Consider the following 121,896-nt stretch of genomic DNA (forward strand, 5'->3'; position numbering starts at 1 on the left):
ACATGCCTACATTCAGGTATTTCCTTAATCACTTTTTGATATTTTATGTGTATATATATAAAACAAAATACTGGTATCCAGAATATATATAATTCTCATACACACATGTTTAAAAAGCAGACATATCACCAGATAAGTAGGCAAAAAAAAAAATTGCCATTTGCTAAATAAGACATACAAATGGCATATAACCATAAGAACATAAGCATAAATCATATGAACATAAACAGTGCTCAGCTTCAACAGTTGCCAGGGAAATATATATTAAATACTCTTATAAAAATGGTGAATAGTTTTTAAGTAAATAAGATTTTTTTTTAATGTGAACTATGAATTCTCAAACTGCTACAGCACTTCAGAAAATAGTCAATCTATTTTCTGTTGGGCTGCTTGCTAAACTTCAATATATACTAATCTTATTGTACAATAACTATTCACAGGTGTACAGGCAAGAAAAGATTCACACACACAGTATTTTATATATATACTTATATAACTATGCATGTTTGCATATATATGAATGAAGACATGTACATAATACTCATAATATTTAAAATGGGCATAAATGATTATAGCAACATTATTCATAATGGCCTCAAACAAAAACCAACAGTAGACTCTCTTGTGTATATATATATATGTGTGTGTGTGTGTGTGTGTGTGTGTGTACAAACCTATATATATAATTTTGTACATACATATATATCCATGTACATATGTATATGTACAATGCAGGAGACCTGGGTTTGATCCCTGGGTCAGGAAGATCCCCTGGAGAAGGAAATGGCAACCCACTCCAGTATTCTTGCCTGGAGAATCCCATGAGCGGAGAAGCATGGTAGGCTACAGTCCATGGGGTCTCAAAGAGTAAGACACGACTGAGTGACTTCACTTTCTTTCTTTCACTTTCTTCATGTATATGTATATGTGGTTTCCCTGTTGGCTCAGCAATAAAGAATCTGCCTGCAATGCAGGAGACGCAGAAGGCAGGAGTTCAATCCCTCAGTCAGAAAGAACCCCTGGAGGAGGAAGTGATAACCTACTCCAGTATTCTTGCTGGGAAAATCCCATGGAGAGAGGAGCTTGGGAGCTATGGTCCATAGGGTTGCAAAGAACTGGACCCAATTGAAGCAACTGAATAAAAATATATATTACACAAAACATGAAATGTTATAGAGCATTAAAGTGAATAAACTACTGCTACAAACTACATCACTGATTAAATTTTGCTAACAATATTTTTTAGAAGGACAAAATAATTTGCACTGTAAAAGTCCTTTTATATTCAAACACAGGCAAAACTAATATCTGGGATTAGAATTCAAGATAATGGCTATTTTTAAGTGTAAGTCAGAGGGAGCACAAAAAGGATTTCAGTGGTGCTAGTAAAATTTACTGCCTAAGATGGTATGTTATCTTCCAGTTATTTTTTGATAATCTGTTGAGCTGTATTCTTACAATCTGTGTATCTTCTGTGTTTATGATACGCTACAGTGTGTGTGTGTGGTCAGTCACTTCAATTGTGTCTGACTCTAGGCAACCTTATGGACTGTAACCCACCAGGCTCCTGTCCGTGGCATTCTCCAGGCAAGAATACTGGAGTGGCTTGCTGTGTCCTCGTCTAGGGGATATTCCAGACCCAGGGATCAAACCCGGGTCTCCTACATTGTAGGCAGATTTGACCACAGGCGAAGCCCATGCTACAGTAAAATGTAGTAAGTAAATACACAGACCTATTCATAAATGTATATGTATATATTTACATACATAAGGTATATATATATACTTATGTATATTTCACCTGGAAACTTGTATTATTAAAACTAGAGCATCCTCCCTGAATGTCTATTCACTAACCTTTCTTTTCCAATCTATCACCAAATCGTAACACTTCTCAAATCTGTCTCAATTCAGTATATTTTCCTCTATTCCATTTTATAACCAAATCAAAGTTACTATTATCTCTTCCAGACCTCTGATAATAGTTATTCTCCCCAAGGTAAACTGGCTACTCATTTTTCCCAAAAATTTCCAGAAGGATCACTTTAAAATGAAATCTAGTAATACTCTATAGCTGAAAACATTTTCACTGATCACTTCTCATTTTTCTGGAAACAAAGAATTCTAATCATGTTCTACAAGGCCTTACAAGGTCTTCTCTCAAGGGGCATCATACCACGTCTTGGGAGATTTTCTGAAATGCAGCCTCACTAGTTGTCTTTCATACCCTTAAGCAAGTCAAACTCCTGCCACAGGCCTTCTTCACACTGTGTTCCCTCTGACTGAAGATACATTTCATCCCTGCTCATTTTCAGAGTTTAGCCCAAAGTCACTTCTCAAGAGAATCCTCAGTTGACTGGCTCCCACTCTAATCCCTGGCTATTGTTAGATTTTCTTGACACATGCTCTCCAAAGACTGTCTTCCATTCATTTGGAACTCTTACCTCAGGTTATTAATTTATTAATTTGTGATCAAGGAAAAGAAACTTCTCTCGTTAGAATGTAAGCGCTGTAAAACTTGGATTTGTTTTTAACCCCCCGTTTCATCACCAGAACCTAAAAGAGTTCCTTTACCCATTACAAACTCAAGGGAGACTTCCTGAATGGATAAGTGGATGGATGGGCGCATGACAACCTGGCCCCTCAGGAACACCACCGCAGTGCGGCTGGGTCATCTGGCCTGGGTGCCCCAGGCCCAGGGCCAGGTTTTATTTCCTCGTGAAAAGCTAACTTCCAGTCTTGATTTTTAAAATACCATGTTTCAACATGTTCTTTTCTAATGATTTGGGGGTAAAGGGTATGGAACAGCATTCTTTGTTTTTGTATTATAGTTCAGTTAACTTACAAATTTTGTTACTTTTGAGCATGCAGCAAAGTGGTTTTATTATATATATATATATATATAATATATTTTTATAAATATTTTTATAATATATATATATATATTTTTAAAAAAAAAATTTTAGTTTTTTATTTTTTAAATTTTAAAATCTTTAATTCTTACATGCATTCCCAAACATGAACCCCCCTCCCACCTCCCTCCCCATAACATCTTTCTGGGTCATCCCCATGCACCAGCCCCAAGCATGCTGCATCCTGCGTCAGACATAGACTGGCGATTCAATTCACATGATAGTATACATGTTAGAATGTCATTCTCCCAAATCATCCCACTCTCTCCCTCTCCCTCTGAGTCCAAAAGTCCGTTATACACATCCGTGCCTCTTTCCCTGTCTTGCATACAGGGTCGTCATTGCCATCTTCCTAAATTCCATATATATGTGTTAGTATACTGTATTGGTGTTTTTCTTTCTGGCTTACTTCACTCTGTATAATCGGCTCCAGTTTCATCCATCTCATCAGAACTGATTCAAATGAATTCTTTTTAACAGCTGAGTAATACTCCATTGTGTATATGTACCACAGCTTTCTTATCCATTCATCTGCTGATGGACATCTAGGTTGTTTCCATGTCCTGGCTATTATAAACAGTGCTGCGATGAATATTGGGGTACATGTGTCTCTTTCAATTCTGGTTTCCTCGGTGTGTATGCCCAGAAGTGGGATTGCTGGATCATAAGGGAGTTCTATTTGCAATTTTTTAAGGAATCTCCACACTGTTCTCCATAGTGGCTGTACTAGTTTGCATTCCCACCAACAGTGTAGGAGGGTTCCCTTTTCTCCACACCCTCTCCAGCATTTATTGCTTGCAGATTTTTGGATCGCAGCCATTCTGACTGGTGTGAAGTGGTACCTCATTGTGGTTTTGACAGTCATATAGATCAATGGAACAAAATAGAAAGCCCAGAGATAAATCCACACACATATGGACACCTTATCTTTGACAAAGGAGGCAAGAATATACAATGGAGTAAAGACAATCTCTTTAACAAGTGGTGCTGGGAAAACTGGTCAACCACTTGTAAAAGAATGAAACTAGATCACTTTCTAACACCGCACACAAAAATAAACTCAAAATGGATTAAAGATCTAAATGTAAGATCAGAAACTATAAAACTCCTAGAGGAGAACATAGGCAAAACACTCTCCGACATAAATCACAGCAGGATCCTCTATGATCCACCTCCCAGAATTCTGGAAATAAAAGCAAAAATAAACAAATGGGATCTAATTAAAATTAAAAGCTTCTGCACAACAAAGGAAACTATAAGCAAGGTGAAAAGACAGCCTTCTGAATGGGAGAAAATAATAGCAAATGAAGCAACTGACAAACAACTAATCTCAAAAATATACAAGCAACTTCTGCAGCTCAACTCCAGAAAAATAAATGACCCAATCAAAAAATGGGCCAAAGAACTAAATAGACATTTCTCCAAAGAAGACATACAGATGGCTAACAAACACATGAAAAGATGCTCAACATCACTCATTATTAGAGAAATATAATATATTTTTATAAATATTTTTATAAATATAAATATAAATAAATATATTATATATATTATATATAATATAATATAAAATATATATTATATATAATATATATATTGGAGAGAGAGCAAATTAGCCAAGATGATGTGGTCAAGCTCCTTCACCCCACAGTCTCTCACTCTTGCTTGCTCCACATTTTGTAAATAATGTTTTTGTAACAGCTGAGATCACTTATAGAATGGCACATGTGCAAAAGTATTCTCTTGGTTATGAGCTGCTTTGTGTGGTATGCCTCTAATAGCTTCATCACAAAAGCCCTGGCTACTATGACACTTGGACTACACTGGTGTGGCATCATGGTTATGTTATACGAGGTATGTCATGGTTAATTATTGCTACACTATGGTTATGCTCTGACTGCTGTGTCAGCCAGGAGAGAGGCTGTGTTCCGGCTGCTATGCCACCCAGGAAAGAATTAATGTGTCTGTGTTCTTACGGCTCCTTGAGTCTTCTTTCAGCCTTTTAGCTTGTGCCTTGCCTACCCTCGGTTCAACAAACAGTGTGAACAGCAAGACAATTGACATCACAAACAGGATCAGTGATATATATATATATATATATATATATATATATACACACACATACATACACATATATGATTTTTTTAAGATTCATTTCCATTATAGGTTATTACAAGATAATGAGTATAAATCCCTGGGTTCCAGATCTCCTCTACTTCACATGAGAGGTTGTGAGAAAAAACATTATACAGTAATAAGTGTGCAGACATGCCTGGTTACACAGAAAGAACCAGCAACAAAAGATGAAAGATGAAACCTACAGAAAACAAAACAAAAGCTGGTTTCCTACAAGAATACTTAGGGTTGGTATGGAGCACAAATTTGCTTCATACAAAGTATGCCTAAGAATAATCTAGGATGGAATTTAAAATAAAACAGGAACTTAATTGACTTCTTATCTGGGTCATAGAGCTACAAGTAATTCTGTACTGGTAATTTCTCTCACTGAAATTACCATTTCATTTCATATTGGATCATTTTTACCTAGTCAGGATAATAAAATTCTAGGATCATTGCAACAGCAAAAGGAAGAAAGATTGTAGTGTGGGAAATTTGGTGCTGTCCTGACAGAGAGAAATGAATTCTTCCGTTGAGAGAAAAACTAAAAGATATTCCTATTTTCAGCCAATGTTCACCAACACTCACACTCAGAAAATCACAGGGCTTTGGCTTACTTGGAGCTATTACGTGTAATCACTGCCACCTTGAGGCCATCTCTACAATCTACATCTCCTAACTTCACAGAGTGAAGGAAAATGCAAGACACAATCAGTTCCTCCGTAAAGTGCCTTAGAAACTAGATAACAACTTACATCAGCGCAGAACCATGTGCTTACACCATAGTTTATAGTCATCATTTACTTTTTTCCCCTCGATACATATTTTCTAACTGGGCTTTCTAAGCCTGGAATGAAAGTGAAGTCTCTCAGTCATGTCCGACTCTTTGCGACCCCATGGACTGTAGCCTACCAGGCTCCTCAGTCCATGGAATTTTCCAGGCAAGAGTACTGGAGTGGGTTGCCATTTCCTTTTCCAGGGTATCTTCCCAAACCAGGGATTGAAACCGGGTCTCAGGCAGTACAGGCAGATGCTTTACCGTCTGAGCCATCAGGGAAGCAAGTGTAGATGAAAGCCAGAAAAGCATCTCTGTGGTCAATTCATATTTCTCATAGGATGATTTCAAAAAGAAGAAAGATTGAGAAGGTTTGTTAAAATCTAAGAATTTTATGGTTTTATATTTATTTATTTATTTATTTATTTTTGGTGGGGGGCTCCAAAATCACTGCAGATGGTGATTGCAGCCATGAAATTAAAAGAAGTTTACTCCTTGGAAGAAAAGTTGTGATCAACCTAGATAGCATATTTAAAAGCAGAGACATTATTTTGCCAACAAAGGTCTGTCTAGTCAAGGCTATGGTTTTTCCAGTAGTCATATATGGATGTGAGAGTTGGACTGTGAAGAAAGCTGTTGGAGAAGACTCTTGAGAGTCCCTTGGACTGCAAGGAGATTCAACCAGTCCATTCTAAAGGAGATCAGCCCTGGATGTTCTTTAGAAGGAATGATGCTAAAGCTGAAACTCCAGTACTTTGGCCACCTCATGCGAAGAGTTGACTCATTGGAAAAGACTCTGATGCTGGGAGGGATTGGGGGCAGGAGGAGAAGGGGACGACAGAGGATGAGATGGCTGGATGGCATCACCGACTCGACGGATGTGAGTTTGAGTGAACTCTGAGAGTTGGTGATGGACAGGGAGGCCTGGTGTGCTGCGATTCATCTGGTTGAAAAGAGTCGGACACGACTGAGTGACTGAACTGAACTGAAAATTTTTTATGTAAAAAACATAATTGAAGTAAGTGACTTAGAAATATTTATCCCAAAATAAAACAATCCAGCTTTCTATAGTACCATTATTGGAGCTAATCTAGGTTATAAGAAAGAAGTAAAACATGATATATTATAGGGAAACTTAAAATAATCCTGTCCATAGTTCTTCAGGCACTCTGTCTATCTGATCCAGTCCCTTCAATCTATTTGTCACTTTCACTATAGAATCATAAGGGATTTGATTTAGGTCATACCCGAATGATCTAGTGGTTTTCCCCACTTTCTTCAATTTAAGTCTAAGTTTAGCAATAAGAAGTTCATGAACTGAGCCATAGTCCGCTCCCAGTCTTGTTTTTGCTGACTGTATAGAGCTTCTCCATCTTTGGCTACAAAGAATATAATCAATCTGATTTCAGTATTGACCATCTGGTGATGTCCATGTGTAGAGTCTTCTCTTGTGTTGTTGGAAGAGGGTGTTTGCTATGGCCAGTGTGTTCCCTTGGCAAACTCTGTTAGCTTTTGCCCTGCTTCATTCTGTACTCCAAGATTAAATTTGTCTGTTACTCCAGGCATTTCTTCACTTCCTACTTTTGCATTCCAGTCCCCTATAATGAAAAGGATATGTTTTTTGAGTGTTAGTTCTAGAAGGTCTTGTAGGTCTTTATAGAACCGTTCAATTTCAGCTTCTTCAGTATTACTGGTTGATTACTGAGATATTGAATGGTCTGCCTTGGACATGAACAGAGATCATTCTGTTGTTTTTGAGATTGTATCCAAGTACTGCATTTCGGACACTTTTGTTGACAATGGTGGCTACTCCATTTCTTGTAAGGGATTTTTGCCCACAGTAGTAGATATAATGTTCATCTGAGTTAAATTCACCTGTTCCAGTCCATTTTAGTTCACTGATTCCTAAAATGTCAATGTTCACTTTTGCCATCACCTGTTTGACCTCTTCTGATTTGCCTTAATTCATGGACCTAACATTCCAGGTTCCCATGGAATATTGCTCTTTACAGCATTGAACTTTACTTCCATCACCAGTCACATCCACAACTTGGTGTTGTTTTTGCTTTGGCTCCATCTCTTCCTTCTTTCTGGAGTTATTTCTCCACTAATCTCCAGTAGCATATTGGGCACCTATTAACATGGGGAGTTTATCTTTCAGTGTCCTATCTTTTTGCCTTTTCATATTGTTTATGGGGATGGACATGAGTCTGGGTGAACTCTGGGAGTTGGTGATGGACAGGGAGGCCTGGAGTGTTGCAATTCATGAGGTCGCAAAGAGTCGGACCTGACTGAGCGACTAAACTGAACTGAACTGAACTAGGCAAGAATATTGAAGTGGTTTGCCATTCCCTTCTCCAGTGGACCACGCTTTGTCAGAACTCTCCATCATGACCCGTCCATCTTGGATGGCCCTACACGGCATGGCTCATAGTTTCATTGAGTTAGATAAGGCTGTGATCCATGTGATCAGATTGGTTAGTTTTCTGTGATTGTGGTTTTCAGTCTGTCTGCCCTCTGATGGAGAAGGATAAGAGGCTTATGGAAGCTTCCTGATGGGAGAGACTGAGGGGGAAACTGGGTCTTATTCTGATGGGCAAGGCCATGCTCAGTACATCTTTAATCCAATTTTCTGTTGAAGGATGAGGCTATGTTCCATCCTTGTTATTTGACCTGAAGCCAAACTATGGTGGAGGTAGTGAAGATAATGGCAACCTCCTTCAAAAGGTCCCATGCACACACTGCTACATTCAGTGCTCCCAACCCTGCAGCAGGCCACCACCAACCCATGCCTCCACCAGAGACTCCTGGACACTCACGGACAAGTCTGGGTCAGTCTCTTGTGGGGTCACTGCTCCTTTCTCATGGGTCCTGGTGCACACAAGGTTCTGTGTGTGCCCTCTAAGAATCTGTTTCCCCAGTCCTGTGTAAGTTCTGGTGGCTCTATGGTGAGTTAATGGCAACCTCCTCCAAGAGGGCTTATGCCATACCCAGGTCTACTGCACCCAGAGCCCCTGCCCCTGCAGCAGTCCACTGCTGACCCATGCCTCCTCAGGAGACACCCAAACACAGTTCTGTCTCAGTCTCTGTGAGGTATCTGGGTCCTGGTGTGCAGAAGATATGTTTGAGCCCTCTAAGAGTCTCTGGCTAGTAAGGGGTTTGATTCTAAACACAATTTCACCCCCTACCATCTTTCTAGGCTTCTCCTTTTCCCTTGGACATGGGATACCTCCTCACAGTCACTCCAGCACTGCACAACTGCTGCTCCAGTGCTCCAAACAGATTCAAGGGATTAGCTCTGATAGACAAAGTGCCTGAAGAACTATGGATGAAGGTTGGTAACATTGTATGGGATGCAGTGATTAAGACCATCTCTAAGAAAAAGAAAAGCAAAAAGGCAAAATGGTTGTCTGAGGAGGCCTTACAAATAGCTATGAGAATAAGAGAAGTGAAAGGCAAAGGAGAAAAAGAAAGATATATCCATTTGAATACAGAGTTCCAAAGAATAGCAAGGAGAGATAAGAAAGCCTTCCTCGGGAATCAACGCAAAGAACTAGAGGAAAACAATAGAATGGGAAAGACTAGAGATCTCTTCAAGAAAATTAGAGATACCAGGAGGATATTTCATACAAAGATGGGCACAATAAAGGACAGAAATGGTATGGACCTCACAGAAGCAGAAGATATTAAAAGAGGTGGTGAAAATACACAGAAGAACTACACAAAAAAGATCTTCACAATTCAGATACATAATCATGATGGTGTGATCACCAGCCTAGAGCCAGACATCCTAGAATGTGAAGTCAAGGACCCAGGAAGCATCACTACATCCCCAAGAAAAAGAAAAAGCTTGTGGAGGTGATGGAATTCCAGCTGAGCCTTTTCAAATCCTAAAACATGATGCTGTGAAAGTGTTTCACTCAATATGACAGCAAATTTGGAAAACTCAGCAGTGGCCACAGGACTGGAAAAAGTCAGTTTTCTTTCCAATCCAAAAGAAAGGCAATGCCAAAGAATGCTCAAACTACTGCACAGTTGTACTCATCTCATACACTAGCAAAGTAATGGTCAAAATTCTCCAAGCCAGGTTTCAGCAATAGGTGAAATGTGAACTACCAGATGTTCAAGCTGGTTTTAGAAAAGGCAAAGGAACCAGAGATCAAATTGCCAACATCCGCTGGATCATGGAAAAAGCAAGAGAGTTCCAGAAAAACATCTATTTCTGCTTTATTGACTATGCCATAGCCTTTGACTGTGTGGATCACAAAACACTGGAAAATTCTGAAAGATATGGGAATATCAGACCACCTGACCTGCCTCTTGAGAAATCTGTATGCAGGTCAGGAAGCAACAGTTAGAACTGGACATGGAACAACAGACTGGTTCCAAATAGGAAAAGGAGTGTGCCAAGGCTGTATATTGCCACCCTGCTTATTTAACTTCTATGCAGAGTACATCATGAGAAATGTTGGGCTGAAAAAGCACAAGCTGGAATCAAGATTGCCAGGAGAAATATCAATAACCTCAGATATGCAGATGACACTGCCGTTATGGCAGAAAGTGAAGAGGAACTAAAAAGCCTCTTGATGAAAGTGAAAGAGGAGAGTGAAAAAGTTGGCTTGAAGCTCAACATTCAGAAAACTAAGATCATGGCATCCGGTCCCATCACTTCATGGGAAATAGATGGGGAAACAGTGGAAATAGTGTCAGACTTTATTTTTTGGGTCTCCAAAATCACTGCAGATGGCGATTGCAGCCATGAAATTAAAAGACGCTTACTCCTTGGAAGGAACGTTATGACTAACCTAGATAGTATATTCAAAAGCAGAAACATTATTTTGCCAACAAAGGTCTGTCTAGTCAAGGCTATGGTTTTTCCAGTCGTCATGCATGGATGTGAAATTTGGACTGTGAAGAAGGCTGAGCGCTGAAGAATTGATGCTTTTGAACTGTGGTGTTGGAGAAGACTCTTGAGAGTCCCCTGGATTGCAAGGAGATCCAACCAGTCCATTTTGAAGGAGATCAGTCCTGGGATTTCTTTGGAAGGAATGATGCTAAAGCTGAAACTCCAATACTTTGGCCACCTCATGCAAAGAGTTGACTCATTGGAAAAGACTCTGATGCTGGGAGGGATTGGGGGCAGGAGGAGAAGGGGACGACAGAGGATGAGCTGGCTGGATGGCATCACCGATTCGATGGATGTGAGTTTGAGTGAACTCTTGGAGTTGGTGATGGACAGGGAGGCCTGGCATGCTGCAATTCATGGGGTTGCAAAAAGTCAGACACGACTGAGCGACTGAACTGAACTAAGGAAATATCCATGGGAGAAGATTAGCATAAGAGATATTCATGGGAGATGCCTATAGGACTTTAGGGCCAAGATAACTGAGAAACCAGTTGGTGGTCCCTGAGTCTGGAATAACTGCATCTTAGTACAAAAGGTACCTGTCTTTATTAAAATACACATTTTTGCACACTTATAAAGATGTGATTGGACCAACATGGCATCACTCTCTCAGTTGCATAAACACAGAAACATACACACCCACAAAGATCCTCCATTGGATAGTTGGTTATACTAATCAAAGCTAAAGTTTCAATGTGAATAATTCAAGTAGAAATACTGACATAGTCAAGCACGCAGACAGGTACATGCACATTAGTTGCTCCACTTCTCAGATCCCTTAATTCAAGAATCCCTTCATTCTATCTCGAAGTCACAGCATTTGCACCCAGAACATCCTTATTCTAGGGCTCCACCTCTCTCTTTGCTGCTCCAATTAGGACCTCCTTGCAATGCCATGCTGTGGTTGAAGCAACCATTTCCTCTCTTCTGTGGTTTTCCCTTATCTCCTTTCTGGGATAACTGCCCTGTCCAAATATGTCCATACTGGATATGACTATCTCTTTTTGGTGTCTAAAGAAAAGTGAGGAGATGTAAAAAAAAAAAAAGAGAGAGAGAGAGAGAGATATTAAAGAGAATATTAAAGGAGATAGGTAAGAGAGAACAAACTGCCTTTGAGAGAACCAGAGGAAAGGTGTGCTCTATGGGGAGGAGAAACTGTGTGGGTGAGGAAACTGTGGCTTTCTTATCTCTCTTTCAGGATAATCAAGAGTAGAAAAGAAAGAAAGGAGAAATAAATTTCAATTTAAATCTGGAAGCTGAAGTAAAGAACCTCCTATCAAAAAAATTACATGATATGCACAATGATTTTATAAAAGTTGAGACTCGGGTAAATAAGAGATGTAGGAGAAATATCCCAGCATATGAAGAGTTTTATATTTGAGTCATGGATTGAGTTGCTTTCTTTTTTAACTTTTGTTCTTTATACTCTTCTGTATTTTTTTAAATGCTCTTTTGTATTTTATGAAAACACTACATTCTATAGCATCTTATTTTAAAAGAGATGAATAAAACAGAAATATATAGACTAGAAAGTAAAATGTGTCTTCTGCTGCACCCCATCCAGCAATAAATATGTGAAGGGTTGGAAAGAAAAAAAAATTATTTTGCACACAAAATATACATAATATAAAAAAGTGTATTTCTTTTATTAAAGAATATCATGTTTTCAAAGTGTCAAATATCTCCTCCTTAATCAAGATCCTCTCTGCTATCTAGACTAATGATTTAGGGTACAGGTTGACAAACTTTTTCTTATAGAGTTAAATAGTTAAAATCTTTTGGGTCAGCAGTCAGAGGGACTCTGTTGCCACGTGGTTACACCTTAAAGCAGACGTAGACAATACATAAATGAGTGAGCTATAGGTGTTCCAATAAAACTTTCTTTGCAAAGGCACATCTTTTCTAAACGCAGTGTTTTAATTTCTCCTACAGCCTATAAGTTGGCTATATCTTAGTTATGACATCAATCTGGTAGGGATTTTTCCTGAGAATTTTGAATGACCCTGTGAATTAATACTTCAGATGATAAAGTCATTCAAGCTTATCCAGACATTTTCCCCAAAATCAGGATTCTTGTACATTCTACTAGTCAGCTTTCTATGTGATAGCACAAATCACCCATGGTTTGCCATTGCCCACGAGTGAGGAAAAATGCACATTTTTTAGCATTCTTTTGCATCATCTATTAAAATGCCAACTGCACAATGAGAATTACAAAACATTGTTCTGAATTGTGTTTATTGATAACAATACTGTGCGTTGTACACTGAACTCTCAATTGAGAACTTTATTCTGCGTGAACTGATTTCAAGAAAAGGGGGAGAAAAATGTTCTGAATGATGACGATTTCTCCCATGTCCTCTAACCTCTGACCTCTGGAATGGGCTTTCCTGACTTCCCTGAATTCCTTTTTTATCCATTACCTTAACACCAGCTCCATGCATCATACAGCAGCTTACAACAAGTGAAATAAAACAGTGAACACTCACAGATATTTCTGAACATCACTCTAGATCTTCCTTGCTTTTTCCTGACTTATCCCTACTTTAGAAAGGTTATTCATATGGTTTCAAACCCAGACTTCAATATCCTCTCATGATTTTAGTTTGGATGAAACTGATAGATTTTATTTTCTTTAGAATACCGTGGGTCATCTATGAATGTTGACTGTCTTTTAAGACATTGATAGTCATGATCTGATTCTACTTGTAGGTCATCTGGTGAGTAACTACTATAATTTCTTCTGGCTAGTGTCATTTACTTGATGTCTCAGGGCTTATGGTACTCTGGAAGGCATCTACTGTCCTTCACAGAAGTAATACCCAAAGGTTTATTGGGACTTCTCATTCCAGAGGTTGAGTATTCGTCCAGAATGTTTAAGGTTTTCATGTTGTCATGATATGAACCCACTGCCCATTTCTGTTTATCCATGACCAATGCAGAAACCATGATGAGTAATTGTGAATATAATCAATGAGGTTAAGTAGATAGGGTCAACAGGGCAATTAGTGCCTCATTTCTTTCTAGCATCTGAGGAAGAATCCACATATTAGTAATGATCTTCTTCTTCTGTCAACCTCCAGGTGTGTCAATAATTAACTGGGTGGGTGTTTAGGTCCTATTTAAACCAATAGCTAATTTATAGAAAAATCACCCTCTTCCAGAAAAGAAAGTGAAGTTCCTCAGTCGGGTCTGACACTCTGCAACCCCATGGACTGTAGCCTACTAGGTTCCTCCATCCATGGGATTTTTCCAGGCAAGAGTACTGGAATGGGTTGCCATTTCCTTCTCCAGAGGATCTTCCTGACCGAGGGATCGAATCCAGGTTTCCCGCATTGTGGGCAGATGTTTTGCCATCTAATCTAACAGGGAAACCAGAAGTTTCAGTCAAAAAAAAACAGTAGAGATAGATGGCTCTTCCAGCTTCTCTTCTTGCCACTGTTACTCTGAAAACAGGAAATAAAGGATAAGTAGCCAGGAGACTCACCTTACCTCTCTTGTATTTGAGAGACATTCAAGTGAATATAGATTTTTAATGACCCTCATGTAAGTCTGCTGGATAAGAAAGTTCTGATGTTAAAACTTTTCATCTACTGATATTTATAATAAAAATCTTTGACTGTAACCTTGACATAATTTTTCATTTTGATTAAGATATTTATAGAAAATAAACTGTCTATTTTCTCTAAGGAAATCAAAATCTAAGAACATTGGTATGAGGAATCTCAAAGTTGTTTCATAACTTCTTTCTCTCTGGGAAAGAACAGTATGAGGTAACCAGCACTGAATCGCATTTTTGGAAAACTAGCCTATGTCCTTTTTCCTTGTTATTTTTCAAAATTCTTCTTTTTCCTCTCCCCTTCAGGAGATTACAAAATCCTGCAAATTAGTCTCTGAGAGCTTTATCAATTATCATCCTACTTAAACAAAATGAGTAATGATTCCTGCATTTCTAAGGAAAACCTCAAGATCCAGACTACTGTTGAAAATATTTCCACTGAGGTAAGACCAGTAGGGATTTCTGTAGAGAACTGTGGGTACCAGGTTGGTAATCTCAAGACAACAAGGGGAGTTTTAGTCATGAAGAATTTGGGGGAAAAAGTGTGGTATCAAGCACATTCAGGAAAGTGAAAACAGAAGTAGCTTGATTCTAATCTTTTGCCTAGGCAAATAATAGACATTTTATTCCACTGCACCTGAAGCCTGAACAAAGGGACATGCATTTCGGCAATAGAAGATATTAAAACGTATTACCCAGGCAACTATCGGTGTGAGTTATATTCAGAAACAGAGTTTGGTTTCCTTCACTGGAAGATGAACAGGAAACTTGGGAGGAGGCCTGGATAAAAGTCCTATAGGGGCATGATAAAAAATTCAGAAAATAATATTCAATTTAAAAAATGCAACTGGATATAAAACTGTACTGTATGGCATTATTCTAATTTTAGAAAACATACACTCACAGAGCAGAGCAATTTTCAATCCCACAAACACAGATATGCAAAACATGGCTTTTTTACCCCCCCTTAAGACAGTTGACAGAATTTTTTTTTTTTTGGCTCCAAAATCACTACAGATAGTGATTGCAGCCATGAAATTAAAAGATGCTTACTCCTTGAAAGAAAAGTTATGACCAAACTAGGCAGCTTATTAAAAAGCAGAGACATTGCTTTGCCAACAAAGGTGTGTCTAGTCACAGCTATGGTTTTTGCAGTAGTCATGTATGGATGTGAAAGTTGGACTATAAAGAAAGCTAAGCGCTGAAGAATTGATGCATTTGAACTGTTGTGTTGGAGAAGACTCTTGAGAGTCCCTTGGACTGCAAGGAGATCCAACCAGTCCATCCTAAAGGAAATCAGTCCTGAATATTCGTTGGAAGGACTGATGCTGAAGCTGAAGCTCCAATACTTTGGCCACCTGATGTGAAGAACTGATTCCTTGGAAAAGACCCTGATGCTGGGAAAGATTGAAGGCAGGAGGAGAAAGGGATGACAGAGGATGAGATGGCTGGATGGCGTCACCAACTGTATGGACGTGAGTTTGAGTGAGCTCTGGGAGTTGGTGATGGACAGGGAAGCCTGCCATGCCTCAGTCCATGGGGTGACAGAATCAGACAAGACTGAACAACTGAACTGAACTGAACAGAAGCCAATTTTAGACAAATAGTTTTCAGAATAAAAAGACAAAAACAAAAGAAGGAATAAGGGAAAATACACAGAAGAAAACTTTCCTGAGCTAAAATCTTCACCATCATCATCATCCTCGTCATCATCACTGCATTTCCTCATCCCTATGCTTAATGTTTTTACCATCATTCGTTGTTGTTGTCCAATCACTAAGTCGTGTCCAAATTTTTTCAACCCCAGGGACTGCAGCACACCAGGCTTCCCTGTCTCTCGCTATCTCCCGAAGTTTGCCCAAGTTCATGTCCATTGAGTTGGTGATGCCATCCAACCATCTCATTCTCTGTCACCCACTTCTCCTTTGCCTTCAATTTTTCGCAGCATCAGGGTCTTTCCAAATGTTAACCCTTTGCATCAGGTGGCCAAAGTATTGGAACTTCAGCTTCTGCGTCAGTCCTTCCAATGAATATTCAGGACTGATTTCCTTTAGAATTGACCTGTTTGATCTTTTTACTGCCCAAGGGGTTCTCAAGAGTCTTCTTGAGCACCACCATTCAAAAGGATCAATTCTTCAGCACTCAGCCTTCTTTATGGTCCAACTCTTGCATCTGTACATGACTAGTGGAAAGACCATAGCTTTGACTAGATGGACCTTTGTTGACAAATTGACGCCTCTGCTTTTTAATACACCGTCTAAGTCTGTCATAGCTCTCTTTCCAAGAAGCAAGTGTGTTCTAAATTCATGGCTGCAGTCACCATCCACAGTGATTTTGGAGCCCAAGAAGAGAAAGATTGTCACTGCATCCACTTTTTTGCCTTCTATTTGCCATGAAGTGATGAGACCAGATGCCATGATCTTTGGGTTGTTTTTTTTTTTTTCTTTTAATATTGAGTTTTAAGCCAGCTTTTTCACTCTTCTCTTTTACCCTCATCAAGAGGCTCTTAGTTCTTCTTCGCTTTCTGCCATTAGAGTGGTATCAGCTGCATATCTGACAGTGCTTCTCCTGGAAGTCTTGATTTCAGTTTATAACTCATTCAACCCTACATCTCACAGGATGTACTCTGCATAGAAGTTAAATAACAGAGTGATAATATACAGCCTTGTCATACTCTTTCCTAATTTCAAACCAGTCAATTGTTCCTTGTAAGGTTCTAAGTATTGCTTCTTGACCTGCATACAGGTTTCTCAGGAGCCAGGTAAGATGGTCTGATATTTTCATCTGTTTAAGAATTTTCCACAATTTGTTGTGACCCACACAGTCAAAGGCTTTCATGTAACCAATGAAGTAGAAGATATTTTCTGAAATTCCTTTGCTTTCTCTATGATCCAGGAAATGTTGGCAATTTGATTTCTGGTTCCTCTGTCTTTTCTAAAAACTGACAAACAACTAATCTCAAAAATATACAAGCAACTTCTGCAGCTCAACTCCAGAAAAATAAACGACCCTATCAAAAAATGGGCCAAAGAACTAAATAGACATTTCTCCAAAGAAGACACATGGATGGCTAACAAACACATGAAAAGATGCTCAACATCACTCATTATTAGAGAAATGCAAATCAAAACCACAATGAGGTACCACTTCACACCAGTCAGAATGGCTGCGATCCAAAAATCTGCAAGCAATAAATGCTGGAGAGGGTGTGGAGAAAAGGGAACCCTCCTACACTGTTGGTGGGAATGCAAACTAGTACAGCCACTATGGAGAACAGTGTGGAGATTCCTTAAAAAATTGCAAATAGAACTACCTTATGACCCAGCAATCCCACTTCTGGGCATACACACCGAGGAAACCAGAATTGAAAGAGACACATGTACCCCAATGTTCATCGCAGCACTGTTTATAATAGCCAGGACATGGAAACAACCTAGATGTCCATCAGCAGATGAATGGATAAGAAACCTGTGGTACATATACACAATGGAGTATTACTCAGCGGTTAAAAAGAATTCATTTGAATCAGTTCTGATGAGATGGATGAAACTGGAGCCGATTATACAGAGTGAAGTAAGCCAGAAAGAAAAACACCAATACAGTATACTAACACATATATATGGAATTTAGGAAGATGGCAATGACGACCCTGTATGCAAGACAGGGAAAGAGACACAGATGTGTATAACGGACTTTTGGACTCAGAGGGAGAGGGAGAGGGTGGGATGATTTGGGAGAATGACATTCTAACATGTATACTATCATGTGAATTGAATCGCCAGTCTATGTCTGACGCAGGATGCAGCATGCTTGGGGCTGCTGCATGGGGATGACCCAGAAAGATGTTATGGGGAGGGAGGTGGGAGGGGGGTTCATGTTTGGGAATGCATGTAATAATTAAAGATTTTAAAATGTAAAAAATAAAAAACTAAAAATAAAAAAAAACAAAACAAAACCAAAAAAAAAAAAAAAAAAAGCTTATACAAGTTCCTCTTCTTTTTCTAAACCCAGCTTGTACATCTGGGCCTATCCATCTTGGGTGACCTGGCACACCATGGCTCATAGCTTCACTGAGTTGTGCAAGCCCCTCTCGCCATGACTAGGCAATGATCCATGAAGAGGTTTGCCATCATAGTTCATATACTTTTGTTTTGTGTATCCCCTAATAACTTAATGCAGGTATAGCTGATTTTACTACTTTTGTTTTTTAACATTCCCAGTAGCTTTATAATGGATGACATATGGCTTGTATATGACAAATGTGACATCATATATGCATATACATATACAATACAGCAACATACAACTACCTACTAATTCCTAAGAATGCGATATTATGGTGCTTTTCATTTTCTTTTTTGTACTTATCTGTCTATTTCAAAGCCAATTTTGCATCTATAACTTTTATAATTTGGAAAAATAATAAACATCATGTTTTTCCCTAAAGGCATGCCTCCTTAGAAGTCTAATTCATTGGTTTGTTGTTTAAAAACAAATACTCTGGCCTGAAAACCAGAGAGGGACACTAAGTCCCAAAGCACCATTTGGATTTATACTTTTAGTAGGGTCTTTACAGGATATAACTCAGATCAAGTATGAACAGACTGACTAAGATGTGCTCTCATCAGAGAAACCCAAAAGGTTTCTACACACCAAATGCAATCCAGTCTGTGCTTCAATTGCCAACCCCTGTCCTAGACTGGATTGCTTTAGTCCAAAACAAGGATATTTTATTTATTTATTTAAAACTTTTAATTTTGTGTTGGCATATAGGCAACTAACAATGTTGTGATAGTTTCAGGTGAAGAGCGAAGGGAACTCAGCCATACACATACATGTTTCCATTCTTCCCCAAACTCCCCCCTAACCTCCCCATTCAGCCTACATAACACTGTGTTACATAACATTGACCAGAGTTCCATGTACTATACAGTAGGTCCTTGCTTGTTATCTATTTTAAATATAGCGTGTGTACATTTTAGAATTGGACTCATGGAAGGGCCATAATTAGGTAGTTCAGGAACCACATAAGACAGCTTCTGATGTTTTACATGAAGTCAGTACTATATGTTGGAAGTAACTCTAGCCCTGTCTGATGTGAAATAACTGTTTCCACTTATTCATTCAGGTACAATAGGTCAGTAGCTTTCCAGCTATGCTTTCTGGTCCTCAGTGTATGAATCCTACGAAGAAGCTGCTCCAGGCAGAGATTTACATTAGGCAAACACTGAATGATTTACTTTGAAATACAGTGACAGAAAGTGGATTTCTAACACTAAAACTTATAATGCACTTTTAACTTTTATTTTATTGAAGTACAGTTGATTTACAATCTGTTAGTTTCTGCTACACAGTAAACTGATTCAGCTGTATATTTTAATGTTCTATTTTTGTATTATTTTCCGTGATGGTTTGTTGAAGAAGTTGCTCGGTTGTGTCCAACTCCATGATGATTATAGGACATTAAATGTATCTTCCTTACAGTGTATTTATTGATCACATACTTGATACCTGATATTTTGCAATTATTTTGTATCACTTAATTTTAAACTAGCTCTAGAAGGTTGATACTGTTTTTCTTTCATAAGAAAAGTGTGGAACAGAAGGTAAAATCATATTTCTAATGATTAGAAACGTTCCTTCATAACAAGAATTTCCTCCATGTTACTTTATTGTCAGTGCCTCCTTCAATCCAAGCTCCTGGCAACCACTAACATAGTTTTGTTTTGTTTTTTTAATAAGAAAACTTTTATAAACTTTACTCATTTCCATAATTTCCTAAAATGGAAATTAATATATATATATGTAGCATTTTGAATCCAGTTGCTTTCATTTAACATAGTGAGTTTAGGATTCATCTATAAGTTGTGTGTATTGGTTTATTCCTTTTTATTGCTGTGTAGAATTCAGTGTGTGGACCCACTAATATTTGTTTATCCATCCCCCAAGAGAGAAACAATTGGATTGTTGATGCTTTTGCATAGTTACAAATAAAACTGCTGCAAATATTCACATCCAAATTTTTGTGTGGCAACCTGTGATATCATTTCAATGAGTGAAACCCTTGGAGTGAGATTGTTGGTCATATGGCAAATGTATTTCAAATATATAAGAAATTGCCAATCAGTTTTCTAAAGTGAGTGTAGCAATTTTCATTCCTTAGAGCAATCTGAGAATTTCAGTTGCTCTGTATCCTCCTCAGAGTTTAGGATTGTAGGTGCATGTTAATTTTAAAAAACAGTCTAACTCTTTTACAAAGAAGTGTGCCATTTAACATTCTAACATCGTATGAGAATTCTAATTCCTCCTCATCCTCACTAACCATTGATATGGTCAGTCTTTTTAAATTTTTGTCATTCTAATTGGAGCATAGTGGTATCTCACTGTAGTTTTAATTTGCATTCCCTTATTGGACTTCCCTGGTGGCTCAGATGGTAAAGCGCCTGTCTACAACGTGAGAGACCTGGGTTCGATCCCTGGGTTGGGAAGATTCCTTGGAGAAGGAAATGGCAACCCACTCCAGTACTCTTGCTTTGAAACTCTCATGGACGGAGGAGCTTGGGGTAGGCTACTATCCATGGGGTCGCAAAGAGTCGGGCACGACTGAGTGACTTCACTTTCACTTTCAAAGATAAGTCAGGTTGAGTATTGTTTTATGTGAATATTTACTGCCTGTGTATCCTTTTTTTTTTTTTTGCTTTTCTTAAAAACTCAGCTGTTTTTTTCTCATAATACTGAGTTCTGAAAATTCTTTATAAATTCTGGGTACAGAATCTTTACTAGCTATGTGTCTAGCAAATATTGTGTCTCAATCTATGACTTGCATTTTCATGTTTTAAAGGTATTGATAAGTGAAGTATTTCCTGCCATATCAGTAAACAAGGTTGTAAGTCATCAGTGATTCCAGCCCTCCAGGTTTATCCTGATTCAATTTTCCTGGACTATTCAGGATGCAAAAATGGCCAAATTGACTCTGAGAGATATCCTCGATATATCATGTCCTAAAGATACTGCTGGGCTGTGTCTACTTGTAAATATGTCTTTCAGAAGAATTTGTCTAGCTTTGAGGAAACCATCTATTTTAGGCTTACAGTGTTACCAATGAACTGTTTGTAGGGCTGTATGGGTACCACAGCATGTGTCTCAACCTTATGAAGCCCATGTCCTCTTAATTGTGTGCCTAGGGAGTGTATTTTCTAACAAGGAGGCTCCTAAGTTCTCTGAGCTGTAGGTGTACTATATATCAGGATCTTCCACATTCTGTACAATAACACCTGTCCATTTTGCTGAAAACAAACACAAAACATTACCCCTTTGGAGAGTTGACTTTCATTCATGAAGTTCTCACCTTAATGAAACTGCTGCTGCTGCTGCTGCTAAGTCACTTTAGTTGTGTCTGACTCAGTGCAACCCAACAGACAGCAGCCCACCAAGCTCCTCCATCTCTGGGATTCTCCAGGCAAGAACACTGGAGTGGGTTGTCATTTCCTTCTGCAATGCATGAAAGTGAAAAGTGAAAGTGAAGTCACTCAGTTGTGTCTGACTCTTAGCGACCCCATGGACTGCAGCCTACCAGGCTCCTCTGTCCATGGGATTTTCCAGGCAAGCGTACTGGAGTGGAGTATGCCATTGCCTTCTCTGTTAATGAAACTATGAACTCTAGATTTCAGGTATAGTTTTTCTCCAGACTTTGATAACTCTAAGAATGTAAGTTGAAGTTTATTCCGTTCCTTGCACTGAATTTTCTTCTTTTTTCAAGCATCAATACTTCTATCGTTCCTGTGCTGTCATTTAGGTCACATAATATATGATCCTTCTGTTCTGCTCTGTGCGAAGATAAAATCAACACGAAACTTTTGGTAATCTGATTAAGGAATGCAACATCAATCAGACATCAGAAGTCAGCAACAGCCTCCAGAAAGAGATATAAGGCCAAAAAAATAATAATAACAGGCTTGAAACAGGCAGATATATAGTTAATAGATGTTCAGTTCAGTTCAGTTCACTTGTTCAGTCGTGTCCGACTCTTTTCGATCCCATGAATCACAGCACACCATGCCTCCCTGTCCATTACCAACTCCCAGAATTTACCCAAACTCATGTTCATCGAGTCAGTGATGCCATCCACACATCTCATCCTCTGTTGTCCCCTTATCCTTCAACCCCTAATCCCTCCCGGCATCAGGGTCTTTTCCAGTGAGTCAACACTTCACATGAGGTAGCCAAAGTATTGGAATTTCAGCTTCAGCATCAGTCCTTCCAATGAATACCCAGGACTGATCTCCTTTAGGATGGACTGTTTGGATCTCTTTGTAGCCCAAGGGACTCTCAAGAATCTTCTCCAACACCACAGTTCAAAAGCATCAATTCTTCAGTGCTCAGCTTTCTTCACAGTCCAACTCTCATAACCATACATGACCACTGGAAAAACCATAGCCTCGACTAGACGGACCTTAGTCAGCAAAGTAACGTCTCTGCTTTTGAATATGCTATCTAGGTTGGTCATAACTTTCCTTCCAAGGAGTAAGCGTCTTTTAATTTCATAGCTGCAATTACCATCTGCAGTGATTTTGGAGTCAAAAAATAAATAAATAAAGTCTCACACTGTTTCCACTGTTTCCCCATCTATTTCCCATGAAGTGATGGGACCAGATGCCATGATCTTAGTTTTCTGAATGTTGAGCTTTAAGCCAACTTTTTCACTCTCCTTTTTCACTTAGTTCCTTAGGCTGTTTAGCTCCTCTTCACTTTCTGCCCTAAGGGTGGTGTCATCTGCATATCTGAGGTTATTGATATTTCTCCCGGCAATCTTGATTTCAATTTGTGCTTCTTCCAGTCCAGTGTTTCTCATGGTGTACTCTGCATAGAAGTTCAATAAGCAGGGTGGCAATATACAGCCTTGATATACTCCTTTTCCTATTTGGAACCAGTCTGTTGTTCCATGTCCAGTTCTAACTGTTGCTTCCTGACCTGCATATATGTTTCTCAAGAGGCATGTCAGGTGGTCTGGTATTCCCATCTCTTTCCGAATTTTCCACAGTTTACTATGATCCACACAGTCAAAGGCCTTGGCATAGTCAATAAAGCAGAAATAGATGTTTTTCTAGAACTTTCGTGCTTTTTCCATGATCCAGATATTGACAATTTGATCTCTGGTTCCTCTGCCTTTTCTAAAACCAGCTTGAACATCTGGAAGTTCACAGTTCACGTATTACTGAAGCCTAACTTAGAGAATTTTGAGCATTACTTTACTAGCGTGTGAGATGAATGCAATCGTGTGGTAGTCTGAACATTCTTTGGCATTGCCTTTCTTTGGGATTGAAATGAAAAACCTTTTCCAGTCCTGTGGCCACTGCTGAGTTTTCCAAATTTGCTGGCATATTGAGTGGAACACTTTCACAGCATCATCTTTCAGGATTTGAACCAGCTCCACTGGAATTCCATCACCTCCCCTAGCTTTGTTCATAGTGATGCTTTCTAAGACCCATTTGACTTCACATTCCAGGATGTCTGGCTCTAGGTGAGTGATCACACCATCGTGATTATCTGGGTTGTGAATATCTTTTTTGTACAGTTCTTCTGTGTATTCTTGCCACCTCTTCTTAATATCTTCTACTTCTGTTAGGTCCATACCATTTCTGTCCTTTATTGAGCCCATCTTTGCCTGAAATGTTCCCTTGGTATCTCTAATTTTCTTGAAGAGATCTCTAGTCTTTTCCATTCTGTTGTTTTCCTCTCTTTCTTTGCATTGATCACTGAGGAAGGCTTTCTTATCTCTCCTTGCTATTCTTTGGAACTCTGCATTCAGATGCTTATATCTTTCCTTTTCTCCTTTGCTTTTCACTTCTCTTCTTTTCACAGCTATTTGTAAGGCCTCTTCAGATAGCCATTGTGCTTTTTTGCATTTCTTTTCCATGGGAATGATCTTAATCCCTGTCTCCTGTACTATGTCAAGGACCTCCATCCATAATTCATCAGACACTCTGTCTATCAGATCTAGTCCCTTAAATCTGTTTCTCACTTCCACTGTATAATCATAAGGAGTTTGATTTAGGTCATACTTGAATGGTCTAGTGGTTTTCCCTACTTTGTTCAATTTAAGTCTGAATTTGGCAATAAGGAGTTCATGATCTGAGCCACAGTCAGCTCCCGGTCCCAGACATCTTTTTTGGGTGTTAATTCTAAAAGGTCTTGTAGGTCTTCATAGAACCATTCAACCCCAGCTTCTTCAATGTTATAGGTTGGGGCATAGGCTTGGATAATTGTGATACTGAATGATTTGCCTTGGAAATGAACAGAGATCATTCTGTCATTTTTGGGATTTTATCCAAGTACTGCATTTTGGACTCTTTTGTAGACCATGATGGCTACTCCATTTCTTCTAAGGGATTCCTGCCCACAGTAGTAGATATAATGGTCATCTGAGTTAAATTCACCCATTCCAGTCCATTTTAGTTCACTGATTCCTAGAATGTCGACGTTCACTCTTGCCATCTCCTGTTTGACCTTCCAATTTGCCTTGATTCATGGACCTAACATTCCAGGTTCCTATGCAATATTGCTCTTTACAGCATTGGACCTTGCTTCTATCACCAGTCACATCCACAGCTGGGTACTGCTTTTTCTTTGGCTCCATCCCTTCATTCTTTCTGGAGTTATTTCTCCACTGATCTCCAGTAGCATATTGGGGACCTACTGACCTGGGGAGTTCCTCTTTCAGTGTCCTATCTTTTTACCATTTCATACTTTTCATGGGTTCTCAAGGCAAGAATACTGAAGTGGTCTGCCATTCCCTTCTCCAGTGGACTACATTCTGTCAGACCTCTCCACCATGACCCCTCCGTCTTGGGTGGCCCCACATGCCATGGCTTAGTTTTATTGAGTTAAACAAGGCTGTGGTGCATATGGTCAGATTTGCTAGTTTTCTGTGATTATGGTTTCAGTGTGTCTGCCCTCTGATGCTCTCTCGAAACACCTACAGTCTTACTTGGGTTTCTCTTACCTTGGACGTGGAGTATCTCTTCACGGCTGCTCCAGCAAAGCATAAATTCAGATAGATAGAGAAGACAGTTTTTACTTAAATCCTATTGCCTCTTTTATGCATCTTTCCAGTGCCAAACTCCCCTCCCTTAGGAGGGTAGGTTGGCCCTGTGAAACAGTAATTAGTAGGGCCAGTAGTCAGAATAGACAAGGGAAATATATCCCAGTGTTGGAGGACAGCCACTTAAAGGAACAAATCTAGGAGAGACGTAAGCAAATGAGACAAAATCATAGAGAGTCTAAATAAGTGTTAGGAGTGATGGGAAGCAGAATAAGTCACCCCCAAATATTCAACTTTGACCTGTGGATTTTGAACTGAAGGCTACTGATGCTCAGCAGACTCACAAAAAATTTCCTACCTCTCCTTAAAGTACCAAAATAATATTTAGGTAGGGGACCTAACATAGGAAGAAGATAGTAAGAACAGATGGCAAGAATACACAGAAGAACTGTACAAAAAAGATATTCACGACCCAGATAATCACAAGGGAATGATGACTCACCTAGAGCCAGACATCCTGGAATGTGAAGTCAAGTGGGCCTTAGAAAGCATCACTACGAACAAAGCTAGGGGAGATGATGGCATTCCAGTTGAGCTGTTTCAAATCCTGAAAGATGATGCTGTGAAAGTGTTGCACTCAATATGCCAGCAAATTTGGAAAACTCATCAGTGGTCACAGGACTGGAAAAGGTGAGTTTTCATTCCAATCCCAAAGAAAGGCAATGCTGAAGAATACTCAAACTACCACACAATTACACTCATCTCACATGCTAGTAAAGTAATGCTCAAAATTCTTCAAGCCAGGCTTCAGCAATACGTGAACCATGAACTTCCAGATGGTCAAACTAGTTTTAGAAAAGGCAGAGGAACCAGAAATCAAATTGCCAACATCCGCTGGATCATGGGAAAAGCAAGAGAGTTCCAGAAAAACATCTATTTCTGCTTTATTGACTATGTCTAAGCCTTGGACTGTGTGGATCATAATAAACTGTGGAAAATTCTGAAAGAGATGGGAATACCAGACCACCTGACCTGCCTCTTGAGAAACCTATATGCAGGTCAGGAAGCAACAGTTAGAACTGGACATGGAACAACAGACTGGTTCCAAATAGGAAAAGGAGTATGTCAAGGCTGTATATTGTCACCATGCTTATTTAACTTCTATGCAGAGCACATCATGAGAAACGCTGTACTGGAAGAAATACAAGCTGGAATCAAGATGTCGGGAGAAATATCAATAACCTCAGATATGCAGATGACACCACCCTTATGGCAGAAAGTGAAGAGGAACTAAAAGGCCTCTTGATGAAAGTGAAAGAGGAGAGTGAAAAAGTTGGCTTAAAGCTCAACATGCAGAGAACGAAGATCATGGCATCTGGTCCCATCACTTCATGGGAAATAGATGGGGAAACAGTGGAAACAATATTAGACTTTATTTTGGGGGGCTCCAAAATCACTGCAGATGGTGACTGCAGCCATGAAATTAAAAGACGTTTGCTCCTTGGAAGAAAAGTTATGACCAACCTAGATAGCATATTCAAAAGCAGAGACATTACTTTGCCAACAAAGGTCCGTCTAGTCGAGGCTATGGTTTTTCCAGTAGTCGTGTATGGATGTGAGAGTTGGACTGTGAAGAATGCTGAGCGCCAAAGAACTGATGCTTTTAAACTGCGGTGTTGGAGAAGACTCTTGAGAGTCCCCTGGACTGCGAGGAGATCCAACCAGTCCATTCTGAAGATCAGCCTGGGATTTCTTTGGAAGGAATGATGCTAAAGCTGAAACTCCAGTACTTTGGCCACCTCATGTGAAGAGTTGGCTCATTGGAAAAGACTCTGCTGCTGGGAGGGATTGGGGGCAGGAGGAGAAGGGGACGACAAAGGATGAGATGGCTGTATGGCATCACTGATTCGATGGACGTGCATCTGAGTGAAGTGCAGGAGTTGGTGATGGACAGGGAGGCCTGGCGTGCTGTGATTCATGGGGTCGCAAAGAGTCAGACACGACTGAGCGACTGAACTGAACTGAACTGAACTGAGGGGACCTATACCAGAATGTGGGCTATTACCAGATGTAAAATTTGTATCAGAAAGGTTTATCATTTTAAATTTATTTATTTTAATTGGGGGATAATTACAATATTGTGATGGTTTCTGTCATACATCAACATGAATAGGTCACAGGTATATCTGTGTCTCCTTCCTCTTGGACTGCCCCACCCCCCGCCCAACTGCCTCCCCATCCCATCCTTCCAGGTTGTCACAGAACCCAGGCTTTTAGTTCCCTGTGCCATACATCAAACTCTTGCTTGTTATCTATTTTACATATGGTAATTTTTATGTTTCAATGCTATTGTGTCAAATCATCCCACCCTCTCCAGAATGGTTTACCTTTATCTACATGGCAAATCAAACATCTGTTTCCTAAACATCTGTTCTTGTCTTCTTCTTCCCATGAATTGTTTTCCTCCACTTTGAGGCCCCGGGTCCCTACCCGCTTCTCCTTAGTTCAGGATGGTCTATAAACTTCAATTGCCTAGCTGTCTTTGAGTCCCATGTTTTTCAGGAGGCTCCCATATATACGGAATTACTTTTTTTTTTTCTCTTGTTAACCTTTTTTATGTCAAGTGAATTATTAGAGCAACCAAAAAATCTAGAAAGAAAGAAGAGAAAATTTATCTTCCCTTACAGGAATAAAGGACAAGAAATCATTCACAGTCAAGTCCAAGTAAAAAGTGAGCAGAGCGCTGATCAATTACCTAGAAGATTGATAAGATTTTAAGTTTAATTTAATGAGTTCAATAAATACATAGGTGTATGGTTGGCCAAATCGAAAGCTCAAAACAAGGATATAGACCATGGCCTTCTTATCCAAGATTAATTTTAGCTTGACTTTTTCAGAAGGACAGATTCTCACTATCAGTTCCTCTTCACTAAACTCAAAACAGTAATGCTTAGCCTTAAGCTCCTGGAAGCAGAGTCAGCAGGTTCTCTCTCTGGGGCTTTTGGTGTTAGTCTCAACCAGAAGCAGTCACACAAGGCTAGTTCCCTGAGGCTGAGAGTCAAAATATATCATTATTTCTCACTTCTAATAAGCCTCCTCATACTAACTCTGTCATCTGTTTTCTTCTTCTATTCATATTCCTTAATCTAGCCTTACTTTCAAATCAATTTTTCACCAACTGTAGTAATTCTGTATTTATAGCAATATTCATTTAGAATACATACCATACATATAAATATGAAATTACCTAGAAGGCAAACATTGTATGAAGAACTATTTATGGAGAACTTTGGGGAGCTTCCCAGGTGGTGCTAGTCATAAAGAACCCACCTGCCAAAGCAGGAGACATAAGAGGCGAGGGTTTGACCCCTGGGTCAGGAAGATCCCCTGGAGGAGGGCATGGCAACCCACCCCAGTATTCTTGCCTGGAGAATCCCATGGACAGAGGATCCTCATGGGCTACAGTCCATGGGGTCACAAAGAGTCAGACACAACTGCAGCGAATTAGCCCTCAGGAAAGTGCTTTCTCAGAAGCTACAAAAAGAAAAGAAATTCCAAACAGGATTACGACATCTTTTTGAAAATAAAAACACTTCTAATGTATTTCAGTTTTAGTACATTCACTCTACAGCTCTTTTAGTTTTGGGGGTTCATTTGTTTACTTTTTCTATTTAAAACACAATGGAGTATTACTCAGCCATTAAAAATAATACATTTGAATCAGTTCTAATGAGATGGATGAAACTGGAGCCGATTATACAGAGTGAAGTAAGCCAGAAAGAAAAACACCAATACAGTATACTGACACATATATACGGAATTTAGAAAGATGGTAATGATGACCCTGTATGCGAGACAGCAAAAGAGACACAGATGTATAGAACGGACTTTTGGACTCTGAGGGAGAGGGAGAGGGTGGGATGATTTGGGAGAATGGCATTGAAACATGTATACTATCATGTAAGAAACGAAGCGCCAGTCTATGTTCGATACAGGATGCAGGATGCTTGGGGCTGGTGCATGGGGATGATCCAGAGAGATGATATGGGGTGGGAAGAGGGAGGGGGATTCAGGATTGGGAGCTTGTATACAACCGTGGTGGATTCATGTCAATGTATGGCAAAACCAATACAGTATTGTAAAGTAAAATAAAGTAAAAATTAAAAAAAATAAAAAGAAATTAAAAAAACAAAATCAAAAATATTTTAAATGAATAATTTCTAAAATCTCTCCAAGCTCAAAGCTGAGAATAAGTTATTCTTACTAAACAATTTTAGATTACATATAGAAAACTACTTAGTCTATAAACAGCCCATTCACAAGTTGTTCTCTGGGGCTGAAATTGAAGTTTATTGACCTTTCGGGTATTACCATCTTTTCTGATAATATGCTTTGAGACACTGATCTGGTCAAATTCAGTGTCACACACCAGGGAAATTCAGCATCATTTCCAGGAAACAACTGTGCCAATAATATTCTGATATCATAATTATTTTGCTTGGAGTGAATTTATCCTTGAGCTTCTTATTGAAAACTTTTACAAGAAAGAATTCACTCTCAGTAGACACTGCAGCATGATGCATCTCCTGCTTCCCTTTCTTGGGCCTTCATTGCTTCCAGTACCATGACTGCCACAGGGCCTTTCTGAAACACTCTTGCCTGATGAATTCTTGATGCACCACCATCTATTTCTGCTAAGGCTGAAGGCAACAGAAGAAAGATATTAGATTGAGTGAAAAAGATACAATTAAGGAGACTTTTCTTCAGTCTTTATGATAAACCTCAGGAAGCCAGCCAAAGATAGGTGGAGTCAAAGAAAGAGACGTAGAGGAGTTAGAGATTTGAGATCTAGACTGACAAGAGCCTCTTTAGGGAAGATTTCGTGTCCTGTGTTCAGAAGAGATAGTATAATCCCCTTTGCAGGCCGACTCCCTGATTTGCATCCTTGTTTTTCTACTATATTTAAAGAGCACATCAGACCTCTGAGACATTACAAATTAAGGCAAAACAGTGACTCTCATCCTATCTCCTTCTTCTGACTCCATTAGAGCACAAGATGTTCTCAATCCTCCACCAAATATTGTCCTGAATATTCATTTTATTCTTGTAGATACACAAAAGGCAAAGGAGAAAAGTAAAGATATACCCATCAGAATGCAGAGTTCCAAAGAATATCAAGGAGAGGTAAAAAGCCTTCCTAAGTAATCAATCAAAGAAATATAAGAAACAATAGAATAGGAATGACTACAGATCTCTTCAAGAAAAATAGAGATACCAAGGGAATATTTCATTTGAAGATGGGCAAAATAAAGGACAGAAATGGTATGGACCTAACAGAAGCAGAAAATATTAAGAAGAGGTGGCAGGAATACACAGAAGAACTATATCAAAAAGATTTTTTGACCCAGATAATCACGATGGTGTGATCACTCCTCTAGACACAGACATCCTGGAGTGCAAATTCAAGTGGGCCTTAGGAAGCATCACTATGAGCAAAGCTAATGGAGGTGATGGAATTCCAGCTGAGCCATTTCAAATCCTAAAATATGATGCTGTTAAAGAGCTGCACTCAAATGCCAGCAAATTTGGAAAACTCAGTGTGGCAACAGGACTGGGAAAGGTCAGTTTTCATTCCAATCCCAAAGAAAGTCAATGCCAAAGAATGTTCAGATTACCACATGATTGCACTCGTCTCACACACTAGCAAAGTAATGCTCAAAATTCTCCAAGCTAGGCTTCAACAGTACATGAACCAAGAACTTCCAGATGTTCAAGCTGGATTTTAAAAAGGCAGAGGAACCAGAGATCAAATTGCCAAAATCCATTGAATCATCAAAAAAGCAAGAGAGTTCCAGAAAAACATCCTCTATCATCAAAAAAGCAAGAGGGTTCCAGAAAAATATCTTCTGCTTCATTAACTATGCCAAAGACTTTGACTGTGTGGATCACAACAAACTGTGAAAAATTCTTAAAGAGACGGAAATACCAGACCACCTTCTGCCTTCTGAGAAATCTGTATGCAGGTCAAGAAGCAACAGTTAGAACCGGACATGGAACAATGGACTGGTTTCAAATTGGGACAGGACTACATCAAGGCTGTATATTGTCACCTTGCTTATTTAACTTGTATGAATTTCCATTTAACTTATATACAGCATTTCCATCATGTGAATTGCTGGACTGAATCAAGCACAAGCTAGAATCAAGTTGGTGTTGGAAAAGTCTCTTGAGATTCCCTGGGACAACAAAGGAAATCAGTCCTGGGTGTTCATTGGAAGGACTGATGTTGAAGCTGAAACTCCAATACTTTGGCCACCTGATGCGAAGAACTGACTCATTGGAAAAGACCCTGATGCTGGGAAAGATTGAAGGTGAGAAGAGAAGGGGATGACAGAGGATGAGATGGTTGGATGGCATCACTGACTCAATGGACATGAGTTTGAGCAAGCTCTGGAAGTTGGTGGTGGACAGGCAAGCCTGGCATGCTGCAGTCCATGGGGTCACAAAAAGTCAGACACAACTGAGCAATTGTACTAAACTGAATGGTAGTTAAGTGAGGGAGCTCAATTATCTGCATGACCTTCCCAATTTTTTAGCAACACTCCTCTGCTTGATAAAATGAGAGATTAAGCTAAATGTGAGCAAAGGGAATGACCTAAGTCACAGATTCTATGAGTGAGTTATAGGGAGAATTAAAAAGAAGAATCAATTGTATGTTTATAAATTTGCCCTTAGAAATAACAAGCTACCCACTAAGGTTTATAGAAAAGCATTACATCTTGCTATTTATAATTACAAAAATTGCAATAATTTCTTCTTGTTGTTTAGTTGCTCAGTCGTGTCTGACTCTTTGTGACCCCGTGGACTGCAGCACACCAGGCTTCCCTGTCCTTCATTATCTCCTGCAGTTCTGTTGCACTGCTGAGTTTTCCAAATTTGCTGCCATACTGAGTGCAGCACTTTAATAGCATCTTATTTTAGGACTTGAAATGGCTCAGCTGGAATTCCATCACCTCTACTAGCTTTGTTCATAGTAATGTCTCCTAAGGCCCACTTGACTTCACAGTTCAGGACGTCTGGCACTAGGTGAGTGATCACACCATCGTGGTTACCTGGATCATTAAGACCATTTTTTTTTTTCTTTACAGTTCTTCTGTATATTCTTGCCACTCTTCTTAATACCTTCTGCTTCTGTTACGTCCATACTGTTTCTATTCTGTATTTTGCGCATCTTTGAGTGAAATGTTCCCTTGGTATCTCTAATTTTCTTGAAGAGATCTCTAGTCTTTCCTATTCTATTGTTTTCCTCTATTTCTTTGCATTAATCACTGAGGAAGGCTTTCTTATCCTCCTTGCTATTCTTTGGAACTCTGCATTCAGATGGATAGAGATTTAATTAAGTAAAATGTGTTATAGTCAAACAATAGAGAACTATATAAATATTAAAACTGCCTTAGAGGAATAGTGAGGTCAACTGTTACAATTGATTCAAAAAAGGTAAAGGCCCCAAAAAGAATATACCATGTTTTTCTTACTGGGGAAACAAGTCACACATACAAACACATTAGATAGTTACCAATATCAACTAGGTTTTCTCTAGGTGATAAGAGTAATACTAATTTTTTGTTGTTGTTTTTCTCCAAATTACCTGAGATAAGATATGAGGAGGTGGGTTGTTTTAGAAGCAATGCTCCTTTTGAAAAGGGATTTGCTGTCTAGAGTCAAAGGAAAATAGAGAGAAAAAAAATGATGCATGCAAGGAAAACTGTAGGCACTTCTGAATGGGATCTCTACTAGGACCTGGAGTGCAGGACATGTCTACTCACTAGAGGACACTGATGGACAGCGACACAGACTATTTGAACCAACCAATTCAGGAAAATGTCGGATTCACTCAGTCAGTTCAGTTACTCAGTTCGTCCAAATCTTTGCAACCCCATGGACTGCAGCATGCCAGGCTTCCCTGTCCATCACCAATTCCCGGAGCTTACTCAAACTCATATTCATCAAGTCAGTGTTGCTATCCAACCATCTCATTCTCTGTCATCCCCTTCTCCTCCTGCCCTCAATCTTTCCCAGCATCAGGGTCTTTTCCAATGAGTCAGTTCTTCACATCAGGTGGCCAGTTAGATTCACTCAAGTCTACTCAAAGATTTTTCTTTGATACCTCTATGCGTATTTTCATTACTGATGACTGGAAGGTACCACTTGCATATGAATCTTATCTCCTTGTAAACTGAGAGAAATACTGTACTATTGAGCCACCTGAGAAGCCTGCTCCTTTATAGAAAAGATAATCATTCCAGAAGCCAAGACCTTCTCCAGTCATCACTCTTGCCTGAGGAGGGCTATATCATCTTAGCACAGGTGCCTAAAGATCTTCCTTTCTGCACCTAAATCATGACAACTCTGAAAGGCACTCCCAGCTTCTGAGCTCCCTGTGGAGTGGCTGGGGTCTTTGTCATGATGCAATGGAACTGAAATTCTTGCTCTTTTCCTACATCATTCCTTCATAAGTACTAATCCTGAGAGCACTCTCACAGGTATTGCCTGAAAATAACTATCTCAGTTTTCTTCTTATAGAATCTGCCCTGTAACAATGTGTTAAGATGCCCAGAGCCTGGCAGAGATTAGGAGCTCAATAGATGTTTAATCCAATGAATCTGAAGCAATTTCTCTTTTTGTTACCCAGATGTACCATTCATATTGTAGCCTTGCTCTCTTTACTTGCATGTTGTGTGATAGAGAACAAAGGACTCCATGTGGGACATGACAAGGACAGGGACTGGAGGATGCTCTGACAAGGACTGAGGCTCCTCCACTTGCCCATCACACCTAATGTGAGGAGAGACTTCTGGGAACTGCAGAAGCATCAGGCATCACTTCAGCTTGACTTCTCTCTTTCACTAGATTTGTTCCTTTTATCTGTTTGTATTTCTTATCAACTAGTTAAAAGTAAACAAACACATATTAACCCCAAAAGATTGAACATAGACATCTGAGGAAAATGTAAATATTATTTCCCCTCAGGAATAAAGTAAAATTGTCTTGAGTCAAAACCTGCCCTGGGATTATACACACACACACACACACACACACACACACACACACACAGAGAGAGAGAGAGAGAGAGAGAGAGAGACATCCTACAACTGCATCAGTATATTGTAGCAGTAAGTAAATCCTTCAGATATAGAGGTATAGGAATATAATGACACATGAATACATTCTGCCTCTGACAATGATGGGCTTACTTATTAGGAACAAATCCTATCACAGAAAATAAATACAAAAATTAGAAAATTTTACTTAGAAGAATAGGACTCAAAAGCATGAGAAAACGTCAAGAAAAAAAAAAATGATGAACCGAGAACCTAAAGAGTCATAATCAAGAACAAGGAAGGCAATACAAGCAAAACTACCTACAACGAGATTAGGGAATTAGATATGGGGAGGGAGGTGAGAGGCAGTTTCAGGATGGGGAACATGTGTATACCCATGGCGGATTCATGTTGATTATGGCAAAACCAATACAATATTGTAAAGTAAAAAAATAAATAAATAAAATGATTAGGAAAAAATAAATTAAAAAAATAACTAAGATTGTCATGCTGAAGAAAGGAAATGATGCACATAATACTGATGAAAATGTCAATAGATCATTTCAACAAAGAATCACCATCTATAAAAGATGGTAATGTATGTTATAAAGATGTATGTACATGCAGCCAATGTATCTTATAAAGACGAAAATACAATATCTGCTTTTAACAACGTGTTGGAAAGATTGAAGAGAAGACTGAATACAGCAAATGACAAGATTATCTAGAAAACTGGTCAATGGAAATCACAAAAACACAATCGAACGAAGAAAAAAATAGAATGAAAAAACAGAAGAGAGCATAAAGAAATATGTAGAAAGTGTTCAACATGTCCTGTTTGTGGAATTCCAAGGCGGAAGAGAACAGAGCAGAGGAAATTTGAGGAGATGGTGGCTGAGAGTTTGCCAACAGCTTAAAGGGAATCAACGCATAGATTTCAGAAGCTTAGTAAACCATCAGCAGAAAATATACAAAGAAAGCATAAACTTAGTACATCACAGAAAAACTAATGGAAAACAAAACAAAGAGAAAAATCTTAAAAGATCTAAGAACAACAACAAAAAAACACACATTGCATTGAAAGGAAATGTAATAAGCCCAATAGCTGACGTTTCATTAGAAATTATGTTCTAGAAGGTATTATAAGGACATCTTTGAAGTACTGAAAGAATAAGAAAGCAATATAAAATATTTTCAAAAATGGAAGTCAGATATAAATGTTTATCTACAAGAATACATTAATCAGAAACCTACTGTAGGATATAACAAAGGGAATTATTCAGACTATAAGAAAGAAACATCACACAGAAGCAAAAAATTAATGAAATAATGAAGAACACTTAAAAAGTCAAATACCTGTGTAAATATGAAGAGTACTGGCAGTTTAATATCACAACAGTGATGAGGAGAATGACACTGATGATGATATTGATGACATTTTATGTGATTATAACATGTAGAGGTAAAATATATAATAATAATAATAATAGCAGTCATTGGAAGGACTGATATTGAAGCTGAAGCCCTGATACTTTGGCCACCTGATGCAAAGAACTGACTCATTGGAAAGGACCCTGATGCTGGGAAAGATTGAAGGCAGGAGGAGAAGGGGGCGACAGACAATGAGATGGTTAGATGGCATCACCAGCTCGATGGGCATGAGTTTGAGCAAGCTCTGGGTGTTGGTGATGGACAATAGAGGCCTGGCACTCTGCAGTCATGGAATTGCAGTCAAGACATGATTTAGCAACTGAACTGAATTGAATAATACCACAAAACGCTGGAAGTGTATCAGTTAATTTTTGCTGTACAATAAACCACTCCATACTTAGCTTAGAAAAACAAACATTTATTCTCTCTTATAATACTGTAGATTGTCCAAACAATTTCTGCAATCGTGATTGGCTCAGAGAAGTTTGATGATCATATGACATCTCACACTCGTATGGGACCTCAACTGAGAGACTGAGAAGACTATGATAACCAGGGCCTCAGCCCTTGTGGTGTCTCATCACCTAAAGGGTAAGCAAGGTTTGTTCACATGAAGACAGAAGGGTTCCCAGGAATAAGACAAGGCAAGCTCCAGTGTACAAGTGGTTTTCACTCCTTTCATGTTTCCTAATGCCCCATTGGCTAAAGCAAATCGCATGCCTACATACAGTTTCAGAGGTTAAGAAACAATTTCCACCACCTGATGAGCATCTGCATGGTTGCAATGCAGGGTGTTATAGTTGTGTTTACAACATACCATGGCATCAATTCATCCAGTTCCCCAAAAGGGACTTTTGAGAGTGTGAAAAGCAAGCCACAAAGTGAGAAAACAGATGGATTTCCATGTATTGACTGAGATAATAGTGTATCCAAGGGGTTTACTTTTTAATATTTTATGTGTGTGTGTATATATATATGTATATAAAAAATAAAGTACTGGTGTCCAGAATATAAATTACTCTCATACACACGTATTTAAAAGGTAGACACACCACAAGATAAGTAGGCAAATAATGAATTGTCACTTGCCAAATAAGATATACAAATGGCTAGTAACCATATAAATATAAATTGTGCTCAACCTCAAAATTTGTCAGAGAAATTCATATTAAAATACTCTTAAAAATGACAAATATTTTATAATAAGATTTTTAAAAAACTGTGATCTAAGTAAAAATTTCAAACTGCTACATCACTTTGGAAAATAGTTGGGCACTGTTTGCTAAAATTCAATATATACTAAACTTATTTCCATTAATTCCATTCATAGGTATACAGTCAAGTGAAAGATTTACACACATATACAGTATTATATATATATATAACATATATATATATATATATACGTCTATGATTGCATATGTTGTGCTGTGCTTATTCTCTCAGCTGAGTCCAACTCTTTACAGCCCCAAGGATTGTAGCCCTCCAGGCTTCTCTGTCCATGGAGATCTCCAGGCAAGAATACTGGAGTGGGTTGCCATGTCCTCCTCCAGAGGATCTTCCCAACCCAGGGACTGGACCAGGTCTCCCACATTACAGTCAGATTTGTTACCATCCAGGGAAGCCCAAGAATACTGGAGTAGGAAGCCTATCCCTTCTCCAGGAGATCGTCCCAACCCAGGAATCAAATTGGGGTTTCCTGTATTGCAGATAAATTCTTTACCAGCTGAGATAACAGGGAAGCCCATATGTTTACATACGTATAAATGAAAAGACACGTATATAATGTTTATAATATTTGTAATGAACATGTGATTATAGCAGCAGTATTCATAATGTCCCCAAATAACAATCAGCAGTAGACTTTCTCATATATTATATGTATAAAACTAAAACATGAAATTTTGTACAGAAATTAAAATGAACAAACAACTGCTACAAGCTACTAACGTCATTTGAAAAAAGACACAAAATAGATTAAACTGTAAAATTATTTTTATATTGAAAAACAGGTACAATTAGTCTCTGCTGTTAGAATTCAAGATAATGGCAATCTTTAAGTGTGTCTTGGAGCAAAAAAGGGACCTCAGAGGTGCAGGATGGGGAACACTTGTACACCCATGATGGATTCATGTTGATGTATGGCAAAACCAATGCAATATTGTAAAGTAAAAAAAGTAAATTAAATAAGTTAAAATAAATAAATAAATAAGACAGTATATCATGTTACATTTACTTTTTTGATAATTTGTTGAATTGTAGTCTTAAATCTGTGTACCTTCCTTATTTTTTATATACTACAATAAAAATTAATATAATATATACACACATATATATACCTTATATATTTAATATATAAGGTATATATATATGTATTTGTTACCATCTGTATATATATATATGTGTATATATATATACATATATATGCATATTTCACCTGGTAACTTATTTGGATAAAACTAAAATATACTCCTTGACAAAGCCTACTCACCAACATTTCATTTCTAATTATCACCAAGTCTTAATACTTCTCAAATATCTCTCAATTCAGTATATCTTCCTACATTTCCAAATCAAAGTTACTAGTATCTCTTCCAGGCTTATGGCAATAGTTGTTCTCCCCAAAGTCAAATTGGTTGCTCATTTTTTGCCAAACAATATCTAGAAGGATAAGTTTAAAATGAGCTCTATTAACACTCCATGGTTCAAAACCTTTTGTTCAATCACTTCTGATTTTTCTGGAAACAAAGTATTCTAGTCATGTTCTACAGGCCTTACAAGGCATCATACCACCCTTCGGAGATTCTCTGTGCCACAGCCACCCCCACTGTCTTTCAAACCCTTAAGAAAGTCAAACTCCGGCCACAGGTGTTTTTCAAACTGTGTTTCCTCTGACTGAAGACACATTCCATTCCTGTTCATTTTCAGAGTTTAGCACAAAAGTCATATCTCAAGAGAAGCCGCAGCTCCCACTCTAACCCCTGGCTGTTGTTAGGCTTCCTTGACACATGCTCTCCAAAGACTATCTTCCTTTCAGCTGGAAGTTTTACCTCAGATTACTAATTCATTAATTTGTGGTCAAGAAAAAGATGCACCTCTCTCATTAGCATAAAATCTCTATAGAACTTGGATTTGTTTCTAACTCCCTGTTTTATCACCAGAACCTAAAACAGTTCCTATTACTTATTAGGAACTCAAGAGATATTTACTGAATAGATAAGGGGATGGATGGGTGGATGACAACCTGGCCCTCAAGAACGCCACCACAGTGCAGCTGTACCATCTGGCTTGGATGCCCCAGGTCAAAGGCCAAATTGTATTTCATCATGAAAAGTCAACTTCCAGTCTTGATTTCTAAAATATCATTTCTTAAGATGTTCTTTTTCAATTATTTGGGGAAGAGAGGAAGGAAAGAACAGGCATTCTTTGTTTTTGTTTTTATTATTGAAGTATATTTAATTTACAATATTCTGTTACTTTCAAGTGTACAGCAAATTGATTCAGATATATATATGTACTTCAGATTCTTTTCCATGGTAGGTTATTACAAGATATCGAGTATAGTTCCATCTACTCTGTTCTACTTCAAATGAGGAGGGGTTGTGAGAAGAACATTACACAGTAGTAAATGTGCAGACATTTCTGGTTACACAGAAAGAACCTTCAACAAAAGATGGAAGATGAAACCTACAAGGAAACAAAACAAAAACTGGTTTCCCACCAGAATAGCTAGGGGTGGCATGGAGCACGAACCAATTTGCTACATACAAAATATACCTAAGAATAATCTAGGATGGAATTTAAAATAAAACAGGAACCTAATTGACTTCTTACAAGGAGCTCAGAGCTACCAGTCATTCTGTACTGGTAACTTTTCTGAAATTTTATTCCTTATTGGATCATTTTTGCCTAGTCAGGATAATAAAATTCTAGTATCATTACAATAGCAAATGGAAAAAAAGATTGCAGTAGGGGAAATTTGGTGCTATCCTGGACAGAGAGGAATAAATTATTCAGTTGACAGAAAAAATAAAAGACATTCCTAAATATTTTCAACCTATGTTCACCAACACCTTTAGATTCCTGGCTCACACAAAAAAATCACAAGGCTTTGGGTTACTTGGAGCAATTACATGTAATCACTGCCACCTTGAGGCCATCTCTAAAACCTACGTCTTCTAACTTCAGAGAACAGAGAAAACTACAATGCAAGACATAATCAGTCCCTCATTTATATTCATCATTTACATTTATCTTTTCAATGTGTATTCTCTAACTGGGCTTCCTAAGCCTGGAATAGCATAGATGAAAGCCAAGAAAAAATCATGTGGTCAACTCAGATATCTCATAAGATGATTTGAAAAAGAAGAAATGTTGAGAAGTTTTATTTACAAAATATATTCAAGTTAAGTAACTTAGATATTTTTATCCCCAAAGAAAATAATCCAGCTTTCTGAGAAGTAAACTATGATAAAATATAGGGACATTTAAAGCAATTCCATTTGTATAAATTGTAAAGTAAGTCGTAGCAAAATCAGTTATGAAATTTATTTGAATGCATTTCTGCTAATAGTAATTTTTAACTATAAAAATGTTTTCACTGGAGAATACAATAATAAATTACACCATGGTTGTATTTTTATTCTGGATATATCAATACATTCTGAAACTACAACATCATACAAGCCCTAAGTCACTATCATAACACTAGGAAGCAATAACTTGCCATATTTCGATCCCCTGGAGGAGCTATATCTCTGTTCCCAAAGTGATCCTATTCTTTACCATACTAGTTGGTGATCCTAAGACTAGAGTGAAGGGCTTACATTTGTTTCTGGCTTTATAACCCTGAAAAGCGGCCTTCCTTTGTCATGGCCAGTAAGTCAGTAAGCAATTCCTCCACCAACTTTCTACCACTTGCATGTAAATAATCCCTGTCTTTTTTCTTTCTGACACTCATGAGGTGTAGCTTAAACATTTTAAGAAAGCAAGGACATTAATTTGTGTGCATAAAAGCTTCTTCCCATGGGCCCAAAATTCATAAGGTCCAATTTGAAACTCAAAGAAAAGGAAATTCTGGATCCAAACACCATTACTCCAATACTTTAAATTTCCCTCAACTCAATAAGTCAATATATATCAAGGAGAAAAAAATACATGAAAAAAAAAAGTGAAATTTAAATTCCAATTCACTCTGCCCTTTGGCTGAGTAAATCTTAGAAAATAATATATTTTAATAATGGAAGAATCTCTAAATTAGACATTTAGGGTGGGGAGATCAGTGTTTTTCAAGAGCAAAGCATCTAATCTCCTAGTTTAGAGTAAAATAATATCTGAGAAAATCTTGAGAGTAAAAAGAGGAAACCCTGAAATAGCAGAGTAAAGGAATCTTATTCTAGGATGCATCATCAGAGAAGCTCACCTGGAGAATGATCTGTCTCAGATGAAATGATCAAATACAGAATGAAAATATCAGATATTAAAGCTGAGAAGTGGGAAAATATGTGTTGTCCACTATTGGGAGGTTCAGAGAACAATAGTTACGATGATCAGTAACGGCATCAATGCATAGACTTTCCCTGTGCTGTGCTAAGCAAACGAGTTTAATGGTGCCATTTCCAGTTGTGTACAGAAGTTAGCTATATCAACCTGGATGTTTTCAAAGAGGTTTGCTCTCCTTTCCCGCTCCAACACTGGGTCTCTTTATTCCACTTAAAACAGGGAGATTATTGTTAAGTCACAGATGCATTTTCTGATGCCAGAATTGTCCGGGATTGATGATATTAGTTTGGGAAAAAGAAAAGGTAAAAGAAGATAAATTTGAGGTGCAGTTTGCAGAATGGGAGAGAAGAAAGACACAATGGAAGAAACCTTCAAGTTGGAGAAAAAAGAATTCCAACTTATAATTTAATTGAATTTCCAATTTTGTGCAAGGGTTCCAGCTTGGCTTTCATGTGTAACCATTGCAACCCTAGCCCAGCTCAGATATAACTTTCATCCTAGATTTTCACATAACTGCTTGTCACTGCATTTTTTTTTCTGAATTCTTTATCTAACTTCTTTCCTACCCACCATAATATTCTACTCCTGACTTTAAGTTAAAATTTGTTTTCCAGAAATACCTCCTTGCTGTCTCCTGGCAATTCATTCAGTTTACCATCTTCTGGACCCTAGCTAGTTTCCACACTTTATCTCCTATAAACATGAGTGCTGTTGAAGCACTGCATGGCACAAGGAGTGACCAAGTAGAACAAATCCTGCTGTAAATGGCCAGTGTAGTCATACAAGAAAATTATTGCTGCATTGACCTTATCTTCCAGCATTGCACCCTCATTTGACTGCAGCCACACTGGACTCCTCACAGTTCCTCAAGCTTCCAGGAGCATTCCTATTTTAAAGACATTTGTAATTGTTGGGAGTTTTTCCCACCCAAGAGATCTTTTTGTAGGTTTACTTGCTTTGTAATTATCACTTTCTATTCAGTTCAGTTCAGTCATTCATTCGTGCTCAACTCTTTGCAACCCTATGAATCGCAGCACATCAGGCCTCCCTGTCCATCACCAACTCCCGGAGTTCACACAAACTCATGTCCATCGAGTTGGTGATGGCTTCAGGCCATCTCATCCTCTGTCATCCCCTTCTCCTCCTGCCCCCAATCCCTCCCATCATCAGAGTATTTTCCAATGAGTCAACTCTTTGCATGAGGTGGCCAGAGTATTGGAGTTTCAGCTTCAGCATCAGTCCTTCCAATGAACACCCAGGACTGATCTCCTTGAGAAGGCACTGGCTGGATCCAACGGACTCTCAAGAGTCTTCTCCAAAACCACAGTTCTAAAGCATCAATTCTTCAGTGCTCAGCTTTCTTCACAGTCCAACTCTCACATCCATACATGACCATTGGAAAAACCATAGCCTTGACTAGATGGACCTTTGTTGGCAAAGCAATGTCTCTGCTTTTGAATATGCTATCTAGGTTGGTCATAAGGTTTCTTCCAAGGAGTAAGCATCTTTTAATCTCATGGCTGCAATCACCATCTGCAGTGATTTTGAAGCCCAAAAAAATAAAGTCTGACACTGTTTCCACACTTTTCCCAATTATTTCCCATGAAGTGATGGGACCAGATGCCATGATCTTAGTTTTCTGAATGTTGAGCTTTAAGCCAACTTTTTCACTCTCCTCTTTCATGTTCATCAAGAGGCTTTTTAGTTCCTCTTCACTTTCTGCCATAAGGGTGGTGTCATCTGCATATCTGAGGTTATTGATATTTCTCCCGGCAATCTTGATTCCAGCTTGTGCTACTTCCAGCCCAGCGTTTCTCATGATGTACTCTGCTGCTGCTGCTGCAGCTGCTGCTGCTAAGTCACTTCAGTTGTGTCCAACTCTGTGCGACCCCATAGACGGCAGCCCACCAGGCTCGCCGTCCCTGGGATTCTCCAGGCAAGAACTCTGGAGTGGGTTGTCATTTCCTTCTCCCATGCATGAAAGTGAAAAGTGAAAGTGAAGTCACTGAGTCGTGTCCAACTCTCAGCGACCCCATGAACTGCAGCCTACCAGGCTCCTCCGTCCATGGGATTTTCCAAGCAAGAGTACTGGAGTGGGGTGACATTGCCTTCTCTGTATGATGTACTCTACATATAGTTAAATAAGCAGGATGACAATATACAGCCTTGACGTACTCGTTTTTCCTATTTGGAACCAATCTGTTGTTCCATGTCCAGTTCTAACTGTTGCTTCCTGACCTGCATACAGGTTTCTCAAGAGGCAGGTCAGGTGGTTTGTTATGCCCATCTCTTGAAGAATTTTCCACAGTTTATTGTGATCCACACAGTCAAAGGCTTTGGCATAGTCAATAAAGCAGAAATAGATGTTTTTCTGGAACTCTCTTGCTTTTTCCATGATCCATCGGATGATGGCAATTTGAACTCTGGTTCCTCTGCCTTTTCTAAAACCAGCTTGAACATCTGGAAGTTCACAGTTCATGTATTGCTGAAGCCTGGCTTGGAGAATTTTGAGCATTAATTTACTGGCATGTGAAATGAGTGCCATTGTGCGGTAGTTTGAACATTCTTTGGCATTGCCTTTCTTTGGGATTGGAATGAAAACTGACCTTTTCCAGTCCTGTGGCCACTTCTGAGTTTTCCAAATCTGCTGGCATATTGAGTGCAGCACTTTCACAGCATCATCTTTCAGGATTTGAAGGAGCTCAACTGGAATTCCATCACCTCCACTAGCTTTGTTCGTAGTGATGCTTTCTAAGGCCCACTTGACTTCACGTTCCAAGATGTCTGGCTCTAGATTAGTGATCACATCATCATGATTATCTGGGTCGTGAAGATCTTTTTTGTATAGTTCTTCTGTGTATTCTTGCCACCTCTTCTTAATATGTACTGCTTCTGTTAGGTCCATACCATTTCTGTCCTTTATCAAGCTCAATTTTCATGAAAATTTCCCTTGGTATCTCTAATTTTCTTGAAGAGATCTCTAGTCTTTCCCATTCTGTTGTTTGCCTCCATTTCTTTGCATTGATCGTTGAAGAAGGCTTTCTTATCACTCCTTGCTATTCTTTGGAACTCTGCATTCAGATGCTTATATCTTTCCTTTTCTCCTTGGCTTTTCACTTCTCTTCTTTTCACAGCTATTTGTAAGGCCTCCCCAGACAGCCATTTTGCTTTTTTGCATTTCTCTTCCATGGGGATGGTCTTGATCCTTGTCTCCTGTACAATGTCAAGAACCTCATTCCATAGTTCATCAGGCACTCTATCTATCAGATCTAGGCCCTTAAATCTGTTTCTCACTTCCACTGTATATAAGGGATTTGATTTAAGTCATACCTGAATGGTCTAGTGGTTTTGCCTACTTTCTTCAATTTGAGTCTGAATTTGGTAATAAGGAGATCATGATCTGAGCCACAGTCAGCTCCTGGTCTTGTTTTTGTTGACTGTATAGAGCTTCTCCATCTTTGGCTGCAAAGAATATAATCAATCTGATTTCGGTGTTGACCATCTGGTGATTGTCCATGTGTAGAGTCTTCTCTTGTGTTGTTGGAAGAGGGTGTTTGCTATGACCAGTGCATTTTCTTGGCAAAACTCTACTAGTCTTTGCCCTGCTTCATTCCACATTCCAAGGCCAAATTTTCCTGTTACTCCAGGTGTTTCTTGACTTCCTACTTTTGCATTCCAGTGCCCTATAATGAAAAGGACATCTTTTTTAGGTGCTAGTTCTACCATTCAACTTCAGTTTCTTCAGCATTACTGGTTGCGGCATAGACTTGGATTCCTGTGATATTGAATGGTTTGCCTTGGAGACGGACAGAGATCATTCTGTCGTTTTTGAGATTGCATCCAAGTACTGCATTTCAGACTCTTTTGTTGACCATGAAGGCTATTCCATTTCTTCTGAGGGATTCCTGCCTGGAGTAGTAGATATAATGGTCATCTGAGTTAAACTCACCCATTCCAGTCCATTTTAGTTCGCTGATTCCTAGAATGTCGACGTTCACTCTTGCCATCTCTTGTTTGACCACTTTCAATTTGCCCTGAGTCTTGGACCTGACATTCCAGGTTCCTATGCAATATTGCTCTTTACAGCATCGGACCTTGCTTCTATCACCAGTCACATCCACAGCTGGGTATTGTTTTTGCTTTGGCTCCATCCCTTCATTCTTTCTGGAGTTATTTCTCCACTGATCTCCAGTAGCATATTGGGCACCCAATGACCTGGGGAGTTCCTCTTTTGGTATCCTATCATTATGCCTTTTCATACTGTTCATGGGGTTCTCAAGGCAAGAATACTGAAGTGGTTTGCCATTCCCTTCTGCAGTGGACCACATTCTGTCAGACCTCTCCACCATGACCCGCCTGTCTTGGGTTGCCCGGCAGGCATGGCTTGGTTTCATTGAGTTAGACAAGGCTGTGGTCCTAGTGTGATTAGATTGACTAGTTTTCTGTGAGTATGGTTTAAGTGTGTCTGCCCTCTGATGCCCTCTTGCAACACCTACCATCTTACTTGGGTTTCTCTTACCTTGGGCGTGGGGTATCTCTTCACAGCTGCTCCAGCAAGGCAAAAAGTGGCCATTTAACTGAGAGAATGTACGTACCACAGTTCAGGCCAAGCACACAGCATCATCTTAGGAGCCTCCATTTTAGAAGATACACACCCTAGACACACAATTAAGAGGACATGGCCTTCATAAGGCATAGACACACACTGTGATACCCACACAGCTCCACAAACCGTTCATTGGTAACACTGCAAGTCTAATGCAAACAATTGCCCAAAGTCACTTAAATTATTCTGAAAGATGTATCTTAAAATAGACATAGTCCAGGTACACCTTAAGAACACATTTGTCAGAGGCACTTCAGCCATCCTTACACATAGTCCAGGGAAACTGAGTCAGGGTAAACCCTTACTCCTGACCATTCATCTCTCCCTCATACCAGTACATCCTGCTGCCACTACCTGCTCTTCATCCCATGTCTCAGCACTGTTTGTCCTAGCTGCTATCTCCCTTTTTAAGAGTGGGGTGGGAACTTGAGATATTGGTATATGTGCCCTTGGTAAGTAGGAGTGTATATCTCCAGCTAGATAGTAACTTCAGGAGAATTATCCAAGAGTGAATAGTGTACTGAGAGGAAGTGAAAGAAAGTGAAAGTGAAAGTTGTTCAGTCGTGTCCAACTCTGCTGCCCCATGGACTGTAGCCTGCCAGGCTCCTCTGTCCATGGAATTCTCCAGGCAAGAATACTGGAGTGGGTAGCTGTTCCCTTCTCCAGGGGATCTTCCCAACACGGGAATCAAACCCAGGTCTCCCACATTGCAGGTGAATTCTTTACCATTTGAGCCACCAGGGAAGCCCACTGGGAGGAAAGGAAGAAGATAATTTTATGAGAAGAAAAGAAAAATGCACTTTAAGAGGACAAAGTCACTGAAAGTAGAGGAGGGATAACTGATCAGCTTCACCTCAGACCATATGTATTTTGTCTCCATCCAAGTTATTAAGGTCAAAAAATTGAAGTGAAAAGGATCAATTCAGATCAACTGGTCTAAGCAGCATTTAATTGAAGAATATCTGAAATGTACAACCTCTTCAACCAGATAGTGAGTTACTGGAGAGCAGCAGCACTCAGGCTCCTTCCTAACTCCAGATGAGTCAGGATAGGATAATTCCTGGATAAATCATTCCAAAATTTCAACATGTTATCACAATAAAAGTGTATTTCTCATTTATTGAAGCCTATAGCCAGGTTTAGTTTGGGGTGATGATAGGGTTCTGCTCTATGTAAATATTCAGGAATATTATAGATGTTCAATATCTATTGAATGAAAAAATAATTAATGGGAAATATGTACTATTTGTAGCTATACAAGTTAATATACACTATAAAGAACCAAATTCACAAGAAAAATATCTAAGGTTTAGAGCATGAAATAATTGTCAGTCTCACTGATAATATGAAAAATGAAGCTAATCTAAAATTTATTTTCTCATGTTTAACTGTTCTACAAGATAACTGAGGTTCAAAAAGAAGGATTGGAAAAATTTTTTCAGTAAAACATCCAATAGTACATATTGGGTTGGCCAAACAGTTATTTGGGGATTTTCTGTAGGGTAATACAGAAAAACCTGAACAAACTTCATGGCCAACCCAATGTTTTAATCTATATGAGCCCTATAGTCTCTATTACAGATGCTTGCTTTGCATTGGCTACAAAAGCAGCCATAGACAGTCCATAGATGAATGAGCAGGTTTGTGTAATAAAACTGCATGGTAGTCACTGAAACTTGAATTTTATAAGATTTTCCTGTGTCACATTCGTCTTTTGATTTCCCCCCAAGTATTAAAAGATCTTCATAAGAAAAATTTTGATAATTTAAACTTCATCAAAATAAACATGTCTTTTCAAAAAATACCTTAAAAGCATGAAAGACAAGCCGTAGATTGAGATGTTAATATTTGCTAGCCACATAGCTACTAAGGATTCTAAAACTATAATTTATAAAAGATTCTCAAAACTCAGTATTGTGAGAACAAACAGTTAAATTTTTAAGATGAGCAAAAAAAAAAAAAAAAGATACACGGGTGGCAAATAAACACATAAAAAGATGCTCCAACTAATTTATCTTTAAGGAAATGCAAATTAAAACTACAGTAAGACACCACTATGCAGAAATTAGAACAACTAAAATTTTAAAAGACTGACCATACCAGCAACCAATAAGGGTAAGGGCGAGCTAAGACTGCCATATAATGGTAGCAAAAACATTAAATGGTACACTGCTTTGCAAAAAAGTTGGACAGTTTTGTTTGTTTGTTTGTTTGTTTTTAATTAACATTCACCTACAATGCTAAATTTTGAGGTGGATACAGAGCAACTGAAACTCTCACAGATTGCTCCAGGGAATGAAAAATCTATAGTCACCTGAGAAAACAGTTTGGCAATTTCTTACATACTTGAAATACATTTACCATATAAACCAACAATGTCACCCCAAAAGTTTTACTCATTGAATGATAATATAGATTCACACAAAAATCTGCATGTGAGTATTCGCCTCAGTTTTATTTGTAACTTTGTGAAAGTGTCAACAATCCAATCGTTCCTCACTTGGGGAATGGATAAACTTCAGTGAGTCCACACATTAAATTCTACACAGCAATAAAAAGGAAAAAACCAATACACACAACTACATGAATGAATCTTAAAACACACTATACAAAGTAAAAACAGCCAGACTCAAAATGCTATACCCATTTTAAATTCCATCTTAGGAAACTTTGGAAAAAGAGAAAGTTAAAAGGGCCTTCCCTGATAATTCAGTTGGTAAAGATTCCACAGGCAATGCAGGAGACCCTGGTCCAATTCCTGGGTCAGGATGATCCACTGGGGAAGGAGTAGGCTACCCACTCCAGTAATCTTGGGCTTTCCTGGTGGCTCAGCTGATAAAGAATCTGCCTGCAATGCGGGAGACCTGGTATCAACCTCGGGGTTGGGAAGATCCACTGGAGAAGGGAAAGACTACCCACTCCAGTATTCTGGGATGGAGAATTCCATGGACTGCATAGTCCATGGGGTCACAAAGAGTTGGATGCAACTGAACAACTTTCACTTTAAGCTTTTCTAGATTCCCTACATATGCATTAATATGTATTTGTTTTTGTTTTTGGAATCTAGGAAAGTAGTACTGATGAGCCGACTTTCAGGGAAGGAATGGAGACGCGGAAGCAGAGAATGAACTTATGGACACAACAGAGGAAGGAGAGAGTGGAATGAATTGAGAAAGTAGCATCAAATATATACAATATTAAGTGTAAAATAGATAGCTGTGGGAAGCTGCTGTAATACAAGGAGCCCAGACGGTGCTCTTTGATGACCTAGACAGTTGGGGTGAGGGAAGGGGATATGTATTATTACTGACTCGAGTTGTACACAGAATCCAGCACAGCATTAAAAGCAATTTCCCTCATATTATAAAATAACTAAAACTAAAAATAAAAAACTATATTAGTGGTTTCCAGGAGCTTGGATTAGAGAAAGCATTAGCAAAAAAGTGGCATGGGGGAAATTCTTTTTATGATGGAACTGTTCTAATCGTTAAAAACATGAACTTGCCATTCTGTCTCTTATTTTTATTAGGAGAGTTAAAAAAAAAAAAAAAGAATCCTATCAACCCTCTAGAGCTGGTATAAGATTAAGTGACACAAAATAATTGCAAAATATCAAGTACCAAATGTGGGATCAACAAATACACTCTAAGAAAACTATACTCAATATCCTGTAATAAACCATAGTGGTTTATTAAATAATACAAAAAAGAATACATTAATATGTATAACTGAATCAGTGTGCTGTACACTGATTAACATTATAAATCAACTGTACTTCAAAAAAATAAATGTAAAAGAACACACTGTTAAATCAGTGTTAGTTACTTTCTGCCACTGTAAAAGTGAAGTCGCTCAGTTGTGTCTGGCTCTTTGCGACCCCATGGACTATAGCCTACTAGGCTCCTCCATCTATGGGACTTTCCAGGCAAGAATACGGGAATGGGTTGCCATTTCCTTCTCCAGAAGATCTTCCCAACCCAGAGATTGAACCCGGGCCTCCCACATTATAGGCAGATGCTTTACCCTCTGAGCCACCAGGGAAGTCACTGTACTGTAAAGTAAATAAATTATTCTTTTGCTGCTGCTAAGTTACTGCTAAGTTGCTTCAGTCGTGTCTGACTCTGTGTGACCCCATAGACGGCAGCCCACCAGGCTCCCCCCATCCCTGGGATTCTCCAGGCAAGAACACTGGAGTGGGTTGCCATTGCTTTCTCCAATGCATGAAAGTGAAAAGTCAAAGTGAAGTCGCTCAGTCTTGTCGGACTCTTAGCAACCCCATGGACTGCTGCCTACCAGGCTCCTCCATCCATGGGATTTTCCAGGCAAGAGTACTGGAGTGGGGTACCATTATTCTTCAGTGTTTGCCTAATCCAGGTCTTTGCCTTCTCATAGGACCCATACACGTGCGGACCATGAAGTATAACTGGAGAACTACTGAGCTGTTGTTACTTGAATAAATAAGTGGAACCAGTTATTTCACATGAGAGGGACTAGAGTTAATTTCAAAATGTACTAGTAGCTTCGGGCAAATAGCCAAAAGCTGCTTTATTTTGTAAGCAAATTACCCCATCATGGCCCCTCCTGGAGATTAATTCTGAAAAGATAACATTGTTTTAGACTAAAGCAGCTCCACCCTGGGATGGGGGTTGGCAATGAAGGACAGATGGAATTTCAGTTGGTCTACTGTCTTCCTGGGTTCTTTGAGCACAGCTTGCTCAACCTGTTCATTCTTGACCAGAGTTATATCCTGTAAAGATCACACCCAAAGTATAAATTCAAATATTGCTTGAGGCTTAGGTGTCTCTATCTGATTTTCAGGCCACAGATGACTATTTCCTTTTAAGCAAGAAACCAATGAATTAGACTCCTAGGGATACATAATTTCAGGAAAGAAAAACATAATATTTATTATTTTTTTCCAAGTTATAAAAGTTATAGATGCAAAAAGGGACATTGAGATATTACAGAAAAGTATAAAAAAATGTAAAGCTTTTCATTCCTAAGAAGTAATGGCTAATAAAGTACACTATATGTGTGTGTGTGTGTGTGTATATATACACATGCACATTTTTGCTTTAATTCTATCTTAGTTCCATAAACATCAATATTAATGACATCCAGGTTTTTAGAAGAACAGCTCTGAGCAGGTTTCCATATATGAATCAGAATTGTGTGGTTGTTCTTTGCTTGACCTTGGTGACCTTGAAGAAGAAAAAGATAAACAATGAGATGAACCTGATTATATATTTCTCCCTTCATTCACACTGTCACATCCCTTTTCCTCTTCCCACCTAAGAGGCTCTTCTCTGAGTCTCACCTAGCTTATTTAGTGAATTCCTATCTTTTGAGCCACCACCCTCAATTCTTTGTTGGAACCCTCATATGAGATAGGCACTCATACCCAGCATAAGTGCATGTAGACAGGCAGGAGTTTTGGAGAACAAGAGAGAAGAATCAATTATACTCAAGGCCAAGAGTTGAGGGGAAAGTTCTTACTGGGAGGAAAGGTGGAAGGAAGGGACAAAAGCTATTCCTGGTGCCATGATGTGAAGGAAGGATTGGGATGTCTCATTGAGAGCCTGAGAACTGGCAAGACTAAAGAGCATGTGCATTTCTGAGTGCTTGGATATGTCAGCCTTTGTATTTGATCTGTTTGCATTCCAGTACAGGCACACCTCAGAGATAGTATGGGTTCAGTTCCAGACCACTGTGACAAGGAGAATATTGCAATAAAATGATACATATTTTTTTTTTTGCTTTCCCAGTACATATAAAAGTTATGTTTATATAATACTATACTGCAGTCTATTAACTGTGCAAGCGCATCAATGTACATAACTGAATCAAAAAATACTTTATTACTAAAAAACATTAATCATCTGAATTTTCAGTGAGTCATAATTTTTTTTTTTTTTTCTGGAGGAGGATCTTGCCTGGATATTGATGGCTGCCAACTGATGAAGCTGATGTTTGCTGAAGCTTGGGTTAGTTGTGGCAATTTCTTAAATAAGAAAATGATGGATTTTGTTGGAATGACTGACATTTCCTTTCATGGAAAATCTGTCTGTAGTATGCAATGCTGTTTGATAGTGTAGAGGAAATTTATCACCCCCAAAAGATGTCTTTCAGGCATGAGGATTAACTTATATTGATTATTTTTAAGAAACAGAAGCCTCTGGAAATATTTCTTTTCACAGCCCCTTTAGTACCTAAAAGATACTTGCTCCTGGGAAGGAAAGTTATGAGCAACCTAGACAGCATATTAAAAAACAGAGACATTACTTTGCCAACAAAAGTCCTTTTAGTCAAAGATATGGTTTTTCCAGTAGTCATGTATGGATGTGAGAGTTGGACTATAAAGAAAGCTGAGCACAGAAGATTTTATGCTTTTGAACTGTGGTGTTGGAGAAGACTCTTGAAAGTCCCTTGGACTGCAAGGAGATCCAACCAGTCCATCCTAAAGGAAATCAGTCCTGAATTGGAAGGACTGATGCTGAAGCTGAATCTCCAATACTCTGGCCACCTGATGCGAAGAACTGACTCATCTGAAAAGACCCTGATGCTGGGAAAGATTGAGGGCAGGAGGAGAAGGGAATGACAGAGGATGAGATGATTGGATGGCATCACCGACTCAATGGACATGAGTTTGTATAAACTCTGGGAGCTGGCGATGGACAGGGAGGCCTGGAGTGCTTCAGTCCATGAGGTCTCAGAAAGTCAGACGTGACTGAGTGACTGAACTCAACTGAACTTAGCTACCTAAAGAATTTAGTTAAAGAGGCTGTTCCCAGAATAAAGGTCTCATAAGAGGTATCTGCAAAGAATATGGGCTAAGTGTGATAGAGGAAACTTTGCAAGGTCCATAGAGTAGAATTCACTCTCTGTCCCATCTTCTCTGGATGTCCAGCAAACATTTGTTTACTATAACATTTGTTTTTCCATCTCCATGTGAATTGTCTTCCTCCCCAGTGGAGGTCTCAAACAACTACCCCTGACATTCTCTTTTATCATTAACTGCTATGGTATCTAACTGAAGATGGTATTTAAATTGAGGGTTTCAGCCATTTTGGTAAGCTATTCATTTTTTCTGGGTCTCTCATGAATCAGTCAGTTCAGTTGCTCAGTTGTGTCCGACTGTCTGTGAACCCAAGGACTGCAACGCCAGGCTTCCCTGTCCATCACCAACTCCTGGAGATTGCTCAAACTCATGTCCATTGAGACGGTGATGCCATCCAACCATATAATCCTCTGTTGTCCCCTTCTCCTCCTGCCTCCCATCTTTCCCAGCATCAGGATCAGTTGTTCACATCAGGTGGCCAAAGTATTGGAGCTTCAGCTTCAGCATCAGTCCTTCCAATTCAGGACTGATTTCCTTTAGGATTATCTGGTTTGATCTCTTGCTGTCCAAGGTACTCTCAAGAGTGTTCTCCAAACCACAGTTCAAAGACATCAATTCTTTGGCACTCAATTTTCTTTATGGTCCAACTCTCACATCCATACATGATAACTGAACAAATCATAGCTTTGACTATACAGACCTTTGCTGGCAAAGTAACGTCTCTGTTTTTTAATATGCTGTCTAGGTTTGTCATAACTTTTCTTCCAGGGAGCAAGCTAGTAGGACATGTGTCCTCTCCATGTACACATGTTATTAAACTTTTGTTTGCATTTCTCTTGTTAATCGATCTCATTTTAATTCTTAGACCAGTCTAAAGAACTTAGAAGAGTAGAAGAAATTTTCTTTCCTCACCAACAATAACCATAGTATAAATTTTTTCCAAAATTAGAGCCAAACTTCTCAAAGCCTGCCACTGTTTTATCAACTAAGTTTGTATAATATTCTAAATCCTTTGTTGTTTCAACAATATTCACAGCATCATCCTCAGGAGTAGATGACATTTCAAGAAGCTATCTTCTTTGCTCACCCAGAGATGGTTAGATAGCATCACAAAGTCAATGGACATGAATTTGAGGAAACTCTGGGAGAAGGAGGAGGCCTGGTGTGCTGCAGTCCATTGGGTCACAAAGAATTGGGCATGACTTAGTGACTGAACAAGAACAACAAGAAGCAACACCACATCTATTAAAGTTATCATCAAAGTCCAATAATTCAGTAACATCTTCATGATCCACTTCTAACTGTAGTTCATTTTCTACCACATCGGCCATTACTTCCTTCACTGAAGTCATGAACCTTTCAAAATCATCCATGAGGGATGGAATTAATTTCCTTCAAATGCTTATTCATCTTGGTATTTTGATCTCTTCCCATGAAATATGAATGTTCTTGATGACATCTAGAATGCTGAATCCTTTCCAAAAGGTTTTTATTTGACTATGCCTAGACCCATCAGAAGACTCATATCTGCTGCAGTTATAGCCTGGTGAAATGTATTTCTTAAATCATGACCCATGGGCTGCAGAATGGATGTTATGTTAGCATGACAACATTAATTTTTTTCATATATCTCCACAGGACATCTTGGGTGACCAGGTACATCGTCAATGAGCAGCAATATTCTAAAAAAAAATCTTTTTTTTTTCTTTTTCTAAACAGTAGATCTCAGCAGTGGACTTAAAATACTCAGTAAAACATGTTGTAAACAGACGTGCTATCATCCAGGCTTTATTGTGCCATTTATAAGAGCAAAAGCAGAAAAGATTTAGCATTCTTAAGGACCCTAAGATTTTCAGAATGGTCAGTGAGCATTGGCTTCAACTTAGTCGCCAGCTGCATTAGCCCATAACAGTAGAGTCAGTCTGTCCTTTGAAGCTTTTAAGCCAGGCAATAACTTCTCTTCCCTATCTGTGGAAATCCTAGATGATACCTTCTTACAATATAAGACTGCTTCATCTTCTTTGAAAATCTGTTGTGGAGTGTAGCAATCATTATTAATCATCTCTGCTAGGTCTTCTGGATAACTTGCTGCAGCTTCTATATCAGCAGCACTTACTGCTTCATCTTGTACATTTATGTTAGAGAAAACTTCTTTCCTTAAACCTAATGAATCAATTTCTGCTAGCTCCAAACTTTCCTTCTGCAGATTTCTCATGTCTCTCAGCCTTCATGGCATTTAAGTGTTAGGGCTTTTCCCTAAGAATGATTTCCATCCAGACCACAAAAATTTTCCATGTCAACAATAAGGTTGTTTTGTTGTCTTATCATTCATAGGTTCACTGGCATAACATGTTTAATTTATTTAAAAAATTTTTGCATTCACAACTTGTCTATTTGTTACAAGAAGCTTAACTTTTGACAGCTTTTTTTCCTTTCTCACTGAGCTTAATCATTTCTAGTTTTTTTATTTAATGTGAGAGATGTATAACACTTCCTTTCACTTGAACACTTAGCAGCTTCTATAGAGTTATTAAATGGCCTAATTTCAACATTGTTTTGCCTCAGGGAATTGGGAGACCAAGGAGAGGGAGACAGATGGGGGAACTGTCCATCAGTGGAGCAGTCAGAACATTGATAACATTTATTAAAGAATTCCCCGTCTTATACAAGCGTGCAATTCATGGCACTCCAAAATGATTTCAATAGTAACATCAAAGATCACTAACCCCAGATCAAAATGACAAATACAAGAATTCAAGAAAAAGCTTGAAATATTAGGAGAATTGCCAAATATGACACAGACACTCAACGTGAAAAATGTTTTGGAAAAACGACTCCAGGAGACTTACTCTACACAGGATTGCTACAAATCCTTTATTTGTACAACAAACCAAAGAAAAAGCAAATATCTATGATGCACAAGACAGTGAAGTATAATAAAGCAAAGTATGCCATTAGTAGCCTTTGTTAGTATTCAAAGAATCCATTCCACATGAATGTGTGAGTTTGACAAAAATCATGGAATTTGTCCCATAGGACCAATCACCTCTGTTGTTGACCAACATGTGTATCTCACCAAAGGCAGGTAACTTTGTGTTCTGAAAGGCTCAGAGGCATCCTTGATCATTTATTAATAGATCTGAAGTGGGCAAGTAACTACCCTCTGAGATAAAAGATATTTCCTCCATTTTATAGATGTTGAATCAGAAGTTTTTAGTATTTAAGTTATTAGTCAACTAGCAAATCATAGAACCAGTATTCGAAATAAATTTGCCTTAAAAAGTCAAAATTTAATAATTAATCCACCTGATCTTAAAATTCAAACAACTTTATAATATTCAGCTTAGATATAGATTTTGATAGACTTTCTGAAGTTTCTCTCTTTAATATGATTAAAAATACCCTTAAATGAAAACTAATAGATGTTAATGAAAGAAACTGAAGATGACACAATCAGATAGAAAGATATACCATGTTCCTGGATTAGAAGAATCAATATTGTTCAAATGACTATACTACCTAAGGCAATGTACAGATTTAATGCAATCCCTATCAAATTACCAGTAGCATTTTTTACAGAACTCCAAAAAGTTTGTAATTTGCATAAAACTACAACAGACCACAAATAGCCAAAATGATCTTGAGAAATAAAAATGGAGTTGGACAAATCATGTTCCCTGACTACAGACAATATTACAAAGCTATAGTCATCAGAATAGTATGGTACTGCCACACACACACAAAAAAAAGACATATAGATCAATGGCACAGGCTAGAGAGCCCAGAAAGAAGCCTACACATTTATGGCCAATTAGTTGATGACAAACGAGGCAAAAATATACAATGGAGAAAAGACAGTCTCTTCAGTAAGTGGTGATGGGAAAACTTGATAGGTATGTCTAAAAGAATCAAACCAGGACATTCTCTAACAGCATTAAAAATTAAACTCAGGATGGATTAAGGACTTAAATGTAAGTCTGGATACACTAAAACTCCTATCAGAAATATAGGCAGAACAATCTTTGAAGTAAGTTGAAGCAATATTTTTTGGATCAGCCCCCTAGAGTAATGGAAATAAAAACAAAAATAACCAAATTGGACCTAATCAAACTTAAAAGATTTTGCATAGCAAAGGAAACCATAAATAAAACAAAAAGACAACCCACAGACTGGGAGAAAGTGTTTGCAATGGATGCTAAAAACAGGGATTAATTTACAAAATATACAAAGAGCTCATACAGCTTAATATCAAAACTCAAACCCAATCAAGACATGGGCAGAGGACTAAATAAGCATTTCTCTAAAGCAGACATATAGATGGAATACAGACTCATGAAAAGATGCTCAATATTGCTTATCATTGGAGAAATGAAAATCAAAACTACAATGACTGTCACCTCACACCAGTCAGAATGGCAATCACTAAAAAGTCTTAAAGTAACAAATGCTGGAGATGATGTGGAGAAAGTGAAACCCTCTTACACTGTTGGTGTGAACATAAATTGGTGCATCCACTCTGGAGAACAGTATGGAGGTTCCTTGAAAAACTAAAAATAGAGTTACCATATTATCCTACAATCACTCTCCTGGGCAAATATCTGGAGAAAACTAATTTGAGGAGATACATGCAGCCCAATGTTCATAGCAGCACTATTTACAGTACCAAGACATGAACGTAACCTATACGCCCATTGACAGATGAATGAATATAGAAGATCGGGGGTAACAATGGAATGCTACTTAGCCATAAAAAGAATAAAATAATGCCATTTTCAGTAACATGGATGAACCTAGTGATTTTCATACTGAATGAAGTAAGTCAGACAAAGGACGAATATCATATGATATTACTTACATGTGGATTCTAAAAAAGAAAAAAAAAGAAGAAAGAAAGAAAGATATAAATGAACTTACCAAACAGGAAAAGACTGACAGACACAGAAAAAAATTTATGGTTACCAAAGGGGATAGTGGTGGGGGGAGGGGAAATAAATTAAGAGTTTAGGATTAACATATACACATTACAATATATAAAATAGGTAAGTAACAAGGACCTACTGTATAGCTCAGAGAATTATACTTGATTTCTTATAATAACCTACAATGGGAAAGATTCTGAAATGAATATATATACATGTGTATGTGTGAATACAATATATAAATGTGTGTGTGTGTGTGTGTAAGTGAATCCCTTTGCTGTACACTTTAACCTACATTTTTAAATATCCTTAAAAAAAAAAAAGAATGATGAAAAGGGACTTCACACACACTAAATGACAAGGATTAGTTATTTCACCTGATGGACTCTCTGTGTAATAGCAGCAGTATAGTTTTCTTAAAGACTTCTACTTTGGAACAATGATGACCCACCAGAAGCTCTCACCTTGATGTAACTATGAATTACAGATCTCAGCTGCCTCTTAACCCCGCTTTCTGCCAATTCAAAGCACACGAGTGTAAGTCTGTCACCCTCTTCACAGTTGATACTGGTTAGTCGCTGTCCATAAACCACGACTTCCATCACTCCTGTATCATCTCGTATTTCATAATATATGAATTCACTATATGCCCATTTCTGCAAAAGAAAATTAGCATTCATCTTTTGAGGACTGGATCAGGAATTACCACAACTTTGAAAAATGGAGTGTTAGTGGAAACTCTTCTCTCAGAACAGTGAATACGAGCTAGAGGTCCAAGTATTACAGGTATCAAATAGTGTAAGATATCTTGTTCAGTTTATCCTCCCATTTAAATTCTCTCTTTTCTTCCTTTAGGTGTTTGTGTGCTGGGTCATTCTAGAAAAAGGGATTACTTCCCTAATTTTTCCTGCTTCCATCTAAGAATAGCTGAGATTTCTTGAGGAACTTAGATGTGGTGTGGTCTGATAAGCATCAGAGGCTTTTTTGGATTTCCCTAGCTTCCCTGGTGGCTCAGATGGTAAAGCATCTGCCTGCAATGTGGGAGACCCGGGTTCGATTCCTGGGTCAGGAAGATCCCCTGGAGAAGGAAATAGCAGTGCACTCCAGCACACTTGCCTGGAGAATCCCATGGATGGAGGAGCCTGATAGGCTACAGTTCATGGGGGTCGCAATAAGTCGGACATGACTGAGTGACTTCACCATGAAGAACAGAGAAGAAAGGCTATTCCTGTCTTATGATGAGTCTAAAAAAGATTGCTACAAATCCTCCTTAAGTTGATTGTTACTTCAATATGTAATTCTTTCCTCTATCTTCTGTATCTATTCATTCTTCCCTAATCTGCCCAAATCTTGACTCTAGATCATCTTGTTCCATTGTTCTAGTTTCTATGTCACTTACCTTCCTCATCAATTCTGCTAATGCTCATGTATGCACAGTTTCTATAATAGAGTGCACACACACAAAAAAAAAAAAAAAAAAAAACAGGGGATAAGTAAAGAGCCACCCTAGAAGACATATATAATGGAATATAAAACATATTTCACATAAAAGTTAGGTCAGCTAAGTTTAGTATTTCTATGAAGTGTTGGGACTAAAATACCTACTCTGATTCTAAGAATTCACCTAAATTCTACCTTTTATTGTCCATATAATAAATTTTAAAATGAAATGGCTTGGTTTCTCACATTTTTTCAATATCGATATTTCTCACTTAATTAACGCTAATGTTTTTGGCTCAACGATTTTTTGATGAAAGAATGCAAAGATGTGAGAACACTTTACAGTTCAGATGATCAAAATCTTAGCTAATTGTTATTGAGAGCAGATTCTAGGGCAAAGCAGTCTACTGATTTCTCATCTTGTTTGTTACAGTTGAAATCCAAGCTTGAAAGAACAATTCTTTATTCACAAACTAACTTAAACTGTCACTGAAATAGGTAGGTAGAACAAAAAAAAAAAAAAAAAAACCACCCCCACACACAATTATAAGGAGTGCTTTCACTATGTTAACATGTTAATAATATGTTAATAGATAAATATAAATATAAATTCTGCACAGGGTGGCTGTGAATGGATCAGTACAGCTCATAAAATACTCTGATTTCTGGTGAATCACTTTCTTAAAAACTTGCATGTTGTTATGGCAAGAAGAATGTTAAGAAATTATCAGCCCTACATTCTGAAGTGAAAGACTGGACCCAACTATCCCTGGTCAGAAAGGCTTTGAGTTCCTGTATTTATTAACTTTATTCATTTGACAGTTAAGATTTTTGAATTCTGGGATTGCAAAAGAAATATTGCAAAACAATGATGTGGACTTACCTTATGCACCACAAAAACCCCATTCACAAATGTTCCTAGGCGTTGCAGATAAAGATGACTGATTTTAGGAGTTGCCTTTGCCTTTTGAATTAGGCTTTTAGAGATCTCCATCTTTCGGTCAGGGTTAACATCAGACACAGAGAAGACACTGAACACTTCCAGGAACCCATTGCGGCCAATATAATCTGATATGGCAATGACTTTATTGGGGATGAACTTCTCCTTCAGGGCAACGTTAAAAATCTTCACTTGGAAGAACCGACTCTCAGTAGCCACTGTGGCATGAAACATCATCTTGCCTCCTTTGACATCATATATAAATGGTTCCGTTGCCTTCAGCACCATCACTTCTTTGGGGCCCCTCTGTAAGCCCTCCTCTCTGGAAGCTTCTTTAGGTACAGACTTCAATCTTGGTTTCTACTTAGAAGTACACACCAAAAACAGGCACAATTTAGAAAAAGAATATAGTTTCATTCCCTAATGAAAACCATCTATGGCTTAATGTTGAACCTCAATAAAGAACATAATAGGGTAGAGCTTGAGGGAAAAGAAAAAAAAATTAGACAAAGGTCACTAACATGGTATAAATAAACTAATGGAATAATGGAGAAGATTTAATCGGTGATTTCTCTCTTTTTTTTTTTCCATTGATTTATGAGTGTGGTAGGAAGAATATTTTTCTTTAAAAAGTGTTAGCTCAAAAGAAAAAGTATTTTTTTCCCAAGAAAAACTATGTAGAGTACAGAGGCAGTAGACAGTAGCAATGTTGCTGTGTAGTGATTTCTAGTAGAGATGAGAATGCAAAAATCATCTTAAATTATCCCATTAACTTATTTTCGTGCACGGATTAATATACAAAGGCTCAGATGGAAAGAATTATTCGGAAAAGATGGCGGAGGAATAGGACGGGAAGATCACTTTCTCCTTCACAAATTCCTCAAAAGAACATTTCAACGCTGAGCAAACTTCACAAAACAAATTATGTAGGCTGGCAGAGGACATCAGGCAACCAGAAAAGCAGACCTTTGTCTTCAAAAACAGATTTTTAATCTTTGCTCTTAGGTGTTTATTGCCAATTTTGTACATTTAAAAACCCAAACTTCACTACCCCAGTTTACCTGAGAGCGAGATTACTGGCTTGACCACTCTCTCCTCCTCTGGACTCTCCTTTTTCTCCACCAGGTGGCCTCTGTCTCTTTCCCCCCCCCCCCCCCCCATCTCTCCTCTATCCAACTCTGTGAATCTCTGTGTGTTCCAGACGGTGGGGAACACCTAAGGAACAGGTTACTGGCAGGATTTGTCTCTCTCCCACTCATTCCTCTCTCTGATCCTCCTGGTCACCTCTGTCCACTTCCTCCCTCTCCTCTTCCCCGTATAACTCTGTAAATACCCCTGAGCGGGCCAAACTATAGAGCGCACATAAGGAAGTGACTACTGGCTAGTTTGCTCTCTTCTCTTTTGATCTCACCGCATCTCATTCCAGTTACCTCTAACTACCTCCTCCATCTTCTCTTCTCCTTATAACCCAGTGAACCTCTCTGAGTGTCCCTCAATGTGGAGAAACTTTTCATCTTTAACCTAGATGTTTTATCATCGGTGCTGTATAGATGGAGAAGTCTAGAGGCTACTGTAAAAATAAAACTGAAAGCCAGAAGCAGGAGGCTTAAATCCAAAGCCTGAAAACATTAGAGAACTCATGAATTCAGGGAACATTAAGCAATAGGAGCCCATCTAATGCCTTCATACCTACACCAAAACCAAGCTCCACCCAAGGGCCAACAAGTTCCAAAACAAGACATACCACGCAAATTCTCCAGCAACACAGAAACAATCCCCTGAGCCTCAATATACAGGCAGCTCAATATTATCCCAAAACCTTTGATGTCTTGTAACCCATTACGGGTTACTCCACTGCACTCGAGAGAGAAGAAACCCAGCTCCACCCGCCAAAACTCCAACACAAGCCTCCCTAACCAGGAAACCTTGACAAGCCACTGATAGAACCCCACCCAAAGTGAGGAAGCTCCAAAATAAAGAGAACTCCACAAATTACCAGAATATAAAAAGGCCACCCCAAACGCAGCAATATAACCAAGATGAAGAGACAGAGGAATACTCAGCAGGTAAAGGAACAGGAGAGCTGCCCACCAAACCAAACAAAAGAGGAAGAAGTAGGGAATCTACCGGAGAAGGAATTCCGAATATTGATAGTGAAAATGATCCAAAATCTTGAAATCAAAATGGAATCACAGATAAATAGGCTAGAGACAAAGATTGAGAAGATGCAAGAAAGGTTTAACAAGGACCTAGAAGAAATAAAAAAGAGTCAAAATATAATGAATAACGCAATAAATGAGATCAGAAACACTCTGGAGGCAACAAATAGTAGAATAACGGAGGCAGAAGATAGGATTAGTGAAATAGAAGATAGAATGGTAGAAATAAATGAATCAGAGAGGAAACAAGAAAAACGAATTAAAAGAAATGAGGACAATCTCAGAGACCTCCAGGACAATATGAAACGCTCCAACATTCGAATTATAGGAGTCCCAGAAGAAGAAGACAGAAAGAAAGATCATGAGAAAATCCTTGAGGAGATAATAGTTGAAAACTTCCCTAAAATGGGGAAGGAAATAATCACTCAAGTCCAAGAAACACAGAGAGTTCCAAATAGGATTAACCCAAGGCGAAACACCCCAAGACACATATTAATCAAATTAACAAAGATCAAACACAAAGAACAAATATTAAAAGCAGCAAGGGAAAAACAACAAATAACACACAAGGGGATTCCCATAAGGATAACAGCTGATCTTTCAATAGAAACTCTTCAGGCCAGGAGAGAATGGCAAGAATACTTAAAGTGATGAAAGACAATAACCTACAGCCCAGATTACTGTACCCAGCAAGGATCTCATTCAAATACGAAGGAGAAATCAAAAGCTTTACAGACAAGCAAAAGCTGAGAGAATTCAGCACCACCAAACCAGCTCTCCAACAAATTCTAAAGGATATTCTCTAGAAAGGAAACACAAAAAGGGTGTATAAACCCGAACCCAAAACAACAAAGTAAATGGTAACGGGATCATACTTATCAATAATCACCTTAAACGTAAATGGGTTGAACGTCCCAACCAAAAGACAAAGACTGACCAAATGGATACAAAAACAAGACCCCTCTATTTGCTGCTTACAAGAGACCCACCTCAAAACAAGGGACACATACAGACTGAAAGTGAAGGGCTGGAAAAAGATATACCACGCAAATAGAGACCAAAAGAAAGCAGGAGTGGCAATACTCATATCCGATAAAATAGACTTTAAAACAAAGGCTGTGAAAAGAGACAAAGAAGGCCACTACATAATAATCAAAGGAACAATCCAAGAAGAAGATATAACAATTATAAATATATATGCACCTAATATAGGAGCACCGCAATATGTAAGACAAATGCTAACAAGTATGAAAGGGGAAATCAACAATAACACAATAATAGTGGGAGACTTTAATACCCCACTCACACCTATGGACAGATCAACTAAACAGAAAATTAACAAAGAAACGCAAACTTTAAATGATACATTAGATCAGTTAGATCTAATTGATATCTACAGGACATTTCACCCCAAAACAATGAATTTCACCTTTTTTTCAAGTGCTCATGGAACCTTCTCCAGGATAGATCACATCCTGGGCCATAAATCTAAACTTGATAAATTCAAAAAAATCGAAATCATTCCAAGCATCTTTTCTGACCATAATGCATTAAGGTTAGATCTCAATTACAGGAGAAAAACTATTAAAAATTCCAACATATGGAGGTTGAACAACACACTTCTGAATAACCAACAAATCACAGAAGAAATCAAAAAAGAAATCAAAATATGCATAGAAACTAATGAAAATGAAAACACAACAACCCAAAACCTGTGGGACACTATAAAAGCAGTGCTAAGAGGAAAGTTCATAGCAATACAGGCATACCTCAAGAAACAAGAAAAAAGTCAAATAAACAACCTAACTCTACAACTAAAGCAACTAGAAAAGGAAGAGTTGGAGAACCCCAGAGTGAGTAGAAGGAAAGAAATCTTAAAAATTAGGGCAGAAATAAATGCAAAAGAAACAAAAGAGACCATAGCAAAAATCAACAAAGCCAAAAGCTGGTTCTTTGAAAGGATAAATAAAATTGACAAACCATTAGCCAGACTCATCAAGAAGCAAAGAGAGAAAAATCAAATCAATAAAATTAGAAATGAAAATGGAGAGATCACAACTGACAACACAGAAATACAAAGGATCATAAGAGACTACTATCAGCAGTTGTATGCCAATAAAATGGACAACGTGAAAGAAATGGACCAATTCTTAGAAAAGTACAATTTTCCAAAACTGAACCAGGAAGAAATAGAAAACCTTAACAGACCCATCACAAGCACGGAAATTGAAACGGTAATCAGAAATCTTCCAGCAAACAAAAGCCCAGGTCCAGACGGCTTCACAGCTGAATTCTACCAAAAATTTCGAGAAGAGCTAACACCTATCCTCCTCAAACTCTTCCAGAAAATTGCAGAGGAAGGTAAACTTCCAAACTCATTCTATGAGGCCACCATCACCCTAATACCAAAACCTGACAAAGATGTCACAAAAAAAGAAAACTACAGGCCAATATCACTGATGAACATAGATGCAAAAATCCTCAACAAAATTCTAGCAATCAGAATCCAACAACACATTAAAAAGATCATACACCATGACCAAGTGGGCTTTATCCCAGGGATGCAAGGATTCTTCAATATCCGCAAATCAATCAATGTAATTCACCACATTAACAAATTGAAAAATAAAAACCATATGATTATCTCAATAGATGCAGAGAAGGCCTTTGACAAAATTCAACATCCATTTATGATAAAAACTCTCCAGAAAGCAGGAATAGAAGGAACATACCTCAACATAATAAAAGCTATATATGACAAACCCACAGCAAACATTATCCTCAATGGTGAAAAATTGAAAGCATTTCCCTTAAAGTCAGGAACAAGACAAGGGTGTCCACTTTCACCGCTACTATTCAACATAGTTCTGGAAGTTTTGGCCACAGCAATCAGAGCAGAAAAAGAAATAAAAGGAATCCAAATTGGAAAAGAAGAAGTAAAACTATCACTGTTTGCAGATGACATGATCCTCTACATGGAAAACCCTAAAGACTCCACCAGAAAATTACTAGAGCTCATCAATGAATATAGTAAAGTTGCAGGATATAAAATCAACACACAGAAATCCCTTGCATTCCTATACACGAATAATGAGAAAGTAGAAAAAGAAATTAAGGAAACAATTCCATTCACCATTGCAACGAAAAGAATAAAATACTTAGGAATATATCTACCTAAAGAAACTAAAGACCTATATATAGAAAACTATAAAACACTGATGAAAGAAATCAAAGAGGACACTAATAGATGGAGAAATATACCATGTTCATGGATCGGAAGAATCAATATAGTGAAAATGAGTATACTACCCAAAGCAATTTACAAATTCAATGCAATCCCTGTCAAGCTACCAGCCACATTTTTCACAGAACTAGAACAAATAATTTCAAGATTTGTATGGAAATACAAAAAGCCTCGAATAGCCAAAGCAATCTTGAGAAAGAAGAATGGAACGGGAGGAATCAACTTGCCTGACTTCAGGCTCTACTACAAAGCCACAGTCATCAAGACAGTATGGTACTGGCACAAAGACAGACATATAGATCAATGGAACAAAATAGAAAGCCCAGAGATAAATCCACACACATATGGACACCTTATCTTTGACAAAGGAGGCAAGAATATACAATGGAGTAAAGACAATCTCTTTAACAAGTGGTGCTGGGAAAACTGGTCAACCACTTGTAAAAGAATGAAACTAGATCACTTTCTAACACCGTACACAAAAATAAACTCAAAATGGATTAAAGATCTAAATGTAAGATCAGAAACTATAAAACTCCTAGAGGAGAATATAGGCAAAACACTCTCAGAAATAAATCACAGCAGGATCCTCTATGATCCACCTCCCAGAATTCTGGAAATAAAAGCAAAAATAAACAAATGGGATCTAATTAAAATTAAAAGCTTCTGCACAACAAAGGAAAATATAAGCAAGGTGAAAAGACAGCCTTCGGAATGGAAGAAAATAATAGCAAATGAAGCAACTGACAAACAACTAATCTCAAAAATATACAACCAACTTATGCAGCTCAACTCCAGAAAAATAAACGACCCAATCAAAAAATGGGCCAAAGAACTAAATAGACATTTCTCCAAAGAAGACATACGGATGGCTAACAAACACATGAAAAGATGCTCAACATCACTCATTATTAGAGAAATGCAAATCAAAACCACAATGAGGTACCACTTCACACCAGTCAGAATGGCTGCGATCCAAAAATCTGCAAGCAATAAATGCTGGAGAGGGTGTGGAGAAAAGGGAACCCTCCTACACTGTTGGTGGGAATGCAAACTAGTACAGCCACTATGGAGAACAGTGTGGAGATTCCTTAAAAAATTGCAAATAGAACTCCCTTATGACCCAGGAATCCCACTTCTGGGCATACACACCGAGGAAACCAGAATTGAAAGAGACACATGTACCCCAATGTTCATCGCAGCACTGTTTATAATAGCCAGGACATGGAAACAACCTAGATGTCCATCAGCAGATGAATGGATAAGAAAGCTGTGGTACATATACACAATGGAGTATTACTCAGCCGTTGAAAAGAATTCATTTGAATCAGTTCTGATGAGATGGATGAAACTGGAGCCAATTATACAGAGTGAAGTAAGCCAGAAAGAAAAACACCAATACAGTATACTAACACATATATATGGAATTTAGGAAGATGGCAATGACGACCCTGTATGCAAGTCAGGAAAAAAGACACAGATGGGTATAACGGACTTTTGGTCTCAGAGGGAGAGGGAGAGGGTGGGATGATTTGGGAGAATGGGAATTCTAACATGTATACTATCATGTAAGAATTGAATCGCCAGTCCATGTCTGACGTAGGGTGCAGCATGCTTGGGGCTGGTACATGGGGATGACCCGGAGAGATGTTGTGGGGAGGGAGGTGGGAGGGGGGGTCATGTTTGGGAACGCATGTAAGAATTAAAGATTTTAAAATTTAAAAAAAATTAAAATAATAAAAAAAAAATGGAATAAAAAAAAAAAAGGCTCAGATGGTAAAGTGTCTGCCTGCAATGCGGGAGACCTGGATTCCAGGGTCAGGAAGATCCTCTGGAGAAGGAAATGGCCATCCACTCCAAGACTCTTGCCTGAAAAATCCCATGGACGGAGGAGCCTGATAGGCTACAGTCCATGGGGTCACAAAGAGTTGGACACGACTGAGCGAATTCATTTCATTTCAATGATGAACTAGTGATACTGTGCAGGCCTTGAGGGGCTTCTGGGCACAAGGCTTTTGTGTGCCCCATTTCTTTGACTATAGGAAGAAGCCTTCATTCAACCTCTGTGACCTTCCCTGAGTTCAAGCAACTATTAATTGAGGAAGGAAGTAAATGGGAGACCAAGAAGAAAGAGTAGCCTTGGGGCAAGGTACTATTTCCCCATCAAAGGATACAAACAAAAATATCTTTAATCTATTTTGCAGATACTGAATCCTCCTCCAGATGGGAGAAGTTAATTAATGATTAACAATGATATGCTGCCTACAAGCATGTAGATTCCAGACCAGCTGGACTTGAAGGTTGTTGGTGCTGACTCCTACTTAGCTCATCACCAACCCATTATAAGAATGTCCATGAGCTTATCATGCCTTCTTTTACTGTAAAACTTGCCACTATCTTCCTCAAGTTGAGATATATAGGTTTGAGGGCATTAGCCCACTGTGTCCCCTTTTGCCTGGCAAAGCAATAAAGCTATCTTTCTCTACATCGCCCAAAACTCTGTCTCTGAGATTTGGTTCAACACAGGTATACAGAGAAGTTGAGCTTTCTGCATCAGTAGCACTGAGAGTAGAGAATGGCTCCAGTTAGAATCCACTGATGTCATCCCTGTTGGTGTTTAGGCACTAAGTTATGTTCGACTCTTTGTAAGCCAATGGACTGCAGCATGCCAGGCTCCTCTGTCCTTTACTACCTCCTGGACTTTCCTCAATTCATGTCCGTTGAGGTGGTGATGTTATCTATCCATCTCATCCTCAGCCACCACCTTATCCTTTGCCTTCAATCTTTCCCAGCATCAGAGTCTTTTCCAATGGGTCAGCTCTTCACGCCAAGTGGTCAAAATATTGGAGCTTCTGTTTCAGCAATAGTCCTTCCAGTGAATATTCAGAGTTGATTTTCTTTAGGGTTGACTGACTGGTTTGATCTTCTTCCTGTCCAAGGGATTCTGAAGATCTCTAGCACCACAATTCAAAAGCATCAATTCTTTGGCACTCAGCCTGCTTTATGATCGAACTCTCATATCCATACATGACTACTGGAAAAATTATAGCTTTGATCTTTGGCAGCAAAGTGATGTCTCTGCTTTTTAATTCAGTATCTGGGTTTCCCATAGCTTTCTTTCCAGGGAGCAAGTGTATCTCATGGTTGCAGTCACCATTCACAGTGATTTTAGAGCCCAAGAAAATAAATTCTGTCATTACTTCTATTTTTTCCCCTTCTATTTTCCATGAAGTGATGGGATTGGATGTCATGATCTTAATTTTTTGAATGTTGAGTTTTAAGCCAGATTTTTCACTCTTCCTCTTTCACCCTCATTAAGAGGATCTTTCCTCTTCAATTTCTGCCATTAGAGTGGTATCATCTGCACATCTGAGGTTGTTGATATTGCTCCTGGCAATCTTAATTCCAACTTGTGTTTCATCCAGCCTGGCATTTAGCATGATGCACTCTGCACAGAAGTTAATAAGCAGGGTGACAGGATACAGTCTTGTTATACTCTTTTCCCGATTTTGAACCCATTAGTTGTTTCATGTCCAGTTCTATAAAAACTGTTGCTTCTTGACCTACATATAGGTTTCTTAGTAGACAGGCAAAGTGGTATGGTATTCCCACCTCTTTAGAATTTTCCACAGTTTTTTGTGATCCACAGTCAAAATCTTTAGCATTGTTAATGAACCAGAAGTAGATATTATTTTTGGAATTCCCTTGCTTTTTCCATGATACAAAGAATGTTGACAATTTGATCTCTGGTTCCTCTGCCTCTTTGAAACCCAGCTTCTAAATCTAGAATTTCTTAGATTCATGTATAGATGAAACCTAGCTTGAAGGATTTGGAGCATAACTGTGCTAACATGTGAAGTGACTGCAATTGCATGGTAGTTTGAACATTCTTTGGCATTGCCCTTCTTTGGAAATGGGATGAAAACTGAACTTTCCAGTCCTGTGGCCACTGCTATGTTTTTCAAATTTGCTAACATATTGAGTGCAGCACTTTAACAGCATCATCTTTTAGGATTTGAAATAGCTTAGCTGGAATTCTGTCACCTCCACTAGCTTTGTTTATAGTATGCTTCCTAAGGCCCAGTTGACTTCATACTTCAGGATGTCTGGCTCTAGGTGAGTGACCACACCATCATGGTTATCTGAGTCATTAAGATCTTTCTTGTGCGGTTCTTCTGTGTATTCTTACTACCTCTTCTTAATCTCTTCTGCTTCTGTTAGGCTCTTATCTTTCCTGTCCTTTATTGTGCCCATTCTTGCATGAAATATTTCCTTGATATCTTGAATTTTCTTGAGGAGATCTCTAGTCTCTCCCATTCCATTGTTCTCCACTGTATCTTTGCATTGTTCATTTTAAAAGGCCTTCTTATCTCTCCTTGCTATTCTCCAGAACTCTCCAATCAGTTGGGTATATCTTTCCCTTTTTCCCTTGCCCTTCACTTCTCTTCTCTCCTCAGCTAGTTGCAAAGCCTCCTCAGACAATCACTTTGCTTTCTTGCATTTCTTTTTCTTTGGAATGATTTTGAAGACTGCCTCCTATACACCCCAGTAGATGTGATAATTTAAAGACCAAAATTAGACAGTCCTTCTTCAGGAAAGCAGTGTTATGTTCAAAAAGTATTAATAAAACAGTGATTGGAAGAATCTCATGAATTTTCTGAATGTGGAAATGTCCTGGATAAAGGACATTTTGAAGAGTAGCCACTCCAAAATATGTTTCCTTGGCACAAGATTATCTTAAACTGATCATTTTTACAAAACAGCATACATAGAGGAAGCTCTAAAACCAAAAAGGAAGATGCCTTTTTGTAAGGGAAATTTGTGTTTATAAATTAAATCTCCATTTCTAAGTGTGTCTGTTTCTGTGTACCAGGAAGAGAAGGACTCTAAACCTCGGGAGAATATTATCACTAGAGGAGAAACTGACTTAAACCTGCATAACAAACATTACCCTTGTTTACCCTGATTTTCCTGGTAACTTTCCTATAACTGACCTCCATACTTTTCTTTCTACTGTCTTTCATTAAAGATGGTATTTTTTTTTTTAGTTTTTTATTTTTTAAATTTTAAAATCTTTAATTCTTACACGCATTCCCAAACATGAACCTCCCTCCCACCTCCCTCCCCATAACATCTCTCTGGGTCATCCCCATGCACCAGCCCCAAGCATGCTGTATCCTGCGTCAGACATAGACTGGCGATTCAATTCTTACATGATAGTATACATGTTAGAATGCCATTCTCCCAAATGATGGTATTTTAAGTTGGCGGCTTAGGCCACCTCAGGGAGTTACTTATTTTTCCTGGGTATCTTCTATGTATAGATGAGATACACCTGTTAGTAAACTTCTGCTTGTTTGCTTGTTTGTTTGTTCTTGTTAATCTCGGTTTTAACAAAGATACCACTCTAATGGCAGAAAGTGAAGAGGAACTAAAGAACCTCGTGATGAATATGAAAGAGGAGATTGAGAAAGCCAGCTTAAAACTAAATATTTACAAAAAAAAAAAAACAGTAAGCTCATGGCATCTGGCCCCATTACTTCATGGCAAATAGAAGGGGTAAAGAAGGAAGCAGCGACAGATTTCCTCTTCTTGGGCTCTAAAATCACTCTGGTTGGTGACTGCAGCCATAAAATCAGAAGATGATTGCTTCTTGCCAGAAAGTAGTGACAAACTTAGACAGTGTGTTGAAAAGCAGAGACATCACTCTGCTGACAAAGTTCCATACAGTCAAGATTATGGTCTTCCCAATGGTCACATATGGTTGTGAGAGCTGGATTATAAAGAAGGCAGAGTGCCAAAGAATTGATACCTTTGAACTGTGGTGCTGGAGAAGACTCTTGAGAGTCTCTTGGACAGCAAGGAGATCAAACGAGTCAATATTAAAGGAAATAAACCCTGAATACTCATCGGAAGGACTGATGCTGAAGCTGAAACTCCAGTATTTCGGTCACCTAATGTGAATAGCCAGCTCATTGGAAAAGTCCCTGATGCTGGGAAAGATTGGGGACAGAAGGAGAAGAGGACATCAGAGGATGAGATGGCTGGGTGGCTGGATGGCATCTCTGTTGCAATGGACAAAAACTTTGGCAAACTCCAGGAGGTGGTGAGGGACAGGAAGGCCTGACGTGTTGCAATCCATGGGGTCACAAAGAGTCAGACACGACTAGGCAACTGAACAACAACAACAATCTTTGTTTTAAAAAAGGGATCTCAGTTAAGACCTCAGAAGAGCAGAGGGCAAATTGTTTTTCCTCCTCTACACACTCCTGGTAGAATAATGGCAGGACCCTGAGGAGAAAAATGCCAAAAGAGAAATCAGGTACCAAGGGGCTCATTCCCAGGACAAGTTAACCAGTAACAACAAATTCCTTACTAGTAATATGAGCAGCATCTTGAGAAGAAGTACACAGGACTTGAGAAAAAAATTATATTCTATACACAGGGTCATGAAAGTAGGCCTGATGGACACAGGCTCTTATTATGATCATTGTATGTTTGTGAAACACTGAAAGAGCCTAAAGTCAAATAGCAAAGAATTATTATTTAATTTACAAAATAATCAGGTAATTATTTTTATGTTAAAATAATAATTTAAATCTACATTTCTTGAATAGCATTTCAAAATGAAAGAAAAAGAATGAATTATAGAAAAATATGTGTAATGTGATCAACCTGAAACAAATTAATATTCTTTATATATACACAACAAAAGGTACAATCAGAAAGTCTATTTACCAAAAGAGAGCATTTGATAGAGGGGAGATTTCAGACAGTTAACAGTAATTATCTTTGTCCATGTATCTTCATTTCCTAAATTTCTGCATCCTAATATGGATGATATCATTTCCAAAAGAAAAAAGAAAAAGACAATAGTGCTCTGTTTCTATATTTCTCTACCCTATTGCTCCTTGAGTTCTCTCTTTCATAGTGAGAAAACTATAAGGAGACTTTCTGTCTTTCATAGTATTGAAGGAAACACAAAAATAAAATTAAACAAGTTACTAATTATACCCACTGCTGAAGAGGAATGATTTTGGTGCACACTAGGCCATAGGTTATCCTAAGGCAAGGGACAGCGTAGTGAGAGTCAGAATTTGAATGCCAGTCGGTCCTCAAAGTACACACTCAGTAACAACATGTGTGACCTAATGAAAAAAGAATTGGATACTGAAAGGGATTAGTGAGAAGTTCTTATATGGTTCTACTGGTGCCTGTCATTATATTGTAGAAAGAGGGAAATATTGAAAATGAGAATCTGGTACCTTGGTTGAGGAACCGCTGGATGTGGTTGGTGGCAGCTTCTGAGGAGTCTGGAGGCAATTCTTAGTTGGCATTACGCTGCATGTTGGAATTTGCAGAAGCTGACTCTGCTCCAGGGATAGTTTCATCCTGGGGTCAGCAGTTCTAGTGGTTATGTCTTCTATTTTTCCAGTTGAAAGACATGCATTTTCTTCTTTCTGGTTAATGATTTTCAATATCATATGAACAATAACATTTCTCTCTTACCCTCCATCTTACTCTGTATCTCTCTGTCTTTCTTTCTCACAGACACACCACAGTATCCACACTCTGACAATTTTCTCTGGAATAACAAATTTCTCTGGAATAAGAGCACATCTTCTGACACTCCCAATGCCTCCCCAGCTTGGCTCCCCACTAGGACTGCAAACTTCTCTCTGCAGATGTTAAAACTCAGGTAATTGCAATGTCATTGGTCTGTTTTTGAATTCTGGCCCTACCTCTGCTGCAACTTCACTAAGACAACACTTGGAGTAATAAAGACAACACTTGGAAAATTCTGTCAGGTTATAATGGTCTCAAAACAACATAGGCTGCATTCATGGACGTTTTTACTCATTAAGTCTTTCATTACCTCATGTATTTACCAAATAAGCAAAATGGTTTCTATCTTCCACTCTTCAAATCTAGGAAACCCAGGTCTCCTTTCATTTCAATGCTTTGTTTGTCCACATACCAGAGATATTCCCTCAAATTCATAAACCCTTAGGCGGGATTCTCTTTGCATAGTCTATCAGGCAACCAAATCTTTCATCACTATGAACAATGCACATATCCATTTGCAATTTCACCCAGGGTACAGACCCATACATAAACAATTTTAGGACTTGAGTTTTTATAGTTGTTTAAGCCAGGGCAGGAAGTGTCTATGAAATAATGTTTCTTGACCATCTCAGGTTTTACCCATGAAAGACTATTTCTAACATTCTACAGTATAGAGGGCTTCACCAGTGCCTCAGCGGTAAATAATCTGCCTAAAATGCAGGAGCTGCAGGAGTCGCAGGTTCTGTCCCTGGGTCAGGAAGATCCCCTGGAGGAGGGCATAGCAGCCCACTCCAGTATTCTTGCCTGGAGAATCCCATGGACAGAGGACCTGGCAGGCTACAGTCCATGGGGTCGCAAAGCGTTAGACACGACTGAAGCGACTTAACACGCACAGTATAGAAGTGCCACAGTTACCACTTCGAGCATCCATTTAACCAATTCATAAAGTATCAGTTGTTGATAAAACTTTAGATGAGGGACCTGATTTAAATGACTGTCTCTGACATGTAGCTTCTTGATTAGAATACTCTCTCACCTCCCTTGTCACTTCATTTCTCATTAGAAGGCTTGAGAGCCTAGGATATGAAAACAAATCTGAGACATAACATTATCTGATATGTAAATTTTTAGAGGTAAATTTCAGATATTGAAGTAGTCTATCCTCTGACTGTGGGAGCAATATATGCCATTAAATGCTCATGTTTTAGAATTCAATTAAGCTAGATTTGAATCCTGGCTCTAATGTTTATTTTCTGTATGACTTCAGTTCAGTTCAGTTCAGTCGCTCAGTCGTGTCCGACTCTTTGCGACCCCATGAATCATAGTACACCAGGCCTCCCTGTCCATCACCAACTCCCGGAGTTCACTCAGACTCATGTCCATCGAGTCAGCGATGCCATCCAGCCATCTCATCCTCTGTCATCCCCTTCTCCTCCTGCCCCCAATCCCTCCCAGCATCACAGTCTTTTCCAATGAGTCAACTCTTCCTGCATGACTTAGGAGATTTTTAACCCCTAGGAACTTCAGCATTTTCATATGCCAAGTGGGATTAACAATAGCATCCTCATGTGGTGTTATAAAGAATAAATGAGATAATGTACACAAAGAACCCACATCTTAAAAGTCTAACACCATTAAGTGCTCATACATAGAAATATCACTGCATTATTATTTTACAGTAGACACAGGGGTTTCTGTTTCTGCTCTGATCCACAGATGTTTCATGCTTAATTCTGGTCTTCTTGATGGAAACCCCAGATAGAGGTGGTATTGGAAGGACTTTATTAAAGAAAGTTTTCTATTAACCTCTACTACTAATTTAATCACATTGACAAGAGCATCATGATTGGTTTTCATAATCAGTTAAAGCAAAAGCTTCCATCATAAAAGCAGGATTTAGATCCCTAAAATATACTATTTGGGTGGATAATATTTAAAAATAGTAATTGATTTTTTTCCCTTGGCTTATGTCCTTCACAACTCCACCTGGTTCTTAAATCATGCCAATATGTGGTATTTGCTTTCACGGAGACACAGCAGTATGAATCAAAGAAAATATTGGTCTGCTTCTGTCTCTGAATCCCAAACATAGCCTATATCACAGAAAAAATAGTTGGGAGACCCTCTGATGAAGGAGCAATGCTTTCCTGCTCTTTCCCAGAAGAATGGCCAGATCCTTCTTGTTCCATGCCTCCTATTGAAGTGGCTGGGCTCCAAAGGAGAAATGACTGCAAGGTGTTTTTAGGTGTATGAAGCCAAGGGGATAGATGGGGCTCTCTGGGATTCCTATGCTCCCAGGGATTTGGGGGGTAGCAGAATGATTCATATGAAAGTAGAAATGACTATTTCACAAATTTAGGCAGATGGGACCTTAGAAAGTGTCAATTCTAAGCCTGTATGCATAGAAAAGCATAGTTGACTTGTGGTGTACATGCATGTCATTGTCACAGCAGACTGACAGTGGGTCTAAGGTTTCAATGACTAGACCAGGGCCATCTGGACCTAGAGGCAAACAGGCACAGATTACTAGCTCTATCCCACAAATAAAACAGAGACTACGTGAGGCATTACTAATTATCAGAGTTAACAGTAATAAAAACAATAACACGATAAAACTTGAACAATTATGTTAAAAGAAATGTCTTCAACTGGTATGCTTGGATTCGTATAGAGGGCTTCAGCCTAGGCAGCTTGGAACTTGGGTGACAAGCTATTTTCGTGATTTAAATGTTGCTTTGGCCTATTTCTCCTGTCACTTGCTTATTTGCTGCAGGAATAGGTGTTGTACCCCAGCGTGATGGTAACCACAAGGGTCATATCAGGACAGAATAAAGGCAGGCGAGGATAGGAGTCGATGCACGTGTGTGTGTGTGTCATTTTTCCACCCTGATCTGGTCTTATCTTGGGAACAGGGCACTACGAATGAAAAACGCTGCCTGCCATATCAGTAAACTGAGGATGTTGTGGCCATCAAGCCATCGCATTACAGCTGCCCACACTGTAAGCCCTGAGGGAACTCAGGATAGAAGCAAAATGCCCTCCAGCAAGCAGTCAACTGCTTCAGCCAATCCTGACGGCGCCCCCTCAGGAGACTCAGGGTAAGGATACTGGCCCCAGATAGCTGAACTTTATAGCAAAGGGTCTGTGAGCCCAGATCTTTGCATCTTTCTGTATATAAAAATGTGTTAAATTTTAACTTGAGACATCAGGTTCTCTTTAAAAACAGTAACATTTTGATGTTCTGACTGCCTGGTCCTTGTTACAAGATTCCTGTATAACCTGCCTCCCCTTCTTGCTTCTTCAGAGCAGCTCTCTCAGAGCTACCTGAGAATCTGTGTCCCCATCTTAAGTCCTCATATTTGTCTGCTGAATAAAGCATAATTCTTAACTTTTAGGTTGTGGATTTTTTCAGTTGACAGGCACCTTATAATTTATATTATAGTTCAGTAACAAAGAAAAATGTACATTTATTACAGTTTCAGTAAGTGCTAAAAAAGGGAAAGTAAACTGACCTTTGAAAGCAAGCAAGAGGAATACCTAATATATTCTGAGAGTGGGCAGGTATCAGTGGGGACTTGCCCTAGGAAGAGATTAAAGTTTGCAACTCAAGACAAGTAATTTCAAACATGAAAAGTGTCTATGTCAAAATATCAGACCTGAGAAGGAGCACCGGACTTTGAAAATGAACCCTGCCATGTGGTCAGTGAGCAAATGGGAAGAGGGCCAAAGGAAAGTGGAATGTATGAAGTAAAGACACACTCATTTTGACTTGTTTTGTCACCTTTCCCTCCTCTTTCTATTCAATACAAGAGAGTAAACCTCTCAAAATTGGAGGTTTCATGAACTCATGCTTTGGTAAACAGCCAAATTAACAAGGAGTTAGAATAGAATGGGATCACAGATTAAACACTGATAAATGAAGGGGTAAGTATAATAAATGACTAAATGGGAAGTTCAATGATGATAATTCTTGTACTTCTCTTGTAAGAAGTGCAAGGAATGGGATCAAAAAGCCGGTACCTTGCTTGAGAAATTGCTGAATGGTTTTGGTAGAACAATTGGAGTCATCTGGCCACTGCTCACAGTTGGGCACAAGCTGGTTGCTGAAGTTCCTGGAAGCTGACTCTGGTTATAAGATATCATCTTCCTTTTTAAGTCCTTAGGTGTGGTGGCTGTGTCACTTTTTTTCTGGATAAAAATAGATTTTTTTCTTAGTTCTTGAAAATGATTTTCAAAATCACACAGAATATAGCATCTTTTCTCTTTCTCAATGTTGAATCTGAACTTTTCAATTTTTTCTGGACTGATAGCACATATTCCAATACCTGTATTACTTATCCTTTACCTACCTCAACTATGATTACAGATTTCACTCTCCAAATACTAACAGCTCAGACAAAATTTCATTGATTTGGGGATGGAATCTGGGTCCTACATCTGATGCAAACTGGCCAAAGCAAGTAGATAAACTTCCCTGGCTATAAGAGAAGTAAATCTCAGTCTAAAGTTGGCTGCACTTAAGGATGTCTGTTAACTACGACTTTTTCATCAAGAAAAGACACAAGTGGGTTTCTAGTATCTATTCTATAGGCTTCTACAAACCTACTGATCTTCTGAGAAATATTACTGGGAAAAATATGGACTCTTGTGACTAATAAGAACAATGACAACAACCACAACAAAACCACAAATTTAAAGTCCCCTTATGTAGGAGTTCTGTCTTCAAGTGGAATGTGCGGGGTGGTGGTGAGGATATAGCCTGAGTTAGAGGGCAGCTTGGGTCTTGGGTAAGAAACTGGGTTAGAGATTGTGGTTTAAATCTTGCCTTTGCCTACCCTTGACACTTATCTTGGGGGAATCTTTTCCTGCCCATTCATCTTAGACACATACTCCATAGTTCCAGGTTTCATGTAACCCAGGGCAAAATAAAAACCAGGTTGGGATAGAGGTTGATGCCTACAACTGTGGACTCACTTTCCCACCCCTGTCTTGTATTCTCTTTTGATAGAGCACCTATACTCCAAGATCATTGTCTAGAAGAGAAGAAAAACAAATTTATTAAAGTTGTGATACACACTATACAGGAATAGTAAAGGATTCTGTAACGGCGATAAAAAATGAGACTATCTATAAGTTTTGGGGAGGGGTGTCTCAGTGAGGACATGCTGAGGAAGGAATTCAGGCTGGTACCTGATGGTTGAATTAATTTAGCCATTAAAGCAACATGAATCATGAGTGTGAATCAAGGAATTAGCCTATGAGCAAATACCTGACATAGGAAGGAGCATAGAATGCTGAGAACTAATCTAGAGGTGTGGTTAAGAGAAAAGGGATGAAAGGAAACCGAAATGTTGGGGATAAACATACCCTTATGTTCCTGTCTAATTGCCTGGCCACCTCCATAGGCCTGTCACATTTGTAAGGTCAGCAATTATTCGTAAATGTAAAAATGTCCAAAAGTCCAAGGACTTAGAACACACTAAGACCTCAACACTTTTTTAATTCATTTATTTAATTTGCCTCAATATTTTATTTGATAAGTTTTGGGGTGATTTGATTGCATAAAGAAGTTTGTATCTAGAAAGGGAATACCGAGAGATTTTTTTCGGGGTCATGAGTATTCTTATAATATGTTGTAAGGAGGGACACGTATTAGGAACAGGAAAATGGTACCTTGGTTAAGGAACTGCTGGATGGCTTTGGTGAAGGCATTTGAGGAGTCTGGAGAAGGCCCTTAGTTGACTCTGTGCTCGTTACTGATGATCCTGGAAGCTGACTCTCCTCCTTGGTTAGCTTCATCCTCTTAGATTCACTAGTTTCGGTGGTTTTCTTTCTCTGAAAAGTGGGATTTCCCCTGCCTGGTTAGTAGTTTTCAATGAGAAATGAAATACATCTTCACTACTTAGAAAATCAACTTTTTATTACTAGATTCTAATTATACTCATTCTAGTTAATCTCATTCTCTGTTGCTCACTTCTCCTGTCCTCAGTCTTTCTCAGCATCGGGGTCTTTTCCAAAGAGTCAGCTCTTTGCATCAGGTAGCCAAAGTACTGGAGCTTCAGCTTTAGCGTCAGTCCTTCCAATTAATTTTCAGGGTTGACTTCATTTAAGATCGACTAGTTTGACCTCTTTGCTGTCCAAGGGACTCTCAAAAGTCTTCTTCAGCACCACAATTTCAAAGCATCAGTCCTTCAGCACTCAGACATCTTTGTGGTCCAACTCTCACATCTGTATATGACTACTGGAAAAACCATAGGTTTGACCTTTGTCAGCAAAGTGATGTCTTGGCTTTTTAATATGCTATCTGGGTTTGTCATAGCTTTTCTTCCAAGGAGCAACCATCTTTTAATTTCATGGTTGTGGTCACCATCCACAGTGACTTCGGAGCCCAAGAAAATAAAGTCTGCCACTGTTTCCACTTTTTCCCCATCTATTTCCCATGAAGTGATGGGACAGGATGCCATGATCTTCATTTTCTGAATGTTGAGTTTTAAGCCAGCTTTTTCACTCTACTCTTTCACCTTCATCAAGAGGCTCTTTAGTTCCTCTTCACTTTCTGCCACAAGTGATGTCATCTGCATATCTGAGGTTATATGTTTCTCCTGGCAATCTTGATTCCAGCTTGTGTTTCATCCAACCTGGCATTCCGCATGATGTACTTTGCATATAAGTTAAATAAGCAGGGTGACAACATACAGCCATGTGGTTCTCCTTTCCCAAATTTGAACCAGCCCCTTGTTCCATGTCCAGTTCTAACTATTGCTTCTTTTCCTGTATACAGTTTTCTCAGGAGGCAAGTAATATGGTCTGGTATTCCCATCTCACTAAGAATATTCCACAGTTTGTTATGACTCACACAGTCAAAGTGGGGGAGGGCTGGCAGCAACAGAGAAGGATGGCATGCATGTACAGCAAGGGCTGTGGGACAAGGACTTCCCGGGTGACACAGTGGAAAGAATCCACCTGCCAATGCAGGAGATGCAGAAGACACGGTTTCAATCACTGGGTCAAGAAGATCTCCTGGAGAAGGAAATGGCAAGTCACTCCAGTATTCTTGCCTGGAGAACCCCAAGTACTAAGAAGCCTAGTGGGTTACAGCCCATAGGGTCACAAAGAGTCAGACACGACTGAGTGACTGAGCGTGCACATAGTCAAAGGCTTTAGCATAGTCAGTGGAGCAGAGTTCAAAGTTTAAAGTGTTAATCACTCAGTCATGTCCAACTCTTGTTGACCCCATGGACTGTAGCCCACCAGGCTCCTTTGTCCATGGGATTCTCTGGGCAAGAATACAGAAGTGGTTTGCTACTCCCTTCTCTAGAGGATCATCCCAACCCAGGAATCAAACTCAGGTCTCCTGCATTGCAGGCAGATTCTTTACCATCTGAGATGGTTCTCTTTATTAGAATTCTCTTGCTTTTCCTATGATCCCGCAGTATTTGGCAATTTGATCTCTGGTTCCTCTGAATTTTCTAAATCTGCTTTGTACATCTGGAAGTTCTTGGTTCACATACTGCTGAAGCCTAACTTGAAGGATTTTGAACATAATCTTGGAAGCATGTGAAATGAGTGCAATTATACAGTAATTTGAACATTCTTTGGCATTACCTTTCTTTCAGATTGGAATGAAAATTGACCTTTTCCAGTCGTTTGGCCACTGCAGAGTTTTCCAAATTTGCTGGCATAATGAGCACTGCACTTTAACAGCATCATCTTTAAGGATTTGAAATAACTCAGCTGGAATTCCATCACCTCCTAGCTTTGTTCATAGTAAGGCTTCCTAAGCCCACTTGACTTCACACTCCAGGATGTCTCACTCTAGGTGAGTGACCATACCATCGTGGTTATCTGGGTAGGCTTTGGCAAACTTTGGTAAACTGTTTTCCTAATATGATTGTTTTAATATACTTCTAGAAGAAGAGTAATGATTCCATATTTTCATCATTCAGAATTATATAAGTTAAAGTGCACAGTAGTTCAGAAACATAATGGGTAGTCAAGTTCAGTTCAGTTCAGTCGCTCAGTCGTGTCCGACTCTTTGTGACCCCATGAATCACAGCATGCCAGGCCTCCCTGTGCATCACCAACTCCTGGAGTTCACTCAGACTCACGTCCATCGAGTCAGTGATGCCATCCAGCCATCTCATCCTCTGTTGTCCCCTTCTCCTCCTGCCCCCAATCCCTCCCAGCATCAGAGTCTTTTCCAATGAGTCAACTCTTTGCACGAGGTGGCCAAAGTACTGGAGTTTCAGCTTCAGCATCATTCCTTCCAAAGAAATCCCAGGTCTGATCTCCTTCAGAATGGACTGGTTCAGTACCTATTAATTTACTGACTCTGAAACTCATTTTCACCCTGCCCCTGGTTCCCCTTTTCTCTGATTCTTCTATTTGCACATTGAGAAATGAATAAAGAACCAAATTTTCATAAAAAGAGCCATAGGAAAAATTCCTTCTGTGGGACCTAAGCCATCCTACCTTCACAGGTGTATCCTTGACTGATTCAGATCCCGAAGCTTCATTCGCGGTGGAAGTGGATTGCGCAAGACTGGACGTACCCTGGTTTTCCACTGGAGTTGCTCCTTTTACCTTTTTTCTCCTTATAGCTGATGTCATAAAAGAGAACATGGTAAATCCAAAGGAGCTGGTCGAGATACACGAAGCACCTTCAATAGTGTTTCCTCTCAGTTCCTGCTGGCGGATCTGGGTCTGGTTGTATCTACCTCTACTGCATTAGCCTCACTTGGCCAAAGGTGGCCAAAGTAACAACATAGGTACAGATTCTGACTCGAACATCCTCAGCGGTCTCCTTTCTTGTCCCCTGTACAACAAGCATACTCATCCTATTCTCTGGACTCATCTATCTCAGTCGAATCCTTTTACAACTCTCATATTATTTATCTTCCTCTTAATAAACTAAAATTTCATGATGCTAGTCATGGGTCAATGCCTATAGAAGATCTATTTGAATTATTGAAACCAGAGAAGGAAAATATAATCTAACTTGTGATGGGACAAAATGGTGATACTGGATTTCATTTTTTCAAATATGTTTTCTAATCCAGTGGTTTTATAAGAGGTGAGTTCTTCACATCTCTGAGAGGTAGGTTTTTGCTTAAGGTTTTTGTCTCATATTTATTTCTAGAAAGTATAAAAATGATGAAGTAAATGTGATAATAGAGCATGCATATTAACTGATTTAAATACTTCAAAATCCTACATGTTCTAATTTTGTTTCTTCATTGTCTAAATCTTCTAATGCATGGAAGCCTCAGACTTTCTCATCAATTCCTACTATTTTCTTTGCCCACACCCCCAAAATACACCCTCTAAAACACATCAGATCTCTTTGTAGGAAACACATCCTCTAAGTTGTTAATTTTTGGCATCTAAAATGCTACCATTGTCATGGATACTGAGTCTCAAGTTGGGAAAGAGAGGTCTAAACTTTGACCAATTCAAGGTCAAAGTTGAGGTCAGTAAGAGAGAGTGATAAATAAGGGTTCTTCCAGTTACCTTTTAACTTCTCCTTTCTAAGACTGTTGGCAAGGTCTTTAATTTCATCTATGTCTCTGACCAACTCTATCAGCTTGTCAACACATGCAGGCCCTCGGAACTTCATTTCCATCAAGTCAGCAATTTTAACTCTGTCGTATTCATCTTGCATTTTACTAGTCAGTTTTAAATCTTCTTTAAGTAAAGATTTAATCATGTTAAAACATTTATCATTGATGTGCTGAAATCCTTTTAGCAGGATAATTTTCTTGTAGTCATTCCCCATCTCTCAAGTTAGGGATGTGCCTACAAGAGAAAAATAACATATAGTGTTACACCTTTATATAGACCACAAAGTGGGGTGGAGGGATTGTTTCAGGATGATCTGAGTACATTACATTTATTGTGTACTTTGTATCTATTATTATGCTGTGATATATAATGAAATAATTATATACCTCACCATAATGCAGAATCAGTGGGAGACCTGAGCTTGTTTTCCTGCAACTAACTGGGGATTCCCAGGTGGTGCTAGTGGTAAAGAATTGCCTACAAATGCAGGAGACATAAGAGACATGGGTTCAGTCTCTGGGTTAGGAAGATCCCCTGGAGGATGGCATGGCAACCCACTCCGGTGTTCTTGCCTGGAGAATCCCATGGACAGAGAAGCCTGGTGGGCTACTGTCCATAGGGTTGTAAAGAGTTGGACATGACTAAAGCAACTTAGCACATTAGTACATAGACAGTCCCATTTGGCAGTGATGAGAAACAGTGACACTTGGAGTGTGTTGCTTATTCTCAGTCTACTCTGTAATCTCATTTTGGTTCTAGTCACTGGAGAAAACTCTGCTCCACAAAGATAGGATGTTGAAAATGGAAGCAGGCTTTTCAATGCTTTTGAGACAATCTCCAGATATTCCACCAGAATGTATGGAGATTTGAAAGTTTGGAGAAAGGCATGGCAACCCACTCCAGTAGACTCTCCAGTCTGGATTAGGTACCAGGGCGATTCATTAATCCGAACAATATTGTGTCAATATCTTCTGGTATTTCATCAGCTCATCCAGTTATGATACTAGCTGAGAGAACACTTTCTTTTCAACTGTCCCCTTTTGAACTGCAGCCTCTCCTAAAAGTTCACAACAAATGTCTTTAGCAGCAGGCAGGATAAACTCTTTACCAATAATATAGTAAAGGGCTTCTTAGCTTTAGCAATGTGGTTAGCCACTATAGCTTTAGCAATGTGGTTAGGCACTAAGAATAATCTCAGTTCAGACATATTTGATGAAGTGGTGGCCTACAAAAACTGTTTCTTTTCTTTGTGTAATATGTTTTTCTTTTGAAAAAAATCCAAAGGTGGCATTTAATGCAGGGTGCTTTTTCTCTCTGTTGCAAGGAAATTTTAAAGGTTTCATGGCTTCATTGGATAGTTAGTTACCACATATTATACAAAGCAGGCTTGGAGAATGTGAATTACCTGTGCAATGAGCTTGTAATTTAAGAGGACTTGATACTTTCTTTTAAATTCAGTTTTCCTTTGGCCTACAATCTTAGAGTCTTCTGCTATCTCATCATTGGGTCTTTCCAACTTTTCAAAGTGGCTCTCCAGTATGTATGACATTTGTATTTCAATCATTTTGGCAAGGGTTAACTTATGGACTTAACAAAAATTGTGACCAAGACTAGCACACAGTGAGGAAAAGAGACCTTAATGGTAGTGGTAAATAAAATAATGGACAGGCCACATGAGGACTAAAATAAGTGTTGAATTCTGACTTAAAGTACATCAACTCACTTACCACTATAAAACCTGCCACCAGATACAGCTTGTCTTTTGCCATTCACTAAAACGGTTTTGATACGTCTGCAAGCAATTGATTTATTATGGTCTCTGTGCAGTCAAACCTCTCTGCTAAAGACAGTTTGCATTTGCAGCCACTCTGTGGCACTGGCCTCACCATCTCAGCTCCACCTCAGATCATCAGGCGTTAGAGTCACACGAGGGAAACACAACCTGGATCCCTCACAAACAGAATTCACAGTAGGGTTTGTGCTCCTAGAGCTTATAGCTCTGGTGACCAGAAAGGATGCAGAAAGTAGGGTATGTTCAACAAAAGACTATTTCCCTAAGGTCAGGAAATGTAACAAATGTAGCAAATACACAGAAATAAAGGAGGAAGTTAGACAAAATGAGGCTACAGAAGAATATGTTTCAAATGATGAAAGGAGATAAAACCTCGGAAGTAAGTGAAATGGAGATAGGCAATCTACCCAATAAATAGTTCATAAAGATGACAGCAAAGATGCTCAAAAAAACTTGGTAGAAGACAGGATGTACAGAGCGAGAAGTTAGAAATTTTTAACAAAAAACTAGAAAATATAAAGAACAAAGAGATGAAGAGTAAAATAATTGAAAAATACAGCAGAAGGAGTAAACAGTAGATCAAACAATACAGTGGAAAAGACCATTGAGCTGGAAGACAGAATAATGGAAATCAGTGAAGCTGAGCAGAATAAAAAAAGAAAAAAAATTGAGGACAGTTTAAGAGAACTCTGGAGAATGTCAAGCATGTTATCATTTATCATATCATTATAGTGGGTCCCAGGAGGAGAATAGAGAGAAAGGGGGGCAAAGAACATATTTAAAGATGTAATAGTTAAAAACTTCCCTAACTCCAGTAAGGAAACAGACATCTGGGTCCAGGAAGCATGTGGAGTCCCAAACAGAGTAAACCCAAAGAGGACCATGCTAAGATACATTGTAATTAAGTTGGCAAACATTAAAGGTAAGGAGAAAATATTAAAATCAGCAAGGGAAAAGCAACATATATACAAGGGAATTCCTTTAAGGCTATCAGCTGAATTTTCAGCAGAAACTCTGCAGACAGGAAGCGAGGGATATGATATGTTTAAAATGATGAAAAAGAAAACTCTGTAACCAAGAATGCTCTAGCTGGCAAAGCATTTATTCAGATTTCACAGAAACATTAAAAGTTTCATAGGCAAGCAGAAGATAAAAGAGTTCAGCACCAGCAAACCAGTGTTAAAAGAAATGCTAAAGGGACTTTTTCAAGTAAAAAGAAAAGAAACATTAAACATAGAAGGAAAAATCTTATTAGTAAATGTAAATATACAGTAAAGGTAATATATGAAGTTAGTAGGAAGGTTAAAAGATAAAAGTTGTCAAATCATCTATACATAAGATGTTAAAGGATATACAAAACAAAAAGTTGTGAAATATGATGTCAAAATTTTAAACATGGTAGTGGGGAGGAAATGCAGCATTGTTAAAATGTATTTAAACTTAGATTAGCAACTTATAATAACCATATATATATGAACTAGACAAGGATGTCCACTCTCCCCACTTAAATTGAACATATTATTAGAAGTCCTAGTCACAACAATCAAACTAAAAACAAAGAAATAAAAGGAATTCAAATTGCAAAGGTAAATTTAAAATGGTTACTGTTTGCAGATGAGATAAAGACATCACAAAAAACCTACTAAAACTCATCATTGAATTCACTTAAGTTGAAGGATACAAAATTAATATACAGGAGGAATTTTCAAGAGGAGCAAGATGGAGAGATTTATATATATTAAAGAGATATATATATTTATCCCCACATTTATATATATTAAAAAAATACATCTACATATGGAAAACCTCTTGCAGAAGACTTTTAAACACTGGCAGAAGACCCCAGACTTCCAAAACGGCAAGCTAACCTCCACAGAATGAGGTAGGACAGAAGATATAGAAAAATGAAGAGACAAAGGACTTGGGACAGGGACCTATGCCTTGGGGAGGAAGCCAAGAAGGATAAAAAGTTTCCTCATACTCGGAAACCCCTTCATGGGCAGGGATGGGCGGAGCTTCGGAACCTCAGAGAGGAACACATCAACAGGTCCTCAGAAGGCAGAATGGAGATGATTCACCACAGATATCATTGCTGACCAGCACTTTCCAGTCGAGACTGTTTGCAAGCTCACTGCAATGAGTGGGAGTTGGGTGCTGAGGCTCAAGTTTTGGAGGTTGGACCCTAGGGAGATGACTGGGATTGAGTTGCTGTGAAGATACTCTGAGGATGCTAGTATGACAGCTTAGGGAGTCCAGGGAAAAGCCTGGGGCCTGCCACAGAGGCAACAGACCCTCTAACACTGTGTGCTCGCAGATCATAGATGTCGCCTTTGTGAGTGCTGTAAGTGGCATGAGCCATGGCTGTGGACTGCAACCCCAGAGATAGATATCCCAAATCCGGCCTAAGTGCCAGAGGTGAGACTACACATAACTGCATTTGTGATCCCAGAGGGGGGATGGACCAGTGTAGATGCCAGAGGCAGAGGACAGGAGGCCACTGCAGTCTTGACCTCAGGGCTCACAGCTGTCACCAAGCTGCTTTCAGGTACAAGTCATTGCTCATACCTTCCTGGGAATCTGTGCAACTTGGCCCTGCTGAGGGACCGAAGACATGGGACCAGTTCCCCTGGGGAAACACACACCCCACCTCAGACTGTGGCGACTGGCCGAAGATCTCAGCCACAGTGGACACTCCGCACATACCATAACTATGTCTGACATACCTCTCCCTCTTCCAAGTCCAACTGAGTAAGTGAGCCTTAATAAGTTGTTACTTTCACCCCATTGTGTCTGGGGAGGGAACAGACACCTGGATCTCAGTCGCATCTGATTCTTTGTGACCCCATGTACTGCAGCACGCCAGGCCTCCCTGTCCATCACCAGCTCCCGGAGTTCACTCAGACTCATGTCCACTGAGTCAGTGATGCCGTCAAACCACCTTATCCTCTGTCATCCCCTTCTCCTCCTGCCTTCAATCTTTCCCAGCATCAGGGTCTTTCCAAATGAGTCAGTTCTTCGCATCAGATGGCCAAAGTATTGCAGTTTCAGCTTCAACACCAGTCCTTCCAATGAACACCCAGGACTGATTTCCTTTAGGACTGACTGGTCGGATATCCTTGCAGTCCAAGAGACTCTCAAGACTTCTCCAACACCACAGTGCAAAAGCAGCAATTCTTGGACACTCAGCTTTCTTTATAGTCCAACTTTCACATCCATACATGACTACTGGAAAAACAATAGCCTTGACTAGATGGACTTTTTTTGGCAAAGTAATGCCTCTGCTTTTTAATATGCTGTCTAAGTCGGTCATAACTTTTTTTCTAGGGAGTAAGCGTCTTTTAATTTCATGGCTGCAACCACCATCTGCAGTGATTTGGAGCCCAAAAAAATAAAGTCAGCCAAAATTTCCACTGTTTCCCAACATATTTGCCATGAAATGATGGGACTGGAGCCCATGATCTTTGTTTTCTGAATGTTGAGCTTTAAGCCAACTTTTTCTCTCTTCTCTTTCATTTTCATCAAGAGGCTCTTTAGTTCCTCTTCACTTTCTGCCATAAGGGTGGTGTCATCTGTATATCTGAGGTGGTGTCATCTGTATATCTGAGGTTATTGAGATTTCTCCCCACAATCATGATTCAGCTTGTGCTTCATCCAGCCCAGCGTTTCTCATAATGTACTCTGCATATAAGTTAAATATGCAGGGTGACAATATACAGCCTTGACGTACTCCTTTCCCTATTTGGAACCAGTCTGTTGTTCCATGTCCAGTTCTGACTGTTGCTTCCTGACCTGCATATAGGTTTCTCAAGAGGCAGGTCAGGTGGTCTGGTATTCAGAATTTTCCACAATTTGTGGTGATCTACACAGTCAAAGGCTTTGGCATAATCAACAAAGCAGAAATAGATGTTTTTCTGGAACTCTCTTGCTTTCTCGATGATCCAGTGGATGTTGGCAATTTGATCTCTGGTTCCTCTGTCTTTTCTAAAACCAGCTTGAACATCTGGAAGTTCACAGTTAATGTATTATTGAAGCCTGGCTTGGAGAATTTTGAACATTACTAGTATGTGAGATGAGTGCAATTAAGTGGCAGTTTAAGCATTCTTCAGCATTGCCTTTCTTTGGGATTGGAATGAAACAGACCTTTCCCAGTCCTGTGGCTACTGCTGAGTTTTCCAAATTTGTTGACATATTGAGTGCAGCACTTTCACAGCATCATCTTTTAGGATTTGAAATAGCTCAACTGGAATTCCATCACCTCCACTAGCTTTGTTTGTAGTGATGCTTTCTAAGGCCCACTTGACTTCACATTCCAGGATGTCTGGCTCTAGGTGAGTGATCACACCATCGTGATTATCTTGGTCATGAAGATCTTTTTTGTATAATTCTTCTATGTATTCTTGCCACCTCTTCTTAATATCTTCTGCTTCTGTTAGGTCCATACCATTCCTGTCCTTTATCGAGCCCATCTTTGCATGAAATGTTCCCTTGGTATGTCTAATTTTCTTGAAGAGATCTCTAGTCTTTCCCATTCTGTTGTCTGCCTCTATTTCTTTGCATTGATAGCTGAGGAAGGCTTCTTTATCTCTCCTTGCTATTCTTTGGAATGCTTCATTCAATTGGGTATATCTTTCCTTTTCTCCTTTGCTTTTTGCTTCTCTTCTTTTCACAGATATTTGTAAGGCCTCCTCAGACAGCCATTTTGATTTTTTTTTTCATTTATTTTTCTTGCAGATGGTCTTAATCCCTGTCTCCCGTACAATGTTACAAACCTCTAGCCACAGTTCATCAGGCAGTCTGTCTATCAGATCTAGTCCCTTAAATCTAGATTTAAGAAGACAGGGCCAAAACCAAAGAGGCACCAAAGGCAGGGCCAAAACCAAAGCTGAGGACCAGAGGTTGTGTGACCAAGGAAGAGGAAGGAAATTATTCCTGCAGCCACAGGTGCAGTGGATTAAGTATCCACAATCAGCTTGAGATTGTGGACTTTGGGGGCAATTATGGGATTTGGAAGCAAGTACAAGCTGGAATTAGGCCAGATGTGAGTGTGAACTGAGCCCAGAGTGCCCACAGCACGTCCAGAGACCGCCTTCCTAAAAATATTGGTGGGCTTCCTGAGCAGGCAGATTGGCTGATGCTCACAGTGTGGTGAGGACAACAGAAGACTGAGGAGGACGTTCTTCTTACTGTCACTCTTTATATATGTGTATGTGTATATATGTATATGTATATATATATATATATACACACACACACACACACTTTTTTTTTTCTTTTTTCTTCTATATCTTTCTTTTTGTACTGTATGACTTGTGGAGTCTTGAGTCTATAGTAAGGGTTTGGGCCTGAACCCCTGAGGTGGGAGATCAGAGTACAGGACATTCGAACACCAGAGAACTTCTGACCCCATGGAACATTAATCAGTAAGAAGTCTCCTAAAGGTCTCCATTTCAACAGTAAGACCAGGCTCCACCCAAAGGCTAGCAAGTTTGGTGTCAGATGCCTCATACCAAACCATCAGTTAAACAAGAATATAACATTGCCCATTAGCAGCAGGCTGCCCAAGGCCATACCAAACCCACAGACACCCCAAAAAACAAACCACTGAGCACAGCACTGACCTCTAGAGAGAAAAGATCCAGCTCCACTCACCAGGGCAGACACCAGTCTCCCCAACAGGAAACTTTCACAAAGCACAGATCCATCCCCACCCACTGGGTGCAGACTTCACAAATAAGAGGGACACGACCTTGCAACCAGTAGAAAGGAGATGGCAAATACAATCAATCAAACAAATTGAAAAGAGAAAGAGGCAGCAGATGAAGGAATATTGTAAAAACCCATAAGACCAAACAAATAAAGAAACAGGCAATCTACCTAAAAAAGAATTCAGAGTAATGGTAGTAAAAATAATCCAAAATCTTCCAAATAAAATGGAGGCACACATAAATAGAAGAGGCACAGATTGAGAAGATACCAAAAAATGCTTAACAAGGATCTCAAAGAAATAAAGAATAGACAATCAGCAATGAGAAACACAATAACTGAGATTAAAAATGCACTCAAGGGAACCAAAAAAATAACTGAGATAGAACAGATAAGTGAACTGGAAGATAGAATGGTGGTGATAACTGAAATAGAGCAGAATAAAGAAAAAAGAAATGAGGACAGCCTCATAAACCTCTGGGACAACATTAACCACACCAACATTTGAATTATAGAGGTCCTAGAAGAAGAGAAAAAGAAAAAAAGTATGAAAAAAAAATTTGAGTTTTTAGTTGAAAAGTTCCCAAACGTGGGAAAGTAAATAGCTACCCAAGTTCAGGAAGCTCAGAATCCCATACACAATAAACACAAAGAGAAATACATCAAGATACATATTAGTCAAACTAACAAGAATTAAACACAAAGAAAGAATATGAAAAGTAGCTATAGAAAAGCAACAAATAACATATATGGGTGTCAGGAAGCATTTAACAAGAGGCTTCCTGTGTGCTGTTTTGGATCTGTCAGGAATTCTCTGTGCCTTATTAATTCCTGAATACTCAGGAATTAAGAGGAGAGGCAAGCCTCTCTCAGAACTGAGGAATCCAGGCATTTCCTTCATTAATGTTTCTATATGATGATAAGTACCTTCTTCCTTCTTGTGAACCATACAGTAAAAGTGATTGTTTACAACTCTCTCTCTCTTTAATATGGATCACCTATGTTTTGTAAGTCTGGAATTTTAATCTTTATCTTTGCTGAGAATAACTACCTTGTAAGACAGTATATATGCCCACACCATGTTGATTAAAACACCTTTGCTCCATCAGAGCTCTGCCCCCTGTGTCTTTCTTTCTCTTTCTTTCTCTCTCTCTCTCTCTCAGGCTATTTCTTTGGAGCACAGAGGCCCTCTGAGTTCACTTTCCTGACTGGACTTCTAAGACCCTCTCAAGAAGGTGCTCTGTGCCTTCACCCCATCAATAGGGCACCTGAGGCCTCTGTGAACAGAGCAAGCCCCGTACTAGAGGCTTTATTGCCTTTCTGTGTAAACCAAGGAATAGCAGCCTCTTTCTGTCTTTTACTTTCTTATCATTAACTCCAGACCACCAGGTTCTGGTCCATTAAAGGACCTCAACATATGGGGATTCCCATAAGGCTAGAAGCTGATCTTTCAACAGAAACTCTACAGGCCAGAAGGGAGTGGCAGGATATTCTTAAAATGATGAAAGGAAAAATGTCTATGATCAAGATTACTCTACCCAGCAAAGCTATCATTCAGATTTGATGGAGAAATCAAAAGTTTTACAGATGAGCAAAGTTAAGACAACTCAGAACCACCAAACCAGCTTTATAATAGATGCTAAAGGAACTTCTCTAGACAAGAAACACAAGAGAAAGAAAAGAGCTACAAAAACAAAGCAAAAAAAAAAAAAAAAAAACTAAATGGTGGTAATAGGATCATACATATCAATAATCAGTATAAATGTAAATGAACCAATTACTTCAACCAAACTGGCTGAATTGATACAAAAACAAGGTTCCTATATATACAAGAAACCCACTTCAGACCTAGGGACACATACAGACTGAAAGTGAGGGATGGAAAACAGGATTTCATGAAAATGGAAAAAGTGGGGGTGGCGATACTCATATCAGATAAAATAGACTTTAACCTAAAGATCATTACAAGAGACAGGAAGGACACTACATTATGAACAAGGGATCAACCCAAGAAGAAAATATAATAATTACAAATATATACACACACAACATAGGAGCACCTCAGTACATAAGGAAAATGCTAATAATTATAAAATGGGAAATTGACAGTAACACAGTAATAGTGGGGGACTTTTAACATTCCACTCACCAACAGACAGATCATCCAGGCAGAAAATTTATAAAGAGATACAAGCTTTAAATGATACACTGGACCCTAATTGATAGCTATAAGACATTTCATCCAAAAACAGTTTTCAATTTTTTTCTCAAGCACACACAGAACATTGTCCAGGATAGATAACACCTTGGGTCACAAATTAAGCCTTGATCATTTTTAAAAAAATAAAACTGCATTAAGCATTTTTTCTGACCGCAATGCCATAAGATTAGATATCAACTACAAGGGGTGGGGGGACTGTAAAAAACACAAACACATAAAGGCTAAACGATATGCTTCTGAATAACCAAGTGATCACTGGGAAATCAAAGAGGAAATAAAAAAATACCTAGAAACAAATAATGATGAAAACTTGCTAACTCAAAACTATGGGATGCAACAAAAGCAGTGCTAAGAGGGAAGCTTACAGCAATACAAGCCTACCTCAAAAAACAAGAAAAACATTAAATAACCTAACCATACACCTAAATCAACTAGGAAAAGAAGAATAAAAAAAACCCAGTTAGTAGAAGAAAATAAATCATAAAGCTCAGAGCAGAAATAAATGAAAAACAAATGAGGGAGACAATAGCAAAGATTGAAAAAAGAAAACAATAACTAAAAGCTGGTCCTTTGAGAAGATTTTTCTAAAAAATGACAAACCATTAGCCTGACTCATCAAGACAATAAGGGAGAAGGTTCAAATCAATAAAATTAAAAATGAAAAAGTGGAAGTTGCAACAGACAATGCAGACATGCAAAGGATCATAAGAAACTGTTATGAGCAACTATACACCAATAAAATGGACAACCTGAAAGAAATGGACAAATTCTTTGAAAAGTAAAACCTTCCAGATTGAACCAGGAAGAAACAAAAAATATTAACAGACCAAACATGAGCACTGAAATTGAAACCATGATCAAAAATCTTTCAATAAACAAAAGCCCAGGGACAGATGGTTTCACAGGTGAATTCTACCAAGCACTTAGAAAAGAGCTAATATGCAACCTGCTCAAACTCTTCCAGAAAATTGCCAAGGAAGGAAACATCCCACTCATTCTACAAGGCTACCATTAGTCTGACACCAAAATAAGGCAAAAATGATACCAAAACAAGGCAAAAACCCCACCAAAAAAGAAAATTATAGGCCAATATCAGTGATGAACAGAGATGTGAATAACTCCAACAAAATTCTAGCAAACAGAATCCAACAAGACATTAAAAGGATCATATAACATGATTAAGTGGGGTTTATCCCAGGGATGCAAGGATTCTTCAATATATGCAAATCAATGTGATACATCATATTAACAAATTGAAAGTTAAAAACTATATGATCATCTCAATAGAAGCAGAGAAAGTTTTTCAACAAAATTTAATATCCATTTATGATAAAAGCTCTCCAGAAAGTTGGCACAGAAGGAACGTATCCCAACGTAATAAAGGCCGTATATGACAAACCCACAGCAAATATTATTCTCAATGGTGAAAAACTAAAATTATTTCCTCTAAGATCAGGACAAGACAAGGGTGCCTACTCTCACAACCATTATTCAACATAATTTTGGAAGTCTTAGCCATGGTAATGAGAGAAGAAAAATAAATAAAAAGGATCCAGATTGGAAAAGGAGTAAAACTCTCATTGTTGCAGAAGACTTGATACTATACATGCAAGCATGCATACTAAGTCATTTTAGTTGAGTCCAACTCTTAAGTGACCCTATGAACTGTAGCCCACGTGGCTTCTCTGCCCATGGGATTTTCCAGGCAAGAATACTGGAGTGGGTTGTCATGCCCTTCTCCAGGGATCTTCCCAACCCAGAGATTGAATCTGTGTCTCTTTCATCTCCTACACTGGCAATCAGATTCTTTACCACTAGCGCCACATGGGAAGCCTGATGCTATACATAGAAAACTCTAAAGATGCTACCAGAAAGCTACTGCAGCTAATCAATGAATATAGTAAATTTTTAGGATATAAAATTAATACACAGATATCCCTTGCATTCCTATATACTAACCCCCCAAAAAAAATCAGAAAGAGAAAGTAAGGGAACAATTCCATTCACTTTTGCAACAAAAAGGATAAAATACAATAGGAATGAACCACCTAAAGAGATAAAAGACCTGTATGCAGAAAACTATAACACACTGATGAAAGAAATAAAAGATGTCACAAACAGAAGAATATTCCTAAACTGGAAGAATCGATATTGTAAAAATGACTATACTACCTAAAGCAATCTACAGATTCAATGCAATCCCTATCAAACTACCAAAGGTATTTTTCACAGAATAGAACAAAAAAAAAAAAATGTTCAAACTAGAACACTTTTTAACACCATTTGTTGTTGTTTAGTCACTAAGTCATGTCTGACTCTTGGCAACCACATGAAGAGCAGCATGCCAGGCTTCCCTGTCTTTCACTATCTCCCGGAATTTGCTCAAGCTCTAACTTTGCATTTGAGTCAGTTCTAATGAGGTGGATGAACCTAGAGCCTATCATACAGAGTGAAGTAAGTTAGAAAGAGAAAAACAAATATCATATGTTAATGCATATATATGGAATCTAGAAAGATGATACTGATGAAATTATTTGCACGGAAGGAATGAAAACACAGATGTAAAGAATGGACTTGTGGATATAAGGGGTAAGGAGATAGCGGGACAAATGGAGAAAGTAGCATCAACATACTACAACTATCGTATGTAAAACAGATAGCAGGTGAGAAGCTGCTACATAATACAGGGAGCCCAGCCTGGTACTCTGTGATTACCTGGAGGGGTAGGGTTGGGGAAGGAAAGAGGCTCAAGAAGGGAGAGATACACATACAATTATGACCGATTCACCTTGTTGTACAGCAGAAATCAACACAAAAATTGTAAAGCAATTTTCCTCCAACTAAAAAATAAATTAGTTTTTTTAAAAAACCTCACAGTTAGTACAGAAGTCTGTTGCATTTCTATACACTAGCAGTGAACTATCAGAAACAGAAATTAAGAAAACAACCCCATTTACAATCACATCAAAAAGAACAAAATACCTAAGAATAAATTTGACTAAGGAAATAGAAGACCTCTTTTTGGAAAACTACAAAACACTGATGAAAGAAATTGAAGACAACACTAACAGATGGAAAAATATGGATTTAAAGAATTAATATTATTAAAGTCACTTTTCCACCCAAGGCACCATACAGACCCAATGCAATCCTGATCAAATTACCAGTAGCATTTTTCACAGAACTAGAACAAAAAATTCGAAAACTTGTATGGAAGCACCAAGACACCTCAAATAACCAAAACAATTTAAAGAAAGAAGGACAAGCCTGGAGGTGCAACATTCCCTGATATCAAAGTATACTACAAAGCTACACTAATCAAAACAGAAGAAAGATGGAACAAAAACATATATGTGCTGCTGCTGCTGCTGCTAAGTCGCTTCAGTCGTGTCCGACTCTGTGCCACCCCATAGACAGCAGCCCACCAGGCTTCCCCGTCCCTGGGATTCTCCAGGCAAGAACACTGGTGTGGGTTGCCATTTCCTTCTCCAAAACATATACCTAGATCAATGGAATAAAATAGATTCCAGAAATGAATCCGCACTTTAAGGGTAATTAATCTGATAAAGGTGGCAAGAATTACAATGCATAAAAGACAACCTGAACAAGTGGTGTTGAGAAAAGTGGACAGCTATGTGAAAAAAGTCAAACTGATCTACTTTCTGACACCATGTACAAAAATAAATTCAAAATGAATTAAAGACTTAAATTGAAGACTTAAAACCATAAAACTTCTAAAGAAAACTAGCACTATACTCCTTGACAGCAGTCTTCATTATGGTTTTTTGGATATATCTTCTGGGTAAAGGAAACAAAAATTAAAATTAAAAGATAAGATTTCATCAAACTAAAAATCATTTGCACAGCAAAGGGAACTATCAACAAAACCACAAGCCCACATACTGAATGGGAGACTTTATTTGTAAACAATATATCTGATAATGGGTTGATATCCAAAATATACAAAGAATTCATACAACTCAACATCAAACAAGCAAGCAATACAGTTAAAAAAAATCAGTAGAGGGACTGAAGGAATATTTTTCCAAGGAAACATATAGATGGCCAACAGGCTCATGAAAAGTTGCCTAACATTACTAATCGTCAGGGAAATGCAGTCAAAATTACCATGAGATATCATCTCACACCTGTCAGAATAGTTATTATGTCAAACAGTGACAAATAACAAGTCTTCATGAGAATGCAGAGAAAAGAGAACCCTTGTGCACTGTTGGTGGGAATGTAAATTGGTGTATCCACTATGGAAAACAACATGGAGATTTGCAAAAAATAAAGAATATAAAACTACCATATGATTCAGAAATACCACTCCTGAGTACCTATCCAAACAAAATAAAAATACTATTAGAAATCATATACACACCCCAATGTTCATGGCAGGACTATTTGCAATAACCAAAATACAGAAACAGCCTAAATGCTCATCAGTGGAAGAAGAGATAAAGAATACATGGCCAATAAAAATGATGGGTTATTAGTCATTAAAAAAAAATGCAGTCTTGCTGTGTGCAACAATATGGATGGACCTAGAGGATATTATTCTGAGTGAAATAAGCCAGACAGACAAAGACAAGTATTTTATGATTTCATGTGATGTACAATCTAAAAAATTCAGATGAATAAACATATCAAAAACAAACAATTATAGGTACAGAGAACAAATAGGTATTCTCCAGAGGCAGAGTATAGTAGAAGCAAAGAAATAGGTGAGGGAGATTAACATGTGCAAACTTCCAGCTGCAAAATAAATGAGTCATGTGTAGGGAATGTACATAATGTAATAATGTACATAATGTAATGTAAATGTACAGTGTATGGAATATAATCAATAAGAATGTAATATAGTGACAAGTATGTATGGTGACAATCATAGCTAGACTTATGGTGATTGGTTTGAAATGTATAGAAATATCATTTAGAAAGATGGTACCGATGATCTTACATGCAGGGCAGCAAAGGAGACACAAATGTAAAGAGCAAACTTTTGGACTCAGTGGGAGAAGGTGAGGTTGGGATGATTTGAGAGAATAGGACTGAAATATGTACATTATCATATGTAAAATAAATGGCCAGGGCAAGTTCGATGTATGAAGCAGGGCACCCAATGGTCTGGGAAAACCCAGAGGGACAGGGTGAGGAGGTAAGTGGGAGTGGGTTCAGGATGAGGGGTCATGTGTATACTTGCGGCCAATTCATGCTGCTGTATGGCAAAAACCATCACAATACTGTAAAGTAATTATTCTCCAACTACATACATTTAAAATAAAAAAAGAAATATTGAATCACTATATCATGTTATAGCAACCAATACAATTTCTTAGGTCAATTATACTGCAAAAACAAACTCATAGCAAAAGATGATAACCAGTAATCAGGGTGTGGTGGGGGAAGGGAAATTAGATGAAGGTAGGCGAAATGTACGAACTTCAAAGCTATAGGATAAATAAGTACTAGAGATGTAATATACAACATGATAAATATAATTATGACTGCTGCATGTTATATATGAAAATTATTGGGAGAGTAAACTGAGTTCTAATTACAAGAAGAAAATTTTTTTTGTACATCTTTAATTTTGCACCTATATGAGATGATGGATGTTCACTAAAGTTATTGTGCTTATTACTTCATGATGTGACTTAGCAGCAGCAGCAGCAGTGTATAAATCGGATCACTATGTAGTATATCTTAAATTTATATGGTGATGTATGTCAATTATGGCTCAAAAAAACTGGAAGAAAAATAATAAAATGCAAACTTTAGCCCCTTCTCCCCAAATAATAAATTAGATTCAGTAATCAAATACCATTTTCTGAGCTTTCCAGATCGGAATTTCACAACATATCTAGTCTCAGCGGTATTAGACAAGGTACTGCCAATCTACCTTGAGGGAAAAATAGTTTTTAGAGTAGGATTTTTAATCTAGTCAAAATGATATTTAAATATGAGGACTTCAAAACCTATTTTCCTGTATTCAAGGCCTTAGTAGTTTTGACAGGCAAAGATCACATGGAGACATCTACTGGAAGTAACTAGTCAATAAAAGGGTAATATATAAGGAAGTTGGAGCTTCCCAGGTAGCTCAGTGGTAAAGAATCTGCCTGACAGAGCAGGAGATACAAGAGACACAGGTTTGATTCCTGGGTCAGAAAGAGCCCCTGAGAAGGGAATGACTACGCAATCCAGTATTCTTGCCTGGAAAATTGCATGGACAGAGGAGCCTGGTTGGTGATAGTCCATGGGATCACAAAAAGTCACGACTGAGCAACTGAGCATACACACCACATATAAGGAAGTCAAGAAAAACTGTAAGTTGAAAGGTAAGTAAAAGTGAAAACTTAACCTGATCAGGCATGTCTATCTATGTCTTAAAATTAATAAAGCTCAGTTTGAAGATAAAAGAAACAGGAACTATATCAACATGGTGGAGGGAGGGAGGAAAGACAAAGAACATGACAGTACACTAACCTACTTGTCTTAAACGTTAAGTAAGATAGGGCTATGAGTAAAAACCCAAACCAGAAATACTAACTCCTCCCCCTCAAAAAAAATTCAAGAAAGGAAAATATAGAAGCATCATAAATTGAAATGAATAGAAGAAACAAGATAATATATGTTATCTGTTAGCATAGACACAAAGAATCTAAGAGGTTAAACTTAAGTGAAAATTTGGTCAACTTGGATTTAGGAAATTTGCCAATGTATTTTTAACAGAAGATCATTTGATGGTGGAAAAATAAAAGAAAAATATTTTATTATAAAATATGATAAAGAGTACCTAAATATGAAAAGAGTACCTAAAATATGTACAGCGTACCTAAAAGAAAAGTAGTTTGTCTATGTAGTCTAGCTTTAAACAGATCTGAAGTAAAAAATGTCATCAGAGCACAACACAATGATAAAAGATACAACTCCTAGGGAGATACAACAGTTTTCATTGTCTATTTACCTACTCAAAATAAATATAACAGTATGATTAAGATTGTTTATCTAACATACAGAAGATTCTGAAATGAACATTAAAAATCTTATATTCTAGTTAAGCACATATAAAATATTATTGCACCAGGTCATGCAGAAAGTCTTAAACAATTCTAAAAGTAGGCAATAGAAATCTGCTTGTAATTGCCTCTCCCTGCATCTCTCCTATGCTGTGCCACCAGAAAAAGAAGTTATTAATTTTCAGGAAAGCAGAAAGTAATTCTAAAAGAGAGTGAAATAACAACTCTGGCAGCACATATAGAATGAAGTCTGAAAGAAAAATTAACTGTCTTAAGGGAGGTAAAGAAGCCATGCTTTGTATAACTGCATTTGTGGAATCGAAACTTATCTGCTCTGCTCTGTGTGTGTGTGTGTTTTCAAAAATTAGGATAATATCACACAATATAGTTTTATATCTGGTTCTATATTTTACTCAATATTATTTTATGATATTTTATCATGCCCTTATCTGGACTTTTACCCAGGCCCCCACCACAGCCACTAAGTTTCCTGTGCATCTTTTAGGGAAGGAAAGCAAATACTGTCTCTAAATATGACTCACGCCCATAGTTGCCTGGGGAATACATTTTAATATCTTCTATTGTCAAAATGCACCTCCCTTTGTTCAGGCTTCAGTTGTGGTAGAATGAAATGTCTATTATTTGTCTAGGCAGTAAATGTTTAGAATCAAGTTAGTGCTGTTTTCACTTTTCTGAATATAGTTGATTCCAATCCATTCCCCCCAAATTCTTCATCAAAAGCTCCCCTTGTCCTCTTGAGGTTACCAACCAGATACCCAGAGCTCTCAACAAGAATTCCTACTCATCTTACCTCAGTGGAGATGTCTTCCACAGCAGTCCAGATCTTGAGGTTATCTTTAAAAATATAAGAATCACTGTTTAAGTAGGATGATAAATCAGTAAAGCTCTTAGAGACTGAACTACAGAATTGTATAATCTCCTGAAGGGCAGAGGGAAAGGAAGTATTTTGAAAGATAACAGGGAAAAAGGGCACTGACTAGTCAAAACCCTTGATTGAGTGCTGGCTACCTCATATGGTGCTTTCCCAGAGAGGAGGACGTTATGAAACAGTATTGAGACTCCTCCCACCAATGCTCTTAGCTTTCGATTTCCTCAGTCAGAGAAAACAGTTTATTTCCTGTAAATATCTTACTCAAAAACAACAAAAAAAATTATGGCAAGGTTACACTCAAATTTTTTTATTATGAATGTTGGTAGAAGAGAAGAGTTCCAAGATTAGAACTTTTTTTATCCAGAAGACTTACATGCGGGTCATTAAAAATCTATATTCACTTGAATGACTCTCAAATATAAGAGAAGTAAGAGGAGTCATCTGGCTACTTGTCAGAAAACATTCCTGTGTGCTGTTTTGGATCTGTCAGGAATCCTCTATTCCTTATTAATTCCTGAATATTCAGGAATTAAGAGGAGAGGCAAGCCTCTCCCCAAGGCTGAAGAATCCAAGTATATCCTTCGTTAGTTTTTCTATACAGTGATAAGTCCCCTCTTCCTTTTTGTGAATCATATGGTAAAAGTGATTATTTAAAACTCTCTGTCTCTCTCTTTTTAATATGGATCTCCTATGTTTTGTAAGTCTGGAATTTTAATCTTTATCTTTGCTGAGAGTAACTACAGTATATATGCCCACACCATGTTAATTAAAACACCTTTGCTCCATCAGAGCTTTGGTCCCCGTGTCTTTCTTTCTTTCTCTCTCTCTCAGGCTATTTCTTTGGAGCGCAGAGGCTCCCTGAGTTCACTTTCCTGCCCGAGATTCTAAGACCCTCTCGAGAAGGTGCTCTGCACCTTCACCCTATCGAGAGGGCTCCTGAGGCCTCTGTGAAGAGAGCAAGCCCTGAGCCAGGGGCTTTATTGGCTTTCTGGGTAAACCAAGGAATATCAGCCTCTTTCTCTCTCCCTTACTTTCTTTTCGGTCAACTCCGGACCACCAGGTTCTGGTCCATTAAAGGACCTCAACAGCTACTTACACTTGTTTCCTGTTTTCGGTATAGCAGCAGCAAGAGAAGACATTGGAGGAGCCATCTTTCTACTTTTTTTTTTTTTTTTTTTTTTGGTCTAAAACTCCTGGGAGTGATTTTTCTATAAGTTATCTATTGGTTTAAATAGGACCTAAAACATTCACCCTTATCTCACTCATCTCACATGCTAGTAAAGTAATGCTCAAAAGTCTCCAAGCCAGGTTTCAACAGTATGTGAACCATGAATTCTGTGAACCAGATGTTCAAGCTGGTTTTAGAAAAGGCAGAGGAACCAGAGATCAAATTGTCAACATCTGCCAGATTATTGAAAAAACAAGAGAGTTCCAAAAAACATCTATTTCTGCTTTATTGCTTGTGCCAAAGCCTTTGACTGTGTGGATCACAACAAACAGTAGGAAATTCTGAAAGAGATGGGAATACCAGACCACCTGACCTGCCTCCTGAGAAATCTGTATGCAGGTCAAGAAGCAACAATTAGAACTGGACATAGAACAACAGACTGGTTCCAAATCGGGAAAGGAGTATGTCAAGGTTATCCTGCTTATTTAACTTATATGCAGGGTACATCATGAGAAACACTAGGCTGAAAGAAGCACAAGCTGGAATCAAGATTGCCAGGAGAAATATCAATAACCTCAGATAGGCAGATGATACCACCCTTATGGCAGAAAGTGAAGAAGAACTAAAGAGCCTCTTGAAGAAAGTGAAAGAGGAGAGTAAAAAGTTGGCTTAAAGCTCAACATTTAGAAAACTAAGATCATGGCATCTGGTCCCATAACTTCAGAGCAAATAGATGGGGAAACAATGGAAACAGTGACAGACTTTATTTCTTGGGAATCACAAATCACTGATACTATTCTGTTCATACTGATCATAGGGTTCTCAAGGCAAGAATACTTAAGTGGTTTGCCATTCCCTTCTCCACATTTTGTCAGAACTCTTCACCATGACCCATCCATCTTGGGTGATTCTTCACGGTATGGCTCATAGTTTCATTGAGTTAGATAAGTCTGTAGTCTATGTGGTTAAATTGGTTAGTTTTATGTGACTGTGGTTTTCAGTCTATCTGCCCTCTAATGGGGAAGGTTAAGAGGCGCATGGAAGCTTCCTGATGGGAGAGACTGACAGGGGGAAACTGGATCTTGTTCTGATGGGCTAGGACATGCTCAGTAAATCTTTAATCCTATTGTCTGTTGATGAAAAAGAATGAAGGAATGGAGCCAAAGCAAAAACAATACCCAGTTGTGGATGTGACTGGTGATAGAAGCAAGTTCTGATGCTGTAAAGAGCAATATTGCATAGGAGCCTGGAATGTTAGGTCCATGAAGCAAGGCAAATTAAATGTGGTCAAACAGGAGATGGCAAGAATGAACATCGACATTATAGGAATCAGTGAACTAAGATGGACTGGAATGGGTAATTTAACTCAGAGGATCATTATACCTACTACTACAGGAAGGAATCCCTTAGAAGAAATGGAGTAGCCATCATGGTCAACAAAAGAGTCTGGTGCGCAATACTTGGATGCAATCTCAAAAATGAGAGAATGATCTCTGTTCATTTCCAAGGCAAACCACTGAATATCACAGTAATCCAAGCCTATGCCCCAACCAGTAATATTGAAGTAGGTGAAGTTGAATGGTTCTCTGAAGATCTACAAGACCTTTCAGAACTAACACCAAAAAAAAAAAGTCCTTTTCATTACATAGGACTGGGATGCAAAAGTAGGAAGTCAAGAAACACCTGGAGTAACAGACAAATTTGGCCTTGAAATGCGGAATGAAGCAGGGCAAAGACTAATAGAGTTTTGCCAAGAGAACGCACTGGTCATGGCAAACACCCTCTTCCAACAACACAAGAGAAGACTGCACATGGACATCACCACATGGTGAACACCAAAATCAGATTGATTATATTCTTTGCAGCCAAAGATGGAGAAGCTCTATACAGTCAGCAAAAACAAGACCAGGAGCTGACTGTGGCTCAGATCATGAACTCCTTATTGCCAAATTGAAGAAAGTAGGGAAAACCACTAGACCATTCAGGTATGACCTAAATCAAATCTCTTATGATTATACAGTGTAAGTGAGAAATAGATTTAAGGGACTAGATCTGACAGACAGAGTGCCTGATGAACTATGGAATGAGGTTCATGACATTGTACAGGAGACAGAGATCAAGACCATCCCCATGGAAAAGAAATGCAAAGAAGCAAAATGGCTGTCTGGAGAGGCCTTACAAATAGCTGTGAAAAGAAGAGAAGTGAAAAGCAAAGGAGAAAAGGAAAGATATAAGCATCTGAATGCAGAGTTCCAAAGAATAGCAAGGAGCGATAAGAAAGCCTTCCTCAGTGATCAATGCAAAGAAATGGAGGCAAACAACAGAATGGGAAAGACTAGAGATCTCTACAAGAAATTAGAGATACCAAGAGAAAATTTCATGCAAAGATGGGCTCAATAAAGGACAGAAATGGTCTGGACCTAACAGAAGCAGAAGATATTAAGAAGAGGTGGCAAGAATACACAGAAGAACTGTACGAAAAAGATCTCCATGACTAAGATAATCACGATGGTGTGATCATTCATCTAGAGCCAGACATCCTGGAATGTGAAGTCAAGACACTACGGACAAAGCTAGTGGAGGTGATGGAATTCCACTTGAGCTAATTCAGATCCTGAAAGATGATGCTGTGAAAGTGCTACACTCACTATATCTGCAAATTTGGAAAACTCAGCAGTGGCCACAGGACTGGAACATGGTCCATTTTCATTCCAATCCCAAAGAAAGGTAATGCCAAAGAATGCTCAAACTACCGCACAATTGCACTCATCTCACATGCTAGTAATGGAGAGGGCAATGGCAACCCACTCCAGTGCTCTTGCCTGGAAAATCCCATGGATGGGGGAGTCTGGTAGGCTGCAGTCCGTGGGGTCATGAAGAGTTGGACACAGCTGAGCGACTTCACTTTCACTTTTCACTTTTATGCATTGGAGAAAGAAATGGCAACCCACTCCAGTGTTCTTGCTTGGAGAATCCCAGGGACGGGGGAGACTGGTAGGCTTCCATCTATGGGGTTGCACAGTCTTGGACACGACTGAAGCAACTTAGCAGCAGCAGCAGTAGCAGCACATGCCAGTAAAGTAATGCTCAAAATTCTCCAACTCAGGCTTCAGCAATACATGAACCGTGAACTTCCTCATGTTCAAGCTGGATTTAGAAAAGACAGAGGAACCAGAGATCAAATTTCCCACATCTGCTAGATCATCAAAAAGGCAAGAGAGTTCAAGAAAAACATCTGCTTCTGCTTTATTGACTATGCCAAAGCCTTTGACTGTGTGCATCACAATAAACTGTGGAAAATTCTGAAAGAGATGGGAATACCAGACCACCTGACATGCCCCTTGAGAAACCTATATGCAGGTCAGGAGGCAACAGTTAGAACTGAAGATGGACCAACAGACTGGTTCCAAATAGGAAAAGGAGTACGTCAAGGCTGTATATTGTCACCCTGCTTGTTTAACTTCTATGCAGAGTACATCATGAGAAACACTGGACTGGAAGAAGCACAAATTGGAATCAAGATTGCAGGGAGAAATCTCAATAATCTCAGATATGCAGATGACGCCACCCTTATGGCAGAAAGAGAAGAAGAACTAAAAAGCCTCGTTATGAAAGTGAAAGGGGAGTGAAAAAGTTGGCTTAAATCTCAACATTCAGAAAACTAAGATCATGGCATCCGGCCCCATCACTTCATGGCAAATAGATGGGGAAACAGTGTCAGACTTTATTTTTCTGGGCTCCAAAATCACTGCAGGTGGTGATTGCAGCCATGAAATTAAAAGACACTTACTCCTTGGAAATAAAGTTATAACCAACCTAGATAGCATATTGAAAAGCAGAGACATTACTTTGCCAACAAATGTCTGTCTAGTCAAGGCTATGGTTTTTCCAGTGGTCATGTATGGATGTGCAAGTTGGACTTTGAAGAAAGCTGATCCCAAATAATTGACGTGTTCGAACTGTGGAGTTGGAGAAGACTCTTGAGAGTCCCTTGGACTGCAAGGAGATCCCACCAGTCCATCCTAAAGGAGATCAGTCCTGTGTGTCCTTCCTTCTTTGGAAGGAGTGATGCTAAAGCTGAAACTCCAGTACTTTGGCCACCTCATGGGAAGAGTTGATTCATTGGAAAAGACTCTGATGCTGGGAGGGATTGGAGGCAGGAGGAGAAAGGGATGACAGAGGATGAAATGGCTGGATGGCATCAGCAACTCGATGGACATGAGTTTGAGTGAACTCCAGGAATTGGTGATGGACAGGGAGGCCTGGTGAGCTGCAATCCATGGGGTTGCAAAAAGTCAGACATGACTGAGCGATTGAACAGAGCTGTGTTCCCTCCCTGGTATTTACTGAGGCCAAACTCTGATGGCTCAGATGGTAAAGCATCTGTCTACAATGTGGGAGACCAGAGTTCGATCCCTGGATTAGGAAGATCTCCTGGAGAAGGAAATGGCAACCTACTCCAGTATTCTTCCCTGGAGAATCCCACTGATAGAGGAGCCTGGTGGGCTACAGTCCATGGGATGGCAAAGAGTCAGACATGACTGAACGACTTCACTTTCACTTTCAAACTATAGTGGAGGTAATGAAGATGATGGCAACCTCCTTCAAAAGATCCCATGCATGTACTGCTACACTCACAGCCCCCAACCCTGCAGCAGGTAACCACCTACCCAAGCCTCTGCTGGAGAGTCCTAGAAAACCACAGGCAAGTCTGGTTCAGTCTTTTGTGGGGTCACTGCTCCTTTCTCCTTGGTCCTGAGCACACAAGGTTCGTTTTGTGCCCTTCAAGAGTCTTTTTCCCAGTCCTGTGTAAGGTCTGGCCGTCTATGGTGGGGTTAATGGCTACCTCCTCAAAGAGGACTTATGCCATACCAAGTCTGCTGCATCCAAGCCCCTTTCCCTGTGGCAGTCCACTGCTGACCCGTACCTCCACAGGAGACACTTTCAAACACTGAAAGATGAACTCCCCAGGTCGGCATGTGCCCAATATGCTACTGGAGATCAGTGGAGAAATAATTCCAGAAAGAATGAAGAGACAGAACCAAAGCAAAAACAACACCCAGTTCTGGATGTGACTGGTGATGGAAAGAAGGTCTGATGCTGTAAAGAGCAATATTGCCTAGGAACCTTGGTCCATTAATCAAGGCAAATTGGAAGTGGTCAAACAAGAGATGGCAAGAGTGAACATTGATATTCTAGGAATCAGCAAACTAAAATGGACTGGAATGGGTGAATTTAACTCAGATGACCATTATACCTACTACTGCGGGCAGGAATTCCTCAGAAGAAATGGAGTAGCCATCATGGTCAACAAAAGAGTCTGAAATGCAGTACTTGGATGCAATCTCAAAAACGACAGAATGATCTCTATTCGTTTCCACGGCAAACCATTCAATATCACGGTAATCCAAGCCTATGCCCCAACCAGTAATGCTGAAGAAACTGAAGTTGAACGGTTCTATGAAGACCTACAAGACCTTTTAGAACTAACACCCAAACAAGATGTCTTCTTCAGTATAGGGGACTGGAATGCAAAAGTAGGAAGTCAAGAAATACATGGAGTAATAGGCAAATTTGGCCTTAGAATACAGAATGAAGCAGGGCAAAGGCTAATAGAGTTTTGCTAAAAGAATGGACTGGTCATAGCAAACACGTTCTTCCAACAACACAAGAGAAGACTATACATGAACATCACCAGATGGTGAACACCAAAATTTGATTGATTATATTCCTTGCAGCCAAAGATGGAGAAGCTCTATACAGTCAGCAAAAACAAGACTGGGAGCTGACTGTGGCTCAGACCACAAACAACTTATTGTCAAATTCAGACTTAAATTGAAGAAAGTAGGGAAAACCACTATACCATTCAGGTATGACCTAAATCAAATCCCTTACAATTATACAGTGGAAGTGGGAAAAAATTTAAGGGACTAGATTTATTAGATAGAATGCCTGATGAAATATGGATGGAGTTACATGACATTGTACAGGAGACAGGGATCAAGAACACCCCTAAGAAAAAGAAATGCAAAAAAGCACAATGGCTATCTGAGGAGGCCTTAAAATAGCTGTGAAAAGAAGAGAAGCAAAAAGCCAAGGAGAAAAGGAAAGGTATACCCATTTGAATGCAGAGTTCCTAAGAAAAGCAAGGAGAGATGAGAAAGCTTTCCTCAAAGATCAGTGCAAAGAAATGGAGGAAAACAATAGAAAAGGAAAGACTAGAGATCTTTCCAAGAAAATTAGAGATACCAAGGGAATATTTCAGGCAAAGATGGGCTCGATAAAGGACAGAAATGGTATGGACCTAACAGAAGGAGAAGATATTAAGAAGAGGTGGAAAGAATACAGAAAAGAACCATTCAAAGAAGATCTTCATGACACAGATAATCATAATGGTGTGATCACTCACACTCACCTAGAGCCAGACATCCTGGAATGTGAATTCAAGTGGGCCTTAGAAAGCATCACTATGAACAAAGCTAGTGGAGGCGATGGGATTCCAGTTGAACTATTTCAAATCGTGAAAGATGATGCTGTGAAAGTGCTGCACTCAATATGCAGGCAAATTTGGAAAACTCAGCACTGGCCAAAGGACTGGAAAAATGTCAGTTTTCATTCCAGTCCCAAAGAAAGGCAATGCCAAAGAATGTGCAAACTACCGCACTTTGCACTCATCTCACATGCTAGTAAAGTAATGCTCAAAATTCTCCAAGCCAAGTTTCAATAATACATGAACCATGAATTCCAGATGTTCAAGCTGGTTTTAGAAAAGGCAGAGGAACCAGAAATCAAATTGCTAGCATATGCTGGATCATCAAGAAAGCAAGAGACTTCCAGAAAAAACATTTATTCTGCTTTATTGATTATGCCAAAGCCTTTGACTGTGAAGATCACCACAAAATTGTGGAAAATTCTGAAAGAGATGGGAATACCAGATCACCTGACCTGCCTCTTGAGAAACCTGTATGCAGGCCAGGAAGCAACAGTCAGAACTGGACATGGAACAATAGACAGTTTCCAAATCAGAAAAGGAATACATCAAGGCTGTATATTGTCACCCTGCTTATTTAAATTCTATGCAGAGTACATCATGAGAAATGTGGTGCCGGAAGAAGCAGAGGCTGGAATCAAGATTGCCAGAAGAACTATCAATAACCTCAAATATGCAGATGATACCACCCTTATGGCAGAAAGCAAAAAAGAACTAAAGAGCCTCTTGATGAAAGTGAAAGAGGAAAGGGAAAAGTTGGCTTAAAGCTCAACATTCAGAAAACGAAGATCATGGCATCTGGTCCCATCACTTCATGGCAAATAGATGGGGAAACAATTGAAACTATGGCTGACTATATTTTAGGGGGCTCCAAAATCACTGCAGATGGTGACTACAGCTGTGATATTAAAAGACGCTTACTCCTTGGAAAAAAAGTTATGACCGACCTAGTTCAGTTCAGTTCAGTTTCTACAATCTTTAAATTGCAGCATGCCAGACCTCCCTGTCCATCACTAACTCCCGGTGTTCACTCAAACTCATGTCCATCGAGTCGGTGACACCATCCAGCCATCTCCTCCTCTGTGGTCCCCTTCTCCTCTGCCCATAATCCCTCCCAGCATCAGAGTCTTTTCCAATGAGTCAGCTCTTCGCATGAGGTGGCCAAAGTACTGGACTTTCAGCTTTAGCATCAGTCCTTCCAAAGAACACCCAGGACTGATCTCCTTTAGGATGGACTGGTTGGATCTCCTTGTAGTCCAAGGGACTCTCAAGAATCTTCTCCAACACCACAGTTCAAAGGCATCAATTCTTCCACGCTCAGCTTTATTCAAAGTCCAACTCTCACATCCATACATGACTACTGGAAAAACCATAGCCTTGACTAGATGGACATTTGTTGACAAAGAAATCTCTCTGCTTTTCAATATGCTATCTAGGTTGGTCATTACTTTCCTTCCAAGGAGTAAGTGTCTTTTAATTTTATGGCTGCAATCACCATCTGCAGTGATTTGGGAGCCCTTCAAAAAATAACATCTGACACTGTTTCCACTGTTTCTCCATCTATTTGCCATGAATTGATGGGACCAGATGCCATGATCTTCGTTTTCTGAATGTTGAGCTTTAAGCCAACTTTTTCACTCTCCACTCTCACTTTCATCAAGAGGCTTTTGAGTTCCTCTTCACTTTCTGCCATAAGAGTGGTGTCATCTGTATATCTGAGATTATTGATATTTCTCCTGGCAATCTTGATTCCAGCTTGTGATTCTTCCAGTCCAGCGTTTCTCATGATGTACTCTGCATATAAGTTAAACAAGCAAGGTGACAATATACAGCCTTGACATACTCCTTTTCCTATTTGGAACCAGTCTGTTGTTCCATGTCCAGTTCTAACTGTTGCATCCTGACCTGCATACAGTCAATAAGCCATATATTTCCTGAAGTCTCTGATTCCCTCTGGCACAGAGAGCTAAACTTTATCTCTAGCCACTAAGTCCTAGGGCCTTCCCAATATTTTCTCAAGTAATTTCACAACATACTATAGGGTAAAGACATTAAACATTAAATCTCATTGATAAGGGAACTGAAATTGAAAGGGGGTAATGCAATTGCTCAAGGACAACAAACTATGGAAAACTCTTTAAAAGATGGGAATACAAGACCACCTTGCCTGCCTCCTGTGACACCTGTATGTGGGACGAGAAGTAACAGTTAGAAATAGACATGAAACAACAGACTGGTTCCAAATTGGGAAAGGAGTACAGCAAGGCTGTATATTGTCACCCTGTTTATTTAACTTATATGCAGAGCATATCATACAAAATGCCAGACTGGATGAAGCACAAGCTGGAATCAAGACTGCCAGGAGATATATCAATAACTTCAGATAAGCAGATGACACCACACTTATGACAGAAAGCAAAGAGGAACTAAAAAGCCATTTGATGAAAGTGAAAGAGGAGTGTGGAAAAAGCTAGCTTAAAACTCAACATTCAGAAAACAAAGATCATGGCATCCAGTCCCATCACTTCATGGCAAATATATGGGGAAACAATGGAAACAGTAACAGAGTATATTTTATTTTCTTGGGCTCCAAAATCACTACAAATGGTGACTGCAGCCATGAAATTAAAAGGTTTTGGCTCCTTGGAAGAAAATCTATGACAAACCTAAATAGCATATTAAAAAAGCAGAAACATTACTTTGCCAACAAAGGTCTATATAGTCAAAGCTATGGTTTTTCCAGTAGTTATGTATGGATGTGATAGATGGACCATAAAGAAGTATGAATGCCAAAGAACTGATGCTGTTGAACTGTGGTTTTGAAGACTCTTTAGAGTCCCTTGGACTGCAAGGAGATCCAACCAGTCCATCCTAAAGGAAACCAGTACTGAATATTCACTGGAAGGACTGATGCTGAAGCTGAAGCTCCAATACTTTGGCCACGTGATGCAAAGAGCTATCTCATTAGAAAAGACTTTGATGCTGGGAAAGACTGTAGGCAGGAGGAGAAGGGGATGACAGAGGATGAGATGTTTGGATGGTATCACTGACTCAATGGACATGAATTTGAGCAAGTTCCAAGAGATAGTGAAGGACAGGAAAGCCTGGCATGCTGCAGTCCATGGGGTCGCAACTGAGTGAATGACCAATAACAACAACCCAGCTAGTTTGTGGTGGAGACAGAATTTAAAGTCAGTTGTTTTCTATTAAATGCCCATTCTCTTTATATCACTGTGCCTTGCCTTTTGGAATATTTGCAAATAATTTGTATATTTAACACACCAATATAAAGAAATCTTTTTGGGGGGAGAACAGACATATCACATAAACAAACCCTACATCCACATCCCACATGCTAGTAAAGTAATGCTCAAAAGTCTCCAACTCAGGCTTCAGCAATACGTGAACCATGAACTTCCAGATGTTCAAGCTGGTTTTAGAAAAAGCACAGGAACCAGAGATCAAATTGCCAACTTCCAATGGATCATTGAAAAAGCAAGAGAATTCCAGAAAGAAACATCTATTTCTGCTTTATTGACTATGCCAAAGCCTTTGACTGTGTGCATCACAATAAACTGTGGAAAATTCTGAAAGAGATGGGAATACCAGACCACCTGACATGCCTCTTGAGAACCTATATGCAGGTCAGGAAGCAACAGTTAGAACTGGGCATGGAACAACAGACTGATTCCAAATAGGAAAAGGAGTACATCAACGCTGTATATTGTCACCCTGCTTATTTAACTTCTATGCAGAGTACATCATGAGAAACGCTGGGCTGGAAGAAACACAAGCTGGAATGAAGATTGCGGGAGAAATATCAATAACCTCAGATTTATAGATGATACCACCCTTATAGCAGAAAATGAAGAGGAACTTAAAAGCCTCTTGATGAAAGTGAAAGTGGAGAGTGAAAAAGTTGACTTAAAGCTCAACATTCAGAAAACGAAGATCATGGCATCTGGTCCCATCACTTCATGGCAAATAGATGGGAAAGAGTGGAAACAATGTCAGATTTTATTTTATGGGGCTCCAAAATCACTGCAGATGGTGACTGCAGCCATGAAATTAAAAGACACTTACTCCTTGGGAGGAAAGTTATGACCAACCTAGATAGCATATTGAAAAGCAGAGACATTACTTTGCCAACAAAGATCCGTCTAGTTAAGGCTATGGTTTTTCCAGTAGTCATGTATGGACATGAGAGTTGGACTGTGAAGAAAGCTGAGCACCAAAGAATTGATGCTTTTTAACTGTGGTATAGGAGAAGATTCCTGAGAGTCCCTTGGACTGCAAGGAGATTCAACCAGTCCTTTCTAAAGGAGATCAGTCCTGGGTGTTCTTTGGAAGGACTGATGCTAAATAAAGCTGAAAGTCCAATACTTTGGCCACCTCATGCGAAGTGTTGACTCATTGGAAAAGACTTTGATGCTGGGAGGGATTGTGGGCAGGAGGAGAAGGGGACGACAGAGGATGAGATGGCTGGATGGCATCACTGACTCGATGGACATGAGTTTGGGTGAACTCCTTGAGTTGGTGATGGATAGGGAGGCCTGGCATGCTGCAGTTCATGGGATCACAAAGAGTAGGACACAACTGAGTAACCAAAATGAACTGAACTGAACTGAACTGAACACCCACATTCACCCACATCCACCCTTTCTAGGCCTTTCTCACCACACCCTTCCCCACTTCAGTTTTCACACAGCTCAACAGAGATAAACATTCTACCAGACAGGAAGCAACAACCTCAGACTGTTCAAGATCCTTACCGGAAATTGTAACTAGTGGGTTTTTTTTGTTTTGTTTTTATATTTGTTTTTCCAGTTTGTTGTATAATGTAATGATTTAGTGAATCAAATGGGTTTCATTTAAGGATATTAATCTCTCTGATCTCGTGAAAGCTGAAGGAGCAAACTCAATTCTAAACTCAGGGCTTCCCTGGTGGTCCAGTGGTTAAGAATTCACCTGGCAATACAGGGGACAAGGGTTCAATCCTTCCACATGAAGCAGGGGAACTTAGCTCATTCCTTTGCCACAAGTACTGAGTCTGCGTGCAGCAACAAGTGAAGCCCCTGCACCCTATAGAGACTGTGCTTTTCAATAGGAGAAGTTATTGCAACAAGAAAGCTGCATACCTCAATGAAGAGAAAGAAGCCCATGCTTGCCACTACTAGGAAAAAGCCCGCATGCAGCAATGAAGACTCGGTGCAGCTGAAATAAAATTTTAAAAAATTTTTATGTCTAAACTCACACATAAACCACAAAGGATCCTCTATGACCCACCTCCCAGAATATTGCAAATAAAAGCAAAAATAAACAAATGGGCCCTAACTAAAATTAAAAACTTCTGTACAACAAAGGAAACTATAAGCAAGGTGAAAAGACAGCCTTCAGAATGTGAGAAAATAAAGGCAAATGAAGCAATGGACAAAAAATTAATCTCAAAAATATAAAAGCAATTCCTGCAGCTCAATTCCAGAAAAATAAATGACCCAATCAAAAGATAGGCCAAAGAACTAAACAGACATTTCTCCAAAGAAAACATACATATGGCTAACAAACACATGAAAAGATGCTCAACATCACTCATTATCAGAGAAATGCAAATCAAAACCACAATGATGTACCATTTCACACCAGTCAGAATGGCTGCGATCCAAAAGTCTACAAGCAATAAATGCTGGAGAGGGTGTGGAGAAAAGGGAACCCTCTTACACTGTTGGTGGGAATGCAAACTAGTACAGCCACTATGGAGAACAGTGTGGAGAGTCCTTAGAAAACTGGAAATAGAACTGCCTTATGACCCAGCAATCCCACTGCTGGGCATACACACCAACGAAACCAGAATTGAAAGAGACACATGTACCCCAATGTTCATAGCAGCACTGTTTATAATAGCCAGGAAGCAACCTAAATGTCTATCACCAGATGAATGGATAAGAAAGGGATAGTACACATACACAATGGGATATTACTCAGCCATTAAAAAAAATACATTTGAATCAGTTCTAATGACGTGGATGAAACTGGAGCCTATTATACAGAGTGAAGTAATCCAGAAAGAAAAACACCAATACAGTATAATAACACGTATATATATATGGAATTTAGAAAGATGGTAATGATAACCCTATATGGGAGACAGCAAAAGAGACATAGATGTATAGAACAGTCTTGTGAACTCTGTGGGAGAGGGTGAGGATGGGATTATATGGGAGAATGGCATTGAAACATGTAAATTATCATATGTGAAACGAATCACCAGTCCAGGTTTGATGCATGATAGAGGGTGCTCGGGACTGGTGCACTGGGATGACCCAGAGGGATGGGATGGGGAGGGAGGTAGGAGGGTGGTTCAGGATGGGGAACACATGTACACCCATGGTGGATTCAAGTCAATGTATGGCAAAACCAATACAATATTGTAAAGTAAATAAATAAATAAGTCTAAACTCACACAAAAAAATTCCGCCAGGGTTCACATACCTCCTCATCCCACCCACATTCACACACTCCAAACAAGGCAGCAAAACTGTTCTTAATAGCAAGCTCAGTACTTCTGCCACTGCATTCAGTTCAGTTCAGTTCAGTTCAGTTGCTCAGTCGTATCCAACTCTTTGTGACTCTATGAACCACAGCACGCCAGGCCTCCCTGTCCATCACCAACTCCTGGAGTTTACTCAAACTCATGTCCATTGAGTTGGTGATGCGATCCAACCATTTCATTCCCTGTCATCCCCTTCTCCTCCTGCCCTCAATCTTTCCCAGCATCAGGGTCTTTTCAAATGAGTCAACTCTTTGCATCAAGTGGCCAAAGTATAGGAGTTTCAGCTTCAACATCAGGCCTTCCAATGAACACACAAGACTGATATTCCTTAGGATGGACTGGTTGGATCTCCTTGCAGTCCAAGGGATTCTCAAGAGTCTTCTCCAACACCACAGTTCAAAAGCATCAATTCTTCTGCACTCAGTTTTCTTTATAGTCCAACTCTCACATCCATACATGATCACTGGAAAAACCATAGCCTTGACTAGATAGATCTTTGTTAACAAAGTAATGTCTCTGCTTTGAATATGCTATCTAGGTTGGTCATAACTTTCCTTCCAAGGAGGAAGCATCTTTTAATTTCATGGCTGCAATCACCATCTGCAGTGATTTTGGAGCCCAAAAAATAAGGTCTGACACTGTTTCCACTGTTTCCCCATCTATTTACCATGAAGTGATGGGACCAGATGCCATGATCTTAGTTTTCTGAATATTGAGCTTTAAGCCAACTTTCACTCTCTTCTTTCAATTTCATCAAGAGGCTCTTTAGTTATTACTGGCTTTCTGCCATAAGGGTGGTGTCATCTGCATATCTGAGGTTATTGATCTTTCTCCAGGCAATCTTAACCCAGCTTGTGCTTCCTTCAGCCCAGTGTTTCTCATGATGTACTCTGCATATAAGTTAAATAAGCAGGGTGACAATATACAGCCTTGACGTACTCCTTTTCCTATTTGGAACCAGTCTGTTGTTCCACTGCTACTTCATACAAGATGTCAAAACCTGATTCAACCTTATTCACTAAATCTGCAGTACTAGTGCCAGGTCCATATAGGGAATTTTACGTTGTGATTGCTGCTGTCACCTAATACGCTTACATATTTAAAACCAGCTGTATCCACCAGAAGGAAGCCATATGTATATCTTGGTTCTTCTGTTGACAACTTCTACATCAAACCTCACTTGGAAGCAGGTGATAGGGCAAACCTATGCCACATGTATCCAACTGGATTTCAAGAGATCTTGAGAGTTTGACTTCTGAGTTGGAAGGTGTGAATTGCTACATGTGGATTGTTTAAAAGATGTTGGGTAGCCATGAATTTGACGTGTCTACTGTAAACCCATTCAAAAGACATAAGAGCCACATCATTCACTGATTTCTAGCTCAAGATCGTAGGTGAATGAATGATGGGCCCATTACAGAGAACGGGAGCAGTGGAGGAGGAGTACATCAGAATAGGTGAAGAGATGTGGTTTTAATGCTCAAAGTGTTGAACTTGAGGTTCCTGTGAGATATAAATGGAGATGCTTAATTTAATACCTGACCCTGGAACTTAGATGAAAAGTGAGAACTCTAGATAATAACGTGAATGGAGTCAGAATACAGATGACAGCTGATCCTCTAGAACAGGATGAGATAGTCAGGGCATGCTGAGTGGGGAAAAAGTAGGCCTTGGAGCCACAGGGAGCTCAGACAGGAAATAGCTGAGCAGAAGAGGAAGGGTCAGCAAACAGAACTGACAAAGAAAGGTCAGGGCAGAATGGAAAAGAAGCAACAGTTAATGGGGTTCTGGAAGGCAAGGCAGAGAACATTTCAAGAAGGGTAGGGTTCAGACCCAGCAGACCTTTCTAGAATCAGTTATTAGGTAATTATTCACTTCCTCCAAATTTTATCCCTCATTCCATAACTTTAGTCTGGTTTGATCTGTTATGTTGAGTCAGAATAAACTGAAACAGAGTAGGTAAAAATACAACATGACTGAGGCAACAATAAAAACTTGAGAGCTGACCCTAAGGCTCTTCCAGCTTTTGAATCATATTCTTTTCCCTATATTCTCAGTGCCTCCTCCCTTTCCTATCTCATGAAGACAGGCCCTTTGTGCTGTGCGGACATCTTTCTATTCTCCTGGCCATCTTATCCAGAATGCTCTGTGGTCAAGCATTCCCCCATATCTCTCTGCCCCAATAGACTAAGCTCAGGCTACCCTTATCATACCTGCCCTCCATTTCCTCCTTATCCTTCATGTAGTGCATTTCTATTCACCTCCAGGTCTTTCTTTATATTTCACTTCTTCCAAAATTATTTCAAGTCGTCCCAGCCTAAATCTGGGTTAAGTAATCCTACTGCCAATCCCCATGAAACTTAGGGTCTCCTATATATTAACATTGTGCAAAGAAGTGCCTTGGCTCTGGTTCTGTACAAAATTAAAATCCCTACTCCACTACCTGTGTGAGCGTGGAAATATCTCTTACCCTACTAAGGACCAGTAGGGCCCAATCCATGTTGGTGCTGTGAAAATTGAATTCACACATTTAAAGCACAAAGTAAAGTAACTGAAAGACAAAAAACACTTGGCAAACACTGTGCATTATTATTAATGTCAGTATTGTCACTCTCATCATATTGCTTTATGAGGCCTAATATCTGCCTTCTTCACTGAGATATAAACTCTATAGGGGTAGATATTGAATCTACCTTATCTAAAAAATGAAAGAAAAAAGTCATCTCTGGGACTGGAATCTAGTAAGACTTGGATGCACATTTGTTAATTATATGATTCTCATACACCACATGTAAAAAATAACCCTCTTTCCATTAGACTTTTAAAATATCTTACCTAGTTTAGCAATAATATTTTAAAAGTTATCAGAAATCTCTTTCAATGACTCTTCTTGAAGATGTGGCAGTTTTGCAAAGTATCGCCTTTGCTACCTATGAATGATAAAGTTCTTAAAAAGGCAAGGTTAAAGATCTGATTCTTGGCAAAGAAGTTTATCCATGTTGTTGTGACATACATACAGAATTTTAAAATAACAACTAAAAGTAAAACATAATACCAAGACATATACACATTTCAGAAACTTTATAAAAGTTCTAGTTTGTCTATATTAATAACATTTCACAATAAACTGTGGAAAATTCTGAAAGAGATGGGAATACCAGACCACCTGACCTGCCTCTTGAGAAACCTATATGCAGGTCAGGAAGCAACAGTTAGAACAGGACATGGAACAACAGACTGGTTCCAAATAGGAAAAAGAGTACATCAAGACTGTATATTATCACCCTGCTTATTTAACTTATATGCAGAGTACATCATGAGAAACGCTGGGTTGGAAGAAGCACAGCTGGAATCAAGATTGCGGGGAGAAATCTCAATAACCTCAGATATACAGATGACACCACCCTTATGGCAGAAAGTGAAGAGGAACTAAAAAGCCTTTTGATGAAAGTGAAAGAGGAGAGTGAAAAAGATGGCTTAAGCTCAACATTCAGAAAACAAAGATCATGGCATCTGGTCCCATTACTTCATGGCAAATAGATGGGGAAAACAGTGGAAACAGTGTCAGACTTTTATTATATGGGGCTCCAAAATCACTGCAGATGGTGACTGCAGCCATGAAATTAAAAGATGCTTCCTCCTTGGAAGGAAAGTTATGACCAACCTAGATAGCATATTCAAAAGCTGAGACATTACTTTGCCAACGAAGATCTGTCTAGTTAAGGCTATGGTTTTTCCAGTGGTCATGTATGGATGTGAGAGTTGGACTGTGAAGAAGGCTGAGCACCGAAGAATTGATGCTTTTGAACTGTGGTGTTGGAGAAGACTCTTGAGAGTCCCTTGGACTGCAAGGAGATCCAACCAGTCCATTCTAAAGGAGATCAGTCCTGGGTGTTCTTTGGAAGGACTGATGCTAAAGCTGAAACTCCAGTACTTTGGCCACCTCATGCGAAGAGTTGACTCATTGGAAAAGACCGTGATGCTGGGAGGGATTGTGGGCAGGAGGAGAAGGGGATGACAGAGGATGAGATGGCTGGATGGCATCACCGACTCGATGGACATGAGTTTGAGTGAACTCCGGGAGTTGGTGATGGACAGGGAGGCCTGGCATACTACGATTCATGGGGTCGCAAAGAGTCGGACATGACTGAGCGACTGAACTGAACTGATTCATACAGTATAATCTGAGGAGGCTTATCATTCATTTGACAATGTTTTCTGTGTAATTTAGCATACTCACAATTCTAGTCAGTTTAATAGTAATTTTTTTTTTCCTGAGGTGCCTCAGGGGCCTGCTGAAGCATGCCAAAGTTGTGTGTGCTGTGCTTAGTTACTCAGCCATGTCTGACTCTTTGCAACCCTCTGGACTGTAACTCACCAGGCTCTTACGTCTATGGGATTCTCCAGGCAAGAATACTGGAGGGTGTTGCTATGCCCTCCTCCATGGGATGTTCCCAACCCAGGGATCAAACTCAGGTCTCCTACACTGCAGCTGAAGTCAAAAAACTTTAATTAGAATTTGATGGGAAGTTCCCTCATAGCTCAGTTGGTAAAGAATCCACCTACAATGCAGGAGACCCCGGTTCAATTCCTCAGTTGGGAAAATCCACTGGAGAAGGGATAGGCTACCCACTCCAGTATTCTTGGGCTTCCCTTGTGCCTTGGCTGGTAAAGAATCCACCTGCAATGTGGGAGACCTGGGTTCAACCCCTGGTTTGGGAACATTCCATGGAAAAGGAAAAGGCTTACCCACTCCAATATTCTGCCCTGGAGAATTTCATGGACTGTATAGTTCATGGGGTCACAAAGAGTTGGACACGACTGAGTGACTTTCACTTTCACTTTTCACCAAAATTATCAAAAAGTTAAAAAAGAAAAAACATTTGGTCAGATAGAATCATAGGTCACTGTGAATATTTAAAAACAAATATAGATCAGTTAAACCCTCACTGGTGACTCAGTGGATGAAGACTCTGCCAGCAACCCAGGAGACACAGGAGTCACAGGTTCAATCCCTGGGTCAGGAAGATCCCCTGGAGAAGGGCGTGGCAACCCACCCCAGTATTCTTACCTGGGAAATCCCATGGATGGAGGGCTGCAGTCCCTGGGGTCACAAAGAGTCAGACACGACTGAAGTGACTGAGCACACATAGAGATCAGTTAAAGGCAAGAAAGTCCACACAGTTTTTTCTCAAAGGCAGCATTCTTGTGCACTTGTTCTCTTAGCAGAGAGAAACCAAATCTAGTCCTTCACCAGTCTAATTTTAATAACAGAATCCATTTGACTAATTAAGTGTAATCTAGTCTCAGCCTGACCATGCACACAACTCCTTTTTACTCAAAACATATATCCCAATTTCCTACTGTGTAGTGAAATGTTTTATTATTTTCAGTAACTTTAATTACATATTTAAATGAAAATCCCTAACTATTAAAAACCTTAACTTTAGTGAAAAATGAAAATGGAAGTGAAGTCACTCGGTTTTATCCAACTCTTGGCAACTCCATGGACTAGCCTACCAGGCTCCTCCATCCACAGGATTTTCCAGGCAAGAGTACTGGAGTGACCTGCCATTTCCTTCTCCAGGGAACTTTAGGGAAAACCAAGAGGCAAATAACTGTTACCAAAATCGAGAGGCTATTTTAGATAATTTTCAGAACATAATTATTACTATAGAGTTTACCTAAAAGCTCTTATCACATTTGCATTTAGTTCACTCATAAAAATTTCATTGTACCAAGTTATGTTTCTTGCTAACAAATTTGCCATAGATACTCTTCAAGTCCAAGCAACTCAGATTGATTAAATGAGCTCCAGAGAACCCAGGTAAATCATTTACATCTCAAATTTCTCTTGTATCTGCTTATACAAAACCCAGTCAATCTTGGGCTATATTCAGGGAACTTTATTTATTCCCATTCCCAAATATCCACCTCAGTTCAAACAAAAAAATAACAGTAATAGACAAAAAATAGTACATATCATCCTCTCACATTAGTTTGCCCCCCTTGAAGCAAATCAGGAAAGGATTTGAACATAGGTACCGAGACACTATTCACATATACATACATATACCCCCAAGATAAAAACAATTGCAAAAGGCACACCTCGATAAAATAGCGGAGCCATCAAGGGACTTTACTCTCCAGATCTCAGGGAGTATTGAGGTATTTTCTTTCATTTAGTGAACATAGCTAAAGATCTCTCAGTTTTGCAAAAGTACCCCAGGGGACTGTAAGATGGAACAGAGCTCTGATCATCCACACTTAATTATTCATAACCAGTATTATTAAATATCAAGCAAATAGCAATTAAAAGTACAAATTCCAACATAAATGCACACAAAACAGAAGCAAATGAATCAGTTCTCAAAATGGGTAGAGTCCTACAACAGTTTCCCTCTCCAACAGGGTACCCCAATCAACAAATTGGCTAGTCTCTTAAAGGGAGAGCCCAAATTGAGAGGGGAAATTGTTCCTGGTTGCACTCAGGAGAGCGACTTACCCTCAAGCAAATGGAGGTCTCCACCTCAACATAATACACACAAAAACGCAAATAACAACTATGCTGTGCTAACATGGACAGAAAATCAGAGAAGGTATAGTCTAGAATGCCCATTTCCACTCCCAGGTGGAGGCCTCCAAACAAATCGGCCCAGCTCTCAAAAGAATGGATGCAGTGACTCACTTACTGCAAAGGAAGCCTCCCAAATGGAGTGTAGAGAATTCCCAGCCTGTGCAAGCCAGAGCTGTTGCCAAAATCTTGGCTCCCTGCCCAATGTGAAATAGAAATACAGAGACAGATTTGGAGGAAACAGAAAGAGTGGCTTTTATTCTGTCTCCTGAGCAAGGGGAGAGAACACAACAGGCTAGTGACTCAAGAACTGCCCACTTCCTAGGTGAATTGAGAGATGTTATATACCCTGGGTCTTGTGGTCTAAGGCAGATCATATAGTTCAAAGTAATGAGGTTCTTACATTCTTCCTCTTCCTGCCTTATTTCAAAACAGTCACAGCTCGCATCTGGCAGGCCGGTAATTGGGTCTGTTTGTCTCTGGGTTAAGAGCCTGAGACCTTCTTTCTGAAATGCAAACAGTTATACGGGGTGAATTGCTACAAGAGAGAGAAAGGAGAGCAAACACCAGGAGCAAGATATAATTGACATAGTATTAGGAGGAGGTGATAGTTTAGCTTCATGAAGGACAAATCTAGCTGCAGACACCACAGATTAGCAACGGTTAAAGTAAAACTAGAAGGGATTAACCCTTTCAGGCCCGATTATGTTTCTTCTCTAGCCTGTTCACTGTTCCCTTTACTTTTCTAGTTCTCAAGAGAAAAAAAGCTTCATTTAGATTTTTGCTGCAACAGAGCAACTCACCCAACAGAACCAAATGTGGACCATGGCTCCAGATGTTTCTTGGCTCCAAACAACCTCATGCCA

General features: G+C 39.1%; 2 protein-coding genes across 30 annotated transcripts; both read right to left on the bottom strand.

The window, feature by feature from the left end:
* Positions 1–16,586: 16,586 nt before the first annotated feature.
* AIM2 (absent in melanoma 2) lies at positions 16,587–39,168 on the bottom strand. Its single transcript, XM_069585917.1, is given in 6 exon segments — positions 16,587–16,738; positions 21,922–22,026; positions 22,029–22,134; positions 29,594–29,749; positions 29,751–29,916; positions 39,053–39,168. Coding segments are annotated over 6 exon segments (801 nt in total).
* Positions 39,169–48,381: 9,213 nt separating this feature from the next.
* LOC138416307 (interferon-activable protein 203-like) lies at positions 48,382–121,346 on the bottom strand. Of its 29 annotated transcripts, XM_069545383.1 has the most exons (14): positions 121,149–121,300; positions 119,528–119,560; positions 113,045–113,120; positions 104,239–104,563; positions 100,168–100,211; positions 83,010–83,095; positions 82,568–82,852; positions 81,530–81,657; positions 78,731–78,892; positions 77,078–77,245; positions 72,757–72,951; positions 60,032–60,448; positions 58,173–58,364; positions 48,382–51,152 (listed from the first exon to the last, which is right to left on the bottom strand). In XM_069545383.1, the coding sequence occupies exons 7-14, from the start codon at positions 82,830–82,832 to the stop codon at positions 51,114–51,116; spliced, it is 1,566 nt and encodes a 521-aa protein (XP_069401484.1). In that variant the 5' UTR covers positions 82,833–82,852; positions 83,010–83,095; positions 100,168–100,211; positions 104,239–104,563; positions 113,045–113,120; positions 119,528–119,560; positions 121,149–121,300; the 3' UTR covers positions 48,382–51,113. The 29 variants fall into 29 exon arrangements, with proteins under 29 accessions (XP_069401484.1, XP_069401370.1, XP_069401458.1 ...); XM_069545269.1 differs by lacking the exon at positions 83,010–83,095 and having other exon boundaries at positions 121,149–121,346; XM_069545357.1 differs by lacking the exon at positions 113,045–113,120 and having other exon boundaries at positions 119,528–119,595; positions 121,149–121,346.
* Positions 121,347–121,896: the final 550 nt, after the last annotated feature.

Source organism: Ovis canadensis, chromosome 1 (genome assembly GCF_042477335.2).
Source record: "Ovis canadensis isolate MfBH-ARS-UI-01 breed Bighorn chromosome 1, ARS-UI_OviCan_v2, whole genome shotgun sequence".
NCBI lineage: Eukaryota > Metazoa > Chordata > Mammalia > Artiodactyla > Bovidae > Ovis > Ovis canadensis.

What these genes read in the sequence shown, in the direction of transcription:
- LOC138416307 (XM_069545150.1), bottom strand. Translation starts at nt 82,832, where the DNA reads ATGGGGAATGACTACAAGAAAATTATCCTGCTAAAAGGATTTCAGCAC. An exon ending in CCAGCAGTTCCTTAACCAAG is followed by an intron (nt 77,246 to 78,730) that starts GTACCATTTTCC and finishes ATTTTTATCCAG; the next exon opens with AAAAAAAGTGACACAGCCAC. An exon ending in TCAGCAATTTCTCAAGCAAG is followed by an intron (nt 72,952 to 77,077) that starts GTACCGGCTTTT and finishes ATCATTAACCAG; the next exon opens with AAAGAAGAAAATGCATGTCT.